Genomic DNA, 144,179 nt, shown 5'->3' with positions numbered 1-144,179 from the left:
GAAAATACTACCCCATGTTGTGATCCGGTGGAACCGCCTTCCCCAATGATTGATTCGTCCTTGTACTCGATTAACTCGGACTATGAAGACCGGGAGTATTTCAATTGTATGATGAGTGAGTAGGTATTTCAATTGTATGATAAGTGAGATGTGAATTTTATAATAAAAATGGACACGTGGCATAGTATGCTTGCCTTAGAAGGAGTGGCATTGTGTGTAATTTTGATATTTTTGTAAAATTAGGAACAACATTTTGGTCTTTGGCCTTATGCTAATTAGATGAAATTGTATTCCTATCTTCCAAATTAGTAAACTATATTGTGTTTAAAAACTAAAGCTCCCAATTTTTTAATTCAATTGATTGGTAGGCATGAGGTAGTAAAGCCCATCAAAATGCTTGCCCCGGCCAATCGTCTTCTTCATATCCATGTCATGCACAACACAAAAATCCGGATAAAAAATTACTAGACATCGTAGAGCCCAAGTTAATTTACTCACAGACAACAAGTTGACACGAAATTTTGGGACATGTAGAACTCCATCAAGAGACAAGTCTTGTGATAATTTAATAGACCCAATGATATGTATTTCTGCATGTTCTCCATTGGGTAAACCAACAAATTCATGATGCGTCGCAGTTTGATTATGTGTAGGAGACGAATGAGAAATATGATCCGTTGCCCTGCTATCCACAATCCAATATAATGTGGAATGTGGATGTGCAATGTTACAAGTGGGTGTAATGATACCTGTTGCATGTGCTAATGGCTGACCATTACCCTTCTTATTACGAAACATAACAATAAGTTCATTGTACTCCTTAGTAGTGAAGGTTGGGAAGATCTTGCCCCCGAGGTATGACCGGTTTGCATTGCATGTGGAGTGACCAGGTTGTCATTCCGATTGGTCACCTCTATTTGGCGCTCATGCTAAAGAACCAGACCGTGAACTTTGCGTGTATCAAGCAATTGATTCATCATTAGAATCGATCCACAAACCGTTGAGTACGTGTCGTTCAAGCTCATTAGAAATTGCATCACTCTTTCTTTTTCTTCTCTCTCAATGTAAGATCTCACATCGACCAACGAAGAGGGGGTTGATGTGCCTTATATGTACATGCCTGCATCAATCTAGCACAAGGCTTTTTGGGAGCTCACTGGCTTCGGATTCATAGGAACTCCGAAGTTAAGCGAGTTTGGGCTAGAGCAATCCCAGGATGGGTGACCCACTGGGAAGTTCTCGTGAGCTCCCAAAAACAAAACCATGAAGGCAGAGAGGGGGGCCCAAAGCAGACAATATCGTGCTACGGCGGAGCGATTCGAGATGTGACAATTTGGCATCAGAGCCACTCTGCCGTGTGGTGCGAGTGTGCCAATGAGGACGTCGGGCCCCTAAAGGGGGTGGATTGTAAGATCCCATATCGACCAACGGAGAGGGGGTGATGTGCCTTATATGTACATGCCCGCATCCATCTAGCACAATGCCTTTTGGGAGCTCACTGGCTTTGGAGACATAGGAACTCCAAAGTTAAGCGAGTTGGGGGCTAAAACAATCCCATGATGGGTGACCCACTGGGAAGTTGCTCATGAGCTCCCAAAAACAAAACTGTGAGGGCAGAGAGGGGGGCCCAAAGTGGACAATATCGTGCTACGGCGAAGCCGATCCCGGGATGTGACAATTTGGTATCAGAGCCACTCTGCCGTGTGGTGCTAGTATGTCGACGAGGACGTCTGGCCCCTAAAGGGGATGGATTGTAAGATCCCACATCGACCAGCGGAGAGGGGGGTGATGTGCCTTATATGTACATGCTCGCATCCATCTAGCACGAGGTCTTTTGGGAGCTCACTGGCTTCGGAGTCGTGGGAACTCCGAAGTTAAGCGAGTTGGGGCTAGAGCAATCCCAGGATGGGTGACCCACTAGGAAGTTGCTCGTGAGCTCCCAAAAACAAAATCGTGAGGGCAGATAGGGGGGCCCATAGCGGACAATACCGTGCTACGGCGGAGCCGATCCCAGGATGTGACAATTTGGTATCAGAGCCACTCTGCCGTGTGGTACGAGTGTGCCGACGAAGACGTTGGGCCCCTAAGAGGGGTGGATTGTAAAATCCCACATCGACCAACGGAGAGGGGGTTGATGTGCCTTATATGTATATGCACGCATCCATCTAGCACGAGGCCTTTTGGGAGCTCACTAGCTTCGGAGTCATGGGAACTCCGAAAGTTAAGCGAGTTGGGGGCTAGAGCAATCCCAGGATGGGTGACCCACTGGGAAGTTGCTCGTGAGCTCCTAGAAACAAAACCGTGAGGGCAAAGAGGGGGGCCCAAAGCGGACAATATCGTGCTACGGCGGAGTTGATCCGGGGTGTGACAATCGACAAGTTTCTTCAGCCCTTCACAGTCACATATAAGAGCAGAGGCGGCCCTGGCCCAGGGCGACCAGGGCTACAGCCCGGGGCCCAAAGCTGAGAGGGGCACACAAATTTTGTTTATAGCCCATATATGTATATTTATTTTATATAAAATAAAAAAAAAATGAACCAAACTTCAAAACTAGAAGGAGCCGTTCCTGATATGTTGTGGTGTCATAAATCACTTTTTGATTCTCTCAAGGAAACTTCCTTACTTGGAAAACAAAGTCAAATATATATTATATATATTATATAATATAATAAAAGAAAAACAAAACATTGGGAAATTAAAGAGAGATAAACCAACCTGCCTTCTTCTTCTTCTTTTTTAATCAAAAAGCAAAAAGTCTCTCAAAAACAACACAAGAAGACTCTCAAATGCAAGCAAATTTTTATTTTTATTTTTTGTGATTCTCTTCTTCTCCAACACTGAGTTGGACCAGACCAATGCCTTTCTTTCAAGGTTTTTTATTTTTTTTTATTTTTATATCTATCAGATCTTTCAAGGTTCTTCCTTTGAATAAATATTTTGTTAAAAAGACCAATGCTTCACTTGAAAATTTACCAAATACATCGAAGCAGTGTTTAATTTTGATACAAATTGTAATTTTAGTGTTTAATTTGTCTAAAGGGGTACACTTTTCGAAATTTGCCCAGGGCCTTAGAAAGCCCTAGACCGGCTCCGTATAAGAGGCTCTTGGTATAAAGCCAATTCATCCCAAAGAGCCTTAAATTTTGTATAATAAATGGAGATTGATTGTGGTCCTTGTAGGCGCTTGACAATTTCTTGTCGAATATGATAAATCATGGAGTCATTGCTTTGTGAAAAACGATCTCGAAGATCAGTCCAAACGGCTGCCGCTATTTTAGCATAGAGGACACTACTGGCTAAATCAAGATGAAGGGAGTGTAGAATCCATGACAAAATCATGTCATTGCAGCGCTGCCACAATGGGAATTTTGTGTCATTGGATGAGGGTGCCTTGATTGATCAATCAATCAATCCAAGCTTACTCTTGGCGCTAAGGCTAAGATGCATAGATCGGCTCCATTGACCATAGTTGTGGCCTTCGAGCTTGATGTTAACCAGGGAAAGTCCCAGTGTGTCGGAGTTGTGTAAAGCGAAAGAATCAGAGAGGTTGAGCATCAGCTTTGTGAATTTTGATTCAGCCATGTTGTTGTGTTAATGATGTTTGAGATATGTTTGTAGGGTGTGTTTGTAGCGGAAGGTGTTTGGGCAGAGTCACCAGGATTGGTGCTCTGATACCATGAGAAGTTTTCATATTGTATTGATATTTAACTTCATACAGATAAAAGAACTTTATACACACAAGAAGATAGCTATTCTAGGTAAATACATGCTGATTATATGCTAATTACATTTAGATCCTACAATCACTCAATATTAAATCATTGAGTTATTTTCTTTCCTTTAATAGAACCCAATTCCAATTCCAATTATTAACCCCAAATGCTAAACCCTAAAAATATGCCCGAAATCAAATTACAAAAAATTACTAAACCCTAGAAATGGGGGTTTTTGACAATAATGAAAAAGAAGAGAGAGAGGTTGCAGAAAGGGAGTTGAAGAAACGATTTTTTTGTTGTTATAGAAGAGACGAGTTGAAGAAGAGGTCGCGCGCGTGAATTTTTTGGGCTGATTTTAACCCGTTAACCACCACAACAGGTTTCATTTGTTCTAAAAAAAGACGACTGACTGCACCAGTGCAATCACTGTACCACATAAGTTCTCAAGAATTTGATTCCTAACAACGCAATCCAAAAAAGAAAAGTCATCTACTCCATATCTGAAAATTTCAATTTTCCTCATACTTTTATCAATTCACCACTTAGGGCCAGTTTGGCATTGCTGTGCTGTGAAAATAATTGCTGTCAGATTTGCTGTGAGAGAAATCAGCTGTGAGAGAACACAGTTTGGCGTTTGGTAAACTTTTTGTTAGAAGTGTTGTTGGTATGGATTCCCATATAATCAAAAAATAATTGCTGCATAATCATTAAATCCAACGCCTCTTTGAAACTGATTCCTGTATAATCAGAAAATGAAAGCACCTTATTAGCTGCTTTCCCAAATAGCTTTCTCTCACAACAATTTTTAACGATAAGTGATTTTCTCATAGTTTACCAAACGGGTTGGGCTTCCCAAAATTTTTAAAAAATCACTTATCACTCCAAATAAGCAATACCAAACGGGCACTTACTAGACCCTATAATTAATAAAAATAAATAAATAAACTTTTTTTAAAAAAAATTAGGACCGACGCCTTATAATTTAAGTTACTACACCTTAAAAACTGTTTAAAATATGATTCTTTTATGTAACAATATTTTATTTCAACTCACTTTATTTTGTTATTTTCTTAAGTTGATCACGATGCCATGATCGTATAAATTGTGTTAAGTTGAGGGGAACCAAAAAGAAAAGCAGAAAAAGTTACTCCATTCTCACATGGAGCAAAGCAAAACGAGAAGGAAAGAATCTATATGTTTCATACAGGTTTTTTTTTTTAAGTTTTACTAAATAAATTTGCCCATGTTTTTGCTAAAAAAAAAATAAAATTGCACATGTTTAAAAATTCAACTTTAATAGAAGCTTCCACTACTACAAAAATTGAAATAGACGACGGGCGTCTTTTTCTTTTTCAAACCGTCGTTAAATCGACAGTTGTCTTTTTGAAAGTCAAACTACGACGGTAATTAACCGTCGTCTATTATATGTAAAAACGACGGTTTTTAAAAGATCCGTCGTCTATTAAATGTAAAGACGACGGTTCTATAAAAAAACTGTCGTCTATTTCATGTAAAGACGACACTTTTTCTTAAAAACCGTCGTCTATCGTTGTTTTTATGTAAAGATGTCACTTTTTGGAAAACCGTCGTTATATATGGTAAAAACGACGGTATTTTGTTAAATACCGTCGTTGATTGTATATAAAGAAGACATTATTTTGTTTAAAATCGTTTTTATGTATAGACGACGGTAAAACCACCGTTTATTTTCTTTAAATATGTCGTCTAATAAGTTTCCAAGCTGTTACATTGTAGCTTTTTGTTTTCTATGATTCCATACAACAATTTTAACTAGGAAACCGATTATATGATTCAAAAATTATTTCTTTCATAAAACTTGAAGATTCAATAGTCATTACATTGTCAACCAATCTTTATTCTATTACATACATACTTCCTACCTATAATTAGAAATAAAGGAGCTACATGTTGCTCACAAATTCTACTAATTTGATACGAACTTCATCAATTTGTTCTTGGATGTATGAGTTAGCTCCGCCTTCCTTGCACATTTTCCAAGTTGTTGTATTCCCCTCCACTCTAGCAATATCAGCAACAATAGGTCAAAAGACAATTTAAAAAAACAAAAATAATAAGACTTCACAACATGTTTCAATCCATGTCTTTCAATTCCAAAACAACAAACATTTGGTTGTTTTATTCACAGAAACTACTCGAATTTACCGTCATACAACGAATTATATGAGGAAAGAAAAGAAGTGATTACATACCTTCTAAAGTTTAGTAGCAATATTTTTAATGCATTTCATGTAGTTTAGTCAAGTACATCTCCTTCATGAGTTTAATCTGCAAATCCAAGTCAGCAAGACAAAGATGATTAGAAAGAACATTGCAGCCACATGCTTGCAGACGGCATAATTATCACTAGCACATGCGTTTATTCAAGTTTTTCTACACAATGCTTTAGAATACAATGCCAACAGAAAAGATATCGTGCATGCAACCATGAATTCATATATGCTTGTATGTAATGTAGGGAGAGCTTCAAATAACTTCACAACTGATGATTGGTAGTTTACCAAAGCAACAACCAAAAGGAATCTTAACTAGAATTCTGTAATAGCATAGGAGCTCCCCTTTTTGGAATTACCTTCTTCTGAAAATATATAGATTTATTTTCCCTATACTGCTAAAAAATGCTTTTCATATATTCATAGTCTATTACCATTGATGAGTGTTACTCCAGCACCAACTGACAGTTCAAATAGACCCCGAGTATAATCCTTACCAAGATAGCCAAACCTGCCCTAAACTTCTATTTTAATCATATAGAATATGTGAAATTCATCTTATTTCTACTGAAAACAACAGAAAATTTGATTGTCAACCCATACAGTTCTTACTGCTATGTCCTGTTATCCCAGCAGCTACAAGCATTCCTACTAATCAAGCATGAATATAATCTTTATCACTGCCCAAATGGCCAATCCCCCTAAAACCCTGCCTTTTGTTCCCTTTTCAATCCTATGTCACATGTAAAAGGCATTTTCTACTAAACAATGTACTCCTAGGTTTTGTTACCTGCTATGTCCTGTTTTCTACTACTAAAGAATTTCATTGCCATTCTGGTGTTAAAGCAGCTCATTACATTCACAATAAACCTATATATAATCAAATACACAAATAGATAAAACCCATATTTCTTTTGATCTTATATCCATTCATTGGACAACAAGTCAGGACATCTCACTTTTTGATAAAGCTCCTATTGCCAATCATCGCCAGTTGCATGTCCACTCTTCTGGGCTGAAGCTACAAAATATGCATAAGTAGGTCAGCATTTGCACATAAAATTGTATGAAACTTAATCATGACAATTATATTGAGAAAAAAGCATTGCCTGCAGAATAGTGATATAGAATTATGGAAAACTATCATTCTATATCAAATCCCTAAAACAGTCGATGGTGTGGATTTCTTACCAGCTTTTTATACCCAAAGCCCTAATTCCTAAATCAACTCACCAGCATCTTTAGTGGAAGAACCTAAATCAAACAAAACAAAACATCACTACTACAAAAAACACTTTGCGCGACGAAATAATTTTGTTGCGCAAAGTACAATTTCGTAGTGCAAAGTTTGCGTGACGAAATTTTGGTCGCGCAAGTTCTGTGGCGCAAAGATCGTAAAGAAAGGTTTTGCGCGATGAAATTTTTTTTTTGTCTCGTAAAGATACTTTGCGCGACGAACGATAACAACTTTGCGCGACGAATTATAACTACTTTGCGCGACGAATACTATCAACTTTGCGCGACGAATATTAATTACTTTGCGCGACGAATAATATTATTTTGCGCGACGAAAGTTAATGTCGCGCAAATCTTTGCCCGAGATTTGCGCGACGAAATATTCAATTTTTTAAAATTTTTGTTTTTTTAAAAAAATTTTAAATTTTTGTTTTTAAAATTTTTTTAATTAAAATAAACTAGTTTAATAGTTTGCTCGACGAAATATTTTGTCACCCAAGGTTTTTGACATTTTTTTTTATTATTTCTCTTATATCAATTTCATTATATTAATTTTTCAAATTTTTACTTTTTAAATTTAATTTAATTGTATGATTTTATTTTTTTTAATTACTTTAATTTAAATTGAAATATTCAAAATAAAATTACATATGAAAGATAGTGGTCAAATTATCCAATATATATAATATTCAAAATGTACACATAAATTAACAAAGTACAATAATAAAATCTACAAGCCTATTGTGGTGATAGTGGCGGAGGATATGTTTCGATAGCGTCCAAATCCTCAACTTTAGCCGTCAAAGTCTCGACGATTCCCTACAAAAAAAAAAAAAAATATTTTCAAATAACAACAAAATAACAAAAAATTAGAATAAACTCAAAACTAACTCCAAAAACACATATTAATGAAAAAAAAAAATTAAAGTTTGGAGAGAATATACCTTTTGGCAAGATTTTGAGTGAGTGAGAATGAGAGGGAGAAGTGAGTGTGAGAGAATAGAGAAGATAGTGAGAGATGATGAAAAGAGAGATAAGAGAGTGAGTGAGAGTGATAGATAGTGAAGAGAGAGATGAGAGATTAAGTGAGAGGAGTGAGTGTGAGAGAAAGGGTAGGATTTGGGGAGAAGGAAAGAGAGAGGAGAGGTAAGAGTAGAAGACATTGAGAAAATGGTGGAGGTGTTATTTTGGTTTTAAAAACCATATCACTTTGCGCGACGAAACAATATATTGGTCGCGCAAAGTCTCAAAACTTTTTTTAAAAAAAATTCCAATTTTTGGTGCGCGCCCAAATTTTTAGGGTTTTGCGCGACGAAATTTTGGTCACTCAAAGTTTTGCGCGACCACAATATTCCCGCTTCCCATTTTTGGTACCCGCCCAAATTTTTCGGGTATACTTTGCGCGACGAACTATATATTGGTCCCGCAAAGTCGTAATTTTTTTTTAAAAAAAATTCCCATTTTTGGTACCCTCCAAATTTTTAGAGTATACTTTGCACGACGAACTACTATATATTGGTGGCGCAAAGTTGGAAAAAAAAATTTTAAAAATTCGCGTTTTTGGTACCCGTCCAAATTTTTCGGGTATACTTTGCGCAACGAACGACTATTTATGGGTCCCTCAAAACTTTGCGCGACGAACTTTATATTGGTCCCGCAAAACTTTGCGCCACGAACGACTATATATTTGTCCCACAAAACTTTGAGCGACGAACTATATATTCGTCCCGCAAAGTCGTAATTTTTTTAAAAAAATTCCCATTTTTGGTACCCGCCGAAATTTTTAGAGTATACTTTGCGCGACGAATTATTATATTGGTCGCGCAAAGTCTTAAAAAAATTTAAAGCTACTAATAAATATATATACTATTCAATTTCTTAAGTGTTATACGTACAAAATAAACAATTTTAAAGCTACTCAACGATCCAACCGTCAAACTTGTTTGTTTATAATTCGAGATCATATACGCCAAAATTCAGAAAAAATAAACATTAAGAGATCAAGTAATGGGACAAAACATTTCGACGGTTATAAAAGAAAAATCAAGATTTAACGGTTATTTCAACACTGATTTTGATGATTTTTTACAGCTACACTCCTTGACCCTATATGAATACAATGACTGCATTCAAAATGCAAGACTTTGATTTTGAGTCAAGGAGTGTAGCTGTTAAAAATCATCAAAATCGAAATTGAAATAACCATTAAATCGTGATTTTTCGTTTATAACCGTCGAAAAGTTTTGTCCTATTACTTGATCTCTGAATGTTTATTTTTTCCGATTTTTGGCGTATATGATCTCGAAGTATAAACAAACAAGTTTGACGGTTGGATCTTTGAAACTAGTTTCGTAGAATGCGTATGCCATCAAAACAATATATTCACTAACAATTAAGAGTTTATATATACTTTCATTAAATACAACATAAGATTTTGTGGTATCCACTAGTGTAAATATTTTAAATTGAAGATAAAATTGAGTCATTGTATTCATATAGGTTCAAGGAGTGTAGCTGTAAAAAATCATCAAAATGGGAGTTAAAATAACCGTTAAATCGTGATTTTTGTTTATAACCATTGAAAAGTTTTGTCCCATTACGTGATCTCCGAATGTTTATTTTTTCCGATTTTTAGGGTATACGATCTCGAAGTATAAGCAAACAAGTTTGACGGTTGGATCGTTGAAACTAGTTTCATAGAATACATATGCCATCAAAACAATATATTCACTAACAATTAAGAGTTTATTTATACTTTCATTAAATATAACATAAGATTTTGTGGTATCCACTAGTGTAAATATTTTAAATTGATGATCGAATGTAGTCATTGTATTCATATAGGGTCAAGGAGTGTAGCTGTAAAAAATCATCAAAATCAGAGTTGAAATAACCGTTAAATCTTGATTGTTCGTTTATAACCGTCAAAATGTTTTGTCCCATTACTTGATCTCTGAAAAAAAAAAAATTCCCGATTTTTGGCGTATATGATCTCGATGTGTAAACAAACAACTTTGATGGTTGGATCGTTGAAACTAGTTTCATAGAATATGTATGCCATCAAAACAATATATTCACTAACAATTAAAAGTTTATTTATACTTTTATTAAATATAACATAAGATTTTGTGGTATCCACTAGTGTAAAAATTTTAAATTGATGATCGAATGTAGTCATTGTATTCATATAGGGTCAAGGAGTGTAGCTGTAAAAAATCATCAAAATCAGAGTTGAAATAACCGTTAAATCTTGATTTTTCTTTTATAACCGTCGAAATGTTTTGTCCCATTACTTGATCTCTTAATGTTTATTTTTTCCGAATTTTGGCGTATATGATCTCGAAGTATAAACAAACAAGTTTGACAGTTGGATCGTTGAGTAGCTTTAAATTTGTTTATTTTGTACGTATAACACTTAAGAAATTGAATAGTATATATATTTATTAGTAGGTTTAAATTTTTTTTAAGACTTTGCGCGACCAATATAATAATTCGTCGTGCAAAGTATACTCTAAAAATTTGGGCGGGTACCAAAAATGCGAATTTTTTTAAAATTTTTTTTACGACTTTGCGCGACCAATATAATAATTCGTCGTGCAAAGTATACTCTAAAAATTTGGGCGGGTACCAAAAATGCGAATTTTTTTAAAATTTTTTTTACGACTTTGCGCGACCAATATAATAATTCGTCGCGCAAAGTATACTCTAAAAATTTGGGCGGGTACCAAAAATGCGAATTTTTTTTAAAATTTTTTTACGACTTTGCACGACTAATATATAGTAGTTCGTCGCGCAAAGTATACTCTAAAAATTTGGCGAGTACCAAAAATGCAAAATTTTTTAAAAAAAAAATTACGACTTTGCGGGACAAATATATTCGTCGGGATGAGTATATAATTCGTCGTACAAATTTTTGCGGGACCAATATAAAGTCGTTCGTCGCACAAAGTATACCCGAAAAATTTGGGCGGGTACCAAAAATGCGAAATTTTTTTAAAATTGTTTTTCCAACTTTGCGCGACCAATATATAGTAGTTCGTCGCGCAAAGTATACTCTAAAAATTTGGTGGGTACCAAAAATGCGAAATTTTTAATTTTTTTTTTTTCAACTTTGCGCGACCAATATATAGTTGTTCGTCACGCAAAGTATACTCTAAAAATTTGGCGGGTACCAAAAATTGGAATTTAAAAAAAAAAAAATTACAACTTTGCGGGACCAATATAGTCATTCGTCGCGCAAAGTATACTCGAAAAATTTGGGCGGGTACCAAAAATGGGAAGCAGGAATATTGTGGTCGCGCAAAACTTTGAGCGACCAAAATTTCGTCGCGCAAAACCCTAAAAATTTGGGCGCGCACCAAAAATGAGAATTTGTTTTTAAAAAAAAATTTCGAGACTTTGCGCGACCAATATATTGTTTTGTTGCGCAAAGTGATACGGTTTTTAAAACCAAAATAACACCTCCACCATTTTCTCAATGTCTTCTACTCTTAACTCTCCTCTCTCTTTCCTTCTCCCCAAATCCTACCCTTTCTCTCACACTCACTCCTCTCACTTAATCTCTCATCTCTCTCTTCACTATCTCTCACTCTCACTTACTCTCTCTTATCTCTCTTTTCATCATCTCTCACTCTCACTCACTCTTTCATCTCTCTCTCACTATCTTCTCTATTCTCTCACACACACTTCTCCCTCTCATTCTCACTCACTCAAAATCTTGCCAAAAGGTATATTCTCTCTAAACTTTAATTTTTTTTCTTCATTAATATGTGTTTTTGGAGTTAGTTTTGAGTTTATGCCATTTTTTTGTTATTTTGTTGTTATTTGACAATATTTGTTTTTTTTGTAGGGAATCGTCGAGACTTTGACGGCTAAAGTTGAGGATTTGGACTCTATCCTCCGCCACTACCACCACAATAAGCTTGTAGATTTTATTATTGTATTTTGTTAATTTATGTGTACATTTTGAATATTATATATATTGGATAATTTGACCACTATTTTTCATATGTAATTTTATTTTGAATATGTCAATTTAAATTAAAGTAATTAAAAAAAATAAAATCATACAATTAAATTAAATTTAAAAAGTAAAAATTTGAAAAATTAATATAATGAAATTGATATAAGAGAAATAATAAAACAAAATGTCAAAAACCTTGGGCGACAAAATATTTCGTCGCGCAAACTATTAAACTAGTTTATTTTAATTAAAAATTTTAAAAAAACAAAAATTAAAAAAAATTGAATATTTCGTCGCGCAAAGATTTGCGCGACATTAGGATTCGTGGCGCAAAGTGTATTTGCGCGACATTAACTTTCGTCGCGCAAAATAATATTATTCGTCGCGCGAAGTAATTAATATTCGTCGCTCAAAGTGTATAATATTCGTCGCGCAAAGTAACTTTGAGCGACGTTAGTATTCATCGCGCAAAACCTTTCTTTACGATCTTTGCGCGACAGAACTTGCACGACCAAAATTTTGTCGCGCAAAGTTTGCGCGACGAAATTGTACTTTGCGCAACAAAATTATTTCGTCGCGCAAAGTGTTTTTTGTAGTAGTGAACATACCAGAAACGCAAAGAGACTAATCCAGAATTCACTAGCAAGATATAGAAGGGTATTGAGAGATTATGTGACTTTCAAATCAAGCCTTTCATGAGGGTGTTTTAGAAAGCTCATGAGGGTTTCAAGGAGGAAGAGATAAGGTTTTTAGAGACGGGGGAAAATCTGAAAATTTGTCGAGTGCGAATTCACTTAAGCGGCCTTTTTTTAGTGTGTTTTAAAAGACGACGCTTGTTAATGAGAGATAAGGTTTTCAAAGACGGGGGAAAATTTGAAAATTTTTCGAGCGTGAATTCACTTAAGCGGCCTTTTTTTAGCGTGTTTTAAAAGACGACGCTTTTTTAAAAAAAACCGTCATCTTTACATATAATAGACGATAGTTCTTTCAGAAAAAACCGTCGTCTTTACATATAATAGACGACTCTTTTTTTTAAAAAAACCGTCGTCTTTCCATATAATAGACGACTCTTTTTTTTTAAAAAAACCGTCATCTTTAATTCATAATAGACGACCCTATTTTAAAAAAAACAATCATCTTTAATTCATAATAGATGACCTTGTTTTAAAAAAAACCGTCATCTTTAGATATAATAGACGACCATTTTTTAAAAAAAACCGTCATCTTTACTTCATAATAGACGACCCTGTTTTAAAAAAAACCGTCATCTTTAGATATAATAGACGACCCTTTTTTTTTAAAAAACCGTCATCTTTACTTCATAATAGACGACCCTGTTTTAAAAAAAACCGTCATCTTTAGATATAATAGACGACCATTTTTTAAAAACAACTGTCGTCTTTACATATAATAGACGATAGTTCTTTAAAAAAAAGGGTCATCTTTACATATAATAGACGACAGTTCTTTCAAAAAGGGTGTGTTATCAAAGATATTTAGGTTAGTTATGGTGGTTTTTTTTTTTATTGAAGATTGCGGGGTGTGTTATCAAATTTGAGTAATATTTCTATTGTTTTTGTTTTTAGAGAGATGCCAATTTGTTGGCTCTCGTTTTGTTTTATCTTTAAAAGACACATTTTTATGGTATAGAGATCCTCTTGACATCATCCAAGATGTTTTAACTGAAGATCTCTTGTAACGTTTCTTTGCTTCAATTATATCGTTTTTTTTTTCTTTTCAAAAAACAAAAACAATGTCCCTTTAAGGTTTAAAATTACAGAATGCGGTTTTAGTGATTATATTAAAAGATAACTAGAAGCAATGAGAAATAACTTACTTTTGTGGTTCTAACATAAGGACAGCATACAAAACATGCCTAAAGAGGATACAAGCTTGGACAATAATATTCACAAGTGATCCATGTGAACGCTATGTCTGTAAACAGTTTAAACATGCAAGTTTGAAGATAAGCACCCAAATTACAGTAGCATGGAAAACGTTGAGTGCTCCTTAAAAGTACACCTTCCAGAATCTGGGCAACCAAAGCAATTTGCCAAAACTCAAAAGTGACTTCATGGTCCCCAGAACTTTGGTGCTTACACTGTACCAATGCTTTACATGCTTGATACAGAACTTATTTGAAGGATTAGGGTTAAACCTTTTGATATTAAGATTTAGTATTTAAGGTTTTATATTTCATAAATAATTAAATAAAAACCTCTCTAATGATGTTATTTTAGGTAGTTATTAGTTAAGGTCCTAGTTATTTTAAACAGTCATTTAAGTTATAAATACTGTTATAAAGAAGTGAAAGAAGTGAAATATTACCTATTGCAATTTCCTTCTTTTTTCCTGAAACAGCCACAAGATAGAGAAATGTTAATCGATAAATGAATAATCAATTGTTAAAAAAAGACTATCTCAATTGCAACAAAAACTAGCTTTTTTGTCAATCTGTTTACTCAATTGAGTCAATCTGTTTTCAAAAACCTTATTATTAAAATATTAATTAATTAATTAATATAGAATCAATAAGAGCCCTATAGTTTCTGTGTTCTGCTTCTGTATGCAGACAAGGACTATATAGCACACAATTCCCAATTTCCGACCTGGAAATTAACAGACATTATAACTCATGGACTATTAATTAATTAACAGACGAGCCTAATCACACACGTAGGTAGCTATCTAAATTGTAAGAACAGACGAACCTCATGCTACCAATCCTTTGATTCAATGACACAAAAACTTCTAACATCTTACTAGTCTGTAATTTATAAGAGAATGACAAGGGACAGACATACCTTTTGCATTACATGTGGTTGCATAGGCCTTACTCGTGTTAAGCCCACACTTCCCTCCTGATTCCGTACAATTGTTGCATTGAACGTGATCGATCTGCAATCCCAATTCAAAGCCCCCATCTACAGATTCCTGGATAGTCGTTGTATTGGCCTCTACAGCCTGAATATGATCACCCCTTTTTTTGGGTCAAGGGGTGATCATATTCACGAGTGACCTATTGTGAATGCTATGCAAGCAATTTAAAATTCTTCAAAACTTTTAAAAATAAGTACACAAATCACAATATCACAGAAAATGCAGTGAGTTTTCCTAAAGCACACACCTTCTAGAAACTTGGACAATCAAACCAATTTGTCCAAACTCAAAAGTTAACTCTAAAGTCCCCCCCTCTCCAGAATGTTCTTTTTAGTTTTGCCAACAAGATATTTGGAACCAACGCAGCCACACATGCGGCAGTTGACCCAGGAAGCCCAAATTCTGTTCAAAGCCACTTAAAATATAAAGCTCCGGTAGTTTGAAAACATAAAAAAAAAGTAAACAAAACTAAGAAAGCAAGCAAATGGGAAAGAAAGATAGAGAGAAAAGAACAAACAAGAGGCTGAGAATTTATTGCTAGTGTTTGACTGGTTCTCCTGACTTTCATTTTTGTTTCAATGGACGACGAAGAACAAGAACAACAGGAAGATATTATAATTATTACAATAATCAATAGCAAACCGAGTCAGAGTAGTATGACAAAGACCCTTTTGATACCTCTTCACAAAATTCCAAACTGCAGACTTCCAACCCTTCTTTCACTCGCCAATTTTCTCTTCAAGACGGCCAAAGAAGATAGAAGAAACAGCAGTTTTGGTTTTGTTTTAAATTATTTTTTTGCTTTGGCTTTTTGATCATCACGTTTTCAGAACCCACAAGTGGATCGATAACTTTGATTTTTGCCCGACAGGTTACCAATAATTTCTTATTGTTTTCCTTGTACTTTCTCCTTTGTTCTCTTATATATATATATAGTGTGGAAGCAAAATATCTCACTCTAGGTCAAATAATTAGGCCAACCAATTTGGGAATTATTTGACCTAATTAGGAGTTACCTAGCCTAATTGGGGATTATCTGAATTAATTAGGAGGTTATTTGATTTAAATTAGATATCTTTGATTTTTGTCTTAATTAGGGATTTGATTAAATCCCTAACCCCTAAATACACCAACCCCACCAACCCCACCAACCTCGCCAAATTAAAGCCTCTGAGACCCTCTATAAATATTGGCTACACACGAGGATTGAGGTACGTCTGAATTCCTACTGAAACTCCGCATAAATTATTTCTCATAAACCCTTCTCCCTTCCTGTTCTTTCTCTCTCACACACAAGGCTCTGGCCACCATACACGACTCTGGCCACCCAATTTTCCTTGAAACACCCAACCTAACTTAGGCATCGGAGGGCCTTTAGCCAACACCCCCCGGGTGTGGTCCTTTTACTCCGATTTGTTTTGCAGGGAGAAAGGGAAGCGGAGAAGACGAAGGAATCTTGGGTGAATATTCTTGTGGGGAAAATTGCTCCCACATATAGATACATCTCTCTCTCTGATATATATCTTTCTTAATCTGCTCTGTTTCTTTACAGAGAGGGCAATGACAACTATGGAGAAGAGAAGATTTTCAGAGCTTTTGATAGAGATAAAAGAATTGGTCACTGAGGTCAGTTCTTTGGCTCAATACTCAGAAACCCAAAGAGAAATTCTGACTGAATTTGAAATATTGGTTGAGAAATTAGTTCCAATTCTTGATGGTTTAATGGACAACATCATTAAGCTTAAGGACCACCCACCAGTGAGAAAGGCTGTGGAGTCTCTTGGGTCAGAGCTTAAGCGAGCCAAGGCTTTACTCAAAACCCAAGGGACAAAATCATTTATCAAACAAGTGGAGGATGTGGTTCACGATCTTGGGAGGTCATTGGGTCTAGTGCCCTTGGCCAGTCTAGAAGTGTCCACAGATTTGAAGGACAAGATTGGAGTGTTACATAAAAGATTTGATGAACACCAGGTTTGATATGAGCTCATTTGCAAGTACTATTTATGATTCTGGGGTTGTTAGTGAGATTGAAGTGGAAGAGGAAATCCAAGAGGAGAAAAGGGTTTGTTTTGGTATGGATGAAGTTTCTTAGCAAATAAAGTGTGGTGATGATGAACAGCTCAAATTCGCTCTTTTGGAATTGAATGAGTTGATTGGGGACAAAAAGGTTAGCAGTGAATGGATTAGTGATGAAGGTGTTATTCCGATTCTGTTTAATCGGTTAAGTTCAAGTAAATCAGAAAACCGGCTATGTATAGTTCAATTATTGAGAAGGTGACAGGACCCGCCCCAAATTTCTCGGAAGCCCGAGACGAGTCCTGTGGAATTCCCGACATCACCCCGATGTCAGGCACACTCATTGAAACTATATCCTCCTTTCCCAAAAAGGAAAAGGGCACGAGACTTTCCACCGAAATTTCGGCAGAGTCTCCCCTGTAAATTGAACATTCCCCAAATTTCAACCTACACAAAATTCACATTTTAATATCCCAACAGGCAGCACACACAATATAATCTCATGCAATTCACATAATCGGCCTCCAGCCTTCACTCAATCTGAAACAAAACAGCCAATAAAACCTTTAAGTGAAATAATGCCTTAAGCAAGGCAATTTACAAACTCAAATATAATTATTAAGGCCACAAGCAATTTTCCTCATCTAACTTCCCAAAAATCCAACATACGAGGTTTAATCCTCCTAACACAATCGCATCTCAATTACAAAGTTAGCCCGCGGCTGCACGTAGGCACTACCCTAGGCTGCCTACGTATCCTTACTAAGGGATCAAGCCACACATAGTTCTTTCTCAATGGTCACAACTCCGATAATAGACAAGTATTTACAATAGAACCAACTATACATTTCAGATCTATCACAATTCCAAATCCGACAAAAACACATTGAAACATTTTCAATTTCTTCCCAAGGCATCGTATTAGGAAGACATCACAGGCCTGGTCTAACTCCGAAGGGCCTGGACTAACTCCGAAGGGCTTGGGCAAAACAAACTCCAAAGGGCTTGGACTAACTCCGAAGGACCTGGGCAAAACAAACTCTCAAGCATAAAACCCATAACTGGGGAGGTACCTAAGGTAGTGCTAATAGCACTCAACTAACATTCCAAGTACCCCACACATAATCAACAAAGATAGTACTTTCTCAAATATTATATATAAACTCAAGACACTCCAATATGTCAAACCCACATAATCAACATAAATCAAAAGACGGTCAAGACTCATCCAAACGGGTCGTTCTAGTACCTTTCGAAGAGTAAACTACCTCGGAAGATTTATGGTCAACCGAGGGTCAAACCTTTCAAATTTGGTCAACCGGGCCCGTGGGCCCCACGACCTCCGTTTTACTATCCGAACGTCCCTATGGGTTGCACAAGGTTTAATAAACATATCCTTCAAGTTTGGTCCGAATCGGACGGTCGGATCACTCACGATCACACGATCGGACTGTTATCGTAAAAATACAAACTTTAACTTATTGAATCGGAACATCCGGGGCTTCGATTCACGATCCTTGAAATCCTACACGATCCTAGGAATGCCTAGATCAACATATATTAAAATGGAAGCGATCCAACGGTTCTAACATATCGAACCCGGAAATCACACAATATGTAAAATCCGCTCGGGGTTCAAACGTTTTCCGAATTGAGATCCGTAAAATCCTACACGCTCGTGACAACCAGGGGATCACATTGGGACAAAATTCCCTTCTGATACAGTGCCCACGAGACGCTATACGCGCTGGCAGCGCGTGGGTATCCAAAGCGATATCGCTTCGCCGGAAAAACTCTGAATCACGGCTCAAGACTCCTACCCTAGGTAATACCCCTAATTTGGAGCCACTTTTGTTCTTGGACATACCCCAAAAAGTGGCCGGAAGTGGCCGAAATCGAAAGCCGAAACCGGCAGATTTTCTATCGCTTAATTAACTACCAAAACGCAGAAATTTCTCAAACCTAACCCAACCAGCAGCTAAATCACGTCGAGAGGTTAGAAAAACATACCAGGATTTCAAGATTTGGTGCCCGGAATCACCCAAACGAGCTCCGTGAAGTTTATGAAAATTCCGGCCGTTTTTCTGCAATTTCCGGCGAATTCCAGCGGCGGTGGCGGCTGAGCCTGGCTGGGGTCGGAAGAGGAAGACCAGCCGGTCATTTTGGGACCAGTCCCAGCTCCGGTGGTGGACCATGGCGGCGGCGGCGGCTTCTGCGCAAGGGGGGGGGGGGGGGGGTCGCGACAGGGAGAGAGAGAGGGTTTTCTGTTTTTATTAAAAATAAACTTCGAAATAATTACGATTGTGCCATTGAAAGTTTTTAGATCGTATCTCTCTCGTTACAACTCCGATTCAAGCCTACCGCATGTCTACGGACTCGTCTCAGTACAACCTACGTAAAGGTACCAACCACTGCACCGAAATCCTCCCAAATAAAAATGACCAAATTACCCCTACTCCGAGGGCAAAATTGGAAATTCATAATTCTTGAAATTAATTAATTCACTATTCCTTTTATTTTGGGTCGGGATGTTACAGAAGGCTTGCTTCAGATAATGCTGATAACAAGGTAATTTGTTCTTCTTCTTCATATCAATCTTGAATTTAGAATTTGGGATTTTCATGGTAATTGGTTATCTCACATTGTAAAGTAGTGTGCAGGAGAAGATGGTAGATGTTGGGTTTTTGTCCGCGGTTGTGAAATCTTTGGTACGGGACGAAGTAGAAAGAAAAGAAGCTGTGGGGCTGTTGCTGGATCTCTCAGATCTTCAGTCAGTCAGGCGGCGGCTTGGGCGGATTCAAGGGTGTATAGTTATGTTGGTTGCCTTGCTGAATGGGGATGACCTTGTTGCTTCACATCATGCAAGGAAGTTGTTGAATGCATTGTCTAGCAACACTCAAAATGCGCTTCATATGGCGGAGGCTGGTTACTTTAAGCCACTAGTGCAGTACCTGAACGAAGGTGATCAAAAAGCTTCCTCTCACTTTTGCAGCTCTTTTCGCTTTGATGATTATGTGGTTTTCATGATTGTGATATTAACTTAACGTTGGATCATGAGCTTTCTAGAATTATTTAATTGCATGAATTCATCTGACCGCAGTTAATTATCAATATAAAACTTACAAAACTTCCATATAGATGGAAATGACTGATATGTTATCTATGGTTCATATAGCAAAATGATGATCCCTAATTCACATTTAACTTGAATTTGACCTTAAGTTTGTGGTCTTAACATTTAAAGCTGAACTGAAAAATTCAATAGGATACACTTTCCTTAGATTCTGTAGATATCATACTGCTGAGCCATTTAGCACATCAGTGTCTGCATATAGACCAACTTTATTTTGTCAATGATACATAGAACATGATATTTTAACCTCCCTTTTCGTTTTGGTAACGTTTCAACCTCCCTCGGTCCTGCAAATTCTAGGGCACTTAATAAACTATGCGTTCTATGCGTTTGCAGGTTCTTACATGAGTAAGATTCTGATGGCAACAGCACTCTCGAGGATGGAGCTCACAGATCAAAGTAGAGCTTCCCTTGGAGAAGATGGTGCAATCGAACCCCTTGTCAGAATGTTTAGCATAGGGAAGCTCGAAGCCAAGTTATCTGCTTTAAGTGCCTTGCAAAATCTATCAAACCGACAGAAAATGTCCACCGGTTGATCAGTTCGGGCATTGTAGCATCTCTGCTTCAGCTCCTCTTCTCTGTGACATCAGTGCTTATGAATCTTCGCGAGCCTGCATCAGCGATTCTTGCAAAGATTGCCGAATCCGAATCTATTCTTGTTAACCCAGATGTGCTCAGCAGATGCTCTCACTTTTAAATCTCACAAGTCCAGTTATTCAAAATCACCTATTACAAGCACTTAATAGTATTGCCTCCCATTCCAGAGCAGGCAAAGTTAGAAGAAAGATGAAAGAACATGGTGCAATTCAGCTTCTCCTGCCGTTCCTGATGGAAACTAACATTAAAATCAGGAGCAGTGCCTTGAATCTGCTTTACACTCTCTCTAAAGATTTGGCTGAAGAGTTGACAGACCAACTAGGAGAAACCTATATCAAAACAATCATCAATATTATCTCATCATCAACATTCGACAGCGAGAAAGCTGCTGCAGTTGGCATACTTAGTCATCTTCCCAATTGTGACAAAAAACTCACAGATACGTTAAAGAAAGCAAATTTGATGCCCATTATGGTATCCATTTTGACTTCAAGATTTGAAGTTTCAAAAGAGACGACATGCTGGTTAGAAGAAAGCGTTACAGGCCTATTGATTCGGTTCACGAATCCTTCTGATAAGAAATTACAGCTTTATTCAGCAGAACAAGGGGTAATTCCTTTGCTTGTTAAGTTACTCTCGAGTGGATCATCGGTTACTAAATGCAGGGCTGCTACGTCGCTAGCTCAATTATCGCAGAATTCGTCATCTCTAAGTAAGTCAAGGAAATCAAGGTGGTCATGTGTTCCTCCTTCTGCAGATGGTTTTTGCGAGGTTCATAATAGCTACTGCTTTGTGAAAAGCACATTTTGTTTGGTCAAGGCAGGTGCTGTGTCTCCAATAATCCAAATAGTGGAAGGTGAGGAGAGGGAAGCAGATGAAGCTGCGCTGAGCGCCCTCGCGACACTCTTGCGCGATGAAATGTGGGAAAATGGAAGCATTTGCATAGCCAAAATGTCAGGAATTCCAGCTGTGGAAGCAAAATATCTCACTCTAGGTCAAATAATTAGGCCAACCAATTTGGGAATTATTTGACCTAATTGGGAGTTACCTAGCCTAATTGGGGATTATCTGAATTAATTAGGAGAGGTTATCTGATTTAAATTAGATGTCTTTGATTTTTGTCTTAATTAGGGATTTGATTAAATCCCTAACCCCTAAATACACCAACCCCACCAACCTCGCCAAATTAAAGCCTCTGAGACTCTCTATAAATATTGGCTACACACAAGGATTGAGGTACGTCTGAATTCCTATTGAAACTCCGCATAAATTATTTCTCATAAACCCTTCTCCCTTCTTGTTCTTTCTCTCTCTCACACAAGGCTCCGGCCACCACACACGGCTCCGGTCACCCGGTTTTTCTTGAAACACCCAACCTAACTTAGGAATCGGAGAGCCTTTGGCCAACACCCCCCGGGTGTGGTCCTTTTACTCCAATTTGTCAGGGAGAAAGGGAAGCGGAGAAGACAAAGGAATCTTGGGCAAATATTCCTGTGGGGAAAATTGCTCCCACAAATTGGTGATTTCATTGAGAGTGCGAAATAATACTCAAAGCGTGCTCCAAATTCATTTTCCACACTTTTTTTTTCAATTAACCATGGTCGATATAACTGCCGGAATTGCAGAATAGCCACCGTAGACAGCTGCTTGAATTCCAGAACAGCCGCCGCATGGTCCTGTGACCTCCACAGCCTTGCAGCCACAAGCGCCAGCGGCCGGAGCTGCTCTGCCGAGCCATCCTGCCGTCAGAACACAACAGCAGCCATACCACTCAGCTGTCGGATTTGCTGCACAGCCCCATGACTACTTTGACCCCTCCCCAGTCTTGGAGCAGATCCATCCTTTCCCTCCTCTGCCACTGCACTTGACATATGCACCTGTGTACGCGTCTAACGGAGCCCTAGCCCATGTGCCATTGGGTCCGATGCACTCCTCCAGTCAGGCGGACCTTAACTCACGGGTTGATCAGCTCACACAAAGAGTCAACGATCAAAACAACCCGATTAGCCAGCTACTCAGGCAGATCAACTTGAACCAAGGCCCAAACCTTGGACTCCGTAATGAGGAGAGGAGGACGCATGAGCATGCCAGCGAGCAGTTCGAGAGATCCCAGGCTGGACAGACAGGGATAAACGGGCAGGGAAGAGAGCGAGATTGTGCTGACGAGACGTGGACATCTGCACGTCGTACCCTGAGCCGGTCGACGATCCGTTCGAGGTTAGGTCCAAGGACCAATGTACGCGAGAGGCTAGGCCCACGGTCCAATGTCCACGCCCGCTTGGGCCCACAAGGAAGTATTCAATCTAGGATGGGTTCGCAAGGAGCTCGAGTTCATGAACAACCGTGTGACGAGCGCAATGATCGATACTCACCAGCCCGCTCAAGGACCAACACACGGCGACAAGCCACAGAGGAATCCTCACAAGCTCAATCTCCTAATCTGCCCCACGGGCAGAGCAACCAAGGGGATCAACCCTTGGCGGTAGAGGAGGAAGTTAACCAGCGGCGCTCGAGGCACCGAAGACGTCGACCCGAGCCACTAGCCCTATGAGCAGAGGATGTCGAGAAGTTAGTGAATGACCGACTCCAAGGTCTCCAACTTAAAGGAAGCACGGAGGAGGTCCTGCGAAAGGAAATTGATCGAGTCGACTGCTCGCCCTTTACCGAGGAAGTGGAACGAACTCCACCGCCAAAGCGGTTCACAATGCCATCCATCACTCCGTTCAAGGGAGACTCAGACCCTGAAAGCCATTTGAGGCACTTCAAGAGCGCCATGATCCTGTACAAGGCAGACGACGCCCTGATGTGCAAAGTGTTCGCGATGACTGATAAGATTTTTAGAACCTGCGCAAAGAGGGTTAAAATCACTGAAAATACTTGCAAGAATACAAGGTAATTGTAGTATAAATGCTCATGCAAGGTCGTTGTCCCCAAAGATTGTTTGACTAATTTGTAATTAAACTAACTCTTAGTTAATGATTAAAATAGATTTTATCAAAGATCTGAAATTTATGAATTTGAAAAGATTAAATTAACAATAAAAGAAATTGAAATGTTGGGAAGTTGAAGAAAAACAAGTTTTAAAAACCAATTAATAAAAGCACTAGGGTTTAGCCGTCCCCGTCACAATCCTATGCAATTCTATCAATTACTTATGATCTGCACATGCCACTTTGAAGGTTAGGTTTTCCTAATTTATATTCTACTTGGAACCTCCAACATAGAACGTATATCTAACATGCAACCCGTCTGAACGTTCTGATCAAATATGAACATGAAAGACTCATTAAGTTTTGTGAAAACCCTTTGAAAAACCATGCAATCCTTAAGACGTGATGTTCATCTTAAGTGAAATTACAATTATTAATCACAAGAAGCCAACGTCAATTTCAGGGAACCTTCCGACCAAAATTGCATCAAATTACTTTTCTAAAGATCCTAATGGTGATCAGGCATCAAGACAATTTAGACAGTTTAAAACAGTGATTAACAATTCAAAGTATGCATGCAATCAATCATAAGCAATTAAATAAAAATCACATATTCATGCTAAGGCTCAAGGCTTCACCCTAGCAAAAGAGAGTTAGTTACGCATAATCATAACTAAAACCCAAGGAAATATAATCATAATGAATAAGAATGAAAACACCTTAAAAGTTGTGAAAACTCCAAAACCCTAGCACGTTCCAAAGCTGAAAGGAGAAGTCCTAAAATTGTTGTGAAAAATAACTTAAATACCTCCTAAAACCCAGCTGCCCAATCCCCACAAGGAAACTAGGTTAAAATAAAATAATACAAGGATATAAAATCCAAATTGGATTAGGAGAATCTGTCCACAATTTGCCCAGCCACGTTTTGGCCTCAAATCTCCTCCAAAACTGGCCCAAGATAGCTTGTTTTAAAGATAAAAACGTTCTGAACACTTCTCCAGAAGGCCACGAACCCATCTGAGATCATCTTGGGCTCCAAAAACGCAATAAAGGCCCAAAACGTCACTATTCCAGCACCACGCATTGCTCATTTATTTTATTGCCAGAAAATAACCGCTTGGTAGAAAAGTTTGAAATTTTGATACGATCAAGCTAAGTGACTCACGAACGTCCTCCAACTGGAATTACTCCAAAATTCGTCCATTTGTTTATGTTTTGCTCTATAGGAAGTTGAAAGTCCTATATTGGAAATATAATTCAAAGTATCAAAATTCTTCCAAAATATCAACCAAAATATATTAAGAATGGGATTAAATATATGATATAAAATATGCCCATCAATGACTTTACGAGGAGCAGCTCAAGACTGGTTCCACACTCTACCGTCCGCGTCAATAGGCAACTTCAAAGAGTTCGCCCTCATCTTCACAAAGGAGTACACCTCCTACAAGACAGTTCGAAAGCATGCAGACCACTTGTTCAACCTGCGCAAGAAGCAAAACGAGTCTCTTCGAGACTACCTCAGACGGTTTAAGGCTGAGAATGCGAACATCATAGGATGCAATGACCAAGTTGCATCCTCAGCTTTCAAGAAGGGCTTGCCAACTGAACATGAGATGTACCATGAGCTGGCCATAACTCCAAGCCAAACCTTGGCAGAGGTCTTCGCGACAGCAGAGCGCTACGTGTTGCTTCGATTCAGCTGCACCAAAATGGTTTCAACTGCATCCTCAACTTGTGATACTCGCAAGTGCACGAGCCGTTTGGTAGTATAGCATATGTAAGTGCGAGGTCGATCCCACGAGGATTGGTGATTGAATGATCCAATTTGTTTCCCCTACACAAAATAGAAATGAAAAAAGAAAATAAATAAAACAAGAAAGAATGAAATAACTCAAGCAAATAAGTTCCCAAGTTCAATTAGATTAACGGATTGATTCTAGCTAAAGTATGATTAAGCCATGGTGTTTGGTCATAACCTTGTGTTCCTAATTCCCTAATTTGATCATTTGTTGTCTAACTTAAAACTAAGCATTAGGAACCCATTAAGCATAGAAGAACAATTTAAACAACCAAGCATGTATCTAATCCCTGTTGTCGAATGTCCATACATACTCTTCCTATTCATAGTTCAATTCGAATTAAAGCATGGTGTCTACTCTTAATTCAAACCAAGATAGCTAACATGCAAGCCTAAATGGTGATCAATCATTCAAACTAGCATATTAACTTATAAGCATAATAAATAAGAACAAAAATCATAATTGAAACTTGGAAACTAATTAAACTTGAATACTTAAGAAAGAATGTACATTACAAATAAAAGTAAAGTAGAACTTGAAAAACTTAAGGAGAATTTCAGCACAAATATTTCATTACAACAATTGAAAACTAGAAAGGAAACTAAGAGAATTTGAGGGAGAGAAGGGAAGGGAGCTCTAGAGAAGTGTTTGAGAGCTCCCCCCCTTGGGGTGTGTTTTGAAGCTTGAAGGCTTCTCTATTTATAGGGCTAAGAGGGAGGAACAACATGATGAACTCCCACACCATCCTTCATCTTTTGCTGCACCTCAAGCATCTTCACATGGGTTCAAAGGTGATCAGTTGTGGCTGCCTTTGCTGCCAACCCATGTGGTTGCCTTTTGGTTGCCAACCCATGTGGTTGCCTTTTGGTTGCTGAAAAACGAGTTTTCTGAACCAGTCTTGGTGTAGGAAGGCCAGAGGTTTCAAAACGTATCCAATGGTGCTCAAATTTGGATATGTTATACTAGACACCCATTGGAACAACTTCTATGAAGAAAGTATTCCCATCGGAGCAGTAGAAGTGTGCGTTTTGGGCCTTGCAAGTTGGCAGCCGAACAGAGACTGGAATTGACTTCATTTCATTTCTTTGCTTTACATGCATGCACATGCTTTCTCTATAATAGCTCCAGCATGTACCAACTTGCTCCTTTAGAATTTCATAGCTGGAATGCCTCCCCACTTCACTCATTATGTTGGATCCAAAGTCAGTTGCAGCATGGGTGAGGCACATGGCTTAAAGGAGGAGACAAGGCTCAAAGCTGGCAGCTGCAAATCCTCCTGAGCATGGTTCAGTGTTGGACGGGCTAAGGACTCCACATATGTTCAATTGGGCTGAATTTTGGATATGTTATACTAGACACCCAATTGAACAACTTCTATGAAGAATGTCTCCTCATCCGAGTTGTTCAGATTGCTGAAATGAGACCTGCAAGGTGACTTACGAAACTGGACTGACAAGAAGTGTGGCCCAACTTTGGTTTTGTCTTTAAGCTCTTGCTCTTTGCCAATCAGCCCTTAACATGCATGGATTGCATCAAATGTGATCTCTTGCTATCTTAACCTACAAAACACACAAATAGAGGTAAGTGACTCAAAATAAAGAGAAACTAAGCAAAATCACTAAGTAAAGAAGGCAAGCAAGTGTATGAAATTATGGACTTATCAAAACAGAAAATGGATTAAAAGCACAAGTTTAACTCAATAACATAACCAAATCATAAGCTAGAAGGGTACAAAATGATATACAATTATGAACCGATCACTACGCACTTTGGGACAATGATCGTATCGTGATGCAGCTGCAAAGGAACCTTCCCAAAAGATCATACGCATCAACACCATTCTAGCTGATTCCCAAGAGTTCGGGCTGACCACTAAGGAGCATAAGAGAAAGATCGCGCAAGCAACTTACATCTCCCAAGTCATGACTAGCGATCCAGTCGTTGAAGATACACCCATCATCGGCTTTCAAAAAAAGGACTTGATCGGGCTTGATCTACCACATAATGATGCCCTAGTCATCTGCATCCAAATTGAACAAGCTGTGATCGAGCGAGTTCATGTGGATGAGGGAAGTGCAGCCAACATCCTGCAACTATCTGTTATCCAATAGATGGGATTGGAGCCCAAGATCAACAAACTTGCTAGTTCACTCACCGGCTTCAATGGGGCCACATTGATCACTGTGGGAACGATTGACCTTGACATCCATTCACCCCCGGTGGTCTGCTCGCAAACCTTTATGGTCATCGATGAGATCTCCCCCTACAACCGAATCTTAAGCCGACTGTGGATCAACAAGATCGAAGCCATCACATCTGCTCTACACTAGAAGATCCGCTACCCCATCCCTGATGGCAGGATCGGGTAGATCAACAGTGACCAAGCCATGGCAAGGAGATGCACAGCCCAAGGGCTCAAGAAGAGCAAGCAGCTGCAGTTCACACCAGTAATGCAGGCTACTGACGTGGCAGGAAACACTCCCAGTAGACAAGCAAGCCCGAACAGCTGCATTTCTCATAAACCCTTCTCCCTTCCTGTTCTTTCTCTCTCTCACACACGGCTCCGGCCACCTGGTTTTCCTTGAAACACCCAACCTAACTTAGGCATCGGAGGGCCTTTGGCCAACACCCCCGGGTGTGGTCCTTTTACTCCGATTTGTTTTGCATGGAGAAAGGGAAGCGGAGAAGACGAAGGAATCTTGGGCGAATATTCCTATGGGGAAAATTGCTCCCACACCAGCCATCATAAAGGTTCTAGAATCAGGGAGCATCAAGGCTCAAGAGAAAGCACTGTGGATATTGGAGAAGATATTTGGAGCTGAGGAACACAGAGTAAACTATGGAGAATCTGCTCAGGTGGTGCTCATTGATCTAGGCCAGCAGGGTGACTCCAGATTGAAATCAACGACTGCGATTGCTGGCGCAACTAGAACTATTGCAAGTTCAATCTAGTTACTTTTAAGGCAAAATAATGCCATGTAAGGAATTTTGTGCATGTGATTTTTCTTGTACACAATCATCAAATACTTGTTAATTGGTATACATTTTCCTCTTCTGCACATTATATTGAACCCTGTTTCTATGAGCCATGCATACCCCAAGTTATAACATGAATGAAGTGAAAATGCATGTGTACAGTTTTTTGTTTTAAGAACCTCAATGGTAGAAGAAAATTTTAGAATATCGGTTTAAAAATTGTATTCAACAAACATGATTTTGAACATTTCTTGAAAAATATTTACAAATTTAAACCCTTTTAGTTGTGATTTGAAGTTAATTAGAGAAAAATTTCGAAACTATTGTTAAAACAAAAGGCATTTTACCCACCCACCCCACCCCACCCCCCCCCCCCCCCCCCCCAAAAAAAGAAAAAAAAGAGACTATAAAATATTAAGTACGCATTTGGTATTGCTTATTTGGGGTGATAAGTGATTTTGTTTAAAATTTCGGAAGCCCAGCTTAATAGCTACATATAACTTGTACATATGTTAGAACATGAGTAGACCACATGGTTGATATTTCCCTTTTAAAAGAAGAGTGCTGCTATTTCCACTCACCTGTCCTATTTTCCCGTCCACCTTATCTTTGAACTTTTAAAGACAAATTTAACCCTATTATAAAATGACTTGAAAGGACTTAAGAAAAAAGAAAGAGAAAAAAGGTCTACTGTCATAACTAGAGAAACAGTAGCATATGATGATGATTGAACTTGGCCTTTTAACAAATTTGAGGGTGAGACATGTGAATTGGGCGAGTACTGTTGTTTTTCCCTTATCTGTTTGGCTATGTACTCTTTGACATTTCCATGTGTGTTTGCAAGGGTGTTTTATATCTTTTTACTGCAAAGTTCAGTAGATTTCTGGCCTTAGAAAGAGTTTATTTACAATACTAGGAAGCTAAGAGCATAAATATGATTATATTAACAGAATCCATATTTACCAACAAAAAAAACAGTTTTAGTTTGAATAGTAAACATGAGAGAGAGAGAGAGAGAGAGAGATGGAAAATAAGATACAGAAAAAATGAGAGAGAGAGAGAGAGAGAGAGTGTGTGTGTGTGTGTGGGGGCGTTAGAGAGATAAAAGGAGAGAGGGAATGAGGTAATAATTAAAAGGGTATTTAGGAATATTGGTGGGTGGAAAAATAGGATTGTGTTTAAAATTTATATGGTGAGTGAGAAGATAAGATGGGTGGGAAGATAAAACAGATGTGTGGAAATAGCAGCACTCTAATTTATACAAGGAAAATACTTTCCTCCTTTCCTGTAAGTTAGAGCTCCTACATTCTTGTTAATAGCATTGTGACATGTGTGCAGAAAACTTTTCTTTTTGTGATTTTGATACATTATTTTTACAGATATATCAAATTTTGATTGATAGAATTCAAGAAGAAGGAATATCTCCTTATAAGGGAGGGAAGGAGGCAAGTATCCCTTCTACCGTACAACTATCCTATAATTTCTCCACACACAAAAACGTAATCTCTTTTGTGTAATTACATGCTTACCCTTCAAAGCGGTAAACTCCTACTCTCGTTCTCCCTCTGTTCTTCTCTCTCGTTGCTTTGTAAGGTTCCCTTCTCACAGACACAGTTACAGGCTCACACGAAGAGGCAAGAGACTATCTCACTAGGCATCATCTAATCTGCTGCTCTTGCTAAACGGCATAGTATAAGGTTATGTTGTGAATTAAAGACTAACTCACTTCCCTTTTAAGATCTTGTTGTTGATGGACTTTAGACAAAGAACTCAATGATGGATGAGTCTTACACACACACACAGAAATTAACCAAGCACAAATGACACAAGTGTTTATAGAGGTTCAGCAGATTGCCTACATCCTCTTTGGTGATCACCTTGAGAAATTTCACTAATGAAGATAGGTTAAAACTTTGGTTTACAAAGGAAAAACCCCCTTAGAACACTACCCTCACAATCTGTTTCTCTCACACCCTTGCTCAACACCTTGATACACTTAGAGAACTCTCTTGCTCTCCCCTTAGCTTTTCTGAAACTCTCACAGAAAACTACAACTTCCTGCACCAGCCACTTCCTAATTATCCAACTTGTTTTCTCCTCTTGTGTTATCTTACTTCACCCCATTTCCTACACAAGCCAATAGACAAGAGATAAGATATCAGCTTGTCCTCCACGTTCTTCCCTTTAGTCACCACTTAGACTAAATGTCAGATCAAGTAGGTAAATAGAATCCAACTCAGCCACCTCCCACTTACACCAGAAAATGGAGAGTGATATCTTTGAAATAAGATAACCAACTAGCCATGAGTGCTCTCCCAACTTATCCAGCACGTAGTCAACATTCAATTAACTCAGAAGTGACCCACAAAGCTTCTGAAATCATGTGGAAAGCGATAGCCATCGAAAACACAGTTGAAAACACGTAAGGAAACGTCACAGCACGACTAGAGCGACCGGTCGTCAGGAATGGGCGACCGGTCGCCAGAAGTTTTCCCTACAGACTTCGAATCTGCTTCTCAGCGACCGGTCGCAAATGTCTGGCGACCGGTCGCTCGTGCTTCATGCGACCGGTCGCAAAGAACTGGCGACCGGTCGCTCCTTGGTTTAGCTCCAGACCTCGAATCTGCTTCAAAACGACCAGTCGCAAATGCCCAGCGACCGGTCGCTTTTAGGCAGTTTCAAATTCTTCCTTTGAGCGCCAAAACCTTTGTATCCTTTAGGTGAGCCATTTTTTCCAACAATCTCCACCATGGCGAGCCTAATACTCTTTGTGGACATCATTGCCTTCCAGGACATCTGTAATGTCTTGAGAATCGCCCTGATAACTCTCAAGAACTCCACCTCAATCTTTAGCATGTAACAAGATTGAGCAAGCTCAAACAATGCTTGAACTTTGCTGCTGTGACTGGCTTTGTTAGGCAATCTGAAGCGTTCTCATTTGTATGAACCTTCATTATTGTGATGTCTCCATCATTCACCCAATCCCTAATCCGGTGGTATCTCACATCAATGTGTTTGGACCTCCCATGGAACACTTGATTCTTTACTAAGCAAATAGCACTTTGACTATCACTTAGAATCACCACCAAGTCTTGAGCTATCCCGAATTCCTTTGCCAATCTCTTCAGCCATACCGCTTCTTTTGAAGCTTCCGTTAACGCCATATACTCCGCTTCCGTAGTAGACAAGGCACTAACCGATTGTAACACTGCTCTCCAACTAATCGGTCCTCCACCACAAGTGAAGACATATCCTGTGGTGGATCTCCTCTTGTCTAAATCTCCTGCATAATCAGAATCTACATACCCTGACACACATGCATTTCCTTGTTGTCTTTCAAACAATATCCCAAGCCTTTTGGTGCCCTTCAAGTACCTGAGAATCCATTTTGCTGCTGTCCAATGTTGCCTTCCAGGATTCGCCATATACCTTGACACCACACTAACGGCTTGGGCTAAGTCGGGGCGTGTGCACACCATTGCATACATGAGACACCCTACCAAGCTTGCATATGGAACTTTACTCATTTCTTCCTTCTCCACATTCGTAGAAGGACATTCTTTTGCACTTAACTTAAAATGCTCCGCCAAAGGAGTAGACACCGGTTTGCAATCCATCATATTAAACCTTTCAAGTACCTTGGAAATGTACTTGCTTTGTGACAGCCACAACTTGCCTTCCTTTCTGTCTCTCCTTATCTCCATTCCTAGGATCTTTTGTGCAGCACCAAGATCCTTCATGTCAAACTCCCTTCCAAGCAATGTCTTCAAATTCTGGATTTTTGACATGTCCTTACATGCAATTAGCATGTCATCAACATAAAGAAGCAAAAGGATGAAGTTACCATCCTTGAATGCATGAGAGTAAACACAACAATCAGATTCACATCTTCTATACCCAATCTTCATCATGTAAGAATCAAAGCACTTGTTCCACTGCCTTGGAGATTGCTTCAGCCCATACAAAGACTTCTTCAACCTGCAAACCAGATTTTCCTTCCCTGCTTCAATGAACCCTTGAGGTTGGCTCATGTAGATGTCTTCCTCCAATTCACCATGAAGGAAAGCAGTCTTCACATCCATTTGCTCCACCTCCATGTCCTCTTGTGCTACTATGGAGAGTAGTAGTCGTATAGAAGTATGTTTCACCACCGGAGAGAAGATTTCATCATAATCAACTCCCTCTTTTTGCAGGAATCCTTTTGCCACCAACCGAGCTTTGAATAAGGTGGCACCCTTCTCATGCATTTCTTCTTTCTTCCTAAACACCCATTTGCAGCCAATAACCTTGCGACCTTTGGGTTTAGGAACTAACTCCCAAACTGAGTTTTGGTGTAGAGATTCCATCTCTTGCATCATAGCTTCCATCCAACTTTCCCGTTCCTTGTTCTCAACAGCTTCTTGGAACGTGGTTGGTTCTTCTTCACTAGCATTTAGGGCATAGTGAACTGCATCCGTCTCCCATCCAAACCTTTGAGGTGGTTTGATGGTTCTCTTGGGCCTGGACCGAGCTATAGATGATGGCTCCACCTGTTCTTGAGCCTCTTCTTCTTCTTGAGTGTGTTGTTGAAGCTGCCCAGCTTCTTCCTCTTCAATGTCAGACTCCACCTCCTCCTGAACGTCTTCAGTTGGCTGTTTTCGTGAAGTCTTTCTTGACACCTTCTTGAGTGGAACTTCAATGGTTGTTTCTTTCTCAACAACATCCTCCTTTGCCTCTGAATTCTTGACTTTGTTCATAGGTATGGTCTTCTCATCAAACACAACATTTCTGCTGCGTATCTTCTTGTGGTTCACTGGATCCCACAGCTTGTAGCCCTTCACACCACTCTCAAATCCAATGAAAATACATTCAAGAGACTTTGGCTTCAACTTGGATCTTTCATCACTAGGAATAAGTGCAAATGCACTGCACCCAAACACCTTAAGATTCGAATAATCAATTGACTTATTAGACCATACCTCCTCTGCACACTTGAACTCAAGATTTCTTGAAGGCGATCGGTTAACCAAATAGGCAGCGTGGTTAACCGTTTCTGCCCAAAAAGATTCGGGCAACCCTGCATGAATTCTCATACATCTCTCACGCTCCATGAGAGTTCGGTTCATCCTCTCCGCAGCTCCATTTTGTTGGGGTGTCTTCTTCACGGTAAAGTGCCTCTTAATGCCTTCACTTTTGCAAAACTCAAGGAACTTGCTGTCCTTATATTCACCACCATTGTCACTCTTTAGGATCTTGATCTTTCTTCCGGTTAGGTTCTCTACTTCCGCCTTCCACTCTTTGAATTTGGTGAAGACCTCAGATTTCTCCTTCATGAAGTAGACCCAAACCTTCCTGGAAAAATCATCCAAGAAAGTCACAAAATAGCGAGCTCCACCCTTCGATTTAACCGGTGATGGCCCCCATACATCCGTGTGAATATAATCAAGCACACCCGTGCTTTCTTCCTCTTTGTTTCGCTGCTTGAAAGCTATTTTTGATTGCTTTCCCATGGTACAAAATCTGCAGAACTCAAGCTTGCAACTTTGAACACCTTTCAACAATTTTCTGTTGTGTAGTTCCTGCATGCCCCTCTCACTCATGTGCCCTAGCCTCAAATGCCAAAGCTGAGTTTCATCTTCCGAGTCCTTGCTTGTAGATACAGCTGCTCCACCTATGATTGTTGTACCACACAACCTATATAGACAGTTAGGTTGTATCTCTCCCTTCATAATCACAAGTGAACCTTTTGAGACTATGAGTTTCCCTCCATTTGCTTTGAATGAATAACCATTCTTATCAAGAGTTCCAAGGGAAATGAGATTCTTACGCAACTTTGGAATATGCCTTACCATTCCAAGCGTCCTAACAGCCCCATCATGCATCTTTACCTTGATTGTACCGGTTCCTTTGACTCTACACATTGAGCCATCCCCCATCATCACTTCACTGCTATCTTCTTTCTCATACGTGTCAAACCACTCCTTGTTTGAGCACATATGATATGAGCATCCGGAATCCAAAATCCAATCGGAAGAGGAACACCTTGAAGAATTAGCCAATGCATTTGTTTTAACATTGCTATTAACACACAAAAGCTCACCATCACTTTCCATGACATCCTCCGCTGTGTTTGCTGCATTCTTCCCTTTGTTCTTCTTCTCCTTCCATATGGGGCAATTCTTTTTCCAATACTCCTTTGACCCACACTCGAAACAACCATCTTTCGCCTTGGATTTGGACCTTCCTCTATTGCCTTTCTTGCCTTCACGCCTCTTTGAACGACCTCTCTCTCCGGTCTTTGCAACTAGACCTTCGCCTTGAGAGTTTTCTCCCGAACGTTGAGTCATCCTATGGTGTGTCATGATGTCTTGCACCACAGGCTCAAAATCAAGAGTAACCTTTCCGAACATAAGAGTGGTTCGGAAGTGTTTATAGGACGAAGGTAAGGATGTCAACCACATGAGAGCCTTATCCTCCGGACTATAATTCACATCCATTCTCTGCAAGTCAGCAACACATCTATTAAAACTACTTAGATGTTCCATTAGATTTCCTCCCTCCTCCATCTTAAGATTCAGGAGTTCTTCCTTGAGGAAGAGTTTGTTGGACAACGATTTCCCTGCAAACATCTCTTCGAGCTTCTCCCATGTTTGCTTCGCTGTATCCTTTATCACGTTGATGAGCACCTCATCGGAGAGATAGTTTTCGATAGCTCCTCTGGCTAACTCGTCAAGAACTCCCCACTCATCATCCGTCATGCTTGCTGGCTTCTTCTCCTTGCCAACCAACACAACATGGAGCTGTTGTTGTGTAAGAGCTGACCTCATCCTTCGTTGCCAAAGAGTGAAGTTCTCCTTCCCTGTGAAAGGCTTTAACTCCACCTTCATGCTTGCTACTTGTGGTTGCTTCATATGCTGTGAACTGCTACCACTCTCAGCTTCCATGTCACTTGCCATCTTCAACACACTAGCACTCCAAGAGAAGAACTAGCACCAGCTGCCAAACACAGCTCTGATACCACTTGTTGTGAATTAAAGACTAACTCACTGCCCTTTTAAGATCTTGTTGTTGATGGACTTTAGACAAAGAACTCAATGATGGATGAGTCTTACACACACACACAGAAATTAACCAAGCACAAATGACACAAGTGTTTATAGAGGTTCAGCAAATTGCCTACATCCTCTTTGGTGATCACCTTGAGAAATTTCACTAATGAAGATAGGTTACAACTTTGGTTTACAAAGGAAAAACCCCCTTAGAACACTACCCTCACAATCTGTTTCTCTCACACCCTTGCTCAACACCTTGATACACTTAGAGAACTCTCTTGCTCTCCCCTTGGCTTTTCTGAAACTCTCACAGAAAACTACAACTTCCTGCACCAGCCACTTCCTAATTATCCAACTTGTTTTCTCCTCTTGTGTTATCTTACTTCACCCCATTTCCTACACAAGCCAATAGACAAGAGATAAGATATCAGCTTGTCCTCCACGTTCTTCCCTTTAGTCACCACTTAGACTAAATGTCAGATCAAGTAGGTAAATAGAATCCAACTCAGCCACCTCCCACTTACACCAGAAAATGGAGAGTGATATCTTTGAAATAAGATAACCAACTAGCCATGAGTGCTCTCCCAACTTATCCAGCACGTAGTCAACATTCAATTAACTCAGAAGTGACCCACAAAGCTTCTGAAATCATGTGGAAAGTGATAGCCATCGAAAACACAGTTGAAAACACGTAAGGAAACGTCACAGCACGACTGGAGCGACCGGTCGTCAGGAATGGGCGATCGGTCGCCAGAAGTTTTCCCTACAGACTTCGAATCTGCTTCTCAGCGACCGGTCGCAAATGTCTGGTGACCGGTCGCTCGTGCTTCATGCGACCGGTCGCAAAGAACTGGCGACCGGTCGCTCCTTGGTTTAGCTCCAGACCTCGAATCTGCTTCAAAACGACCGGTCGCAAATGCCCAGCGACCGGTCGCTTTTAGGAAGTTTCAAATTCTTCCTTTGAGCGCCAAAACCTTTGTATCCTTTAGGTGAGCCATTTTTTCCAACAGGTTCTGTTACAGAGAGCAAGTATGCTGCCCCCAAAAGTTAAGAGGTTAACGAGGGAGTACTTATACAGAAAGAACTTAGAAGGCAAACAACGGTTGCTCTATGAGAAGAATCGCAAGATCAGAGAAGCTCTAGAAGGTTCTCTCTTTTTTGTACTTGTTTTCTTCATTTCTAAGTTGGAGTTTTGTGTTGGGGTCAGTGAATTGCTAACAATTTTGGGACATTTTGTTTTTTGCAGAGGGAAAACCAATACCCACTGAGCTTCGGAATGAGGAAGCCGCCCTTCGTCAAGATATCGATTTGGAGGACGAAAACATTGCCGGTGTGGGTCTATGGAAATTCTTTGATATATGATAATTTATATGTGAAAGTTCATGTTTATATATCATAGTGTTGAAGTTCTTGTGTATTTGGTAATTTATCATATTCTGGACAGTAGTTTGAAGCACCAACATGTAATTTTTGTTTTTTCATTTGGGTATGCTGTTGATTCTTCACGATTTTTATTTCTGAATCCTAGTCCCAATGTCACATATTGATGATGAGTATGTAAACACACAAAGAGACCCCAAAATTTTGCTAACTACCTCCAGGGATCCGAGTGCTTCACTGATACAATTTGCAAAGGTTGGCCTAGCCTCTTTCTTTTCGCATCATATAATTTTATTCTTCTAGCTGCACTTCTTGTGTTCATTTTGGTGGGTATCATGCAAGGCTGGTTTTGATTATTGTTCAATGACACTGTTGTTGCAGGAACTGAAACTTGTTTTTCCCAATGCACAACAAAAGAATAGTGGTGGCCAGGTTGGTGGACCGTTTTGCCTATCTTTTTCTGCTTAGTTTTTTCCTCTCTTTTTGGTTGTACTTAAATCTGTAGTTGCTTCTTGATGCATTCGGACTGCATGGTTGTTTACCAGTTTTGTTTTTGGTGTTCTTACCTGGAGATCTGAGATATAAGAGATCAAATTAAATCTAGAAATATGCAGTACAGCCTTTGAATGATAAGGAAAATAGAAAATCTGAAAGAGGATAAAAGATGGAAATAATTTTTTCCCTCTCAAAGAATACTTGACTCATCAAAAGCTCTGTCATTTAAATCTAACTGCTGACACGAGAAATTAGAGGGAGCTCTACTCTGAACTTTTATATATATATATGATGTTGTTTGACCACTTCTTATGAACCAACCATGCGTTGCGAGATATTGAGTTAGTGGAAGATGTTTTCTGTGTAGTCACTATGTTAATTATTGTGCTTGATTGTTTGTGTGTTTTCTATTGTTTATCATTTTTTGTGCTACAATTTATTTCTAGTTTGACCCCTTTACTCCAGAATATGGTGTGATTTTATCTCCTTTTTGAGGTGTAACTGCTTTAGTTTTTTTTGATATTGTCGTGTTTTTCTTATTCTTGCAATGTGTTAATCGAAAGAGTTGGTACCTGTTGACAACCTTTCAAATTTAAGGACATACCTGCCTGGCTTTGAAGCTTTGCTCCTTTTCCATAGTAGAGCATACGTTTAAATTTTTTTATTCTTTCAAATCCTGCAGGTTATTTCTGAAATCATTTAAACTTGCCGTGCACACAATTTTACAGATGTTGTGTTGGTTCATGAGCATCGTGGTGTACCAGATGGCTTGATTTATAAGCCACCTTCCTTTTGGTCCAACAGCTTATTTTCAACTACTCAATGTGGTAAGTAGTGTGATAACCTTTACATTAATGTAGGGTAAGTATCTTGGTATTTTGATTGATAGAACAGCAGAAAAGAAATTCAGACAACAGCAAATTTCTAGTTATCTTCATGTTTCCCTCTTTTCGGCCGGATAGGCCGATGGAAGGAGTTTTTGGTCCTTCTTCTCTTGATATGCGTAGGCATGCCACCACCAAGCCACTTGATCGCTTGGATGGAAAGATCGTGTGAGTGTGTTTGCGCTTCTGACTTTTAATCAAACGATTGATCGGCCAAGCAAGGAACCTCCTCTTGGCCTAGGTTCTTTTTCTTCCTTGAGGTCAAGGATGATTGAGCTTTGTATGACTATTTTTAGGATTTTTGTGATAAGTGTAACGAATGTAAATGCAATAAAAGAAATGACAGAAATGTAAGTGCGATAAAATAGATTAAAGCGATAAAGACTTGAATTAAATTCGAATGTAAAGACAATTGAAATTAAATTGCAAGAAAGTAAGCTTACACTAGAAAAATGAAGAACTTGGATAATCTGAAAAGCTTGAAAGATAAAATCCGAGACTATGAATTGAAAAGTACAGGATAAAGAGATAGACTTTGTGTGTTGAGTCGGAAGTCCTTCTCTCTTCTTCTGATGACCTATTTATAGAGCTCCTTCAGCTCATGGGTTTGGCCATACAACTAATCTGTCTTGAAAATCCTCCCGATGTTAATGCCTTCCGGAGCTCTAGGCGCGAACTACCCGATGTCTTGGAAATCTTCCCAATATTAATGCTTTTCGGAGCTCTAGGCACGAACTACCCGATGTCTTGGAAATCCTCCCAATGTTAATGCTTTCCTGTCTTTGAACTCCGCCACTTGTAGGAAAGCATCTGCTGAAAACATCTGCTAGAAAACATCTGCTGGAAAACGTCTGCTGAAAACATCTGCTGGAAAACATCTGCTGGAACTTCTGAACTTAGTTTCGTAGGCTGAGCTTTGGACTTGATTTGACATTTGGTGAGAAGTTGTGCACTTGGAGCTTCTGACTTGGTTAAGACTCCCACCAACGTTAAGTGACATGTGAACTCCAAATATTTGGATGTCGGCCGCGTGGGCTCCCCACTCAACCAGACCTCTTAGCCTTTTATTTGATATTGTATGAATGTTGGTATTTTGCATATCGCCAAAAACTTCAACCGCACACTCGCCTTCATTTCTTTTTGCAGCCAACTATTTGGACATCTTTGCAGCCACTATTTGGCCATCTTTGCAGCCACTATTTGGCCACCTTTGCAGCCACTATTTGGCCATTTTGCAGCCAACCTCTTTGCAGCCAACAATTTGCAGCCAACATCCCAAGCTTTCCCACGTGACTTATGCTTCGTTTGCATTCATTTTCTAATATATATATATATTATATCACACTTGGAAAGCCACACTCAAGCATGACCCAGCAAATCTGCCCCAGCCTAAACAAAAACCCCATCCGCTCCATCTTGGAACTCCCAAGTCACAACACCCAGCCGTGAATTTTTCCTCATTAGAATAAAAAACCCAACCGCAACTTCCAGTGCAGCCCGGCCACGGAAACTCCAAGATTTCAGCCGCAACCTCTTCGCAAGTTTCAAATTCAGTTGTGATTTTCAACAGACCCAAACATTGCCCCCCGATTTGTTTAGCTCGGAACTGGTGTGGAGGTAAACAAATCGAAACCCAAGACCTTTCAATTTCCGGAAGGAATCCTTTTATGAGGCCCATTCTTCCAATAAAAATCATTGTTTTAGTATGAGATGTTTCTTTGCGGCGGACTATCTCTCCGCCATTTCCCAAGCCGTTGGGTAATATTTCTTCAAAAAGCGGCCATTAATAGGTAAATCATGGAGACGACCACTCTCATAACTAAACCTTTATGCTCCTTTTCCAAAAACATGGTTGATGAGGAAAGGTCCTTCCCAGGTTGGAGACCTTTTACCAAAACTACGATCTTTCGTTCCTAATGGGAGAATTGTTTTCCATACTAAATCTCCAACTCCGAAACTCTTGGCTTTAGTTTTCTTATCATACGCCCTGGCCACCTTTTCTTTTTGGGCCTTTAATTTATCCAAAGCCTCAAGTCGAACTTCGTCGAGATCATCTAGCTCTTGAGCCATCGCCTGGCTATACTTATCCTTACTCCATTCAGCGTGGCGAGCCACCCTTAAAGTTTTTACCGAAATCTCGAGGGGTAAGACGGCGTCATGGCCGTATGTGAGTGCGAATGGTGTCGTTCCCGTGCCAGACCTTTTAGAGGTTCTATACGCCCAAAGGGTATTGGAGAGGAGAGAGTGCCATTCTTTAGGATTCTTCTCTATCATTTTTTCCAAAATACCTTTTATCACTTTGTTGCTGGCCTCAGCTTGACCATTTGATTGAGGATTGTATGGGGTGGACTGAACCATCCTAACTCCCCAATTTTTTGTAGCTGCCTTGACAGCCTCTCCCACAAAAGCCGTTCCTCGGTCAGTCATGATAGACTCTGGTAATTCGAATCGATGAATGATAGATTTCTCAATAAACTCTATCACCTCAACTTGGGTAACTTGCTTGAGTGGTACGGCCTCTACCCATTTTGTAAAGAAGTCTGTGGCCACTAAAATGAACTTGTGACCCTTAGATGATTTCGGGTGGATCTGGCCATTCACATCCATCGCCCAACCCTTGAAAGGCCAAGCCTTCACAATAGGATTCATGGGTCCGGCCGGAACATGCTGAACCGGACCATGCCTTTGACAACCTTGGCATCCTTTGGCGTAATCAATGCAATCCTTCAGGATGGTTGGCCAGTAATACCCATGCCTCCTTAGCAACCATCTCATCTTGATTCCTGCTTGATGAGCTCCGCATATTCCTTCATGAACCTCAGTCATAACTACCATCTGATCAATATTTCCCAGACATTTCATGAGTAAGTCGTCAGAGCCAATACGAAAAAGCTCTTCATCCCTGAGCACATAGCTTATGGCCCTTTGCCGAACCTGCCGGCAATGCGGACCACTTGGACATTTTAGATACTACACGATGTCGTGTCTCCAATTATCTGAAGTTACAGTCAATGCCATCACCTCCATTGGTATTCCTCTTTCAAAAACTGAGGGCAACGATCGTTTTTCAACTTTGAATAACTCCTCAGAAAGCCCTTCAGAGATCTAAACTCCAGAGGCCAATTGGGCCATTGCATTGGCCTGTGAGTTGTGCTCCCTTGGTAGGTGAGCGAGTCTCACCTCGTCAAAACCTTCTATTAGTTGGCTGGCTAAGGCATGATAGCCAAGCAATGCTTGGCTAGTTACCTTATAGTCGCCGGATAGTTGTTTCAGAACCAACATCGAATCCCCCATGATTGACACATTATTTATTCCAAGTTCTCTCAAAATCTCCAACCCAATGATCAAGGCCTCATATTCGGCCTGATTATTGGTACAATCAAAGTCTAATTGAAATGAATAACGAGTTCGGAATCCTTGGGGTGATTCAATGATGACACCTGCTCCCCCCATATTTGATGTTCGAGATTCGTCGAAATAGAGATGCCATGGGAATAAACTTACCATGTCAACTTTGAAGAAGTCCATATCTTCTATTTCAACACAAGGGTGAGAGGCCAAGAAATCAGCCAAGGCTTGCCCCTTGACGGCCTGCTGAGGCACGTATCGGAAGGTGAATTCTGCCAATGCCATCGTCCATTTTCCAATCCGCCCTCTAATAATTGGCCAAGTGAGCATGTATTTGATCAAATCAGTCTTGGCGATTATATGCACCACGGAAGGCAACATATAGTGCCTTAACTTGGTTGCGGTGAAGTATAAGGCCAAACAAAGTTTCTCTACCGGTGAATACTTTCTTTCGGTGGCCGTTAGAATTCGGCTTAGGTAGTACACTGCTTGCTCCTTTTTCTCATCATTGTCTTGGGCCAAAAGACTTCCGACGGAATTCTCTGCAGCCAAAATATATAACTTCAGAGGTCGGCCTCGTCTTGGCGGGATTAGCACCGGTGGCTTGGTCAAATACTCTTTGACGGAATCAAATGCCTTTTGATGAACTTCTTCCCACCGAAATTTCTCCTCATCCTTGAGTTTTAACAAAGATGAAAAAGGCTCGACTTTCCCGGCGGAATTAGCTATAAACCTCCGGAGGAAGTTTATTTGGCCTAGCAAACTTTGCAATCCTTTCTTGTTTTTCGAGGGCGGTGCATCAATGATGGCCTTAGCCTTATTTTTATCAATTTCGATCCCCCTTTGATGTACCAAAAATCCTAGGAAATTTTCGGCGGAAACCCCAAAGGCACATTTCTTTGGATTCATCTTCAATTGATGTTTTCGAATTCTCTCGAAGGCTAACCGAAGGTCACTCAAATGGCCTGATCTCGACTCCGATTTCACAACCACATCATCGATATAAACTTCTACGTTTCGACCGATCATGTCATGGAAGATGGCATTTATTGCCCGTTGATATGTGGCTCCGGCATTCTTTAGGGCGAAGGGCATCATGACATACTCAAAGGTTCCAATGGAACCCGGACATCTAAAGGCTGTCTTGTGAATGTCTTCTTCGGCTATGAAAATTTGATTATAGTCGGAGTGTCCATCCATGAAGGATAAAATTTCATGCTTGGCCGCCCCATCAACTAAGAGGTCTGCCATGGGCATGGGATATTCATCTTTGGGAGTTGCAATATTAAGATTACGAAAATCAACACAAATTCTTATTGCTCCCGTTTTCTTCTTTACAGGTACAATATTAGAAAGCCACTCCACATATCTTGCTGGCCTAATAAATTTGGCTTTAACAAGCCTTACAATTTCTTCCTTGACCTGTACTTCTACTTCCGCCAACATTCGGCGAGGTGGCTGCTTAAAGGGCTTGAAATCCTCCGTCGTTGGCAGACGATGCTCGACCATGTCACGACTTAGTCCAAGCATCTCAGTGTAATCCCAAGCAAAGCAATCCTTGAACTCTCTTAAAAGCTCTTCCATCTTGGCCTGAAGTTCTGGCTCCATCAGACCACTGATGTAGATTGGCCGACGATTGTCTTCCGTCCCCAAGTTGATTTCCAACAAAGGGTCTTGGACTTCCGCCTTCGAATCATCCATCTGAGTTGGTGTCAACTCCACTTCCTCAATTTCAAGTGCATCATCTTCAGGGCCTTCGTGGAGGAATTCCACCAAATGAGCGGTAGACCCATGCTCGGCCACTCTCTTGGCCCAAAAACCATATAGCCGTCTCAAAGTGTCTTCCACCGCGGCTCTCTTCTCTTCCTTCGTGGTTGTATCACTCATTGAGATAGAAAAAATCAGACATCGTGGGGCGCTCCCCATCTGCTTAGGCATCGTGTGCCCCCAAGTCTATCAACTTTTGGGCCGAGACTCCCATAGGTCGGCCGTTCCTATCTGACCCTGTAAAGTAAAGAGGACCAAGATCATCATCGTAAAACTTGGCCTCCACTGCGTTGGCTGAAGCCATGAAAGGCCGTGAGTCGACCTAGACCAATTCCACACTCCCATCCACGTGCCAGAACTGTAGAGTCTGATGGAGCGAGGAAGGGACACACATATTTCCATGGATCCAATCTCGACCTAACAACGCGGTAAAGTGAGCAGTTGTTTCCACCACAAAGAAAGCTGTCGCCCTGACCTTTTCCCCTACTCTGACTTGAAGTGGGATGATTCCTTTTGATATTGTGGTGTCTCCCACAAAGCCACTGACCGTTGTCTCAGTTGGAATTAGTTCCTCTGAACTTTTCTTCAATTTCCTCGTCACCGAGGCTGGGAGGATATTCACTGTGGCGCCCGTATCAACTAGAACTTTGCTCACCGGAACCCCATCAAAGTGAACATTTACGTATAAAGGTTTAAGATGGGAAGACATCTTCTTGGTGGGCATTTCAAAGCACACTTTCTCTGGCATCTTCTTCTCCGCACTTGGCATCACAATTTGAGGTTGAGCTACCTCTGCCTTCGGAATCTCCTGAATTACCTCGATTTCCTTTGGTTCTCACATCTGAACCATGGACTCGACTTCGTCAAAAACATCTCCATCCATGGAGTTTGGTTGACCTGGCTGAGCTTCGAAAAATAGTGGAAGTGTGATCACCATAGCATCGACCTCGTTGAAGTCCCCAAACTTCACCTTGGTCTTACTTGTCTTCAATTCACTCTCTAACTTGGTAATCTATTCCCTACATTCATTAGCTAGTTGCTCCATAGCCTCTTCTGGGAGGTCCTCAAAATACTCGTCATCACCATACTCTTCATTCTCCCCATAAAGTTCTTCATTATCTGCTAAGGCGCCTCCTACGTTTTCTGAAGTCTCTTCGGTATCTACGTCGGCCCTTGGTTCGGCCTCTTCTTCCACTACGGATGTTTGGACATCAACCATGACTTGGTTCTCCTCCGCTGTCAGTTTATCTTCCGTCATCTGGTCTTTTTCTCTGACATCCTCGACCATTTCATGGTTATTTTCTTTTTTCTCCTCGACCACGGGTAGTGATGCCACTTTAATTGTTGTTTGCCTCCTGGAGGTCAAAGGATTGGCCTTGGGCTGATTCTTTTTAAATCTTCCAACTCTTGATGGCCCATCGTCCAACACCTTCATTGGCTTGCTAGATTCCGCCTTGAGATTGTTTGCTTCAAAAGCTCCGGTCAAATGAGTCTCCAACTCCAACATCGGCTCATCTAAGGTTGGCACCATGACTTAACCATTCACCCACTGTCGATGTATTTTCATCTCCTTGGCCGCTGCTGCCTCTAACGAAGCCACAGCATCAGCTTTGGCGAACTCCAACTCTTCCAGTCGAAGCTTCTCTCGAAGGTTGACCAATCGGTTAAGTTGGGCTTGCCTCTCGTCCACCCACTCAAACTCCGCTTTACAAGTGGCAGCATATTGTCTCTGAGCCATTCTTGTTTGAGTTTTGCTCAAGGGTATTGGAGGCAACTTCGAACCTCTACTGCCTTGGTGTTTGGCATCTTGAAAGTTGGGACACTAGTACCATCAGATGGGCGAGGTCTTGATACATAGGCCACATCTCGACTCTTTCCTTCTCCCACTGAAACCCACATGCTTCTATTTTTACCTTGGCTTGGGTTCAGCAGATCAACATCTTCATACTGTAGTGGCATCTGATGACTTCTTCTCTTGGGCTGATATCGTGGCCTCTCGTACCTATCATGGTACTCATGCAATGGTCGTTTGTTTGGCCTCATCTCCATCGTGCCTTTTGGGCTATATGGGCCGTAATTCCCGGCCGAACTTTTGATCATATTTTTCCCAGAACTTTTTGGTCTACCTATCTGGGCTTGATCCTTGATTGTCTCCTTAGTCGGTTCCCTGGCTGGCTCCTTGGGTTTTGGTAGAACTACCTCCAATGAGACTTCACATTGACATCAGCTGCATAGCACAATAGCCTTGGGAGGTTCTTCCATAATTGGAATTTTCTCATCTAGAGCCTTTGTCACTTCTGGGTACATTTTGGCCTTACCCTTTGCCTTAGGATCCATCTGGTTCTCCCTTGCTCTTCTCTCAGCTGCTGCTTTTCCGGAGCCACCCAAGTCTAATCTTGGTCGAGGTTGATCTGGCCTTGGGAAGTTGGCATTCACCATGTTGGCCTGAGCATTTGGGAATGGATTCTGATCAACACCCATTGTAGCTTTCTCTGGAAATTTAAAGATCTTTCGATCAATGAGATCCTGCAGGACATTCCGAAAAACAAGGCAATTGTTAGTCGCGTGAGACCATACATTATGCCATTTGCAAAAAGTCTTGTTTCTAAGTTCATTAGCCGATGGAATATCATGACTATTTGGCAATTTTATCATCTTTTCTTTTAAAAGTTGGTCAAAGATTAGTTCAGCCTTCGAAATGTCAAAGGTATAGGACTTGGTTCCGACTCCCTTTTGAGAAGTTCCGCTAAACTTAGAAATCTGGACCGTTGTCTGCCTCTGATCCTTGGAGGCTTTGAACAAAGCCTTGCATACGCGTGGTTCGCTGACCACGATTTCAGCCAAGTTTATCCCCGCCGATTCTTCTTCTTCTACTAGGAAGACTTCCTCATCTGCCTCATTTGAATCCACATCTTCGACATCCACCACATGGACAGCCATGGTTCTAGATGTGAAAGGTTTTGGTAGATCTCTATAGAAAGTCGGTCGATATGTCGGTCGATTCTTTTGTTGTTCCTCCCTTCGAAGAGCTTCATATCGATCCACCCGAAATAGGGGGTCATAAATATCGCGAAATTCAATACCTTCGAACTTCTTCCGGAGATCGAGCAATAACCCACCTTGAGCTAACTTGGCAAACTCATGTTCAGGCATGTTGACAGTACATCTAGCCCGTGCTTCTCTGAATTTCCCAAACTATTCTTGGACTGACTCGTTTGGTCCTTGGCGCATCTTGGTCAAGTCGGCCATTGACACATTTGGCTTCGGCTGATGAAATTGTTCGTGGAAAAACTGCTCCATGGTCTGCCAATTCGGACCAGAGTTCTGAGGAAGTTTGACATACCATGAAAAAGCAGCCCCCGTAAGGGTGCTCGGGAATAGCCTTAATTTCAAAACCTCTAGATGTCCGATTTCGGCACATTGAGCAGTGAATCGACCGATATGCTCCACGGTCGACTGGAGTCCATCTCCTGAAAATAATGCAAAATCCGGAACTTTGAATCCTAATGGAAATTCCTCTTGATCAAAATGCTCCGGATACCATGGCGCTGGCCAACCATGTTTTACTCCAAGCTTGGAGCCCTTCTTGTTCTTGACTTGGATCCTGCCATTTTGTTGGCAATGGGTTGAAAAACTAGGATGACTAGAACTACCCGGATGACTTCTGGCCATCACTTTGGCCGACCCTTCATGCCCCCCAAGTCCATTTGGTCGGCCAATCTTGGCCTTTGGCTGGGGCTCAATAAACTTGACCACTTGCAATTGTGGTATCACAATGTCGAGTTTTTCTCCTACAATCATGTCTATTATTTTTGCATCTTGAGTCATGCCCCGACCTTCTTCTTCACTAGATCGTAGGCCATTACATCCTAAGATGGTTGCCTCGGGTTGGACCAAATTGCACATATCATTGGTGACCACCTTTTGGGTCTCATCCCCTTGGGTGGACTCATTTTCCTCAACCAATGTCAGATTCTCAATAGGAAGGTCGCCTTGAATATTTGATTTTAAAGTCATCTCGCCCACCTCTTTCTCACTCTCACATTCTCTACCAACCTCATTTTTCCCTAGAGGAGTAGGTGGAATGGGTGGCCTAATTGCAACCATATCATGACTTTCCTCTTGTGATTGAGAAATAAGGTTAGGGTTGAGGGTTTGCCCCTCGGCTCGTTGGCTAAGTCGAGATGAAATCCTATGCAAACCTTGGACGAAAAGGTCGTTGGAAGTTTGTACAAACTCTTTTAATACAACTTCCAACTTAGATGTCATCTCATTTATATATTCTTCCACCATGTGGGTATGGCCACTAGATGGCATCTCAACCACCTTCAGATTATGTTGGCCACCAAAGCCAATTGGATGATCTGCTTGGTGGGAATAATAATTAAGCTGATCATAGATATTGCCCGGATTATTTTGGCCATCTGGGTAAGTGTATTGCCCCCATGCCACTTGATTAGTTTGGCCATCAAAGCCATTTTGATTATTTGAATCATTTCGGTTCATAAGATCATATCCGCCAATATAGTTGTGCCCGCCATATTGGCCACCAAATTCACCAACATAGTTGTGCCTATCATATTGGCTACCAAATTGACTACTTGAGTCATATTGGATGTTAGGCCCACCTTGATGGGTAAAATTATATTGTCCATAGTGGTTGTAGTCACCATGTTGGCCGATGGATTGGCTACTCGAGCCATAAGCATCATAGCCGTTTTAGTTCATCGGCTGGTAGGAATGTTGCCATTCCTTTCAGTCGCTCATATAGTTAGTCCCACCGGGTGTGCCAAATTATGTTTCCCTCTTTTCGGCTGGGTAGGCCGATGGAAGGAGTTTTTGGTCCTTCTTCTCTTGAGATGCGTAGGCGTGCCACCACCAAGCCACTTGATGGCTTGGATGGAAAGATCGTGTGAGTGTGTTTGCACTTCTGACTTTTAATCAAACGATTGATCGGTCAAGCAAGGAACCTCCTCTTGGCCTAGGTTCTTTTTCTTCCTTGAGGTCAAGGATGATTGAGCTTTGTATGACTATTTTTAGGATTTTTGTGATAAGTGTAATGAATGTAAATGCAATAAAAGAAATGACAGAAATGTAAGTGCGATAAACGAAATGACAGAAATGTAAATGCGATAAAATAGATTAAAGCGATAAAGACTTGAATTAAATTCGAATGTAAAGACAATTGAAATTAAATTGCAAGAAAGTAAGCTTACACTAGGAAAACGAAGAACTTGGATAATCTGAAAAGCTTGAAAAATAAAATCCTAGACTATGAATTGAAAAGTACAGGATAAAGAGATAGATTTTGTGTGTTTTGTCGGAGGTCCTCTTCTCTTCTTTTGATGAGCTATTTATAAAGCTTTCCTCAGCTCATGGGTTTGGCCATACAACTAACTCTGTCTTGAAAATCCTCCCGATGTTAATGCCTTCCGGAGCTCTAGGCGCGAACTACCCGATGTCTTGGAAATCTTCCCAATATTAATGCCTTCCGGAGCTCTAGGCGCGAACTACCCGATGTCTTGGAAATCCTCCCAATGTTAATGCTTTCCTGTCTTTAAACTCCGCCACTTGTAGGAAAACATCTGCTGGAAAACATCTGCTGCAAACATCTGCTGGAAAACATCTGCTGGGACACATCTGCTGGAAAACATATGCTGGAACTTCTGAAATTAGTTTCGTAGGCTGAGCTTTGGACTTGATTTGACATTTGGTGAGAAGTTGTGCACTTGGAGCTTCTGACTTGGTTAAGACTCCCACCAACATTAAGTGACATGTGAACTCCAAATATTTGGATGTCGGCCGCGTGGGTTCCCCACTCAACCAGACATCTTAGCCTTTTATTTGATATTGTATGAATGTTGGTATTTTGCATATCACCAAAAACTTCAACCGCACACTCGCCTTCATTTCTTTTTGCAGACCTCCAATGCCTCCGGCCAACTCTTTGCAGCCACCATTTGGCCATCTTTGCAGCCACTATTTGGCCACCTTTGCAACCAACACTTTGCAGCCAACACTTTGCAGCCAACGCTCCAAACTTTCCCACGTGACTTGCTGCTTCCTTTGTCCAATTGTTAGTCAACATAACACCACTTTCGGCTGCAACTTTGCATTCATTTTCTAATATATATATATATATATATATATTATATTATATCATACTTGGAAAGCCACACTCAAGCATGACCCAGCAAATCTGCCCCAGCCTAAACAAAAACCCCATCCGCTCCATCTTGGAACTCCCAAGTCACAACACCCAGCCGTGACTTTTTCCTCATTAGAATAAAAAACCCAACCGCAACTTCCAGTGCAGCCCGGCCACGAAAACTCCAAGATTTCAGCCGCAACCTCTTCGCAAGTTTCAAATTCAGTTGTGATTTTCAACAGACCCAAACAGGGTTTTACTTGCCCTGCTCTTGCTTGGGTTGGCTGGTATTTATAGTAGAAAGCATCTGTTGAGCATGTTTCTCATTTCAGTTAATGGACTATCTTTTCAGGGTTTGTAAGTTGTATTCATGTGTCGACTTATCTGGGTTGCTAAATTTTCTATCACAGTTTTGTCAAAATTTTAAAATTTTATGTTAGTTGTGTGAGAACAAAAATGAAATACATGGATAACGATTACCCTACAAATTGAGTCAGCAATATATTTCTCCAAAAGAGAACAAACAAATACTGCAAATGGTCCTGGGCTTTGAAATGACGACAAAAAAAGGAAAGGAAGTTACATATGGCAATCAATTTGAACCGTTTGCTTAAACTTCAGAGGCTTTATACCATTTGCATTATCTGTTTGCATCTTGAAAAGTACAAATTGGTGTTAGAGATCAAATAGTAGATTGTCATCTCTCAAAATAATTGTGTTTTTATGTGCACGGGCGAGCACGTGTAGCACAGAATTCTGGAATTTTTTAAAGCCACCATTCCCAATCTCATACCAGAGAAGTACACGCATTCCATTTTCTTATAGATGTTCAATTGCTTTTTCTTCTGCTCAGGTTAGCAGGGAAAGTGGCATTGGTGACTGGTGGAGCCACCGGTATTGGAGAAAGCATTGTGCGCCTATTCCACAAACATGGTGCAAAAGTTTGTTTAATTGATATGCAGGACAACCTGTCCTTGCAAGTCTGCGAATCCCTCGGTGGTGACCCAAATGTTAGTTATTTCCGTTGTGATGTCACAATAGAGGATGATGTTAGCCGTGCAGTTGATTTCACAGTCAATAAATATGGCACACTTGATATCATCGTCAACAATGCTGGGGTGTCAGGCTCACCTTGTCCCGACATCCGCAATGCAGATGTATCCGAGTTTGAGAAGTTATTTGATATTAATGTGAAGGGAGTCTTCCTTGGAATGAAACACGCAGCTAGGATAATGATCCCACTAAAGAAAGGCAGTATAATTTCTCTTTCCAGTGTTGCAAGTGCTTTAGGAGGCTTAGGACCACATGCATACACAGGGTCCAAGCATGCTGTATTGGGGCTCACCAAGAACGTTGCTGCCGAGCTTGGAATTCATGGGATTCGTGTTAACTGTGTTTCTCCTTACGCAGTTGCGACAATTTTGGCTTTGGCTCACTTGCCCGAGGAGGAGAGAACTGAAGATGCCTGGGCAGGTTTCCGTTCGTTTGTAGGGGGAAATGCCAACTTGCAAGGAGTAGAATTGACTGTTGATGATGTAGCTAATGCTGTGCTCTTCTTAGCAAGTGATGAGTCCAAGTACATAAGTGGAGATAATCTTATGATTGATGGGGGCTTCACTTGTGTAAATCACTCACTAAGAGCATTTAGATGATGGGGTAAAGTTAATCGGATTGGTGCCTTGTTTCGAATGGCAGCTTGGAGCATGTTGTGTTAGGCTCTCATAAACTTAGGTATTGGCTAAATAGTATGCTTGGAAAAGATTGGACGTGGATCGAGATTGCCGGAGGCTGGAAAGTTTAGAAGTCAATTAATTATTGCTCTTGGTATTTATAAATGTAAACGAGATTGTTTTTTTAACTGTATTGTGAACTAGATATGAATCATTACAGCGCATGAGTCTGCTTATAAAGATAGTGTTCATGCAGTGCTTGAACAATCATAAATAATAATTCACTGTCCCACGGGCACCACATTTCTCCAAATTCGTTACCCCAAAAGCTCAAACCAGGAAGAATGAGAAATGACTACCGGTCTTTTCATGAGAATACAAAGAGATTGAAAGGACAGGACTCTTATGACAATAAACAAACGGTAACAACCATGACTCTGGTGACAACATCGGTAACAGCGATCCACCCAGGGACGGACCCAGGATTTCAAAATAGGGTGGGCTAAATTTACCTTGCATGCAAACCTATTAAGTCCATCTCTAATGCTAGATAACTCAAACCCGAAATTTTCCCCTCTAAAATAGAACAATTCATGTATATCTCATACTCAAATAATTTTTCAAAATTCTTTTTTATGTTAATTTTACAATATTAAACAAAAAATTATTACAATTTTAAAGTTGAGGAATGGGGTGTGGTTTTAATTTAAACATAAATTTAACGGGGAAGTGTGGTTTTTAATGTTAATTGTTTCTGTATGTGAAGATTTTTGGTTTGTTTTTATTTATGTGAAGTGTTAAATGTTAATAAAATTGGGAAAGTGTGGGGTAATATGGGGTGGATTAAAAAGGGGAGGTGCCCTCACACGCAACTCCACCTAGTCAATGCACTAAATCTATCAGTTGGGGTCCATTTACATGGGTTGATTGGAACTTGGGGAGGTGTGTTGGGTTTGCTATTTTACACTAGAAAAAAAAAATATTTTGCCTGGGCTATAGCCCAGGTTAGACAAAGGAACGGTCCGTCCCTGGATCCACCAAAACCAAATTTTGAGAGGTTAAAAGAATGAGATAATGTAAGAGTTTTTAATAACAAAACGTTCCTCAAGTTCACAAAACTATCAGCTATAAGATAAAGTACTATGCAAAATGGGCCAAAAGCGCACACTCAAAGTTAATGTTACAGAACTAGAGTCAAAACACTTCTGAATAATCCAAAGTCCTTGAATGAGAGGAACTTGAGGGGTCTTCTTAACTCAGTAGTTAAGAGTATTTACCCCGCACCCAAGGTCTTAGGTTCTATTCTCCTCCTAGAATACGCTTTTATAAGAAAAGAAAATAAAGAAATTGAATTTGGGAACATTTCAACAATGGAATACCATTAAATTACCATGCCGAGCCCAAACTTTGAGTTGACTGTGGACCGTAAATATCAGGATATGACCTCCATAGTAGTAACGGTTCTTCGGTTCAAATAGAACCAATATAGATATAACTGAAAAACCAGAACCCCTTTTGAGTTCCTCCATGGCCACAAACCATTTTCCAACCTCAGAAACACCCTCTTGCAAAGCACACTGACTTACTGACTTACACTCTGCAAACCCTAATGGCTTCTCTTCAACCTTCATGGCTCGCTTCCCTCAACACCATCTCTTCCACAACAAAACCCACTCTTTTCCCCTCCACAAACCTTAACAAGCCCCACCCTTTAAAACCATTCAAACTCTCCTTCTCTCTGAACCCACCCAATGCTGAATCTTCACAACCCAACTCACCAAATTCGCCCGAAACAACGCCGGAAGCCGAGCCTGGGCCAACGGACCCTGTCAAGCTCGCACTGGAGAATGCCAAGGCGTATAAGAAGTCAGTGCAAATGAACAAGAAATTGAAAATTGAGAAAAACCCAGTTAAGAATGGTGATGGGATTGCTGGAAATGGTGAGTCGGGCCCGGATGGAGCTGGCGGTGGGAAGAAGGAAGTGCCAGCTGCGGTTAAGATTGCAATGGAGAAAGCTAAAGAGTATAAGAAGAGTAAAGGCATTGTGGGTGGTGACATTAATGCTGGGGATAGTGACAAAATTTCAGGTAATTTTGAAAAAAAAGAAGATTTGAAATTAGAGTTGAAGAGTGACAGTTTCCATGTTCTATTGAAGTGAAACAGGGACTTGTGTTAGACTTACAAAAATTTAGGTGTTTGTTTATTTGCTTTTTCATCAATGGTAGAAGGTTTAATAATCTATAAGTTCTGTTTTGATTTTTGTTTTTCTGAGTTTGCTTTTCCATTATTTTTCTGAGCAATGCACTGGAGTTTTCTAAGGTGATAGCAAACACAAAATACCATTGGAGGTTCTGCTCAAGAATGAATTATGTAATTTAAAATGTGGAGTAAAATTTGTATTTGAATTGTCTTATAGGTTTGGAGGAAAGTACTGGGGGAAACTTGGGGAATGAGATAGTAGACAAGAAGGGAAAATTGTCAGTTTCAAGTATTGATTTTGTGGGACTTGGCTTTGCGGATAAGAAGGAGGGTAGAGGACTGCCAGCTGGGTTGGTTCCAATAGCTGACTATTTTCCAGAAGGGAACTCACCTGACGTTGAGATTATAGTCGGGGACGCTAGAAATTTTGATGCAGTGGCACGGAAGCCAGAGCAGACTCAAGGAGACAACTCAGATCTTTACAAGCCAAAAGTTTCTTCATGGGGTGTATTTCCTAGACCGAACGACATTTCAAAAATGGTATGACAGTTGATGTCACAATTAGTGTTACATTAGCGTGTTTGATACATACATATAACATTATACATGAATAGGGGCATTCATTTTTAAACGGATATTTGAAGAAGTGCCCAGGAACCATATGCAATCAATCCTAAGAATGAAATAGATGGGTCGCGTTTCGCAGCTATAGGTTATTTTTAAATGCCTTCATATATTGTAAATCTTCATTGAAGAGTTTGGCTCCCTCACAGACTGCTCTATCAAATTAAATTGAAAAGATGGAAACAAGAGCTTAATTTCATCTTATGTGAATTCCTCAGTTGACTCTGGAAGTAGCTGATGCGTTGTTCTTAGTACATATCATGTAGGGAAGATGTTCACTTATATTTTGTTAGATCATGTTTCAAGTTTCCACTGGTAGTATGTATTCTAGTTACTCTTTGGTGTTTAAAACTATTGAAGAAATAGGTGCAAAAATCTTTTATGAACTAATTTGACCATAGATTGATGTTATTTATCTGACTTGATGGCAACAAGACAATTGGTTTATATCCTTGAACTTCACACTGGTAAATGTTAACACTGTAAATGGATTCACAACTTTGTACTGTGAGATGACCATTTATAGAGTGAAGTTTTTGAATTGGGAATATTACTGTGATAGTGAAACAGCTGCTGTATTTCTGTATTAGGGGAAGGGATTGAAAATGTGATTGATCTAACTGAGTTTCTTTATTTGTTCAGTTTGGTGGTGGAAGAGTTATACACCCTGGGGAAGTGCTGGAAACAGCTGAAGAAAAAGCTGCTAAAGAAGCACGCACAAGACAATTAGTTGCTGATTACAAGAGTAAAATGGGCATGAACATTGATCCAAAGCTAAGATCTGAATGTGAGAAGGTTGGCTTCTATTGAAATTTTTCGTTGTCTGCTTGTATGCCAAAATATTTTCTTCCCCTGAAAACCCTTTTCCCTTGCTTCCTTTTGTCATTTCTTAATTTACTCTATTCATTTGTTTGTTTCATAGAAGTCGAATTTCAGATAATGTCATTGCAGAATATGTTTCCTTCTCTATTTGCAATTAACAGGAATAGGCTACTTGGTTTATTCATATCTGAACTTATTGTTTTTTTTATTTTTATATAATGCTCAGACGAATATAGGAATTTGAAATGTTTCTAAAATTCTTTTGTTATTTGCAGGTTTTGAGATATTTTACTGAGTAGAGATCATGATGAATTTAAAATTAGGTCAATCAAATTCTTCTGGGTACTGGAAATGGATTTAAAATTAGGTTAAAAGTTTAAAGTCAAATTCTAGTGGCGTCAGGTTGGTGTTTTGGGTGGTGCCACTGGTCTAGATCTTAACTAAACTAGATGTTGTTGGAGTTATCCATGAATGCAGTAAATTTGTTAAAAAAAGAACAAAAACCAAATTATATGATCCCTTATAAATCCTAAACTAAAATTTGCTAGCTCTCTATAAAAGGAAAATAGATTTTGGGTTTCCATTCTAAATACTTCCAGATTTCGACTATGGTTGACTGATGTAAGACTGGAAGAAAAATATATAGCAATGTTACTGATTGTGTAACTTGCGTGCGATTGATGTTTTCTGTAGAGAAGTGAAGAACATAGCATCACACTAGTAGGATTCTTGGAATCCCCTAGAGACCTTGGGCATCACACTTGGCTGTGTTGCATCATAGAATCCTAAAGAGAAGCATATGCTACTGAGACAATTCTGTGAATTATTTCATATGCCAAAATAAATGAATACAGCCTGTATACAGAGTCTTGTAGTGACCTTACGCTTCTGTGATTTTCAGACACGGTATTATACAAAATTGGAAACTGAAACTCTTGAACGTGTAAATCTTATAACAAAATCTTGAGTATTATGGTTTTGTAATCTTGCCCTTCACCATCATCTCATCTTAAAGAATCCAATAAAATTATACAGCGTTGGCATTTCTAAAATTAATAATTTTATATGCAGGCACTAAAGGATGGTGACACATTGATGGATGTTGGAGAGCTTAAGGAAGCATTAATCTACTATGAGCAGGTTATGGATAAGTTACCATTTAAGGTAATGTTGCTGAACTGCATGCTCATATAAAACAATAAATAAATTTTGCTACGAACATATTTGGACAATGTGTATTTTTTACTATGACGAAATGATACATACCTCTCTGATTTGCCGCAATTTCAATAATTTACATGCCAATTAGTGTTCCTTGTAGGAGTATTGTTGTAAATTGTAAGACTCGATAAGATTGTAAGTTGACTGATATCATTTATGTTGTCAGCTTATACCATCGCAAACAAGTATTTTATTGGGAGAAGTATTGAGGACTTGTCATGCGTTGGTCCTTACTAACCCTGGTTAAGCAAAATGATTTACCATGTCTTCATAATCTTTCGCAGGCACAATCTTTGGTTCAAAATATCTGAATCCAAAATTTTCATTTCCTGATATCCAATATTAGTGACAGTGACATAGCAATTACTGTCGATCATACCCCGTTAATACGTGACTGGATTTAGAAATTCAGTGCAACTGATATACATTGATTGAATCTATTAGTTGAATCCAGATCCGTTAATTGATGGGGTGCTCTCTTGTAAATTGTAAATGGCTGTGATAGCATTTCAATTTACAGAGAACTAGTGGAAGCTCAAAATAGGTTTGTGGGAGGGAAGCACTTATGACCTGTGAAAGTACTCTGACTTAATCAGGTGATTGGTTGTCTTATAAGGTCCAATTAACAACAGATTCTGGAGAGAGGGAAAATCATCTGAGAAGCAAAAATGCATCTTATTGGAGAAGCTCATTTTGAGAGTTTCTCCAGAAAGACTCTTCAAGAGAACCTCTCTGTGAATTTTATTTTTTTATTTTAGTTTTTGGACAAGTTCTGCCAAATGGGCACTAAGCTAATAGCCTAATACAGGTAATCAAGCATTATGATTTTTCTGCAGTTGTGTGCTTTATTTAAATCTGTTACTTTTGTTCGCTCTCTCTATTATATCACTGGGCTACTAAGTAAAGACTTTGCTTCTGACCTTTTCATGATATCCATGGTACAGCTATCTGTCTAAAAAAATCACTGGGCTACTAAATAAGACTCTTTTGGGAACTACTCCACTCAATTAATAGAGGACTGCTCGATTTTTATGTCATTGTTTCTATTAAGCCAAGCCCTCTATTAATTGAGCAGCTTGCTATTTTCCCAGCATATTTGGAAACTTGAAATAGTGAAATGGCAAATATTCAAAATTCATGTTCATGTACGATGGCCATTTTTCCTGCACAATCTTCCTCTTTTTGGGCTGAGAAATGACTTTGTAAAAAATTGAAATACTATGATCTAATGATCCGGTTTATAGAAACCATGATCCTTAACTTTTCAAAAACAAAAAACCATGATCCTAAATATACTATTGAACATCTTTTAGTTTTAGCTAGTGATGTGATGCAGTTGATATTTGAGAGATGAATTTTTCATGAATCAGTGTTCAGCACCTCTTTCTTTTTTCTCTTTTTTTTGTTGTTTTTTTTTGGTTTCTGGGTAAAAGGGTAACATCTGATTTTTCTTTACATCCGTACATTTTCAAATTTGTTTCATGTGAAAATTGTTTTGACAGAGTGAGCTTCATGGGTTGGCTGCTTTACAATGGTCTATTTGTCAAGACTCCCTCAGTAGGTATATATCTTAATTTTGAGAATTTATTTGCTCTGTCTAATCATCTCATGAGACTTTGTTACTTATGTTTCACATGGAATTTGAAATAAGCCGGTTGCCTTTTGTGTGATGATAAATACATCAATCCAAGCAAAACTCTCTAGTTTTGTTTCGAAGTTCGGCAACATCCCATTTCAATGTGACGACACGACTGTGCACAATTACCTGCCAAAATTTCATGTGAATGTTAAAAAACAATAACAATTTTTGTCATCCCATGTAAAGTTTTAAGGCATTTGTGGATCAAAATGATTAGCCTGCATCTTAAGCCATGTTCAGGAAAGAAGAAAAGGCATATTTTTTGTCATCCCGTATAAAAGATGCAGCTATTTCGGGTGGGCACATGACTTCTTCTCTATCATTCTATCTGAAGCCATGTTCTCTGTCATATTATTGATATAACGGAGACCATGTTTTGTGTTGTGATTATATGTTTTTGGGTTTGAATGTGGCACATCCTCAATAGAGATGGGCTGTTTCTGACTATTGTTATCTTTTCTGGTCTACAATACCTTCAGATTTTAAATATTAGTGATGGTTGATAGGTCGCAGGAAGCTCAAGTCATGTACGAGAAGCTTCAATCCCACCCAACTGCTAAAGTAAGCAAGAAGGCGAGGCAATTTGTGTTCAGCTTTCAGGTAACTACTAGTTGGATCTATATGTAAACTAGCATCTGTATGCAAGAGACAAGGCACCAAGGCGCTCTATATTCAAATGTAGGGTGCAATCCTAAAGCAAAACAAACCGTGACTCTGAATTGACACCAGAAATGATAATTATATCATAGGCATGCATTTGTAACGATTGTATTTCATGTCCTAAGATCCAAATACCAATTGGAAATAGTAGGCTATATGTTATGGGGCTTACTACAGAATGTTTTTCACATTTCAAATTGGATATATATATATATATTTTTTTTTTCAAGTGCATGTTTTCGGGCAGTTTCTTTCATTTCCATCTTAAATTATATGGAACTTATGCATCTGGCAGGCGATGGAAATGATGAAGCTTACAAGGAGCCAACCTTGGAAGAACACTGGCTTCCAGAATTATTTTGAAGCTTTCATTGAAAATAAATCCGACTATCTGCTAAAAGAGGCTGAAGGTGAAGTAGGTACACTGAGTCAAACTCTTCCATATATTATTTTTCTTGTTTCTCCCATTTTCATAGTGCTACTTATTGCTTTACAAAAGAGAATATAAAGTGAGTATAGCGAGACAAAATCAAACAATTTTGTCATTCTTACTGTATATAACCAATATATTATTTGAACATTTGACATCACAGTTATATGTATAATGAGAAGAAAAAAATTTCTATGAACGTTGGCTTCTTGGATTGTGTTTTAGTTTCTATGTACATATATATTTATATATAATGAGAGGAAGAAAAAAAAATAGTTTGTGGACAATGCGTATTGAGAAAGGTCTAATACAAAGTGCACTGTGAATACAACTGGGTCATTTACTTTGTAACCTGGAATAGTAACTAGAGCTGGGTGACATGACTCGATTTTTTCATAAAATAACCTATTTACATGGGACTCATGAAAAACTAATAATTTTTTCTAATTTTTTTTTACTGAAATAACTGAAAATAGTGTTTATGTGACTCAAGTGAACCGAGATATATGTTTTTTTTATTACCAATATTGTAAACTAGTCTAATATACTTTGGTTATTAAAAAACTACTCTAATATACAGAAAAAGGAATCAAACTCGAACGTAAGGAAGCTGAGATATAGGTTGAGATATTTGATTATGACATGTTTATTTTTGAAGTATTGTAGCGGTGGCGGGCCAATACCCCAAACCAAACAAAACTTGCATTAAAATAAAAAAAGGCATTAAAAAAAAATATAAGCTTCATGTGGAGGAGAAATTATGGAATAGTACGATATCATCATGTCAGCTGGTGATACTTCCATTCAAAATATGTCATGTGTCATACTTTTAAACAACTCACATTTTTAACAGTTGGAATTGGAACATAATTTTTACCATTTAAAATAAAATTAAGAAAATAAAAAAAAATCAGAAAAAACAAGAGATGAGCAATTGCCCACCCCAAACCAGTCGCCTACTCCCATGTCGCTTGGCCTGGTCGCCTCTCTCTCTCTCTCTCTCTCTCTCTCTCTCTTCAACTGCTAAATCATAGCCAGATTTGCTTCTCAACCTTTCGGTGGCTATGCCAGGATCCATCTATATTTTCTCATTAATGAAGGTCTCATTGGTTTGTTGCCTTCTAAACTACATATTTCCATTAGATGTGAAGAATGTTATAATGGGAGGTGGGTGTGTCACATACAAGTTACAAATTGGCCAACAAGAAATTGATATTGAAAAGGTTGATTGGGTTGGGTATTATGCTGGTTCTCAAATGTGGATCTAATAAGCCTCATCAGATATTAAGATTATATAATTTTTTTTTATTCATTGACAATGATGATGAAGTTTCCTGGTTGCAACAATTTATTGGGCTATGGGTATTTGGCTTACTTGTGACTAATGATTATTGGGTTGGATTGCTGGGACTTTTTTTTTCTTTTCTAATTTTATTTCAGTGGATATAGATAAAGTCGAGCTGTAAAAAGAATAATTATTTTCTTTTTAAAATGACACATGATATTTTTTGAGTGAAAGTATTACCAGCTGACATGGTGATATCGTACTACTCTATAATTTCTCTATGTGGAAAGCTAGTAATGTATTAAACAAATGAGAAAAAAAAAACCCAAAAAGGAAAAGGAGTAGAAGGGTGGGGGTAACTGCCACATCGAGTACATGGGTTTTGTGTTTTTTGTTTTGATTTAAATTTTGTTTATTTTAAATGATAAATCTCTTACCATTTTAACCCCATGATAATTGTGGTCTCTAGCACTTCATAGTTTATCAAAAATATTTTCTGAATGTGTTAATGTTTCACCATTTGACGCATTTTAATAAGGAAAAACAAAAAGCAGAGAATGGGGGAGAGAATGGGGGAGAGAGAAAGAGAAGCGACAGACAAAGGAAAGGAACAAAAAAATAATTTTTTTTCAAAATAGTATAGCCGCACGGCTATACTTATTTTGACACATGGCACCTAGGCGCTGTACGGCAACTCTGCTTTTTTTAAATAATTTTGAAAACAAAAACTAGTATAGCCAAGCGGCTTTACGGGGTTTTTCTTTTGTTTTAATTTCCTTTAATAAATAGTATAGCCGTGCTGCTATACTATATATGTGTATACTGAGATCCTTTGCTATACTATATATGTGTATACTGGGATCCTTTTTGTCTTTTAAATTTTTCCCCGATTTTCATTTATCGATAAGAGTAGTTTATAACATTATCCATTATTATTAGGTCATTACCCAAGTCTCTATTGTCCCCGTTTAATTTTTTACTTTTCCGTAGTTATTACCTGTATAAACAATTTAGTACTTTCACATTTAATACTCTATGATACACACACGTATGTATTTTTCAATAATACATCTGTATTTTGTACACGTCTTAGGGACTCGGTTAAATTCGCGTTTAAAAAAAAAAAGTAAACGTACCATACTCGTATTGTACATCTATGTACATATTTCTCATGTTTAATATATGTATTTTTTACAACATTTTCAATAAGACACACAAAATTCACGTATTATACAAATAATTCTCACATATTATTGAATAAAAATAATACATGTTAAAATATTATACAGTGGGAGATCAATATCTACTTTGGATATGTTGAAACTAGCAAATTAATATCTCTAAAGTCTAAACTAATACAACAAGGAGGGTGCTTTTTGCTTAATTTTTTATAGATTAAATAGTATCGCCACTCGGCTGTACTACTTTTTTTTTTGGCTTAAATGTCGAAATGGTCCTTGTGTTTTACCTCATCGGCCAATTTAATCCCCGTGTTATCAATTTGGCCAATTTAGTCCATGTGTTTGTATATGTTAGCAAATATGATCATTTCCATCAAAATTTTGTTAAAACTGGAAGGAAAAAAATTTAAATTAATTTTAAAAACTGTAATTAATTATTAAATATCCAAATTCAATCTAAAAATGGAATTAATAAAAAAAAAAATTGCCTCCCCCAATTTCACACTCAGACCTCAACCATCTCCTAAACCCATAGCCACTCTCACTACACCCATTTCAACCCCAAAAAATAGACATTATGTGCTAGTAGTGGAGAAGGAAGATGATTGCAACAAGAAAATACGATTGACTCAGTAACTTTCTTTGCTACATGCAAGAACATGGCTTTTAATAATTAAGTTATTATTATTATTTGAATTTGAATATTTATAATCAATTTAAATATTGTTTTTCTTTAGTTTCAACTGAATTTTGACGAAAAGGACCACATTTGCTAAAATATACAAATACATGGACTAAATTGGCCAAATTAATAACACGGGGACTAAACTGGCGGATGAGGCAAAACATAGGGACCATTTCAATATTTAAGCCTCTTTTTTTTTTTTTTTTTAAATTTTTTTTAAAAAGAAGACCCTCTACTGATTAGGCGCCTGGTGTCAAAAACGTATGGCCACCCGGCTATACTATTTAAATACATTATACTCAAACGGTATAGCCGCACGGCTATACTATTTAATAAAAAAGGACCCTCCTAGTTGCATTAGTTTGTACCTTATGTGTATTAATTTGATAGTTTCAACATATCCAAAATAGATACTAATCTTCCACTATCTGATAATTTAATACAATGTTTATAACATATATTATTCTTATTCAATAATATGTTTGAATTATTTGTTTTTAAAAAAACATGAGACGTGTATAGAACATGAATGTATTATTGAAAAATAAGTACGTACCTATATATGTATGCATATGTAAAAGACTATAGCCTCTCGTCTATACTATTTATTCAAGACAATTTTTTTTTTAAAAAAAACAGCAAAGCTGTTAGGCTATACTATTTTTAAAAAAAATAAGAAAACAAATGGGGTATAGCCGCGAATTATAAAAGCAGCGGACCCCCCCACCGATTAGGGGCCACGTGTCAACAAATGTCAATTTAAAAAAATTAAAAACACGGGGTATAGCCGTGCGGCTGTACTATTATTTTTTAATAAAAAAGAATACCCTCTATCGATTAGGCGCCACGTGTCAAAATAAGTATAGCCGCCCGGTGATACTATTTTTTATAAAAAAAAATCGTAGTATAGCTGCCGCCGGCTATACTATTAAAAACAATTTTGAAAAAAAAAACTGTAAAATGGGGTATAGCCGAGCGGCTATAATATTTGCCACAGAGCACCTGTGCAGCGCCTAGGCTATACGTGTTTTAGTTATAAAAACAGAGGAACCCCCACCGATTAGGCGCCACATGTCAACAAATGTCTATTTAATAAAATTAAAACACGGAGTATAGCCGTGGTGCTGTATTATTATTATTTTTAATAAAAAAGAGGGTATACTAGTGATTTACCCCTTGACTTGGACTTAATTTTCGATTTGCCCCCTATCCTTTGTTTTTAGAAAATTATGGATATGAACTTCTTTTTCCACCAATTTCCCACCTACCATCTAAATCCGCACCATTTCATCCAAATTGCTGTTAAATATGAGGGCAAAGTGGTCATTTTATACGTTAAAAATAAATAAAAATAAAATAAAATAATTTGAAATTTGAAATAATAATCAATAATGATAGAAATAAAGTTTTTATTTATTATTATTTTTTTAAAAAGAGTAGAGAAAATGTCATCCTCAGACTTCCTATTAGCCTCTGAATATCTACTTACCAACCCCACTTCCTATAAGCCTCATACCAACCCCCTTCTTCCCCAAAATCAAACATATCCCATACAAAAACACCAAAACCTCCACCATATATTTGAACAAAAAAACCCATATGCACTTATTTGAACACACACAAAAACCCAGATCCATTTGATCAAAAATTGCACAAGGGGTAGAGAGGTTATGGTGAGGTGGGTGATTTTGTAGGTGTCAAGGATGGGACCTGGGGTTTGGGGAAGAGAGACCTGGGGTTTTCAGGAAGAGAGAGAGAGTGTGTGATGGTTGTGGGGTGGTGGCTGTGGGAGGGTGAGTTGTTGAGAGAGAGAGGGAGGCTGCGATGGGTAAATGGGTGGTCATGGGTGAGTTGTTGAGAGAGAGATGGAGGTTACGATGGGTAAATGGGTGGTCATGGGTTTGGGGGTGTGTTGCGAAAGGGGAGGCAGCGGCGGCGGGAGGGGGGGTGGGTTGCAGGTGGGGAAGGGGGTGAGTTGCAGCTGGGAAATAGGTTGTCACATCCCGGGATCGGCTCCGCCGTAGCACGATATTGTCTGCTTTGGGCCCCCCTCTTTGCCCTCACTGTTTTGTTTTTGGGAACTCACGAGCAACTTCCCAATGGGTCACCCATCCTGGGATTGCTCTAGCCCCAACTCGCTTAACTTCGGAGTTCCCATGACTCCGAAGCTAGTGAGTTCCCAAAAGGCCTCGTGCTAGATGGAGGCGGGCATGTACATATAAGGCACATCCCCCTCTCCGTTGGTCGATGTGGGATATTACAATCCACCCCCCTTAGGGGCTCGACGTCCCCGTCGGCACACTCACACCATACGGCAGAGTGGCTCTGATACCAAATTATCACATCCCGGGATCGACTCCGCTGTAGCACGATATTGTCCGCTTTGGGTCCCCCTCTCTGCCCTCATGGTTTTGTTTTTGGGAACTCATGAGCAACTTCCCAGTGGGTCACCCATCCTGGGATTGCTCTAGCCCCAACTCGCTTAACTTCGGAGTTCCCATGACTCCGAAGCCAGTGAGCTCCTAAAAGGCCTCGTGCTAGATGGAGGCAGGCATGTACATATAAGGCACATCCCCCTCTCCGTTGGTCGATGTGGGATATTACATGGGTAGTCATGTTGAGGAAGAAAAAGAGAGTAGGGAAAGGGGGGGGGGGGTCTGTGGGTAGGATAGGTTTTTGTTTTGTTCCTTTTCCTTTAATTTTTTCTTAAAAAAATTTATTTATTTTTAATGATTTAACTAACAATTGGATGAAATGTTGATGATTTAGATAGTAGGGGGGAAATTGGCGAAAAAAAGAAGTTCATATCCTTAATTTTCTAAAAAAAAAAAGGATATAGGGTCAATTGAAACCAAGGTACAAGTTCAGGGGGCAAATCACTAGTATACCCTAAAAAAGAAGACCCTCTATTGATTAGGCGCCATGTGTCAAAAATAGTATAGCCGCCCGGCTATACTATTTAAATACATTATACTCCAAAGGTATAGCCGTACTGCTATATTATTTAATAATAAATAAATAAATAGTAAAAAAGGACCCTCCTAGTTGCATTAGTTTGTACCTTATGTGTATTAATTTGATAGTTTCAACATATCCAAAATAGATACTAATCTTCCACTATATGATAATTTAATATAATTTTTATAACATATATTATTCTTATTCAATAATATGTGAGAATTATTTGTATAATACGTGAATTTTGTGTTTCTTACTGAAAATTTAGTAAAAAATATGTGTATAAAACATTAGAAATATGTACCTACATGTACAATACCACTATTGTATGTTTGTTTTAAAAAAAAAACGTGAGACGTGTATAGAACATGAATGTATTATTGAAAAATACATACGTACCTATATATGTATACATATGTAAAAGACTATAGCCGCTTGTCTATACTATTCATTCAAGACAATGTAAAAAAAACCAGCAAAGCTGCTGGGCTATACTATTTTTTAAAACAATAAGAAAAAAAATCGAGTGTAGCCGAGCGGCGATACTATTTGCTACAGAGCATGCGCCACGTGTAAAATAGTATAGCCGTTCGGCTATCCTATTTTCTCCAAAATTAAAGAACCGAGTATAGCCGAGCGGCTATACGTTTTTTAGTTATAAAAACAGAGGACCCCCACCGATTAGGGGCCACGTGTCAACAAATGTCTATTTAAAGAAATTAAAAACACGAAGTATAGCTTTCCGGCTGTATTATTATTTTTTAATAAAAAAGAAGACCCTCTATCGATTAGGCGTCACGTGTCAAAATAAGTATAGAGCCCTGGCGATACTATTTTTTTTTTAAAAAAAAAATCGTAGTATAGCTGCCAGCTATACTATTAAAAACAATTTTGAAAAAAAACAAAACAAAAAGCCGATCGGCTATACTACTTTAAAAAAAAATACAAAATGGGGTATATCCGAGCGGCTATAATATTTGCCACAGAGCACCCGTGCAGCGCATAGGCGCCCACGTGTAAAATAGCGGCTATACTATTTTATCCAAAATTAAAAAACCGAGTATAGCCGATCGGCTATACGTTTTTTTATATTATAAAAACAAAGGACCCCCCACCGATTAGGCGCCACGTGTCAACAAATGTCTATTTAAAAAAATTAAAACACGGAGTATAGCCGTGGGGCTGTAGTATTATTCTTTTAATAAAAAAAAAGACCCTCTGGCCCTGTTTGATAGGCTGGACTGGACTGGATATTTTCAATTAAAATGGACATGGATCCTAGCCATTGTTTGGTGAGCTTAAATTAGTCTTGGATTGGATATGGGCATGGGATCCGTGTCCCAAATAACTATGGCTCCAGAACCCAAGCCTAGATGTGGGTTTAGAATCCAAGTCTTTTCCAGAGACACGCCTCTTCTCTCTTCTCTCGGCGAGCACATCTCCTCTCACCAGTTTCTTCTCTTCTCTCTCTTCCACTCTTTATGTCTTTGTGATTTTCCCCTCTCTCTTCTGTTCTTCTATTCATCTTCTTCTCTGATGCTATCTCATATTTCAAGCAATCTTCTCACTTCAATCTCTCTCTTGGAAATAGGAACAAAAAAATGGAAGGAAAAGGGTGGGTTTGATGCAAAGACCATTGGCTGTAATAGGGTGGGTTTGATGCAAAGACCATTGATGCAAATCTTCTCACTTCAGTCTCTTCAATGCTATCTCATTTTTTTTTCTTTTTTTTTTTTCTTATGTTTGTTTCTGGTCCAAGATGCAAAGACCATTGGCTGTAATAGGGGAATCCCAGATTTTCTCCATCTCCTTTTGGCTCCAATTTTTTTTTAATTTTTTTTACTGTTGTTGTTAATAGTGGTTAATGGGTTGATCGAATTGATCTGAGTAAGTTAGATATGTTGCGTTAATTTTGTTGGATTTGTTGCTTGTTCGATTGTAGGTTCCAATCTTTTTTTTTTTTTTTGGGTGAGACACTCTCGATCTCTTTTTTTTTTTATTGAAGTCCCAATCTCTTTGAATGTTATGGTTCTATAATATTTTTTATTATATAAATATTGGTTATATAATTTGATACATTTTTAATTAATTATTTATGATATTAAATAATCTAATAAACAGTAAATTACTTTTGAATTTTTTTTTAAAATGAAGTCCAATGTTGTCCAGTGTGGCCTTGTACCAAACAATGGATTGGACTTAAGTCTAGTCTAGTCTAGTGTTCTACCAAACAACTCAATAGGACTGAAGTCTAGCCCAGTCCAATCCAATACTTCAAGTCTAATCCTAGCAAGTCCAGTCCAGCTCACCAAATAGGGCCTCTATTGATTAGCATCACGTGTCAAAAACAGTATAGCCGTCCGGCTATACTATTTAAATACATTATACTCAAAAGGTATAGCCGCGCGGCTATACTATTCAATAAAAAAAATAAAAAAAATAAAAAAAATAAAAAAAATAGTAAAAAAGGACCTCCTAGTTGAATTAGTTTGTACCTTATGAGGTCGTTTGATACGGCGGACTGTCATGAACTGGACTAAATCCTATGACTGTCTCGGATTAGCTCAGATTGGCCTAAGCTGGATTAAGTACTGACCTACGTTTGGTGCTGCGTTAGACTAAGAAGCTGGATTGTAAAAATAGTGAAGACCTATGCTTGGTGTTGTGTCGGACTAAAAAATAAATAAAATTCTAATATTTAATTTTAATTAAAGATTGCTAAAACTATCTTATCTATTCTTCTTCTTTTTTTTCCTCTTTTTTCTCCTTTTTTTCTTCCTTTCCTTCCCAGCCCGTTTCTTCTTCTTTTTTTCATTTTTTTTCTTTCTTCCTTCCCAAGTTCCTAGGCCAACCCTTTTTTTTTTTTTTCCTTTCTTCCTCTCTTCTTCTTAATCAACTGTCTAGATTGAAAGCTGTAACCTTTACTGAGAGAGAGAGAGAGAGAGAGAGAGAGAGAGTGGTCAAGGGTTTTAGGTGAGAAAAAGTGCAGAGAGAGAGAGAGACAGAGGCTGAAAATTCAATACCAGCTATTTATTCCATAAGTTCAACTTGATGGCTTCTATGTCATTCCTCGGAAGAATCCTTTAATGGGTACCAATTAGTTTTTAGAATTTTTGTCAAACCACTTCAAGACTGGGAATTCATGACTTCCTTCTCTCAGTCTCATACAAGAAAGCCCACATCTCCGTTAATGGTGTCTCTCTTTGCAGTTGTCCTGATCATGGTGGATGATTTCTTGGAAGGTTCAATTGGGTTTGACAGTGGTTGTTGAATTTGGGTTCAATTGGGTTGTGGTTCCATTGGGTTTGAATTGGTGGTGGTTGATTCGAGTGACTGAGTTTGAATTGGTGGTGGTTGGTTCGAGTGACTGGGTTTGACGATGGTCTGTGGTGATTCTGGTGGTTTGGCTGGGTCTAGGTCAAGAAGAAGAAGCTGGTTATTATCGGACTCGCGTTCTTTGTTCAGCGAAATTGCTATTTCGCGAACCGTGTTTGAGGCTCACTAAATTGGAAGAGCGAGTGAGGTTTTTTGTTTATTGTTGTACTATACAATCCCATTTAATTTAGTCCCCCTCTTACCAAACATGATTTTGAAGTGTTATTTAACACTATCCAGGGCAGTCTAGCCTACCAAACATGCCCTATGTGTATTAATTTGATAGTTTCAACATATCCAAAATAGATACTAATCTTCCACTATATGACAATTTTATATAATTTTTATAACATATATTATTCTTATTCAATAATATGTGAGAATTATTTGTCTAATACGTGAATTTTGTGTGTCCTACTTAAAATTTTGTAAAAAATACGTGTATACAACATTAGAAATATGTACGTAGATGTACAATACCACTATTGTATGTTTGTTTTAAAAAAAACGTAAGACGTGTAATGAATGTATTATTGAAAAATACGTACGTACCTATATATGTATACATATGTAAAAGACGATAGCCGCTCGTCTATACTATTTATTCAAGACAATTTTTTTAAAAAAAAAATCATCAAAGCTGCTGGGCTATACTTTTTTTAAAAAAAATAATAAAATAAATTTAGTGTAGCCGCACGGCTATACTATTTGCTACAGAGCACCGCACGTGTATAATAGTATAGCCGTGCGGCTATACCGTTTTATCAAAAATTAAAAAACCGAGTATAGCCGAGCGGCTATACGTTTTCTAATTATAAAAGCAGCGGACCCCCCCACCGATTAGGCGCCACGTGTCAACAAATGTCTATTTAAAAAAATTAAAAACATGGCATATAGCTGTCCGGCTGTATTATTATTTTTTAATAAAAAAGAAGATCCTCTATCGATTAGGCGCCATGTGTCAAAATACGTATAGCGCCCTGGTGATACTATTTTTTTAAAAAAAAATCATAGCATAGCTGCCGGCTATACTATTAAAAACAATTTTGAAAAAAAAAAGGGAAAAGCCGGTCGGCTATACTATTTTTTTTTGTTAAAACAAAAATGGGGTATAGCTGACCGGCTATAATATTTGCCACAGAGCACCCACGCAGGGCATAGAACACGAGACGTGTATAGAACATGAATGTATTATTGAAAAATATGTACGTACCTATATATGTATACATATGTAAAAGACTATAGCCTCTCGTCTATACTATTTATTCAAGACAATTTTAAAAAAAAAAAACCAGCGTTGCTGGGCTATACTTTTTTGTAAAAGACTATAGCCGGGGGGCTGTATTATTATTCTTTTAATAAAAAAGAAGACCCTCTATTGATTAGGCGCCACGTGTCAAAAACAATATAGCCACCCGACTATACTATTTAAATACATTATTCTCAAAAGGTATAGTCGCACGGCTATACTATTGAAATACATTATACTAAAATGGTATAGCCGCACGGCTATACGATTTAATAAAAAATAAAAAAGGACTCTCCTGGTTGCATTAGTTTGTACCTTATGTGTATTAATTTGATAGTTTCAACATATCCATAATAGATACTAATCTTCCACTATATGATAATTTAATATAATTTTTATAACATATATTATTCTTATTCAATAATTTGTGAGAATTATTTGTATAATACTTGAATTTTGTGTGTCTTACTTAAAATTTTGTAAAAAATATGTGTATAAAACATTAGAAATATGTACGTACATGTACAATACCACTATTGTATGTTTGTTTTTTAAAAAACCTGAGACGTTTATAGAACATGAATGTATTATTGAAAAATACGTACGTACCTACATATGTATACATATGTAAAAGACTATAGCCTCTCGTCTATACTATTTATTCAAGACAATTTTTTTTTTTAAAAACGGGAAAGCTGCTGGGCTATACTATTTTTAAAAAAAAATAAGAAAAAAAATCGAGTGTTGCGCCCACATATATGTAAAATAGTATAGCCGATCGGCTATACTGTTTTATCCGAAATTAAAAAACCGAGTATAGCCGATCGGCTATATGTTTTCTAATTGTAAAAACAGAGGAACCCCGCCGATAGGCGCCACGTGTCAAAAAATGTCTATTTAAAAAAATTAAAAACACGGACAATAGCCGTGCGGCTGTATTATTAATTTTTAATAAAAAAGAGGACCTCTATCGATTAGGCGCCACGTGTCAAAATAAGTATACCCGCCCGGCGATACTATTTTTTTTTATAAAAAAATCGTAGTATAGCTTCCGGCTATACTATTTAAAACAATTTTGAAAAAAAAAACTGAAAAGCGGATCGGTTATACTATTTTTAAAAAAAACAAAAACAAAAATGGGGTATAGCCGAACGGCTATAATATTTGCCACGCAGCGCCTTGGCGCCCACGTGTAAAATTGTATAGCCGTTCGGCTATACTGTTTTATCCAAAATTAAAAAACCGAGTATAGCCGATCGGCTATACGGTTTTTCATTATAAAAACATAGGACCCCCCGCTGATTAGGCGCCACGTGTCAACAAATGTCTATTTAAAAAAATAAAACACGGAGTATAGCCGCGCGGCTATGCTATTTAATAAAAAATAAATAAAAAATAAAAAAGCACCCTCCTAGTTTCATTAGTTTGTACCTTATGTGTATTAATTTGATAGTTTCAACATATCCAAAATAGATACTATTTTTTTAAACAGATACTATTTTTAAAAAAAAAACATCGTAGTATAGCTGTTGGCTATACTATTAAAAATATGTTTGAAAAAAAATCGTAAAGTTGATCGTCTATACTATTTTAAAGAAAGGGTTATTCATAGCAGTGGTGCCTCAACTATACCCGTAGTTGCATTTTGGTCACTCAATTCAATTATTAATTGCAGAGGTCACTGAAGTAGTTGTTGTGTTGCACAATTAATCCTTCCGTCAAACTCTGTTAAATTTTCTATCAAAAATGAGGGTAAATTGGGAAATTCATCCACAACCCTCCCATTCCTCCACAATCCTCCATTGCCGCAACCCAATCCTTGCTTCTCCTTCCTTGGGTTATTAAATGTTTGTTTTATGTGGGGACTTTTGCAGAGCAACTGTGGGATTTGTTTGAACAACGTGAAGACAGGGCAGGGCACAACCATATACACAGCAGAGTGTGGTCACACCTTCCATTTCCCTTGCATAGCTGCTCATGTGCGCAGCCACAGGGACGGAGCCAGCTAAGGCTCACTGGGTGCAGATGCCCCCACTCATCCGCTCGAAACCATGAACCCAAACCCATCAAATTGATAACAAAATTCATTCACACTCCCCAAACCATATCCCTGCCAAACCCACTCAAATTGTTTTCTTTAGTTTCCCTTGTTATTATGGTACCAAACTAGAGCCAGAGGCTGCTACGACAATACCTCATGATCCTTGCTCAGGGAAGTGGAGAAGAAGATAATAGTGGAGGCCTCCTCACCCAGAGCCTCATTGAAGCCATTGTACAACGACGAGTCTCTTTTCTCTCCCACATCTCGGATCATCCCTACACCAGAAGGCGACGATGAAGACGAAGACGAAGATGAAGACGCCACAGAGCCATTCCCCGAAATGACGACGTCGAGGAGTTCCAGGGCCATGTCTTTTTTAGGTTTTAAAATATTTTTTGGAACGCATCATGAATTTCCGAATTTACCCTCACTTTTGAGAGAAAATGTAACAGACTTGACGGAAGGACTAATGGTGCAACACAACACCTACTTGAGTGACCTCTGCAACTAATAATTGAATTGAGTGACCAAAATGAAACTACGGGTATAGTTAAGGGACCATTGCTACGAATAACCCATTAAAAAAAAAAACAAATATCGAGTATAGCTGCACAGCTATAGTATAGCCCACGTGTAAAATCGTATAGCCGTGCGGCTAGACTGTTTTATCCAAAATTACAAAACCGTGTATAGTCGAGCGGCTATACGTTTTTTAATTATAAAAACAGAGGACCCACCACCGATTAGGCGCCACGTGTCAACAAATGTCTATTTAAAAAAATTAAAAACACGGAGTCTAGCCGTGCGACTGGATTATTATTATTTTTAATAAAAAAGAAGACCCTCTATTGATTAGGAGCCACGTGTCAAAATAAGTATAGCTGCCCGGCGATACTATTGTTTAAAAAAAAAATCGTAGTATAGCTGCCGGCTATACTATTAAAAACAATTTTGAAAAAAAAAAGCCGTAAAGCCGATCGGCTATACTATTTATAATTAAAAAAAACAAAAAAACAGCCTCACAGCGCCTAGGCGCCCATGTGTAAAACAGTATATCCGTCTGGCTATACTGTTTTATAAAAAATTAAAAAACCAAGTATCGCCGCACGGCTATACTATTTTTTAATATAAAAAAAGAGGACCCCGCACCGATTAGGCGCCACGTTTCAACACATGTCTATTTAAAAAACACTAAAATCACGAAGTATAGCCGTGCGGCTGTACTACTTGTTTTTTCAAAAAAGAAGAACCTCTATCGATTAGGCGCCATGCTATTTTTTTTGAAAAAATATCGTAGTATAGCCGCCCGGCTAGACTATTTAAATACATTATATTTAAAAGGTATAGCCGCATTTAATAAAAATGAATAAATAAGAAACAAGGACCCTCCTAGTTGCATTAGTTTGTACCTTATGTGTATTAATTTGCTAGTTTCAACATATCCAAAGGTATACCTCATGTGGGGTGTGAATCGGTGATCCACACCCCACATGTTGAAACTGTGTGCCAATATGGTTCGATCGGTTCAAAAAATATGTCGATATTGAAATGTTGAGAGACAAAGGAATCAAACTCCTAACCTCCAATTTTGAAATTGAAAAACCACTGCATCATGTACGACACGTTTGGATGAGGGAAATAAACTTGGGATTTTGACAAAAGTCAAAATTTTTAAATTGACATAAACCAATTCCCTGTTTTGATAAAAAAAAAATAAAGAAATCCAGAAATTCCACGTGCGAAAAAACATGGAATTTGGAGGTTCCAAATCCAAGATGATAAACGTTAAATTCCAAGTTTAAATATGTTAGCCAAACAAAAAACTTTATAAATTCTAGCACATTAATTTCTGTCATTTTAAATTATATAATTACTATTTTAAAAAATTGCAAAACCACATAGGCCCCACGTAGCCACCTCCCCTTCCCTGACCACCAACCCTCATGGCACACTAGAGGTGGACATTTGAACTAAACTGATGAAACGAATTGAGTTGAAACAAACCGGAAAAGAAAAAACGCGTTGACAAGTAAATTCAACATATGTTCAAAACCCGGATATGACCGTTTTGGATTGGTTCTTGTTCGAGTTCTTAGTATGGAAAAACTGGTCCAAACCAAAATGAACGATTAAGTTAACCCATTGGGAGTCGCATGTTCAGACCAAAAACATATGGAAACCCTCTTAATGCATTCTGTAACAAAATTGCTAGGTTAACCATGTTTCAATTTAAGCTTGCAGAAAACTTGAAGTATTTCTTTCTTTTGAGGGAGTGGACTTTGATCAGTAGCTTTTTCGAAAAGGAAAAAAAAAATTAAATTTTTTTTAAAAAAAGGAAAACAAAAATACAATCTCCACCCCCTGAATATATATAAAAATTGTGTGAAATCCTTCCAAAAAGAAAAAAAGTGTGAAAATTTGTAGGGGAGCGGATGTGCTGTCTCCAATTTGGTGTTCCCTCTCTAATTATTCGACACGTGCAGTGGCGGACCTGTGCAGGCGCAAGGAGGTGCACCTGCACCTCCGGTTGCCGGAAAAATCCATTACAACTGCTGGAGTTGCACCTCTGCTTCAGACCATAGACGCGCACAACCTGTTCGACGAAATGCCCAAACGAACTGGCGCTGCGCTGCTGGCTGTGTGCGCTGCGCGCAGCGCGCGCTTTGTTTTTATTTTTAACGAAGCCTGGCCAAAACGACGTCGTTTTGGTCCAGGCTTTTTAAAAGACGCTACTCTTTTTTTTTTTTTACTAACCTGGCCAAAACAACATCGTTTTGGACCAGGGTTTTTAAAAAAACAGAAAGTTAAAAACAGGGAAGTTGCTGGGCCATTTTCGTGGGCTTTTCAAATTGGTTCTATAATTCCTAAGTTAATTAGGTTTTAATTGGGCTTCTATAATTCCTTTTTTAATTGGGTTTTAATTGGGAGTTCTCTTTATTCAATTGGGTTTTGGAAATTCCTTATTTAAATGGGATTGAGAATTCTCATTATAAAAGACCAACTTAACATCACCCAAATTCATCAAAACCTTACTTTGTTTTAATTGTACAGTTATGGAACGGTACTTTAAGAGAAAGTGTTTAAATCCTCCTTCAAATAATCCGGGTAGTTCAAATCCTCCTTCAAATAATCCGTCTAGTTCCAACCCTCCTTCAAATAATCTGGGTAGTTCAAATCCTCCAAATAATCCATCTAGTTCCAACCCTCCTTCAAATAATCCGGCTAGTTCCAACCCTCCTTCAAATAATCCGGCTAGTTCCAACCCTCCTTCAAATAATCCGCCTAGTTCACATCCTCCCTTGAATAATTCGGGTAGTCCAAAACGATCGGAGGTCACTGAGTTGGATGAAATGTAACTTAACAGATGGTTAACTCAATACTGTCCCCTCTTTAATAGCAAAAAGCTCGCCGCAACCAAGATATTCACGTCCATGTAGACACGGCCAAATGCATCCCAACCTTTGCGCTCGTGGGAATTGACTTTGGCCATTGAAGGCAATGGCGTTGAGGGTTTTGAGAAGACTCATGATTGTCGAATTCAGGAAATAAAAGAAGTTATTGGGGACTCTTACGCACCCTTTGGCATTTTGGAGTTTTTTTATTTATTTTTATGTTTAAAAACAATGCCAAATAAAAAAGTTAACAGAGTTAACCCTTTGCGTGTCGAATAATTAGAGAGGTGACACCAAATTGAGGACAACAGATCCGCTCCCAATACATGATATTATATATTTTGGTACATTTCTTTTAAAAGAATTATAGGCAATAAATTTATTATACTGCCAAATACTATAATGTGCAAGTTGGTTATTTTGTTGCCATTTACCATTTTTATTGCCTTTTATATCTTGAAAAAACCAACAAATTTTGTTAAACTTGGAGAAATGATAAGTTATTACTATAACTGTAGCAAACTGCATCACTCACGTTATTGTAGCAAACTGTAATTTTTAAAAGCATATAAATACACCGATATTAAATGCAGAAATTCGAGTATGGTTAATAAAGTTTATCAAACCCAATAGTTAAAAAAACGGCATTCTAATTAACACATGCATGCATGAAGTTTTTGTGAAGTATTATGACTTGGCAGTTCATTACGCTCGTAGCTACTAGGTATATGTGTTTTTATAATCAGATAGCCAAAATACTTTTTCATTATTACGAATAAAACTCGAGACCACATTAGTGTACCATATTTCTAATAGAGGTAGGGCTTGCAAATACAAGTCCCACCTCTATATAGAGATGTGGTATTACATATGTGGTTTATTTATTATAATTATTTTTATGTTATCCTCATTTAAGAAAAGATATTTGAAAATATAAACATTAGGGATATTGTTTGATGACCTGCTGGCCAATCAGTGTGCCTAAGATACGCGGAGGTGACAAATAAGAGGCTGCCATGTATAACTTAGTTGTTGGCAATGTGGTCGGGTGGGCTTGTCTGACCTAAACGCCCACTATAAATTTGTTATGAGGTAGGTGTGGTTGTCAAATGAGCGCAGTACCTCTCATAGAGAAAAACGGCTCTTCCAAGCCAGTTAGGGTTTCTTCTGTTTGGCTTTCTTCTTGAGAAAAAAAAAAATGAAGGAAAATCAAAGCATCCTTCTCTTCTTACATCAGAAGAGAGTCAAATACAAAGACTACTTTTCCATGGAGATCATGGATCAGGTCAATTTACATCGAATCAATGATTTACCAGAAACTGTAAGTCTCTCTCTATATGTATATATTCTATACACTTGCAGAATGTTACTGAAGGATTAATTCTTGTTGCAGGAGCAGGGCGTTCTGCAATACAGTTGCGGATGCCGTAATCATCGGCCTCGAAATTAACGGTACAATTAGTTTTTACTTATTCGAAATTATGAATATATATGATCTAATTCAGATGCGTTGGTTTTTGTATTTGAGCATATGCACTATTTTCCACAAAAATAAATAATGATGAATCAGAATAGTTATAAGAATTTTGAATATGTGAATTTAGAATTGTTTGCTGTATAATGAAAATTTTGTATATATTGATACAGACAATGAGAGGGTGTGCCAGATGAAGAAAGGGATGCCTTTTGGAAAGAGCTCATCAGTGAGAACTACTGATACTTCGGAAGTATCCAGAATGATGCTGCAAAATCCCCATATTTCTCCTTTGGATGTAAATGTAAAGAGGATGATCGTGAGGGATTAGCAATTGGCAATACAGGCGCCCAAATAGTCTTCCATAAAGATGTTGGTCCTGGAATTTGCAGTTTGGATTTGTTCAATTGAAGCAGATATGAGTTGTCAATACTTGTGGCTTGCACATTTAGTACCGCGCAATGTGTAATTATAGTAATTCTGCCAGCTAAAAGTTCACAATGTGTAGATTGAAATTGTCGAATCAATGATTTACCAGATGTTTGTAAATTTTCTATTAATGTTAAATTGTCGGAATTTATTTATTTTTTAAGCAGTTGCTCGACCTAAAACTTGGTACGTGTTTAACGGATGTTTTATTTATTAATGTTAAACGGATGTTTGTAAAGCTTGTTTTGCTTTAAAATGTTCTGAGATTTTGTGTGGATTAAGAAGCACAAATTTGGCTGGCTTTCTTCCTTACCTGATTGTGATGTTAACTCTTTTAAAAAGATGTGAGCATGCTGTCATAATCTACAATTGTTTAAGGACCAAAGGCTTGTAAGTAAATTTGCAGCGCGGACGTGTAGTAGGAGTGATTATATAATACTATGGTAGTACAGTCACGTGGTACATGTTGTACAAGTGTTATAATATAAGTGGATATTTATTGATATTATTCCCTAAAAGAGGGAAAATAAACCTTGTCGTCCACCCATATTATAACATGTGTACAAGATGTACCACGTGACCATACCATATATTGTAATAGTCTATAATTTCTCGTGTAGTAGTGCTCTATTCATTCATACACAACGGTCAACTAACAATCTAATGATTTTTTGAACAAGTATTAATAGCTCCATTCCTTTATATGTAGAAGTTTGATTCTGTATATAAAGAACATATGTAAACCCTATACCGTAATACATAAACCCTAAACCCTATATATATAACATACATGTACGTGATGCCTATATATCAGTACATTTTATTATGCAAAGATGTTATAACGACGGATTGTGAGCCTAAGCAGTGCTGCAGGTACATTTGAAGAAATCTTGTATACACAATCCATCCAAGGGTCTTCACTTGTCCGCGACACTGAAAGAGTCTTACATTTTTGTGTTAAATCACCAATTCGATGTAATTAAATTAGTATGATTCATGATCTGAAAGAAAGACTACTGGTCTTTGTATTTGACTATCTTTTCATTTAGGAAAAGAAGTATACTTTGTATATATCTTTTCATTTAGGAAAAGAAGTATACTTGAATTTTCACCATTTTATTCTCAAGAACAAGATCAAACAAAGAAGCCCCAACTAGCTTTGAAGAACGTCCATACTTCTCTACGAGGAGAGTAGAGCCTGCATTGATTCGACACCCCAGGCCCCCTTAAACTGGGGGTATAGGTCAGACCAATTACGTCCATAATTCTCTACCAGCTAATTTACACGGGGGAGGTGAGACAAATTACACCATATGATGTATAACAGATGGCAGATCGAAGAACAGTTTGACAGGCGCGTAATCCCAGAAACAACATAATCCAGTCTATGCCATATTAAGCATTTGACGATCTCTGATGCCACATTAAGCATTTGGCCTCTGATGCCACCTTCCAAGGTTGCCAATTATGTACTGGGAAGGGAAATGAACCGACCATCGCAGAGCCAAGTCCTACCTATCGCTGCCTATGTGGAAAAACAACAGGTTAAGCTGGACGCCAAATGCTGGATGCCAGAGCTCCACACAAAGTTTGTGGAGGCCTTGAGTCTGCTTGGAGGTCCTAAAATACACACAATTCAATTTAGATTATTAGAACCACAATTTTTAGTCGTCATATTAACATAATAGTCTCCTCAAATTAAATACAAAAACGGCATCTGAATTTGATTATAGATGTGCAGAGATCAGTGAAATAAATTGATATAACATATTCTTATAATTCCGAATAAATTAAGCAAATAATTAAGATCAGGAATACCATTAATTTGAGGCTTCTTGCTAGAGTAGCACTCATCAGTCTGTTGCAAACTGCCTCTCCTTCTGCACAAAAAAGAATCCACACAATCAAGCTGTTAGTATCAAGAGAGGTAGAGCGAGAGAGAGAAGTAGAGTGAGAGTTTCGAGATTGTGAGACAGAGATAGAGACCTACATTTTCTGGTAAATCACCGATCCGATGTAAATTTGCACGACTCATGACCTGAACGGAAAAGTGGTGTTTATATTTGACTCTCTTCTTCTGATTTATTAAGTGAAGGATGGCTTGGTTCTCCACCATTTTTCTCAAGAACAAAGCAAAACAAAAGAAAACCCTAACTACGAGCTACTGCTGCTTGACGGCCCCTGTACATGATAAGAAATATATAGTGGCTGCGTGCGTGGTGGGTAGGTAGGGCAGACAAATTGGTCACCTAAAATATGCCAACAAATGTATTACACTTGGTAGGCTCTGATTGTCAGTCCACATATCTCAGGCACAATATGGCCACAGGGGGCCCATGAAACTGTCATCCTAGCTGACTAGGAAACGGATAGAGCCAGAACTATACCTGCATGTATTTTTGGATATAGGACAACATTGCACATGAAGTAACCCCAATTAGCAACCTCAATTCATATGGTCTAATTGTTTTGTAAGTTGTAAATAATAATAGATAAGTGAGTTTTATTTTTGGTGTCCAGAGACTAGTTCCTCATAAAATATGTACATATTGAACATTGCTACCTTTTCTGGTAACTTCATTTCACGCTTCGAATACATAATAAATAACTTTAGAATTATTTCGAATTTAAGGTGTGATTTAAAAAGAAATGAAGTCTACTTAATACCTACCGGAAAGGGTAATTCAATTGGAGATTGAAATACACATAATTCATATTTTTTTTTAAAGTTAAACATTGTTAATGGGGTCTAGCCGAGTGGAAAAGGGTCTTGATTTGTAGGCCAGTAATCTCAGGTTCGAACTCCCATGACACCCTGGTAGTGTATGTATGACAAATCCCCCAATGGACATCGTCGCAAAAGGTTATAGAAAAAATTGAAACCTATGAGGCAACGAGAAATGATCCGAGAGGAAGGAGGATATGAGAGAGAGAGAGAGAGACCTTGCCTGAAAAAAGAAAACCCTAAAAATATGAGGGATGAAAGCAAGACAGAAGGGTGTAGACACTACTACAAAAAACACTTTGCGCGACGAAATAATTTTGTTGCGCAAAGTACAATTTCGTCGTGCAAAGTTTGCGCGACGAAATTTTGGTCGCGCAAAGATCGTAAAGAAAGGTTTTGCGCGACGAAAATTATTTTTTGTCGCGCAGAGATATTTTTGTCGCGCAGAGATACTTTGCGCGACGAACGATAACAACTTTGCGCGACGAATACTATCAACTTTGCGTGACGAATATTAATTACTTTGCGTGACGAATAATATTATTTTGCGCAACGAAAGTTAACGTCGCGCAAATACACTTTGCGCGACGAAATATTCAATTTTTTTTAATTTTTGTTTTTAAAAATTTTTAATTAAAATAAACTAGTTTAATAGTTTGCGCGACGAAATATTTTGTCGCCCAAGGTTTTTGACATTTTGTTTTATTATTTCTCTTATATCAATTTCATTATATTAAATTTTCAAATTTTTACTTTTAAATTTAATTTAATTGTATGATTTTATTTTTTTTAATTACTTTAATTTAAATTGACATATTCAAAATAAAATTACATATGAAAAATAGTGGTCAAATTATCCAATATATATAATATTCAAAATGTACACATAAATTAACAAAGTACAATAATAAAATCTATAAGCCTATTGTGGTGGTAGTGGCGGAGGATATGTTTCGATAGCGTCCAAATCCTCAACTTTAGCCGTCAAAGTCTCGACGATTCCCTACAAAAAAAAAAACAAATATTGTCAAATAACAACAAAATAACAAAAAATTGGCATAAACTCAAAACTAACTCCAAAAACACATATTAATGAAAAAAAAAATAATTAAAGTTTGGAGAGAATATACCTTTTGGCAAGATTTTGAGTGAGTGAGAATGAGAGGGAGAAGTGAGTGTGAGAGAATAGAGAAGATAGTGAGAGAGAGATGAAAGAGTGAGTGAGAGTGAGAGATGATGAAAAGAGAGATAAGAGAGTGAGTGAGAGTGAGAGATAGTGAAGAGAGAGATGAGAGATTAAGTGAGAGGAGTGAGTGTGAGAGAAAGGGTAGGATTTGGGGAGAAGGAAAGAGAGAGGAGAGGTAAGAGTAGAAGACATTGAGAAAATGGTGGAGGTGTTATTTTGGTTTTAAAAACCGTATCACTTTGAGTGACGAAACAATATATTGGTCGCACAAAGTCTCGAAATTTTTTTTTAAAAAAAATTCCCATTTTTGGTGCGCGCCCAAATTTTTAGGGTTTTGCGCGACGAAATTTTGGTCGATCAAAGTTTTGCGCGACCACAATATTCCCGCTGCCCATTTTTGGTACCCGCCCAAATTTTTTGGATATACTTTGCGCGACGAACAACTATATATTGGTCCTGCAAAGTCGTAATTTTTTTTTTTTTAAATTCCCATTTTTGGTACCAACCAAATTTTTAGAGTATACTTTGCGCGACGAACTACTATATATTGGTCGCACAAAGTTGGAAAAAAAAATTAAAAAAAAATTCGCATTTTTGGTACCCGCCCAATATTTTCGGGTATACTTTGCGGGACGAACTATATATTCGTCCCGCAAAGTCGTAATTTTTTTTTTAAAAAACTCGCCAAATTTTTAGAGTATACTTTGCGCGACGAACTACTATATATTAGTCGCGCAAAGTCGTAAAAAAAATTTTAAAAAAAAATTCGCATTTTTGGTTCCCACCCAAATTTTTAGAGTATACTTTGCGCGACGAATTATTATATTGGTCGCGCAAAGTCTTAAAAAAAATTTAAAGCTACTAATAAATATATATACTATTCAATTTCTTAAGTGTTATACGTACAAAATAAACAAATTTAAAGCTACTCAACGATCCAACCGTCAAACTTGTTTGTTTATACTTCGAGATCATATACGCCAAAATTCGGAAAAAATAAACATTATGAGATCAAGTAATGAGACAAAACATTTCGACGGTTATAAAAGAAAAATCAAGATTTAACGGTTATTTCAACTCTGATTTTGATGATTTTTTACAGCTACACTCCTTGACCCTATATGAATACAATGACTGCATTCGATCATCAATTTAAAATATTTACACTAGTGGATACCACAAAATCTTATGTAATATTTAATGAAAGTATAAATAAACTCTTAATTGTTAGTGAATATATTGTTTTGATGGCATACACATTCTATGAAACTAGTTTCAACGATCCAACCATCAAACTTGTTTGTTTACACATCGAGATCATTTATGCCAAAAATCGGGAAATTTTTTTTTTCAGAGATCAAGTAACGGGACAAAACATTTTGACGGTTATAAATGAAAAATCAAGATTTAACGGTTATTTCAACTCTGATTTTGATGATTTTTTACAGCTACACTCCTTGACCCTATATGAATACAATGACTGCATTCGATCGTCAATCTAAAATATTTACACTAGTGGATACCACAAAATCTTATGTTATATTTAATAAAAGTATAAATAAACTCTTAATTGTTAGTGAATATATTGTTTTGATGGCATACGCATTCTATGAAACTAGTTTCAACGATCCAACTGTCAAACTTATTTGTTTACACTTCGAGATCATATACGCCAAAAATTGGAAAAAATAAACATTCAGATATTAAGTAAAAGGACAAAACTTTTCGACGGTTATAAACGAAAAATCACAATTTAACGGTTATTTCAATTCTGATTTTGATGATTTTTTACAGCTACACTCCTTGACCCTATATGAATACAATGACTGCATTCGATCGTCAATTTAAAATATTTACACTAGTGGATACCACAAAATCTTATGTTATATTTAATGAAGTATAAATAAACTCTTAATTGTTAGTGAATATATTGTTTTGATGGCATATGTATTCTATGAAAGTAGTTTCAACAATCCAATCGTCAAAATTGTTTTTTTATACTTCGAGATCATATACGCCAAAAATTGGAAAAAATAAACATTCAGAGATCAAGTAATAGGACAAAACTTTTCGACGGTTATAAATGGAAAAATCACGATTTAACGGTTATTTCAATTTTGATTTTGATGATTTTTTACAGCTACACTCCTTGACCCTATATGAATACAATGAACCAATTTGATCATCAATTTAAAATATAATACATTAAAAATATTATATTTTTCTAACAAAATAATATTTATTTTATTTTATTTTTATTTTTGTAAAGACTTTGCGAGACTAAGTTTAGAAATTCGTCGCGCAAAGTCATGCAAAGATTTTTATAAAAAAAATTATTTTATTTATTTTTGTAAAGACTTTTGCGAGACGAAACACACTTCGTCGCACAAAGTCATGCAAAGATTTTTACAAATAATTTTTTATTTTGTTTATTTTTGTAAAGACTTTACGAGACAAACCACACTTCGTCGCGCGAGACTTTGTGCACCGAATTTTATTGTTTCGTTGCGCAAAGTCATTCAAAGATTTTTAAAAATAATTTTTTATTTTGTTTATTTTTGTAAAGACTTTACGAGACAAACCACACTTCGTCGCGCAAGACTTTGTGCACTGAATTTTATTTTTTCGTCGCGCAAAGTTACTTTGAGTGACGATGTTTTGTCGTCGCGCAAAGTGACTTTGTGTGACGATTTGTGTTTCGTTGCGCAAAATTTAGTTGCGTAAGACTTTGAGCGACAAATTGTGTTTCGTCGCGCAAAATTTGGTCGCGCAAGGGGTTTTTTTTACTAGTGAGACGATGTATAAGTTTTTAGTTGGTACTTGTTACAATGACATGATAGAGGGCTATAAGTTTTTAGTCGGTACTTGGTACAATGACATGATAGAGGGCTTTTAGGAAAGGTTTTAAGGGCCCGTTTAAGATTGCTTTTTTTTTTTTGGGTCAAAAATTGACTTTACTTTAAAGTTAAGTAGGTTAACGTGTTTGGTAAAAATAAAATATACTGATTATTTTAAAAGCAATGGCCTCCTGATAGCAACTAGGTTGCTTTTAAAAGCTGCTTTCATAAGAAGCACATAATAGCCTTTAATGAATTTTTTCAATTCCCATAATACCATCATTAATTTTTAAAAATGACATCGTCTACTACCACCACCACTACCACCGCCACCTCCACCACCACCACCCCCCACCCACCACCACTACCGCCACCTCCACCTCCACCTCCATCACCATCACCACCACTACCTCCACCTCTATCACAATCACCACCACCACCTCCACCTCCACCTCCATCGCCACAACCACCAACTCCTCCTCCACCTATATTGCCACCACCTCCACCACAACCACCACAACCACCAACTCCACCTCTACCTATACCACTCCCACCACTTCCACTACCATTACTGCCACCAAAACACCACCACTATCACCACCACCACCACATAGTTAGCACATAACACTTTAAACGTCATGTCTGTTTTAGTCATTATCAACAGTTACAATAGTTTTATATTAAAATTTAGGGTTAATCGTTTTATTAGTCCCTGAACTTAGACCAGATTTGCATTTGAGTCCCTCAATTTCCAAAATCGTTCCCGTGGTCCTTTAACTTCACTTTCGTTAGGACAAATGGTCTTGCCGTCAATTTTGTTAACTTTTTCTGTTGAATGCAGGGGCAAAAAGGTATTTTTATATTAAAACCAAAAAAATGAATAAAAAATCATATCTTTAAAATAACAATAAAATCAAATTAAAAAAAAACCAACAAAAAAGAAACAGAAAAATCAAGTTTGGGGGGAGTAGAAATCGGGATAGAGGGGGAGAGAGAGAGAGAGAGAGTTTAATTTTAATTTTTTAGTTTTTTAATTTTTTAATTCATATTTTAATCAATTTAATACAAAAATATCATTTTGCCCCTGCATTTAACAGAAACATTAACAAAATTGACGGCAGGACCATTTGTCCTAATGAAACTGAAGTTGAAGGACCAAGGGAACGATTTTGGAAATTGAGGGACTCAAATGCAAATCAGGTCTAAGTTCAGGGACTAATAAAATGATTAACCTAAAATTTATCAACAACATCATATCCATTTTAGTCATTATCCACAGTTACAATAGTTTTATATTAAAGTTTAACAAACAGTTTTGACACTGCTTTTTATACTAACAACACTTTAAAAATATTGTTTGCCAAACAAGGAACTGCTTTACTTTACAACTCATTATTTTCAAAGCACAGTAGAAGCAGCCTTAAAAAAGGAAAATTAGGTATTAGACATAGATAACTTTACTTATTAGTATTTAAGACATTTGATATTTTGGTTTGGGTTTTAATACCTAGAAAAGAATTGTTATTTTGGATTAGGCCAAAGAGGAAGACCAGATTTGTTGACCCACCTTACATTAGTCATTAAAAAGACAATTATACCCTTTTCATTTAAAAACCTAACCCAAATTCGTTAGTTTCTCAGATCTCTCTCTCTCTCTCTCTCTCTCTCTCTCTCTCTCTCTCTCCCCGCGTCTTCTCCCTTTCTCCTCCCCTCTGTTTCGACTGACACCGACAAAACCCCCCAGCCACTGTCACGTCGGCCACCCAGCCACTGGACCGGTCAAGTTTTGACCGGCATCGCACCCCAAGCCAGCTCCGACCTTCCTCCTACCTCTGCTGCTGCTATTTTGCCGGAAAACCCCGGTTTTGATTGGATTTTTACTCGGTTTTCCAATCCCTCGATCTCTCTCCTCCAGCCCTAAAATCCTTCGATTGAGGTATGGTTTTCTAGCTATTTTCCATGATCTAGCTGTTAGTTGGGTAAGATTTCAGAAATTTTGAGGTTTAATTGGTTAATTTCGGAGTTATTTTCCACGAAAACGAAAACGAAACTGCGATGCAGAAACAGAAATTGCGATGCAGAAAACGAAACTGCGATGTAGGAAACCGCAGAAACTAAGATGAAGAATCGGCTTCGATCGTTGGTGGTCTTCGATGATGGTCGCGCGAATGGGTTGGTGGTCTTCGATGATCATTGGTGGTCTGGAGGTTTCTGGAGGTGAAGTTGAAATGTCGCGCGAATGGGTTGTGATTCAATTTCGGTTTCGGTTGATGTCGTTTTGATTTGATGTTGTTTTTCAGCTTTGGTTTAAAACTAAATACTGAAAATGGCATATGTTGTAATTTTCATATTTTGTAATGGTATTTTTGTTACATTTTGGTGTTTGGCCTTTTGCTAATTAGACTAAATTGTATTTCTTTCTACTAAATTAGTAAACTATATTATGGTTTAAAACTAAAGCTCCCTATAAAAAATGACAGCAATCCCAAATTGGCCCTAAGTTATTTGTACCTTTAGTGAAGATTATGGTGGAGGGATTTTAGGAGTGGTTTTAAGTTATCCATGCCACAATAGCATTTTATAGAGACTGTTTTTACTTCTGTCTCTAATAAAGGGGTATCTATCGTGCCTTTTTCTAATAATGATGGCTTGTATTAAAAAAAATTGTTCAACATTAGCTCACCCATCGCTTGTTCAACCCTTTAGAAATCTAATAGCTCATTTGCAAAACAAATAATAAATAAATGTGAGGTTATGAGCATCAGTAGTGAGTATATATCCTAGTTTTACAAAAAAAACATTGAGTGTATACTGTTTATAATGTTATTCAAACAGTGTGGTACCTTGTGGAGTGGGTTCAACCTACATAAAGTGGTATGTAAATGTGGTATACCTTGCATTGCTCATATGTATATTTAGTGAGATTCTATCTACATGACATCCGTGCGAATTGGACACGTTGATTGACAATTAAACTATCTTTAACCTTTTCTCTCAATCATGGCTATAATGGATTATTTATGGTGTAAAGTCGCATTTTCGTGTTCAAAAATTGGATTCTAAATCTCAAGTTTAAAACCTAAAATTTAGACAAGATAGAACTTGAAATTTCAACACGTAGATTTTAAACTTTTCTTGATGTCAAGTTATAAATTTGAGGCCAGAGAATGAAAATACATGTTATATTGAGTTCGTACCTTTTTGTGGCGACTTTCCCACTTAGGATCAATTTTTTAGGTGTGTATTTGTCTGGCACGAACTTAAATTGTTTTTTGGGTGGTCAATGGAACTTAAAAGTTTGATTTTTATATTTTTCCCATTGTGCCAATATTAGCTAGGCTGCAATTTTCATGCATGGGATTAACATGATATAAGCGACAATGCTAGATTCAAACATATGACCTTGAATTTAAGGATAATTGCATTTTTATTTTACACTTTTAAAACATTAAAAATTTAAATTCCTAAATTCAAGTGTAAATGGATTCCCTGACCCTAGAAACTCTAGCCACTCTTTCCCTCTGTGAGTCTTAAAGGAAAACTCCATAGAGGGGGGAGGAGGAAGAAGCGTCATTGCCCCTCCTCCCCCTCATCTCTTCTCATCTTTTCCTTTTAGGTTAGTGGATAAGTCCACTCGGGCATTTTGAATAAAAAGCCCTTTGTGGTGATTTATTCTAAGCCATGCTTAGATTGAAGTTCTCCATCATCCCTTTTAGTCTATGTTCTCAATCAAATTCTTCTCCCCAAACCCTCTCCCTAACGCCGCTCATGTTCTCTAAATTTGATTATACATCGTCTTTGACGTAGGTTGCTGCAAATCACCCAATTGTTCTTTGGCAAGGTTGTTGTTTTCGTTTATTTGTTCGCTCTTATGCGTAGGTAGATCGCTGGAAATTATATTTTCCTCAGATTTGTTCCGGATGCGGTGGTGGGTGTGGTCGCAATGGCGCTTCTTCAGGTGGTGGTGGTAAGGTTCATTTAGGTTCATGGGTTGTTCTACGGTTTTGGTTATGTTGAGTTTGTGAGCTTTGTTTGGGCTTAAATAGGTAAGCCTCATATTGAATATATTATTAAATTAGAATATTGACTTAAATAATATATTTTTAGGGTTTGATCCTTTTCCACTTGGCGCCTCCGAATTGGACGTCGATTTGTTTGCTCCCACAAAATGCACGATAGGAAAGATTGCGAGAATGTGCAAGTGAAAATATACCACGTTGGAAAGTTAAGGGACCTAGCATAGGCTTATAAGGAGTTGGGTTACCCCTTCCATTGCCAATTGATTTTGAATTAAAACCTCAACTTCCTTCATAGAGAAATAGCTTAGCCTTCCCCTTGATAAAGAAGCAAATAATAATTTTTCTCTTTGACTGGAATTCAAGTTCGAGGTCATTCGGATTTAGCTCCATTGGGGTTTTTCGTTTACTCGCATTAAGTTAGGATTGCCCAACTTTAACAAATAAGACCTAACCCACAAAAAACTTACAAAGAGAATCCTCATAGGTTTGCTATATTCTTATTATCATATGAAAATATATGAGCAACTATTGTAGGAAATTACAACACCAAATACACATATTATCCTTCTTGTGTTCAATCACAGCCGAAGCATCATCAACCATATTTGTTTCACCAACAACATATCGGAATTGCCATGCAAAGAAATGAAAAATAAAAGGGTAAAATGGTAAAATTGCCTTGTTCATTAATGACCTTTTAAAAAGGAGACACATTCATTGGCCCTCTGAAAACATGAACAAAAATTATTAGTTAAGTGCCCAATTAGTGAGGACCCATCTCATATTCTTTATGTGACAACGCTTTTCTCAATGGGAAGTCAGACAGAGGAGCGTCTGCTTCTGTGTCTGTGTAAATGAGCATTAGGCTCCTAGTAGGCCCCACAAGCAGCCCATTCACGCCGACCACTGCCTTATCTTTTTGGCAAAGTAACCGCCCAACCACTTTTTTCTGCGGTTCCGGTCAACAGTGTATAACCCAGAAAAATTTCCTCCATGTGAAATTACGATGCTATCCTTTTTTCCTCAATTCTCACTCTTTTTTCAAATGGTTTGTCTTTCTTAAAGCATCAATGGCTACAAACATGTTTCTTGTGTCACAAAACAGAAGAAAAACTCCCCAAAATTTTAGTGATAAATATGACAATCTTTAGGGAATCTCCAATGCACCTGAAAAAGGAACATGCCATTTTTCTTTTTCACATCTACATGTGCTCAAAAGGGCTCCAATATAATGCTAACTTATCGCAACACGTGTTATAATTTGAATTAATTAATAATATTAGGTCGACATGCCGCATAATATTATAGTAAAAATGCGATTAAAATTGCCATCCCTTCTGTTAGATTGTTTAATTTGTTAGGTGGCAATTCTACCACATTGCTACAAACCCCATGAACTGCAATTGAATTTGCCATATTCAAATCCAACTGGGATCCGATTAAGTATGCAAATCCAATCCAATCTATGATGCAAATCCAGTCTAAAATGTAAATAGATTGGTTCGGTTTTTCTTTTTTCAACACCCTAAAACTAATCAAATCTTACTAAGTTGATTTCTGAAAGTCGCATCCAATCCAATCCAATCCAAAATTCACCTAAAGTTGAAATGGTTAAGTCAGTTTAATCAATTTGGATTGGATTTTGTTCACTGGTATGAATTACCATGAGGATACCCTCCTCCACTATCCAATAAAAATAAATAAATAAAATAAACTACTAAGGGTGGAGCCCATAAGTATTGGAACCAACCAATGAATTCAACCAATCCTCTTTCGAATGATAGACATACCAGTCCTATGCAAAATTTGATTGAACATACACGATGGGCATGTCTAGTATGCAATGAAGTTGTTGCTGCTTATCATATAAAGAAATTAAAATAATGGAGGGTATTTTCGTCATATAAGACCACAACTACTAATAATACAAACCCATCAGGAAATAATCAATCTGCCAGTGCCATATGTAGACTTCTCATGTCACAAGCTTCATAATTCAATTCAAAAAAGAGCTCAAAAAATATGAAGAAAAATAAATAAAAAGCCTGAATAATAGGGCCCAAAACTCGCCAGTTTAGTGCATGTCCGCATCAGACTCTTGTCTCTCAGCCTTGTTCAAATTTCGTCATCTGCTAAGCTGAAAAATAAACAACAAAAAGGTCACCCACTTGAGACCAAAGAAAACCAAAGCTAGGAACCACCAAGGAATCTCTGGTTCTTTGGGTTCCAAGAATTCCTTTCCTTCCCTTTCCAATGAAATTTTCCATCAAAAACAAGACTTGGGACAAAGAGGAAATTGCTTATCTTTGTGAGCTTTGAATTCTCCACTTGGATTGTCACCTCCCTATTGTCTTTGCTTGTGGTTTTCCTTTGAATATGGTCCAAAGGAAGGTACCAAGCAAGCTTGGAATCCAAGCTGATCATGTTAAATTCGAGAAGCGGTTGGCGAACCTGAAAACATCTTCTCAGTTCCAGGATGGCAAACACAGGGGAGCTGATTTGAAGAAAAAAATGAAGAAATCTAGATCAATCAAGCTTTCAGATATTGAGAGCTTGAGATCATCACCTTTGAGAAAGAACATATCCCAGCCAGGAAAGCCACCACCACCATCTCTCAATGTTCCAAACACTGCAGCTTTTCCTCAGAAGCAGCCCATGAACAAAACAACTTATGGCTCACCAAACTATATGAAGCCCACCAGCTGTTCTGATGCAAGGAAGGACCAATCCCAGGTTAGTGTTCGAAATTCTCCGACTATATTTTCGGATAGTAAGAACGAGCACCGAAGAAATTCGAGCAGTTCAAAGCTTAGCTCTGCTTCTAATCATAAACCAGAAAGAACTTCAACAAGGACGTCTAGTTTGAAGCTGGTGAGAACTTTAATAAAGTCCCCCAGTTTTAAGCCAGCAAGAGGTTCAGCCAAAAAATCTTCCAGGGTTGCTCTTTGTGCAGATATGAATGTTCAGAGAGCAACTTGTTCTTCAACACTTAAGGATACAAAGTTTCCTGATTATCTGGTGATTAATCCTGGGGGAACTGAAGCTGAGGGGACTTCAGTCATGAAGGTTTGCCCATACACTTACTGTTCTCTCAATGGTCATCATCATTCACCTGTGCCTCCATTGAAGTGTTTCTTGTCTGCAAAAAGACGTTCGTTGAAGACCCAGAAGATGATGAAGCTGCAAGCTCTAAGTCCACGTGGAGCGAAGCAATCTAATGATGGAGTAAAAGAAATTGATTTGCAGAGGATGTTGTTTGATGACAATGACAAAAATGCTGATCCTATGAAACATGAAGATTTCTTTGTTGAAATCTATGCTACACGCAAGGAAGACGATGCTGAGGAAATTGGAAGGGAAGCTGGAGCTGATCTTGTAGGAGAACAAGATGATTCCAATGGTGAACCAAATGATGCAAGTGGTGAAGCAGCAGAAGAAAATAATGCGACCACCCTAGTTGAGGAGAATCTGTCGGATAGATCACCGCAGTCTGAGAGTGACTCTGAGGCAGAAAGCTTTGAAGGCTTTGCTGAAGAAGACCAAAAAGAAGATATAGATGAATACTACAAAGCTCTGTTGGATCAAGAAGAAACTGCCATGGGAAGCAGTTCGAATGAGAGCGACTTTGAAGAACTTTCAAGCATCGAAGTGCATTATGCCAGTTCCACAACTACTGACATGGAGTGGGAGGAAGGGCGATTGTCCACTGGAGTGCTTGATGATTATGAGTCTGGTCCAAATGCTGGGTTTTCATCAATAATTCGAGATGCTGATATGCATGAAGAACCTCTGATCAAGTCTGATGCAATTTCTGGTAACTGCATTGATGTGATAGAGGATTATTATGAAGTACTGCAAGGACTTTTGGAAGAGAAAAACCAGTCTTTTGAGAGACAACTCAACGATGGTGGCGGCAGTGAACGGGATGACACTAAACAGAATTTTGAGATTCAAGAATCTGAACAAGGGTATGACAGATTGAGTTATGACCAACTTTCTTACAGCGATGATGCATTCGAAGAAGACAGTGACCTATCAGAGACAGATTGCAGAGAGTTATCTTCATCTTCAGCAGAGGAGTCGATTGAGCAGCTAACAGAAACTGGTGTGGAAATTCAAGAGCAGAGTGGAGTTAAAGCAGAGGATCATGACATCAATTCTTTCCTTGGAGATGTTGAAAGCAACTGCACCAGTGTGGAGACAGATGAAACTTCAGGTAGCCAACCCAAAAATACATTTCAAGATGATGAAATAAGTACATTGACAGGAGACCAAGTTTTTAATGCCTCTAAGAATATGAGGGAAACAGATAAGGCTGAAACAATTGAAGGATGCACCGGGAGCCTGGATAAAGAGAATTCGGAAACAGATCAAAACGTTGCAACCAGTGACGCTGTCTTGTCACAGGAACTCACTGCAATGGTTGCTGGGAATCAAATGGAAGAGACAGAGCAAGCTGATGACTCCAAATCATCAGAACAAATCCAGCTTTCTGATGAAGATACTTTCAAGATTGAAGATCATGAAAACTGCAAGAAGACTGAACCCTTCCAGCTTAATGATAGTGCTGAAGTTGGCAACCAGTCTGGAGGGAAGTACAAGAAGCCAAAAATTTCAACTTCCATTGAATCTGAGGATCAGGGTGATTTAAGGCTGAACAACAGATCAGGTCCCTCAGAAAACAGCACAGGAGAACCTCACAATATAGAAGTGGAAAACAATTCAGAGCCAGATGCAACAGAAACTTTCATGGCCAATAATGGTATTAGCCCTGGGCTGAAGAGAAAATTTTCCCATGGAGAAAGCAATTCCAACCAAGAACTTCCCGACACCTGCAACTACCGAAGAGGAAGCAAATTCAAGAGACTTAGCGTGGAGGAGGAACAAAGGAAGTACAATCCAAGAGAACCAAATTATCTGCCTGTGGTTCCTGATCCTGAAGCAGAAAAGGTTGACCTCAGGCATCAGATGATGGACGAAAAGAAAAATGCAGAGGAGTGGATGCTTGACTTTGCACTCCAACAGGCTGTAACAAAACTTGCTCCAGCGAGGAAGAAGAAAGTGGCATTGCTTGTTGAAGCTTTCGAAGCGGTCATGCCAGTGCCCAAATGTGAAACAAGTCGCAGGCATACTTCAGCAGCCTTCAGTCAGGCAAGGCCTGTGCAAGCTTGTAGCTGATGGCAGTTACTGAGGTTAATATATAATCACAAACTCCAAGACCTTCTGATATTTGATTCTTATAGCTATTCATGACTTCATATTGTTGGTTTCTAATAAGAAAGGGAATTAATTCTCATATTGTTATGCAGGTGAAAAGACTGCAATATATACATAATAAGTCACTGAATTAGGAGGCATCTATGCAGCCAGTCGGACGAGAAACTACGCGACCAGCAGAACAACTGACCATTTCTTGGCTCCAGTCTGGATTTCTGGAGAGGAAGGAAGCAGCTTCTTGCAGTGATGATTCGAATGGGGATTAAACTGTGGACACAGTAATGTTGTTTCTCCTAAGCTCAGTGGATGTACTACTTATGTACGTTCGTTAGCAATATTTGTAATGACAGTTTTAATACGTTATCGTGTTTGAGTTGCTACAATCAGATGTTATTTGATCATACCTTGCTCGCCACTGCGGGAGGCACTTACCTCCCAAGACATTACTAAGGTCGTTTAGTATTGATGTGAAGTGTCAACTGATTCCTATGTTCATCTCCAATGCCCAGGTTAGCAACAATGACGGAGCAAACATATTTAAAGCAGCTCATGCATGCTACAACTACGTTGCTTCTATATCGAAACGGCCGGTTTTACTATCACATTGTAACAGGAAAATAGGGCAAAAATGATGATGGGATTCCTCACATCATCGTCCCTCATAATAAGATTCACAACAAGATCATACATAACATTACAAACCAAATTGACAACGTTTCTTTTTTTCTTTTCTTGGTCAAGAAATTGACAACGTTTCTCAAATGTATAATTCCTATGACAGAATACGACCGGGGGCTAGAGGCAGAGCAAAAGTTTTCAGACTATAATTACAAATATCAAATAAATATTATAACACTAATTCCCTACCTATCTAGATTTACTTTAATTGCAGGAGATTCAAGTAGAAGCGAACGTAGTTCTGCAAAGTGATTTCTTAGACCACTACGGTCTGGTATTTGCTCTGCCAAACCAGCTTCAAGGGAACTGGTGTCAGCATTCTCTCTCTGTTCTCTAGCTTTTTTGTCCATGATTTCATCATTAAATAATCTAAGGGCGTCTGTTGTTGAAAGAGAATGCACAGATTCATACAATCCCTGCAATCCAGTTATTTGGTATTCTGTTCCAATCAACTTCTCCCTTAAACCATCTGGAAGGTTAGCCAAAGCACTTCATGTAGGTTGAAGATACACCAGCACGGGTAATGAAAATATAGTTAATATAAGATATAGATAAATTCCAAATAATACACAGATTTCTGCAAGAGAGAAATTACTGTAACAAAATTCTTTTCTTTACATTATTTTTCTACCTTGTAACACCTCGGACAAGACCCCAGTTGTATCCAACAAGGACCGATTGCTTAAAGCCGATATTGAATCCCTCTTGTGAAGAAGCTTCTTTTCCTGCTATAACACCCTCACGGTAACCCACCTACATATTTATAAGTAGTTAGAATATATATTAGAGAACCACTTGAATTATGCATGTAAAACAACTAAACACAACTAATAATGAAATTAAATCCGAACAGTCAAACAACCGTATGGTGTTGGTTATATCTCGTTTTCTCTTCTATCTTCATCCACTCCCCCGTCACCTCAGATGTGTCATCTAATTCATCAGAAAAACCATCACAAGAACCATCTTCATGACACAACTCAACCTTATCAAGGTCTGCAAAACATTAAACAGATTTCTTAGTACAGAAAACAGAAAGACTACAGCAGTTAACTTTGTTGTAAATATTAACTTCCTCAGTCAACTAGTATCAGACAGAATGCCCACTTCACAGAGCGCATATGCTTGTAAATTTACTACAGTGTGTCCACTTCACAGAGCATAGATGTGTTTTGATAAAAAGGAGTTCTTTGATATACATTTACTACAGTGTTACAGGGTAAATGTAAATTTTTAGATGCAAATATAAGAATACACTCTTATCCAGAGTGTCTTGACTCTTGAATGTGATAAGCTTTAAGGAAAACAAAGATTTATGTAGCTCACCAAGTATCCTTATTGTAGCAAAGAATGAAGGAATCTATAGCAGAGGCTCAAATTACACAATGTTGTTTAGGCTCTAATAAACAATTTGGTTTTTTTAAAATTTTTTTTTAAAAACTAAGTGGGTTCACCAGTTAACACTATGCATTTACCTACCTAAGGCTGGCAATAACAAGAAATAAAAAAGGAGGCAAACCAAATATCATCTATTGATCACTGTTATACAGAAAAACAAAGTGCTTTTAACCATTTAAATACCATGTAAATTACTTTGTTCACTGTTCGCATTGGATGTAGGATCCAATTGTAGTTTTGATAGCTGTAAACTTTCTGAGTAGAGCTCCTCAGCAAAACGGCCCTCCATCTGTCTGTTTATAAAGGAAACAACCAAAACCATAATTACAACTGGGGCAAATGCTGAAGAACATTCAGGTGTTCTAGAAACAAATTTTAGCCAAAAATAGAAAAAAAGAAAAGGAATGTGTTTAAAAAAAAAGTATAGAAATATAGGAAAAGGAATGTGTTCATTGGTACGATCATTGTAGATTTAGGAAAATTTTCAAAACACTACACGTTCAACCTATTAATATTATGTCATGCCCTGTAACTAAGGATTCTCTTATGCAGAATTATACCATCTTATAAATTATGGAAGCAAGCACCAAAAACATTAAAGCCAAACAGAACAAGAAACAGACAAAAATTTAAAAATGTGGAATATCAATAGAATGCAAATTTATAAAGAATAGGAAAAAAACCTTGAGCTGCGTAAGAAACCCTCCGAACCAGATGAATCTGAGATGGCGACGGCGATGGGTTCAACGGCGCTGGGTGCGGCGGCGATTGCTGGTGGGTTCTCTTCCTTCTTCCTTCTTCTTCCTCTTTTTTGGTTGCCGTCTGAATCGCCAAAAAGACCTAGCCTCTCGACAGAGGCCGGGTCTTTAAAATTCTAAGTTTCAAGTTTACATTTTAACCCCAAATATTCAGTAACTTTCAAAATCACCCCCAAATGTCAAAATATTTTCGCTTTTACCCTCGACGTATCGTGACCGTATCGGCGCTGTATCGAATACGCGCACACCCGTATCAAAAGCACAGCCTGTAAACAGAAAATTCTATCGAAAAGAGAAAGGTGAGGAGGAAGATGTAAGAGCTCACTAGAGAGCATGATTGAAGTTTAAATTTTATAAAGAACTCATAAAATAATTTTTATATGTTTTTAACTAAATTTTAACTAAAAAAGTAGAGAGCATGATTGTGTATTCTCTAAATAAATAGTGGTGGAATATGTTTCATTAAATTTTCCACCACTGCCATGATGTATTGGGTTCAAAGATAAGATATAATCATTATCCACTAAATGGCTTTGTATATTACTTGTTCCTTTTGTCTCCCCAATACTAAAGCCTTGAACACAAAACTAGTTCATCAATGCATTTGCAGTCGGTCCAATCATATACAAATTTCACTGAGAATAATTGGGATCTTACACATAATATTTTGAATATTTCATCAAATGAACTCTTTTTATGATATGTTTATTAATTCGTAATTGGGTGAGGCGGAATTTGATTGATGATGAGTTGGATTGAGAATGAATCAGAATACAGAATCCAATCAAAGTTGTTTACTAAACTATCTGGAATTGCGGTAAGAATTGTATTGACAATATACAAAGCCAATATGACAAGAAATAGTCATATGTGGCAATTAAGCAAGGAATAGTTATATATGACAGGAGATTTTAACTTTTAAGAAATGTTACCTGATCGGAAAAAAAAATAGAAAAATTACATAAAATTCTACAGTAAACTAATGTCACGTAGGTTCACTAGTTCATTTTATGTGCATAATGTGTGTTGTTGTTTCATGAATATCGACAAATCTTTTCTAGAGAAATAAAACTTTATGAAACACATTTATGATAACAGTTGTAGAAAGATAAAGCTGTGAAGTAAGAAAGAAGACGACTGGAGAGAGAAAGAGAATCGGTTCTGTATTACTTCTACTGATTTTCAATTATACAATGCAGAACTGATTTATATCAGTTGTTTAGCTTTGTAACTGAAGCTTAACCATGCCCTGGGCCAGGGTAGGAGTGCAATCGCCCTGGGCCACGACTCAATAGAGGGCCCAATAATTTTTCAGTCTTTGAATATTTTTTTGTCTTCAACCATTATTTTTTGTCCCCAATTATTTCTTACGTGCAAAAATTAAATGAGATTTGTGTTTGAAGCCCAAATTTTTTTTAATTTAATATTCTATACACATGCTCGAATAAAATCAATTAAATTTTCTTGTGTGGAGCTATATATACAAATGGTCTATTTCCAACGTCGCCTTGGGACTCAAAATTCTCCGGCCTGGTCCTGCACTTCTACTCCAAAAACATGCTTACAAAAAAATCGTAACCAAAAAAAAAAAATGAAGGATTAAAACGTTTGTTTACAAAATATTAAGGTGGGGTGGCGTTGATTGTAATTAAGTTTATTTTTACATTTTTTTAATTTTTAATTTTATCTATTAGCATCTATTAGCATGCAAATCACAAATAAAATCATCTTTCATTATATAACCAATCAACATGATAATAAAGTAAATCATTTAGTATATATAGATTTAAATTTAGATACATATACTTCAATTTGAATTGAAATTTAAATATGACTACACTACACTACATTGCATCACATCACATCATGCAGGCCATGTTTCTGGTCGCTTCATGTTTGTGTAGTTTGCATATACGGCCATGTTTTTAGCGTTATTCAGATCATATATTTTTTTGGCCGTTAGATGGATACATAAAAGAAAATATGGTAATATATTTTAAAATTGGATTTTTTATTATTATCAAAAAATGAGTTACACGGATCTTTCTATTAACAACTTTGGTTAATTTATACATCCACTTGCCCCAAATTAAACTATATAAGTTAAAAACTATCATGCTTGTAATTTGATTAACTAGTTACCAACAGTTGAGCCAAACGTCCAAAGATTCAATATGGTAATATTACATATGAAAAGGAAGGTCCAAATAAATCCAGTTTTATAATACAACTAAACATAATAACTAAATTATCTGATCAAAGAGATGCAGTGGCAGGATATGGATATGAGGAACATTAACAAAGAAAGCGACGATAACGAAGTTGGTATGTCATGGTATCTTGTAGATATGCACCGCAACATATCATGTAGTCTTCTTGTCCCTAGCTTCTTGGCTTCTGATGATATTCTTCTCAAAGATTATGCAAAATAAAGAATAACAAATTATTATCTACGATTAAAATAGAAAATGCATGTAATGGATATAATGCTACTGGACAAATATTAATGGTTAAGTACTACTTTAAAATATGATACCATCCTTAGAACCATTTTCACGAGCCATATATAGACATTTCAAATCAATCCAATTTTTATTTTATTTTTTATTAAATAGTTCATGAGAGTTTAGATTTAAGCGTTTATTATGATTAGAGATTATTTTGTATTATAGTCCATGATAGGCGTATATTGTAAAGTTGAGTACTATCATGGGAATGAGCTCAATTAAAAGCCTAATTCCTAAGCATATAAGTAAATTAGTGTAATTTTTATTGAGTTACATTTGTGTTATCAGGGGTTTATGGCTTTACTGTGCCAATTAGAGACAAAATTATGGTATAGAAATTATTCTCTAATGCTTTAACAATAGTAAATCCTGAAAAGAAGTTTAAAAATAATAATAATAATAAATGTGGAGATGGACTAATGACATAAGAAAGATAAGGCAAGGAAAAATAAAAAGCAACGCCAATTCATGAAAATATATTAAGCTATATATATCTTCTACTGATTTTATAGTGACCGACCATAGTGCTTGGTTCAATTGAAAACGTACCTTCTTTTCTTTCCACGTGGACGCTTTATAGACACATGTCGGCTGCTTATACATATAGAGACTCAGGAGCAAACGCTTTTTTTTTTTTTGTTGGTAAAAGGAGCAAACGCTTTTAATGCTGGACAATTTCGAACCCTGACTTTCTCCAAGGCTAACGACCACTTCAAAGTATAAGCTTGAGAGCAGAAAGATTCAAGTTTGGGTAAATCCTCAAGTTCAATAGAATTCACGTGCGGAAATGTCAATTCATCCTTAATACTTTCTCCTTCTCCTTCAGCCTCGCCAACAATTTTCTCCATCGCATTACAATCGGAAACTTCTATTGTTTCAAGGCAGGTAAGGAGTTTGGCTATGTGTGGTGAAAACAAGTATCTCAAATTGTCACATCGCCGTACGTCTAGGAATCTCAGGTTTCCAAAGCCTGAGCTAACTTGTAAACCCTTTTCCCATATGTGGCTCAGCATTGCTAATCGGTACAACTTCAATTTCCTCAGCTTATCAAATGCTTGAGTAGAAGGGGTTTCCTGAACCAAAAATATCACTTCCAATAAATCGCAATGTTTTACATGCAGATCTTCTAGATTATTGTCCCTAGCACTTGAGGTCTGAAGATTTGCCGGCGTAACCTGGCAAAATGGTAGAAAAGTAGTTGTAAATTAATTTGTTAGTGTTTCAATCATAAACATATGGGATATTATCACATTCTAGAAATCAAGAACGTTGTTTAAAAAAGAAAAATGAATTGTTTATTGTTGAACTATGGAAGTTACCAGTATTCATATACAAAGAAGTTACCAGTATTGTTTATTGTTTAACTAAGCAGTTTAATTATTGTATATTATCACATTCTAGATATTAATAAGACTGTTTGCGAAAATAATGGTGATCATTTCCCAAATGAAAATGAACAAGTGTTTACAATTGTCATGGGTCGTTCTTGGGCCAAGCCCATTTAACTTTTCTTTTTTATTTTATTTATATTTTATCTTCAATGACATCTGTACCTAAGACCAATTTTCACAAAATAGACACTAAATATCTTTAGAATAATGACGTACCTCTCTATTTACAGGGCGGGACAATATTTGAGTAAAGTTGCGAGTAGATGGACGACTTTGTAAGCAAACTAGTGGCGCACATCCAAATCCAGATCCAGATCCAGTTGATGATGCACATCCAGATCCTGATTCTTCTCTATCTCTTACATGATCATCACTCAAATTCTCTACAACTGCTGCAGGCAGCTTTTTGCTTACTGGTGCAAAACTCAATGTCTTTAATTTGGGACAATTTCTCACATACATAGTTCTCGTGGAGGAGGACCATGCAAAAGAATAGGCATCAGGGCAAAATCTCTCGAGGCTTGGCAAAATCTTTAGACATAAGCTATTGAGTAGTTTGGGAAACAAAGTTCTCGTGCCACTGCCACCTGTCTCTTTCCCTTCTTCATGGATATTGTCCTCTGTGGAAGCAGCTTCCAGTACTATAGTTTCCATGTTATCACAAGAGGATATTTCGACTTCTTGGAGATTCACAAGGAGCTTGTAAATTTCATAGGGGCATAGATATTTTAGACAGTCACATCCTTCAATTGTTAAAGATCTTACATTTTGAAAACCTTGGAATCCAGGTTGAACATTCTTCCACAAATGCTCCTTGTGATGTAAAAGAAGAAAAATAGTGTTATTTGATGACAGCTCAATAAATCAGTGAGTGGCTTCCACATATTACTCATAAAGGCGACAACTTCATGTTCGACTCCTTTGCTCTTTCCACAGAGAAATTATTAGATGGTACTAAAATAAAGTCACGCCTTCGTTTGCTCATGTGTTATGAGATTAATAGACGACATATAAATTCAAATTTGAGTAATGCATAGAATTAATATTATAAATAATGTCTAATATCCTAAAGCTGGGGCATATGGGTCATATCATAAAGCAATAGTTGTGGTACATATATTGTTATTTTTTTATTTTTAGTAACAAGAAAACAAGTAGCACGGCGCATGGGTCATATCATAAAGCTATTTTTTTTTGGTCTGAATAAAGCTGTTTTCTGAGTAGCTCTGTGGTGTGATATTGGACCCATGATCAGGGCACGTGATTCTTTAATTATTTTTTTGTTTCTGATGGCGTGGCTAGTTGCTTATCATGAATTTTAGCACGTGATATCTGTGCTATGAGTTCCTACTATATTTTACTCACGTGAGGTAGCATCTCTAGTTGTACATGCTCTAAACTTCAAGTTACTTACCTCCATGCAATCCAAGGCACTCTAAAATCGCTATGAAAATCACATGCAAACAAACACATACATACCTCATTTAAATACTGCACTTTAAATGTCTGTAATTGAGAAAATGCTGAGTCATGCCCTTCTAAATCAAATACCACATTGACTACTGGTTCATTGTTTTCTTTTGACCCTTGCTCGCTTGTCAAAGAGTCCTCTGATTGTTGCTCTCTTATCAAATAGACCATTACTAGCTCCTCTAGATTTGGTAACCATGAAATGCAATTTGAAGGAAATAGTGCATTACAACTTGCTCCCACTTGTACTACTTTTGATTTAGATGAGGTCGACCCAGAAACTTGATTGTCATTCCTAGTCTCTTTCATCTTGTTCACACTTTCATCATTGGGCTTTATAATCTGTACATTAATTAATTCTACATAAATAATGAACTTACACATGAGCCAAAAAGAAAGAAATACATAAGTAATCAACTTCCACCATTTGTCTTATTTCCAAATTGCCTTAATTATATTCCCACATCCTCTGTCATAAATTTTGGGAAATCCTTTTCCTACCCACTATTTCCCTCAATTACTATTTACCAATAAACATTTTCCCCACCACTCAAGATTACCAATAAACATTTGTCTTATTTCCAAATTGCCTTAAAATCACAATATTTTAATTAAGCGGTCAAATGATATCTGATTCAAGTGACTTTTTCATAGATAATTTTTTTATTGAATATCTATAAAATAGTTGCAAAAATTTGAAAAGCATCTAAAACCTCCAACAGACCAAAAATGAGTAAGTTCAACCCAAATCAACTTCGAGAACTGGAACAACAATATCAAGCACAACAAAAGCAGCATATTCCAAAGAGTAATAGGTATATACCATTCAAGCATCAAAAGTGTATACAGACATACCTCATAGGTGGAGTCCCATTGGTTTTCCGTGTAGAAACCAAGGAGCTTGGGTAGATTATAAAGCTTCAAAACCGTTAATCTTGGGAAAGTTATCATGTGAGATGCATTATTAGCTTCCATTCTCTCCTTTGATATGATCTGTTCCACTTCATCACAGTGTTCAACATTTAAGCTTTGGAGTTGTACCAAGTTTTGTGCTACGGATAGTGAAAAGACATATTTTAACTCACAACAATGGTCAATATGAATGGATCTTAGGTTCATAAAGGAGTGCTTGTCTGGCAGTTTGCCACGACATACAACTTTTAGTTTGTAAATATTCTCGAGGGTAACTGACTTTAAGATGGGGAAGGCAGGTTGACCACGATGAGTCCAATCTGTTCCATTTAGAAGATACTCTATGTCGTTGTCATAATCGATTGATAACACTTTCAAGTGTTGAAAGCCTCCTTGACCATCTAACTCCTCGATGACATACTTTAAATTGTATGTGTGGTGTAGGCTTAAGTCTTCAGATTGCTTCAAGAAGTATCTAACTGCCCCAATCTCCAAATATTCCTTTACATCACCACGAAGCATCAAACTATTTTCGAACAAATAACCAGGCATTTGATTCTCGAAACTCTCCTCTTCGTATGACCAACTAATATTGATAGATACATGAAATCTTATAGGCTGGCTTTTTAAAAGAAACTCATCATTTCGCAACATCTGAACATCAGGGATTTTTATGGCTAAGACATTTAAATGATCAGATAGAGACATCACCTCATCAAGGCTTGCCAGGCTCGTTTCATCCTTGCTTCCTGTTGCTGGCCCCCAATTGAGAAAGCTTTCTGCCATGTACAACTCTTCTAATCTCCTCAAGTTGGATAAGACACCATGAGGAATTTCTTCAAGTCTTTTACAATCTGTTGCATCAAGCATCCTTAACCGTTGAAGATGTCCGATTTCTATAGGCAACTTACTGATTTTAGAGCGAGCAAAGCTGAGGATCTCCAAACTCTCCAATCCTCCAATAACATGTGATATGTCTCCCAATATGCAATCCTCTAGACACAAGGTATGAAGGTACTTGGGTTCCCCAAGCAGTAGAGATTTTTCCAAGGCCAAATAACTTGACATATTCACCTCTAAGAAAGCTAAAACCTTGAGTTCTTTCATCCTTTTAAAGTAGTTGGAATATTCTGAACTACTTGAGGAATTTTTCAGTTGTAGAAGCTCAAGTTTTGGGCACTCCAAACCATCAATAATATTTTCATCCAATTTAAAATCAATTAACGAAATTGCACTGCAATGTTCTTGGTTTGTAACTTTTTGTACTCCTGGTCGTCCTCCACCACCACCTTTAGCATCAAATGATCTTACCATAAATCTGTGAGGATCTTTTGAGGCAATTGATATAGCAACATCACGGACTATGTCATGCATTTTGATACACTCTTCCTCGAGACTATCCAGCAACAAATACCTTCTTTTTAGTTGTCCAACGAAAGAATGCACTTTGTTTCTTACATCTTCGACTGTGTTGGTGTTTCTAAAAGTTGCTCGACCCGACCCATACCTCACCAAATACTCAATGGGAACATCATAATCTTCTGGAAATAAGCAACAAAATAAAAAGCATGACTTGACTTCATCACTCTCCAATTTATCATAACTCAATTTTATGCAAGAATAAACATTGTGTTCCATCCCAGGGATGTTTTCCGGGACAGAATTTTTCAGTTCGTGCAAGGCAGTAAGCCATTCATGTTTTCCATTACTTGATAGAAGAGCTTTCCCAACAGTTACGATAGCAATGGGTAAACCTTTGCATTCATCTGCAATCATTTCTGCAATACGAAGCCACTCAGGATCATTGTCAAAGGATTCACCTGCAGTCGCCCTGAAAAGCTTCCATGCTTCTTCTTTATTTAAGGCTTGGACTCTAAAAATGTCATCTTTACAACCCATTACTTTACAAACTTCTTCATTTCGAGATGTCAACAAAATTTTGCACCCTTCATGAACTTGATTAGTTGTAAGTCCAACGCCAAAAGGGATTCCTACATCCTGAAATTTAAGCTCTGACCATACATCATCTAATATAATCAGGATTCTTTTACTCTGCTTGATTCTCTCATGTAGCCTTTGTGCTATTATAGATTCAATTTCATCGACAAATTTCATACCTAGTGACTGTGCAATTGTAGTTTGAATTGTCCTCATGTTAATAGTTGCGGAGACAGTTGCCATTACAACATCATCAAACAGACTCATTCCTTCTAACCTCTTGATGATTTCTCTCACCATTGTGGTTTTACCCACACCTCCCATCCCGCAAATCCCAATTATTCTTGTCTTTTCATTCCTCAAAGCACTAAGCACATCATTCATGACATCTTTTCTAGATTCAAAACCCTTAAAACCTTCACTAGAGATTATTGACCATAGTTGTTGCAGAGGTGCAAGATTGGCAACATTATTACTCAGTCCTTTGTCTAGTTTGAGATCAAGTACACGCTCAGCAATTTTCTTGGCTTTCCTACTCAGAGAATACCGCGATTTCAAACTTGGGCACAATCCATACAAACACCGCCTTTGCTTATTGACATTTTTTTCAAGTTCTTCCACTTCACGAAATATTTTGCTTACATTCTCCAGCCAGCTTTGAACTTGATTTTTGATGGTTGCACCATTCCTTTTTGCAGCATCCACAGATCTTTGCACATCATTTTTCTTGTCATCAAGGTTTTTAAGCACATCCTTTAGGCTTTCTATGTTAGAATCGTAGTAAATTAGATAGCTGAGTTGTCTCCCAATTAGTGCCACTGGTTTTTCTACAATTTTAGATGCAATTGAAGTACCAATCTCTTCCATTTTCTGTTGCAGTTCAACACCTACAATTTTGATTATGAAAAATTCAAAGGTAAACCAATCAAAAACCCAACCGAACAAATCTCATAGCAATTCTAACTCATAATCTAAAAACACCCTTCCTCCTCCCCCACCAAAAAACTTCTCAAGACACCCAACCATCACAGCCACAGCCACAGCCACTACCACCGCTAGTATCTCTCTCTCTCTCTTACTTCTCTTCTCAATTCCTACTTTCAATCTTTTCTGCGCTTCAAATTGAGATTCATAAGCTTAGGATTTGGGTCTTTTCCTGATTTTTTGTTTGTTTAATTTTTAGTTTTTATTTTTACTTTTGAATTAAAGTTAACACCGTTAGATTTGGGGTTAAATAATGGAACATGTGTCAAGAAAATAGGGAAGGGACATAGGGGACACCAAATTTGAGGACTGCAGAATTACTAATACAAGGGGTGTTATTGTAATAAATGAAACATGTGAGATCTGACTGTAATTATACCAAACTTCAGGAGGTCTAAATGCAATTCTCCCCTTGTTAAAATGACCTGAGCTTCAGATTTGGTGTGCCGAGTGAACAAATCTCATTAGCAGCTCACATTTTTTTATGAGATACCTTGCGTTTGTTTCATTAAAGTTTGGCCCTAAACGTTTACAATCTTATAATTAAATGGAAAGATGTTCCAATTATTATATTGGTGTACTTCAAAATGTTCATTATTTTTCTTTCTTCACAAGGATGACCAATCTTTTAGGGATATGCATTCTTAGGGCATGCTATACTATGTTAACTCGGGCTAAATTTGAGCTTAAACTCACTTAAAAAATGAGTTAAGCCGAGCTCAAAGGGCCACCTATAATATTGTTCCACTATATATTGTGTGCAAAATATCCCATAAAACCTAATCATTTTATGTATTCTTTTATGGATATTACCTATATATATATATTTACTTAGTAATTAAGTTAAGTTAATGGCAAGATCATTATGGATAGAAATATTCCTATCAACAATTAGATGCTTAAACAATAGTCCAATGAATATGAATAGAGAGAAAGTAAAAAAGTTAATTAGATTCATGAGACGCTCTCTTATCTTCATAGTCAATATAGTTCATAGCCATAGGATTGTTAATTGAGTATTGATAATCCATAAAAAAATGGGGCATCTTATGTTTGGTTAATTTTGAGGAAGATTGTTCTTTAGTCATTTGTGTAAAGACGCTAGGAAAAGTATGCATGTGCTCGATAGAGGGTGAATCTACTAAATGGGATCAATCAATAGTTCTTTTGTGGAAGTTTTACTTATATTTCAAACAAGAATATTAAGTTGAAATAATACAGACTAGTCCTTAAATCTTAGGCACCCTATTTGTCTTATGAGTAGGCTGTGTATTATTGGGTTCGTGATTAATCCATACAGGTATGTGAGTGTACAACAAGGCACATGCGAAGCAACCTAAAACCCCCTAAGGGTTAGCTCCCTTGCTTCTTTTTTTTCTAAGAAGAATTTAAAAATAATATATTTTAAAAACAAATTAAATATAAGAAAACACAAACAAAACCTTTTTTCCCTCTTTATCTTCTAAAGGGACATCGCCCACCTCAAGGGGCACCCCCACCCCACGCTAGGCGATCAGGCCAAACACCCCATCCCTCAATCTAACTTCCAACTGCGGCCCCTCACCCTCTATCTCACCGTAGTTGTCAACCCCATATCCCATCTCACATAGGGTTAGAATTTTAGATCTACAGATCGCCAAACCGACCAAACCAAACCGGTTGGTTCATGATTTTTCACTTAATTTTTGGTTTCGGCCAACAAATCGACTTGAACCAGTTATGAAGAATGTTTCAAATTATGCGCCAAAGGAGACTCAAACCCTTAACTTGCTTGTTGGAAAGAAGCACTTCTACCACTTGTTTGGGACTTCTTCTCTAGGAAGCACTTCTGCTCATAAGAGCTTCATGCAAAAGTGCTTTTATTATAAAGATGTTGAAATTTTCATAAGAAATGCAAGAGCTGACTGGAAAATCACTTGGGAGTGCTTCCACGACCTAGAAGCACTTTTAACATTTTCTGCCAAATGGTGTCAGAAGCCTTTCTGTTAGTCATAAAGCAATTTTAGTACTCCCAAAAGCACTCCCAAACAGGCCCACCACTTTTTTGTGAACCCATAACACTTCTTTCTCTCCTAATTTTCTCTAGCCACTATCTCTTTGTCAAGCTGCTGCATCCTCTCTTATTCCCTCTCCGTATTTTCTTCTCCTTCTCCTTTTCTATCTTTTCTTCTTCTTCTCCACCTCATTTTCTCTCTCCTATCTTCTTCTTCCCCATTTCTCCTCTCTTCGCAGTTGCGGCCGCACTCCTTTTTTATTCAAGGCCATCCTTCTTCTCCTCTCTTTGCAACCACCTCACACCATGTCTTCTTCCTTTGATGTCGTTGATGCACATATCTGCTCTCTCTCTCTCTCTCTCTCTCGGATGCCGCTGCATAGACAGCGGTCAACTTCAAATGACAGTCGGCAAACCAAATGGTGTCGGTGGCGGTTCCGATTGTAGTATTTCGACCATTGTCTTTTAATTTATAAATCATATTCTTCAAAATGTTACTAATTTTGGCTTCATGTGATTAATAGATTAACTTTATTTTCACCACTTCTATCATATATTTGTGGTAGTTAAGAATTGGGTTGATTTATTAATATGTCCTTGGTTTTATTGTGGTAGTTAAGAATTGGGTTGATTTATTAATACAATTTTCTTTGATCTCTTGTCATTCAAATAACCTTTTTCACCTAGGATGCTTAGGAAACTTTGATCCTTTGTAGTTAAATAATTTTGTTTACATGTGATGCTTAGAATTTTTACCAATGAATGAAAGGGGATTTACAAAAGATTTATTAAATTGCATGCTTAATTGATATATCTTGAGAAAGCAGTAGATTGATTTCTAGATTGCTACTCCATGGAAATTGATAGGTAAATAATTAGAGTTTTATGGGAAAGTGGTGTGGATTCTAATACCTTAGTTTATTATCATTTCCATATATTTTTTTATGTTTTTTTTACAGAAAATAAAAAAACCAACAAATCAACCTTAGAAGGAACTAGGTGAGTAATTGAATTAATTTGATTGGGTTAGTTTTCTATTTTTTTTTCATGCAATCCTTGTGGGTACAATCTCGTTCTTACACGTCTACATTACATTTGATTCGTGCTTTTGTGAGTATTTATAAATTGAAAACGAGACCTCTTTTCACAATTTGACCCCAAAAAAATTTCATTCCAAGTTCCAAATAAAACTGAAATAAGTTATCAGACAACTTTTAAACAATTTTCAATTTTATTTTTAAAACTAAAATTGGTTACCAAACAAGTTTTGTATTTTTAGTTCTAAAAATTGAAAAGTGAAAAATAATAAAAACAAAAAACTGAAATCGTTATCAAGCAGATTATAAGTATTTGTTAGTTTTTAAATATATTGTTTTTGGTTTAAGAATTTTTTTAATCTTAAATTGAATTTCAAATGTTTTATTAATATTTTAATCTACTTCATTATATATATATATATAAAGTGGTCCCTATGTGTGCCACATTGTCATTTAAGTGGACCCTTACTAACTTAAAATTAACAAACTTTTTTGGGTGAAGCATTCAAAATTCTAGAAAACACCATTCCTTTTTTATGTTAGAGGGTATTGAACCTACATGTATCCTAATTCTTTGTCATTACCTTGCATTCTCTCACCACCTGAGCTGACTTCAATAGTTTCCTAACTTAAAAAGTTTATTTAATTAAGAAGGCAATTAAGAAAATGGGTGTATGATCATAAAATGAAATCTATATATAGTGAAACATTAAAAACCCTTCAAATAGCCTTGGTTAAGTAATTTTGCTAAACAACTACATTCTTTTGTTTTTTCATTTGTTTCTTCTTTTTTAATACATAAACTAATGCATGTTTACTCTAAAAGGTTCTCCATCAGGTAAAAAAAACAAGTAAGAAGAGAAGAAACAAAAGTCAATTAATGAACGCGTGAGCATGTGCCAAGAGGTAGTTCATAAAGAAAATTAAAAATTTCTAAGAAAAACCAACCTCGAGTTAGCAGCAATTGATAGCACTATCCATAATCCGAATGCTCATTATCTCACTAACGCCATGCAACAACTACCTTGAAAGACTGCAGACATAAAGCCAAAAATATATAGATGAGACAAAGATATATATACATTTGTGCTGTGAGATAATAAATAATACAGAAATAGGACAAAATAAAGCTAAGTAGGTTTAGAAGAAGAAAAGCAAGAAAACTTATAGACATGGAACCAAAGATAGTAAACAGGCCCTTAATCCCCAAAAATAGAGAAAGAATATTACAAAGGTCACGAACATGAGTTTTCAAGTAAAGTGTCAAACGAACCACTTGTGTTGTGCTTGTGCTCACCCAACCAAAAAATAAAGATTAAAAAAAAAGAGAGAAAAAACTGAAGTGTGAAGGCAAACAACTATTTCAAAATTTACCTAGCTCCTTAATGTAATGTTTCAGCAAAAACGGGTGAACTGTTGCGATAAGCTTGAATGATAGAATTAATTATACCACACAAGGGACAATACATGAACTGAGAACTCAGAGGAAGTGAATGAGTATGTCACGTTCACTATGTAGAAGAGCTAAAGGATGAGTTTGTGTTAGCTATATATAAAAAGAGGCGAGGAGAAAATGTATACCGAGCATTACTTCAAGAGAAGGTGATGCCATGTTTAAAAAGACGGTTTTAGAATATTTAAAAGCAAACCTAGGTAGCACGTAGCAACACACATCTCTCCCTCTACCAACCCAATTTCAAGGAATCTTTTTACCAAAAATAAAAAATTTCAAGGATTTCCTTTTGCATTTTGAAGATCCAATACTCGGAACTACTCTAATGTACGATAATATGGATCAAATTTGGGCTGCCACTCTATATTGGTCAATATTTCCAAACACACATTTACACATATGAAGGAATTTTCAAATAATTAACGTGGATTTTAAGGATATGAGTTACCAAATTTATTAATGAATTGCCACTCAACAATAAAGAATGATAAGCGAGAGTATATACCTCCTTAACCTTAACTAACGAGGAAGGCTGGTATAAATACTAGCCCTCTATGACAAGGAAAATAAAAGTGTGGGGATACTTGACGTATTCTCCTTATTGATAACTCTAACAAGGAAATATCACTTTTACGTATTCTCTTCATTGATAACTCAAGTGTCAAATATTTCTTCAAGCGAAGGGGATCCTGCTACTCTTTTCAAAAGGATGGTTTTAGAATATTTAAAAGCTATACCTAAATATTTCTCTGAACATCCAGCTCAAAGCATATATGCATACCAGGCCCAAGTTTTTGTAGCACATTTCCTTGATTTATCAACTTTAAAAGAAAAAAATAAAAGAAAAAAAAAATAAATATATATATATATATATATATACAATTTCACTATATGGATATCAAAATATTTTGGGAAACAAAAGGCAGGCAGTAACAACACACATCTCCACCAGTTTCCTCTCAAACTTGTGAAGGAATTTTCAAATAATTAACTTGGATTTTAAGGATTATTTTGTTACCAGTTTTATATTAATGAATTTCTGCGAGATACCTTCTTAATGCACGAGGAAAAGAAAAGTGAGGGATTACTTGAAACTTGATACATTCTTCTCACTCTCCACACGCGCTTCCACACATGCGAGATGCTTTTTTTAAAGGGTTAAATGTTAAAATGGTCTATGTGTTATAGTCATTTGGCAAATTTAGTCCCGGTGTTTTTAATTTGGCCAATTTAGTCCATATGTATTTTACTCCATTAGCCAATATTGTCCATTCCGTCAAATTACCATTAAAAAATTCATTGGAATTTTTATAAGTAATAAAAAAATATATTAAGTTCAATTTACAAAATAAAAAAAATTTGAATACAAATATAAAAAATCTGGAAACCTAACAACCTCTATGCCCTTCTTCTCTCATGCCATCACCACCACCACACCCATCACCAGAACCACCATGAGTAGTCCCAACCACCACCTATTTTGTCTCTGTCTCTGTCTCTCTGTCTCTCTGTCTCTCTGTCTCTCTCTCTATCTCTCTGTCTCTCTGTCTCTCTCTCTATCTCTCTGTCTCTCTCACCCACCCCACAGAATTTGTAATCCACTTGAACGAATTCAGCGTTGATGGATGCTTAAGCTGCATCATCATAGAAAGCACAAGACGAATTAAGTTCAAAGTCATACCATAACAAATGGATATAAACTGTAAAGTTATTAAAATAGAATCATATATACCATCCAAGAGCAGTAAGCCGGGACGAACCCAAGATTTGAAAATAACATGGGCTAAATTCAAGGGCAAAGCTAGGAATATTTGTAGGAGTAGGCTAAATATTGAAACGAATCAAGTGATTGATATATTTTTTTAGACTGTGTTTAATGGATACCTTTTTTTTTGGGGTAAATTATAAGCTCTTGTTTGTTCCCAAAAAAAATTATAAGCCCTCTTTTTCCAATATATATATTTTCTTTATCATATTTAGAACTTTTTATTTATTCTACTGACATTTGAAATAGACAAAAATCTTGGAATTATTGATAAATTGTTGAAATATTTGGAAGGGATTGAAGGGAAACAAAGAAAAAAAAAACAGAGGAAAGCTACACATGTTCTGGGAAATATTTAGAAGGAATTGAAGTAAAAATAAAATAAAAACACATAACTCATCCCAACACACACATCCTTTTCTTTATTCTATTTCCTCCTCTCCCCTTTTTTTATTCTATTTCTTCTCTCTCTTTCTTTCCTATTGTTTATCATCTCCCCCTCTATTTTTTTTATTCTTTTTCCTCTTCTATCTCTCTCTCTTTATTCTTCTTCCTCTCTTCCTTTTTCTTTCTTTCTTCTTCCTCTATGTTCTTTCTTCTTGTCATCCGGCTGATTTCCTAGACTAGAGTACTAATTTAGTCCCAAAACAAAGAAGTTCCCTGGGCTATAGCCCAAGTTAACATGTTCATGGGACCGTCCCTGGCAGTAAGCATTATCAACATCATCTCAAACAACCTCAACATTGAAATCCTTATTGAGCTTCTTCTAGGGAGGTGAAGATGATTTCATGGCTTCAAGCCAACCGTTGGACTAACATCATCGAGCTTTCCTTGCTTTTTCCTGGGGATTTATTTGTACTTGCCAGAGAAGAATGATGCTCCTTGCTATGAGTATAGCAACAAACTAGAATGGAGGCCTAGTTTTGATTTAGTTCTCGGTGGAAGCGGCATGAGAAAACGACATAGAGGCTGTTGGGTTTCCAGATTTTTTATTATGTAATTATATTTAATTTTGTTATTTGTGTTCATAATTTTTATTTATTTGTAAACTGAACTCAATAATTTTTTATTAATTTTTAAAGCTTTAATGAATATTTTAAGTTAATTTGACGGAATGAACAATATTGACTAACGGAATAGAACACAGGGATTAAATTGATCAAATTAAAAATATGGGGATTAAATTGGCCAAATGAGTAAAACACATGGACCATTTTAGCATTTAAGCATTTTTTTAAAATTTTCAATTTATTTTAGAATTAAAAAAGATAATGGGTAGTTGTGTTCCATAAAAATAGAATTTATTATCTGATTTTTAGTTTCATTTAAAAAAATTTAAAATAAAAAATGTGAATTTACCATATTATCCCCATTTAATTAATAATTTCAATTCTTAATGTTTGCATTAACCAAAGGCATTTTCTGATATTTAGAATATTTCACAATTATCTCTCTCTATCTGGTTTTCTATTTCTTGAAGAAAGTGTTAAATCTGGATGAGCATTGGGCCCAACAGACAGAGGCATCCATCCCTTTGTGCAAAATCTGTATTCTTTTGGGGTCGTTTTGTTTGAGATTTTTGTGTGCAAAATACATGTTATAGATCCATCACTTCACTTGCAAGGGATTGAATGATGAGCTTCGCTGAATTAGATCCAGATATGAGATTATCTTCAAGAACGAAAGAGAAAGAGAGGTAGGAAGAGGCGGTGTTCTCGCCGTCTAGGTGGAGACGGTGTTGTCACCGACGAGGTGGAGGTATTGCTGCCGACGAGGTGAAGAAAGTATCGCTGCCGGCGAGGTGGAGAATGTGCCGCTGCCGGCGGGGTGGGTTGGCTGACGGTGTTGGGTGGGTGGGAGTTTGGTTGGTGGATGTTGGTTTTTTTGTTTAATTTTCAAATTTTTTATGCTTAATTTATTAAAAGCTGACGCTTTGTATTAAGAGTTAAGTGTGATTAAAAAATAAAAATAAAGAGTTAAGTGAATAGAGAGGTGTCAAAGAATTAGATAGGGTACAGGGTTGGTATAGGAAAAAGAGGGACAGAAGATCTGGACTCCAACAACCCACCCATTGGATAAACCTTTCCCCTCCTGCCTCTTAATTAAATGAGCTTAGGCCATCTCCAGCCATAGGACTAAATGTAGTCCAGGGCTAAAAATTTAGCCCCCCAAAATATTAATTTTTTAAAGAATAGTGCAGGGCTAAATTTTTCCATCTCCAGCCATGTAGGGCTATAATTTAGGATCCTTCATATTTTATTATTTTGAGAAAAACTATGGTACAATACTCATACATTCCACACTATATATTGATTAATTTAATTAAACTACTATTTAGAGACAATATTCCATAATTTGAGGGTGTAAACACATTTATTATTATTATTTTTTTAAAAAGGAGTGGGGTAGGCCTGACCCAACGGTCATTTACCAACAATTTTTTATAATTTGTTTCTCATACAGTACGAAGTGATTCAAAATGGTGAGGTCTGACCACATTTATTGTTTAAAAAAAAAAAAAAGGAAGTGGGGTAGGTCTGACCCAACGGTCATTTACCAACAATTTTTTATACTTTGTTTCTCATACAGTACGAATTGGACATTCAAAATGGTCCAGCATTATTTAATTGGGTTCTTGAAAAGCACATGTGTGGCTCCCACTAGAAATTTGGCATAGCCCAAAGCTGGGCTATATGTGGCCTGGTTGGAGGGCTATAGGTCCAAATTTGGCCCTCCAAATTTGGCCAAAATTTTGTTTAGCCCATGACTGGATATGGTTTTTGTATTATTTTAGGGCTATATTTGGGATATAGCCCATGGCTGGAGATGGCCTTACATCCTCTCGCTCCTTTTACTTTGTCTCTCCTTTTACACCCTACACTACACTTTATTCGTATTTTTTCCGTCTTTATATTTTACTAGCCTTTTTGTACGCGCTTCTGCTCATGTGAGAGGCTCTTTTTATAAAAAAATATATAAATTTATTTTAGAATTAAAAAGATAATAGGTAGTTGTGTTCCAATAAAAATAGGATCTATTATCTGATTTTTCTTTTAATTTTAATTTTTTTTAATATGAAAAAGTGTGAATTTACCATATTATCCTTATTTAATTAATAATTTCAATTCTTAATGTTTGCATTAACCAAGGGCATTTTCTAGCATTTTGAATGTTTCATGATTCTCTGTCTTTTGCTTTATATGTATAGACTAACTATGGGATGAAGTGGATATGTTGTTTTTTTTCCCTTTTCATAAATAGTAGTATATCTTAATAGGAAAATGCAAGGCATACCACATTGTGTACCACCTCTCTAATAGAGGTGGACCCCATTGTATTGGTAGGCTCCACCTCTATTAGACACGTGGTGCACAATGTGGTATAAAAATGTGGTATACCTAGTATTACAAATCTTAATATCAATTACTCTTGTAAACTTAAAATAATAATAAGAAGCATATATGGTTGTAACTAATGGAGAATCATCCAGCAAAGATGAGTTCCATTGTTAATGTGGTTAGGTGAGTGTGATTAATTAACGCGGTTGCTAATAAAGTAGGTGGTGAAAGTGTGTATGACATAGTTCGAGTGTTTTGTCATAAACCAATGCTGTTAGAACTGTAACATCTTTTTATCTCCCTTTACATTTCTGCATGCATTGCCCTCATACAACCTTGCTTTCTTTCTTTCCCATGTCCCTTATGTGCATGCCTTTGAATTATCTTCTGCAAAAAACTTTTAGTTAATTATATGTAATGATGGCCAACAAAAATATTTCAACTTTGGAGGAAGATGTCATCGCACTGCACAAGATCAATGAAACTTTCTTCAATGTTTGCTTCAGCTCACCACCCAATATGGAATTTGGTGGCAATTGGGATGATGTCTTTAAATCTCCGGCGCCGCTAGTTCGTGCCAGTCATTTAGTGCCTCTTTTGGAGCTCCAGATTGTTGTGATTTTCGTCATCACCCAAGTCACCCATCACCTTTTCTTCAAACGTTTCAAGCTCCCAAAGGTCATCTCACAAATTGTTGTATGTTCCATCTCTAATACTCTTCTGTCTAGTTAAAGTTTCTTAATTGTTTATTTCTTTATTTGATCACATGATAGTGAAATATAAAATGATTCCCTTTATCTGGATGTGCATTTAATTCATAACCAAATAGTATAAAGTCATGAAACTGCAAAGTTTTTGTGGGATTTTTCTTTCTTTGTTATGTGTTTGATGGACTAATAAGAGGTGTTATTTGAATTCTAGACTGGCATACTGCTTGGACCTTCAATCAAAGACAAGTCTGGCAAAGAATCCTTGTTTCCACTCCTCAGTCAAGATGTGATTGGCATGGCATCGGTTTTTGGTTACGCTTTTTTCATGTTTCTAACCGGGGTGAAAATGGATGTAGGCATGATAAAGAAAACAGGACACAAAGCTTTAACAATTGGTATTTTGTCACTTGTAGTGCCCATAGTATGTGGCTTGTTAACCACCTTTGCTTGCACATATGTCTTCAAGGAAGAAGAAGACGACAAGGTTTATTTTGTGGCGGTAACGCATTCTCTGACTTCATTTGCAGTTGTTTCTAGCCTTCTTCAGGATCTCAAACTCCTAAATTCAGAACTAGGCCGGTTGGGATTATCTTCCGGCCTGGTCAGTGACATGATCAATGTGATTACAACTAGTACTGCTAGTTTTATCAGAGCTTTCATGGGAACTGGACAGCCAACATACAAAATTTACTGGGACATTGGATCACTTATTGCCTATATTCTTGCGGTAGTGTTCATCATTCGTCCTGCCCTGTTTTGGATTGTGAAACATACACCAGCAGGCAGGCCTGTTAAGGATGTATACATATATGCCATCTTTCTAATGGTTCTGTTGTCGGGCGTTCTTTCTGATATGTTTGATCAAACTGCGCTTTTAGGTCCTTTCATTTTGGGTTTGGCAGTTCCAGATGGACCACCATTAGGCGCTGCTATAGTGAAAAAGTTTGATTGTTTTTTCTCTGGAGTTTTCACGCCACTATTTGTGACTATATGTGCAATGAAGGCTGATCTTTCGTCCATCGGAGATGATCGTAAATTGTTAACACTGGACATTGTCCTTCTGGTGGTAACTTTTGTGTCCAAAGTAATGGCCAGTTTTGTGCCATCTTTGATTTGCAAGATGCCCTTCAATGATGCTCTCGCAATTGGTTTCATAATGAGCTCCAAAGGCATAGTTGAGTTGGCATCATACTCCTTATTCCATGACTATAAGGTACCTAGTTAATTAAGCCTTAAAAATATTATTCTTTTCTCTTGTTCTATCTGGTATATACAGGCACTAACATTCAGACATATTTGAATTACAATGCGAATGGAAAACATATATAACTAATCTTTGTTTTCCTTTTCCCCTCCTTGAATATTGCAGACTATTGATGATCAAACTTTTGCAGTGCTGCTCCTTAGTGTTCTGATTATAGCAATACTGGTGCCTAGCATGGTTAACTACTTGTATGATCCTTCGAGGAAATATGCAGGCTACCAGAAAAGGAACATCATCGATATGAAACCGAATGCTGAGCTCCGAATACTTGCATGTATTCACTCACAATACGATGTTGCTTCTGTCATCAACCTTCTTGATGTTTCATGTCCAACTGGAGGGAGTCCAATTTCTGTCAATGCCCTTCACCTTATTGAGCTTGTTGGCAGAGCCTCCCCTGTTTTTATTGCCCACCAGATTCATGAAAAGGTTACATTTAACATTCACTTTAGCGAAAAAGTCATCGGCCCCTTCAACCAGTATCAACTCAACAATCAAGGTGCTGTATCAGCAAACATATTTACAGCAATCTCTCCATCCAACCTAATGCATGAGGATATATGTACACTCGCACTTGACAAACTTACATCAATTATATTACTCCCATTTCATCGAAAATTCGCTTTTGATGGCAGCATAGAGTCTGAGGGCAATGCTAGGAGGGCACTAAATTGTAGTGTCCTTGAAAGGGCTCCTTGCTCCATTGGAATTATCGTCCATCGTGGTCATTTGAGACATTCGTCATTGTTGTATCGCGTTGCCATGATCTTCTTAGGTGGACGCGACGATAGGGAGGCCTTGACATTTGCGAAACGGGTGACCAAAGACCCCGGGAGCTTTAGCCTAACAGTGGTACGATTAGATGCTGAGGATGGTAAAACTATGAATGATTGGGAAAAAGTTCTTGATAACGAGGTGTGTTTGTACCCAATTTTGGTCAATGGACCAAAAATGGTTACCTTCCCCAAAAAAGGAGTGTGGCAAAGGCCCAAGCCCAAATAGTTGTTTATGGGTTATATTTTTCAGGAAGACTTTTATTGTATAAAATAAACACCAAGGAAAGATCAAAACCAAAGCCCAAGGGCAGAGGGCCCAAAGCGATTGGACTACTGAAATAATGGGAAATCGGAAGCTGTTCCAAACCCACGCGAAGGTGTAAAGGACCATCAACATTTAATGACGATTTGACTTTTCTCTCTTCCAAAAAGAAAAGCCAGCCGCCTAAGGAAGCCACCAAGCCAGGTAAGAGGCCAACTGGCACATCAAATCGCCAAGGACGAAGACGCTTCAGACCAGGAAACCAATTCGAGACCGGCGGTTCTCGTCAGAAAGATCGATCTCCCCTCCTACGATCCAGTTCAGAACGTCAAATCAGCAAGCTGACTTTAGACAACAGTCAAATATCCTTGCTCAGTCATCATCGCTTAAGACCTCTTCTGCTCCTATAAATAAATAGTTTCCAGCACAGAAGAAGAGGACTCTCTCTCCAAAACCAGACGCAACGTCTTGTAAAACACTCAAAAAAGCACTCAAGGCATTCCAGTTATCCCTTTCAGACTTCAAATAGCCAGACGATTTCTGTGTTCGTCTTTTTATTTCTCTGCCATTTCCATGGTATGATTAACTTCTGAAAATGTTCAATTTGATTTTTGTATAATTTAGTCGGCTATGAACCTTAGATCACCGTGATAATGTATTTTCATAATTTGAAATTGATAGGCATGGATCTCTACTGTTTCTGTCATTAATTTAAAAGTTAAACGAATGAGAATGATGGAACCCATATCTAAAGAGCTCTGTTATGTTTATGTTTGCTTCCATTTCCATATCTGCAAAACTTAAGCTACTTCCCGCTTTCATTTTATTTAAATTATAAATATCACGAAGGGTTTTAGCCCGAATCAGGCCGCATAGGCTTGAGGGATATAAACCAATTGGGCCCGAAAGTCACATAGTTGGGCCCGAAATTGTGGTTAAATTATATATATACAAAGTCAAATTTAGGTTTGTAAACCCGCGTGAGGTGTTTACTGACCAGGAACTTTGTCTTTTCCCCTTGCTTGGATAGGTGTTGCTCGCACCAACCATAGCCGACATATACACGAGAGAAAGAATTGTGAAGTCCTCTTAACTGGGGCATAGAAAAGAACCAACCCAGGCCAGTACCCCACTTGGTGCACAATGGCTTGAACAGAGGTTCAGGAAGAAGGCGCAAACTCCACAAAATACTAACTACGCTCGCTCATACCAGGTCTGTTGGACTGGTCATACATCTAACAGTGGCACGCCTACAAAGCAGAATCCATGAATCAAAAGAAGTTCGGAGGTTAGGCCTAAGACAGGGCTGGACTGGATTTCTTATCAACCTGATTCAACTTTCAATCTCGTTGAATATTGAAATAACATCTGCGTGGGCCAAAAAGACACAATCGGGGCATTGGTGTAGGTCCAACAGTTCCTGTGTTCTTCCGAGCACGCCTACCGCGACAATAGGCGAAAAGAATACTTGACAGGGAAACCCAACCTCTTCTGAAACTGAGATTGTTCGGAAGCTCCCTCTCGGGCCAAGCATTCACATGGTATTCAAACTTAAGCCCAAATTCTATCACAGGATGGACAGTAATGGAAGGAGCCTTTATGGAACAATATTATCGGCCCGAACCTGAGGTCACTATCAATGACCTGACTGATATGAAGCAGGGAGAGCACGAAACGGTACAAGATTTCATCGCCCGTTTTAAGAAGCTCAAAATGAAATGCAAAATCCCCATGGACGATAAGCACTTCATCAAAATGGCCCAGAATGCTCTCAGGTTATCCCTCCGGAAGAAATTCGACGATCAAGAGTTCGTGGACTTGCAAGACGTGGCTCAACGAGCTGGGAAATACGAACTGTTGCTCCAGGAAGAAGCGCAAAGAAGAAACAGTTCTAAGCCGGTCTACTTCAAAAACCCAGTCCATCATCTGGAAGTCATCAACGAATTTGCTGAAGCCAGCGAAGAAAGCATCGGTCCGGAAGTGTCACTCGCAGAGATCGTTCAAATAAAAAATCCAATCACCTGCAAGGCAGTAATGAGACCAGGAAAAGAACAGCGGAATAATCCTCCACCGACTGAAGGTTTCGTGCCCTACAAGCAAAAACATAAGTCATATTCCTTCGATCTCTCCAAAGCAGAAAACATCTTTGATGAGCTGCTCAGAGGGAAGGTGATCAAACTAGACGAGTACACGTATTCCCAAAATAGGAAGAAGTGAAAGGCAAATTGTTTTGTTAGTGGCATAATTCCTTTTCTCATGCTATTAATAATTGTGTTCAGTTCAGGGACGCCATCCAGGATCTCATTAACGAAGGCAAGATCCTCCTGGATAAACCAACCTCTATGAGAGTCGACAACGAGCCATTTCCCACCCACATGGTCGGGGTCAACTGGCCCGAAAGACAGAATAAGAGGAGGATCATAGTGGATGTTGAGAAAGCAATGAATGCTACCTCGTCAATGATAGAAAGACCAAAAGCAACTATCACGGCTGGAATCGTGATGTGCAGTCGATGTAAGTGTGAGTGTGAGCTCGAGGTTCCTGCCGCAGGGGGAACCATAGATGAGCGATTACTTCAAAACACGGTCGAAGCTGACCAAAGTTACCACAAGTCCGAAGACCGAAACTACAGTCATTTTAGCCCACGTCAGGGTCCGAAAGGTAATTATGAAAAGTTTCGAGAAGTGGGTAGAAAAGCCACCCAAGAACCATTCATACCAAAAAGGACCGAACGCATGAGACTAGAAGATAGAGACGAATGGCGCACGAGATTGGTCCGACCTGAATCCGGAACATCATCTGTACAACTTGGGAAGATGCGCGTTCAGGATGAAGGAAATAACAGACCCTCTACCACATCCAACTCGACCAATGTGAAGCCAATCGAGCCCGGTAGGGTTGCAACGGTCCGAAACGGCAGGTGGAACCTAGTGGGAAAAGGAGGCAAGCCCGAAAGGGAATTGACTAACACACAAGCCCGGAGAGTTAGGAGGCAATACGGGAAGGCCAGAAGATATTTGGAAAGTCAGACGGTCAACCTTGATTCCATTGCCAACACCGAGGATAGGGACCACGAAGTGCAAAGTAGAGAACGACCAACCACTGGAGTCCTTAGACCGAGAGCATCACCATCCTTCCCAACAATCCAGAAGGAGCAGGAGTCAAGAGAATCAAAGCTACAACACCATGCTTCAGCGGATCAGTCACCACTTTACTCAAAAATACCAAGGCTCTCGATAGGCAAAACTATCCTCAAGCGCCCTGTGAAGGCCGAAGGCGAAGACCTTTCGCGCGGCCAAAATACTGAGAAGATAACGGCAGCAAAGCCCGAAGGCGGACCATCAAGGCCCGGTATAAAGGTGATAATGCCGCAAAAGATGATGCGGGCCAAGTTATGCATGGAAGAAGAAGCAGAAGACGATAACATGTCCGAAGAAGAGGATGACGACTGGTTGAACTACGAACTCGATCATGAGGAATTTAAAGCCGCCTTGGGGTTAAGAATCGGAGGCAAAGAAGAAGGTAAGCAGCCTGATCACACCCCAGCCTTGACGTTCGGAACCTTGGAAGGAGATCCCAGGACCACTGTCACGACAGGGCAGGTTGCAAACCCGAATATCGCCACAAAGAAAGAATGTCAGGGAAATCAGCCTATGGAAGTTGAACCGACACCCACTATTCAGAGAACTATGCCCATAAATATGGTGTACATCCTCCCAGCTTTCTATAGATCACAAGAAGATCAGCCAGGATATATGGAGGGCGATAGTTTGATCGGGGATCACCCGACCGCTTTGATACACATAATCGATGATCATGAGGAAAGGCCTGAAATTCTGAAGATGAATGAATCAAGCGCGGCTGGAAAAATGGAAAATTCGAAGGAAGGGATTCCTCGGGTATTCTTCACCAGACCAACCCGAGCAATGACAAAGCATTTGAGGCCCTTATTCATTTCTGCCAGGATCAACGGTGTACCATTTAAGAATGTGCTAATCGACAGAGGAGCTGCTGTTAATATCTTACCATTCAAAAGGTTAGAGAAGCTGGGAAAGAACAAGACAGATCTCATCCCCACCGATTTGACCGTATCTAACTTCGCGGGAACCATTACTACCACTCATGGCATTCTGGTCGCTGAATTTGAGGTTGGATCTAAAAATTTAATGGTATCCTATTTGGTGGTGGATAGTACATCTTCTTACCATGCTCTAATGGGAAGGGACTGGATACATCAGAGCATGTCTATACCATCTTCCCTCCAGCAAGAATTACTGATGTGGGACGAAGAGCTAGAGGACTACGAAATGATAAAGGCAGATTTACAACCATTCTTGCCATATGCCAATAGCATCGACGCACGGTTTTACAACGAGGACATAGCTCCTCTTACCATTCCAGAACTAGTCAAGAACGGCCACTCTCCGGTAGTGATGGCCCAGAAGTTCATCCAACAGGGCCTCGTTTTCTCAACAGAAGAATGGGAAAGGCCCCAAATATCCTTTGCCAATTCCCATGGATAAACAAGACCTAAAGGAGCAAGAGCCGCCCCTGGCAGAAACATCGCTAGTGGAACGGCTGCAAACGGAAGAAGCAATACAAGAAGAATTAGGAATGAATCCGGCCAATTATATGGTTGAATTTGTTTCTGAAGATAATTGGGCCGAATCAGCAGGGCTAAATGAGGAGATTCAATTAGGGCCTACTAAACTCAGCACAACACCTCCAGAAATTCAAGACCCTCTTGAAGAAATTAATTTGGGAACTGACGAAGATCCAAGGCCAACATTCATTAGCAGCCTCTTGGAACCTGGTATCAAGGAAGAGCTGATTTCTCTCCTCCAAGAATTCAGAGACTGTTTCGCTTGGCATTATCATGAAATGCCAGGACTGGACAGAAGTTTGGTAGAGCACCGTTTGCCCATAAAAGAGGGCTACAAACCAGTAAAGTAGTTAAAGCGAAGGATGTCAGTTGAAACTGAATTGAAGGTAAAAGAAGAAATCCAGAGATTATTAAGGGCAGGATTCATTAGGCCAGCCCGATATGTCGAATGGTTGGCAAACATCGTGCCCGTTCTGAAAAAGGTCACCAAGGCTGTCAGAGTATGTGTCGACTATAGAAACCTGAACGAAGCTACCCCAAAGGATGAATACCCTATGCCTATGGCTGATATGCTGATTGATGGAGCTGCGCGTAACAAGATTCTGTCATTCATGGATGGCAACGCAGGGTAGAACCAGATCATGGTTGCTGAGGAAGACATTCATAAGACAACATTCAGATGCCCAGGACACGTGGGGGCATACGAATATCTAGTCATGCCTTTCGGGCTGAAAAATGCAGGGGCCACGTATCAAAGGGCAATGAACGCCATTTTTCATGACATGATCGGACACACACTCGAAGTGTATATAGACGACGTGGTAATCAAGTCAAAGGAGCAAGAGGATCATGTGGAAGACCTCAGGAAAGCTTTCATCAGAATGAGGAAGCATCAACTGAAAATGAATCCAAAAAAATGCGCTTTCGGCGTCCAGGCAGGAAACTTCCTGGGCTTTCTGGTCCATCAGAGAGGAATCGAAGTGGACAAAAATAAGGCCAAGGCAATCATTGACGCCCCTGCTCCTCGCAGCAAGAAAGAATTACAAAGTCTGCTCGGAAAGATCAATTTTCTCAGGCGATTTATCGCCAATTCAGCAGGAAAGGTCCAACCCTTCTCTTCTTTGCTAAGGATAAAAGACAAGGATCCATTCTTATGGGGCCCGATCCAACAGGAAGCATTTGATCAGATAAAACAATACCTGAGCAACCCACCGGTCCTCACACCTCCAAGAAAGGGCGTCCCTCTAAAATTGTATATTTCTGCTTCAGATAATTCTATCGGTAGTTTATTGGCCCAAGACAATGAAGAGGGCAAAGAACAAGCTGTATTTTATCTCAGTAGAATATTACAGAGGTTGAGACTCGTTATTCTGCTATTGAAAAACTCTGCCTGGCACTGTATTTCACAGCAGTAAAGTTACGACACTACATGCTTCCTTTTACTGTTCATATAATAGCCAAAACTGATCTAATTAAGTACATGCTCAATAGACCTGTACTAAGAGGAAGACTAGGAAAATGGATTCTGGCTCTCTCAGAATTCAGTCTCAGATACATTCCTCAGAAGGCAATCAAAGGGCAGGCTATTGCAGACTTTCTAGCTGCCCACCCTTGCGTCGAAATTGAGGACTTGAGCACTATGGAAATAGCCAACTTAGGTTTCCCACTCGATCAAAGAGCTCCAAAGCTGGAGATAAAAAATGTTTTTGGAAAATTACCAGGTCAGCAAGGACAGATTTTAAACTATCCAGGTCAAACCAAGGAAAGTATTTTTCGATGGCTCAAGGTCAGAATCGACGGCTGGTGCAGGCATTGTCATTGAAGATCCATTCGGAGCTAAGTATGCATATTCATTCCAGCTTGATTTTGACAGTACCAACAATAGGGCCGAATATGAAGCTCTGATTATTGGCCTGGAAATGGTACTAGAGCTTGGGGTTACCCACCTGGAGGTCTTTGGAGATTCTCAGTTAATAATCAAGCAGTTGACAAATAAATATAAATGCAGGGACCCGACTATGGCAGCTTACTACGGCGCAGCCCGCAATCTGAGCTCTATGTTCAAAGATATATCAGTCAAATATATCCCAAGAAATGACAATCTGGCTGCCAATGAAATGGCACAAATAGCATCTGGCATCCAGATACAGGAGCACCAGTCCGAAAGGACCATTAAAGTCCAAAAAAGGTCCCTACCTTCGATTCTCATCAGAGGAATGGATCTCGAAATAAACACAAATGAGGTGCAAGCTGGAGATTGGAGAAAACCTCTGATCGATTATCTGACCAATCCATCTCCAAGGGTGAGCAGGAAAGTCAAATACCACGCCACCAAATTCCTAATCATGAATGGAGATTTGTTTCGACGGACCAATGAAGAAGTCCTTTTGAGATGTCTGGGACCGAAGGAGTCTATGAGGGTCATGGGAGAAATTCACGAAGGATCCTGTGGTGCTCACCAATCCGGAAAAAAGATGCGATGGCTGATCAAAAGATATGGCTATTTTTGGCCAACTATGGAAAAGGATTGTTTTAACTACGCCAAAGGGTGCGAAGATTGTCAAAGGAATGGTCCGATACAGCACCTACCAGCTGTCCCTTTGAATCCGATCGTCAAACCTCGACCCTTCAGAGGATGGGCCATGGATTTTGTAGGCAAAACCGTGCCTAGTTCAAGTAATGAACACACATTCATTATCGTGGCCACCGATTACTTCACAAAATGGGTAGAGGCGAGTGTAGTCAGATCCATCTCTTCTTCAATAGTGATCACCTTCATTAAACAACACATCATCCATAGGTTTGGGATTCCAAAAACAATCACGACTGACAGGGGCACATCCTTCATTTCCAAGAAAATCCAAGACTTTTCGGACGCCTACGGCATTAAATTCGTACAGTCTAGTCCCTATTTCCCACGGGCAAACGGTCAGGCAGAATCTACTAACAAAGTTTTGATCAATATCATCAAAAAGATGGCCGAAAACAATCCTAAGGACTGGCACGAAAGGTTATCCAAGGCGCTTTGGGCAGATCGGACCTCGAAGAAGACAGCTATCGGTACCACCCCCTTTGCGTTAACATACGGTCACGATGCAGTTCTGCCAGTTGAAATCAACGTGCAATCTCTACGCCTAGAGAAACAACCTGACATGGATGACGCAGCTTATATCGAGTCCATGATGAAGGAATTGGAAGAATTGAGCCCGATTCGGGCCAAGGCCTTAAACCATCTCATGATTGGTAAACAGGCGGTAGCTCGAGCTTACAACAAAAGGGTCCGAGGAAAGACGTTTGAAGAAGGAGAGCTTGTCTGGCGAGCTATTCTACCTCTAGGAGCCCACGTGTCAGGATTTGGGAAGTGGAGCCCGACTTGGGAAGGTCCATTTGTGGTACATCGAATCCTGGGAAAAAGGGCTTACCTACTGCAGGACAGGGACGGAACCCCCCATCAACACCCTATAAACGGACAATGGTTAAAGAGTTTCATTCCTTCCTTGTGGGAAACAACAGGCATCGATCTTAGTAATGACTAAAGGGGGATGGTGCATGATGCAAAATCTTGTTTGCTAAGAGGTTGTAACTACTTACCCGCACTAAGGGTGAATATGTATGGACAAAACTTTGTTGAAATTTTATATAGCCCATTTGCAGTCTCATCATACTTAGCTAATCATCCATCATCAAAAGCATTTAAAGGGCAAGTAAAAGATTAGAAAATCAACAAAGACGTCCGAAACAAGTTTAAATAAAATTTACACCAGCAAATCTAGCAGAGTCTTGATCTTGTCCGAGAAATGCAGCACATCCACACGCAGCCGATCAACACGAATCTTCTTCAGTTTTTCATTCCACAGCTCCAGCCCGACGTCCATGTCCGCCTTATCCATATCTTCTTTGACCGAGGACAGAATTGTGAGCATTTGATCCGCCGCATCCTGAAGCTCTCTCTTCTGCACTTGCACTCTTGCCAATCGGGCCTCTGACGTTTTCAGACGCCAGCATACTTGCTTCAACAGTGCGTCCTGTTCATTCAACTCCTGGTGCTTCGCTTCCACCACTTTCTTTGCCTGGGCCAACTCTGCCTCCAGGTCAGAAAGAACATTGGATGTTTGCAACAATGGATCATCACGTTTGAATTTACCGACGAGGGTTTCCAAATCAGTCTTAGCAGTCTCGCAGAATGTTGCAAAATCAGGATAGGCTCGGCAGAGGGAGTCTAAAGCATTGAGAACTTTGGCACCTTGCTCGTCCGCCACCTTATCTTCCAAAGGCAGCGCCAACCACTTCCCTAGCAAAATCTTCACTCTTGCATTAGAGATGAAAGTGCTGTCAGAGCTCCCAGTCCCTGAATCTCCAGGTGCCCTCGCACTCGCTGAACCAGAAGAAGGTTCAACGGCAGACGTGGCAACCGGTATCTCGGGCACATCCTCTCGGGCTCGGGGGGCATCATCATATGGGGCATTCCCTCCTTGGTCATTTTTCTCGGCCGGAATTTCTGCTGGAGGACTTTTTGCCATAGGAGCAGCTTCTTCGGGCACCTCCTTCTCAGGACCAATCTCAGTTGGAATGGAAGAAGTTGGAGTCACCTGCAACAAATCCACATGTCAGAAGATACTTCCCAAGAATTATTATGCAGAGGCGTTTATTCGGACCATACCTTGGTCCGATTGTCTACATCACTCGTGCCTCTTCCTCGGGCCTCATCCACTTGTAGGACCAGCCCAGTAGCCTGAGGAACCATGTATCAGTATTATCACATTTTTGAAAAAAAAAAAAAAAAAACGGTCCTCGCTTACCTCAGCAGCAGAGCCAACTTCAGCAACTCTTCCCTCGGACCCATCACTAGGCAAAACAGTGCTTGACGACGGTACCATAGAAGGAGAAGAGGAAGCAGAAACCTGCAAAACGAATCATGAGAATAAGCAAACCCAAAGAAAGAAACAGAAACAAATCGAGAAAATTTAGAGGTCCACCGGAGCAACCCCAGGAACCTCGACATAAGAAATTCTGGCCCGCTTGCTTGAGGCCACCTCGGATCGAGCCTTTTCTTTTGCACCACTCCCAGATTCTTCTGGCTGAGATCTTTTCTTGATAGCCACGCCAGCACCTGTTTTGACCAATAATCGGATTAGAACTTAGAAGCAATTGGTAAATTGGTCTATCCAAGAGGCAATTTTTTTTTTTACCTTGAGGAGAAGAAGACGGAAGTTCACCATCGGCCTGCGGAGAAGAAGAAATGGGAGCTCTTTCCTTCTGTCTCCGCTGAACGACAACAGGGGTCCTCAGTCCACCAGCAATTCCCTGCCCCAAGGTGGTCAATTGGCTGGGTGTGCAGAAGGACTGATAGTTGACCGAAACTGCGGTAGAAAACAGAAATAATTATACCTAAGCTAAGAAAAAGACAGAAGTAAGACTCTTACCAGTTAAGGATATCGGGTTGTCTTCTGCAATCTGTTCAAACAGAATCTGCTTGTCTTCACCTTTAAGATCCCTCCGAAAGGGACAGTTCTTGAAAGCTCTCGGATACGCCTCATGTAGGGGTCCATACCTGCTTAAACAATGATCCCACCAGACTTGGAAGGATTGAGTACAGCAGCAGTCAAGACCATAAGGCCTCAGCTCCAGAATTCGGGCCGATTCTCTAATCTTGGCCCGAACGCCCAAGAGATCATCCTTACTCAACTTGGGGAATCTGTAGGACGAACCCTTATTAATCAGGGAATAGTCCAATTCAGGGATCACTTGGGGGCATCCAAATTGTCTGCTGAAAAACTGAGGACTGTAGGCCTCTACCCCATACTGGTAGTTTCTGGAGTCCATTCTTCCACCACAGGGCAAGTCGCGCGTTTGCAGGCAGGAGAAAATGTCCATATTCTCAGAGGCCAAGGGGGCTCTGCCACCTCGGGGACCCTGGCAGATTGATCGATTCTCGAACCAAGGTGAACCCCTTTTCAGATTCATCAGCCACTGGAAAGCATGCCTAGTCTTCCGACACAAAAAGAAGGTAAAACACTCTTCAGTGGTCTTACCAGAGGCAGCGCTCAGCAGCAATTCCCTCAAAGGCACGGTGTTAGAAGAAACCCGTAGTTTTCGGGCCCGCAGTTTAGGAAAAGTCCACTGAAGCCAGACTTGAACCATCCATAAGGGTCCCTTCACGTTAAGATTGATGGGTTCCACCGTCGCCTCCCTCAGAGCTCTGTAAATGGAAGCCAGAATCAGGGGGCCAATGGCGATGTCCCTATAGGAAGACAAACCCTCGGCCAAATGGAGCCATTCCATGGTGATGCAATTAGAAGCGCTGGGGAAGATGAACCTGTTTAACCAGTATAGCAGGAACATCACGTGCTCCCCATCTGGATAACCAACATCCTGATCCATGAAGGCCCCCATGAAAGCCCCATAGGCCCGATTAGAACCTATTAAACCAATAAGAACCTCAAGGTTCTTCTTTCTTTCCTTTTCCTGAAAGGGACCATCCTCAAAGTCCCCTAACCAGTCGGCACTTCGCCCATGAGGACGAAATCCAAAGATCACTGCAAGATCAAGAATGGAAATCGACATAGGCCCGACCCCAAAGTCGAAAGTGCACTGTTCCAAAAGACTAGGGCCGAACCTAGAAGAGGAGAATCGGCCTGTGGCTGAACGACTGAGCAAGTAATGGCCTGATAAATACCGTTATCAAGCCAGCGATCCCTGTATCGAGGCTCCATTCTTTTCACCCAGTCTGCCCAACGAAGTTCAACACTCGACACATCGATTTTTGGGAAGAACTGAGGCAGCATCTTGTTCCAATTCGACCAGTCAACACCCCCTTTGCGACAGGCCGGCATCGGAGCACGAACAGGATGCACCTCGTAGTTCCAAAGCTGATCAGATTTCTGGTCGAAGTACCGAGGACCTAATATGCAGTGGCTATTCGCAAAGCTGATGGCATCTTTGCATAAAAAGAACTGGGCACGGCCGGCGGCAAACCTCTCAACCCAGCCGTCGAAAACGGCAGCAAAATCTTTCACTCCCGACCCAGAAAGGAACGCCGGTCCAGTTGAAGCAGTTCCGGAGGAAGAGGTGTCAGGAGCAGAAGTCGAGGATTTCTTAGGCGCCATTTTTTCAAACACTAGGAGCGAATAGGAATTCAAAAGTTTGAAAGGAAGGAGGAAGTTGAGAATTTTCGCTCTAAGGAAAATAAGGACCCTTTTTGACACGATTTCGAAAAGACAGGAAATGGAAAGGCGGAAGGAGGGGAAAGGCTCATGTCAGATATTTAAAACTCGACACGACCTTTCAATTCAGCCGCCTGACAGGTTTCCATCAGCATGACACGTGCTCGAGAAAAGGACATGATGAGTTTCGAGGCGCGACACTCAACGAAGCGGCGCTTGAAGACACGACGCGTAACGGACAAAAAGCCCACTTCATGAGAATAGGCCAAAAAAACAACTTTGGAAGGGCTTCTCAGACTTGGCTACTTTTATTCCTTAAAAACGAATATTGGTACGAGGTCTGTACTCGCTGGGATTAAATGGCCACCCTCTTGAAATTCGATTTGTCTAAAAACGCAGTTGTTGAGCCAATTAATGGTTGAACGAAAATAACTGTCACGAACGAATTAAAGGAAAGAAAATACCATTGCATGGTTTAAACCATAATAATGTCTACAGGCCAAAAGAAAATAACTGGAATTTAAGCGATAAATTCCACAATGGTGGAAATTAAGTCCGATAAATTATCCATGTCCAAATCAAGGGCCCGCCGCGTGGAAGTTAATTTCTTGCTGGCCAATCTGGCCCGAAAGGTGCGGGAAGTCAAATCTTGAACAGCAGGTTCACTGGCCGCAATTCGGGCCTGAATGTCCTCCATCTTGGCTTCCAGCTCAGCCTTCAATTTGAGATCGGCAGAGATTTCACCCTTCAGAGCGACTTCTTCTTGTTCCAACGCCTCAAGCCTGTCCAGGACCTCCTCCGCCGCTTCAACAGCTTCTACAAATCCTTCCTTACGATCACAATGATCTTCCAGAATCTCCTCAGGATCTACGGCGGAAGGAAGGATGCTTTTGATTACGCAGATATGCTTCATTGTTTTGCTTAGCCATCGGTCCAAATGGTTGCACACAGGGGCAATATGTGGCTTCACTTCAGCAATCTGATAGAGAAGAGGCTGAATCTTCGAAAGGGTATCATGATCCTCCACCGGGTCAAAAGTTGGAGCCCTAATCGAATTCCACAGAGCCTTAAGCCCTTCCACTGCGTTAGCAAGTACCACATTCGGCTTGCTCAGGGTCAGAAGGACTTTCCTGCCCTCTGCACTTGTGAGATTGGTGGCACGTCTGGACTGGGGCCCGAAAGCCCCAGATGCTCCAAGATTTGAAAAAATAGGGCGGCTCATATGGGCCATAGCTGAGTCTGGTGTTGGTAGAGGTTCATAGGGAGGGAGGTCAACACCTTCTTCAAGCTTGATGGTCCTCACTTTCAAGCAAATTCTTTAGGGGCGCCCATCATCTGGAACAGGGCCAGAAACCTTCTCTTTGCCTGGGCGCTGCAATCACAGGCAACGATCTCAGACAGATATTGAAGAAAATCAAAAGAAATATGAGCAAGATTAAGAGTCGAACCTGAGAAACTGGCAGGGGGTCCAATTCTGGCTCATCTCCTTCGCTGGAAGAAGAATCCATTCTTGCCCTTTTCTCACCAGCACCTGGGACCAGAGATAAATAATCTTATTTAAAAACCACTTACCAGGGGCAAGAACGACTTAAAAGAAAAAAACTCGAACCTCCTTCAGGATTGACGTTCTCAAAGCCCGGCGAGGATGGGGCCCTTCATTTTCTCTGAAGGGGCAAGTCTCCCTCCTCCTCTTCTCCTTCTTCTCCCGCTTCCTCTACCAGAGGGGCCTTTCCCTTATCTACACTTGATGGCCCAGGACCAGAGGGGTGAAAGGAAGGGGGAGGGGCAGGGGTTTCCTCCAGTCTTTCATCCAAAGCAGCATCACCCTCAGCCCGAACTGCAGTAAGAAGGAGCAACCCACATAAGAAAGAGGAATCAAAAGAGTAAGACTAATCAGGATCTTACCAGTGCTCTATGGAATGGGAGATTGGCCTTGGATCGTTTCTGTCAATCACCAAAAACAATCCAGATTGTTAGAAATTGACAGGCCAAGGCTGAAAGAGAAAAGTCAAAGTCTCTGACAAGTACCTATTACTGCTATACCCCGGAGATGCGACAGCCTCCTCCTCATGGATTTTTCTTCGTCACCCGTCATCACTCGGGCAAAAGGGCAACCTTGGAAAGCAGAAGAGTGGAAGAGCTTGGCGGGTTCAGGGAGCCAAGCAAACAGTCTCCCTTCCCAGAATTCGTGGAAGTTTGAGATACAGAGTGGTGAGGGAGTATACAGAGGTACTCTGGCCTTGACAACTCGGCCCTTCCAAGACCGTATTAATTTTATCGCTTCAGGTCTCAGAGCCAAACTGCGCCAGGAGCTACCTTTGTGTTTGTGCCTAATAAATCACGGCCATGAATTGGCCGAAGGAGCCCCTTATCTCGGCCTTTGTACCTTCTCGAGAAACTGAAAACGCAGCGTTTTGCCAGGGTGTTTGGCTTTCCGGGGAAACAAGGAGAAAATTGCTAAGGCACGATCATCTCGGCCTCAATTGGAGGCCGAGGCCGAGATCGAGCGTAGTCACGGCCAAAGGCATTAAAGTCAGATCATCACGTGACAGCAGGGTCCCACGCTCCATTTAATGAAGCAAGGTCTCTATTTATTGCAGCAAACCCACTGGCCAAGAATGAGCATTTAATGCACGAGGAAAGGTGGGAAGTGATTGGAGTCATGATTTGGTGACAGGGATCAGAGTGATTAGACGCCAACATTCTCACAAAGCTCTTTGCAGCTTGAGAGATTAGGTGACCAGCCACCAGAGCAATAAATGCGTCTCCACGGCCAGAAGCGCAGAGCCCACGACCAGGGCGGCGGCCGAGATTCACCGGGATTCATGGGGTCACACCACCATACTTCACGATCCCAAATGTCGATTGGACTACCCACTTGCGCTAATCAGGCTCCACCATGCAGATTTTCAGCCTCGATTATCCCTCCAGGAACTCTACCTATAAATACAAGACTCAGGACTACTTTCAAAGGGTTCAAACACCAAACAAAAGCCTCCCACGGAGCAACTTATATTTTCCTGTAATGCACTTTCAATATTTTACTTGCTTTCCTAGGAGTAGTGTTAGTTTGTAAGGAAAATCCATTCATCAATATATCATATGACCCTTGATTTTCAAGGCGCCGGAGCACCATCCTTGTTATTCGCTCACTCACCCCATATATCATACGACCGCCGCTCCCTGAGCAGCGCGCCGGAGCATCGCCCAAAACCCACCAACATCACCACTTAACGGCCTTGTAGTTCAGGCCGTGAACCTAACAGCCGAGACTAGTTCCTTTCTCGGCTACAATCATTTGGTTAGAAGACGAGTCCAAACAGGCGCACCACTTAAACACTTTCACCCACTCCAAACATCTCGACGCACGGTAGACCGTGCTGGCACGCCCGTGCACAACCGCACCGCGCCCAAAAGCAGGAAGCCACGTGTCAACGCATATCCCCTCGGCCCGGAACTCCAGGCCGTGAGATTTGTGCGGCAGACACTTTTGGCACGCCCAGTGGGACAGTTGTGAAAAACTTATGGTGGAAACCAGGGCACAGGCAAAGCTCAAAAACAAAGCAGTCGAAATGACTTCTGAGTCCCCTGAGTCCACTTCACCAATCACCGAGATCGACCATACGGTCGGGATCTCGGCCAGTGTTCCAGTAGCGACGGATCGCACGGCCGAGTCCATACAGGAACAAGCAGTGGTGGAAGAGCTAATGTCCAAGCAGGCTTACAGGATAGAAACATCCTTCATGGCCGCAATGGATAGGTTCTCCTCAGAACTGCGAACGCTTTTTCAGGAGAGGATGCCGGTAACCTCGCCCGCGACACCTCCCAGAGCCGGATCAAGGGGCCAAGAGCGCGAGAGAAGCGAGCCTTACGGCGAAAGCAGCAGTCTCGGCGTCTCGGCCCACGCCCAAGCATCAGGCTACGGCCAGCATTTGTTGCCGCCGACAAACAGTTGGGGGCAGTCCCAGCCCACGTGGGCGAGCCCCGGGCCGACCTACTCGGCAGAAATGGTGCGTGGACCACTCCATGCTTTGGCCGTGTCACTTGGGCACAGCAGCCTCACACATCCCGCGATCCATCCACTCGCCCCGGTTCATACTGCGGCCGTCCACACACATCCTGGTCCAAGCAACGCGACCGCTGGATCATCGCAACAGTACAGTCAGAGCAATCCGACCGTCTCACCACCATTGCAGGCGTCGTCGTTTCCGCCGGGTCCTCACTTTCACTATGGTTCGGCCGTTCCAGCGTCAACGCATACGCACATGGTCCAAACCCACGGTGCTCATCTGGCGTCAACCAGCTCAGTCATTCCGGCCGAGCCTCTGGTTCCAACGGCCCCGCCGGTTAGGCCGCAGAACGACATACCATAGGCCCCGCGGCCGCATGCGGCCCAGCAGGAGGCACCACCCCAGGGGCTCCGACTCGAAGACGTCCGACGGATGATCGAAGACGGCTTAGCCCAGAGGCGGCCAGACATGCCAAGATACACCAGGCCGTACCCGCCAGAAATCGACCGAATCCCCCTACCCCGGAACTATCGATTGCCAGAGTTCATGCTATTTTCCGGGGATGGGCAGACCTCCTCCATTGAGCACATAGTTCGTTTCACGGCCCAGTGTGGAGAGGCCAATTCGGACGCTCAGAAACTCCGCTTATTCGTCCATTCTTTGACCGGTGCGGCGTTCTCATGGTTTATAAACCTCACGCCGAACTCAGTGAGGGATTGGTCTGATATGGAAAGAATATTCCACGAACATTTCTATCAGACCAACCGAGAGATAACGGTCGCCGAGCTGGCACGGATGAGACAGGCGTCAGACGAATCTCCTCGTGACTACCTGCAGCGGTTCAAGACGTGCAGAAACTGGTGCCGCACGAACTTACCAGAGAGGGAGTTTGTCAAGATGGCCGAGGAAGGATTGGAATTCGAGTACCGGAAGAAATTCCAGGGGATCGAGTTCCGAGACATGCATGACTTGACCAACAAGGTGGACAGGTATGCGTCCTTGTTGAAAGAGGAGATGCAGAAGAAGACGGCTTCAAAAGGGACCTACTACAGGAATCCCATTGTCAGCTATGCCGAAGCAGACAACTCCGAAGGGGCCGAGAGCGAGCAAGTGGAGATGAGTTCGGCCGAAGTCAGCATAGACAAACCCTTCGTCTGCAAAGGGCTTGTTAAAACTGACAACAGCCGCACAAAAATTCCTGACGCCAAGTTTGCGACGCGGGAAACAAAGGCCTATACTTTTGACTTGACGAGGGCCGAGGCTATCTTCGACTTATTGTTGGCCGAAAAAATGGTCAAGTTATCTTTCGGCCACAAAATTCCGAAACCCGAGGAGCTCAAAGGGAAGACGTTTTGCAAATACCACAGTTCTTGGTCTCACAACACCAACAACTGTGTTGTTCTGCGAGATGTCATCCAGAAATTAATAGATGAGAAGAAGCTTCAGTTTCCGGAGAAGGCGGCCATGCAGGTTGACTCCAAACCATTCCCTCCACCCATCGTCAACATGGTAAACGCCCAACTCCCCACCGGATATAGGGAGACTCGGCAGATGGCGAAAGGGAAGGGGCCTTTGGCTGAGATAGAGCCACCGTTGTGCGAGCGTTGCAAGCATGAGATCGGCCAGCCGAGGCAGCAGGAAAACAAGAGGAAGGCCGCCGAGCCGCCATAACCAACCATGAAGAAGTTTAGCGGTCAGTACGACCGGCGCCCCGCCAGCAGGACGGTCTTCGAACGATTGGGGGCACGAACCCACGGCGCCTCAATAGGCCCCAAGGACGAGGCCGCTCCTAGGCCAGTTAAGACCTTCAAACCACCGGTCATGAGGGATGACCGTTGGTATCATGCACGGCCTGGGGGCAGGGCCGAACCGCTGACAAAGACCCAGTTGAGAAGAATGCAAAGACAGGTCCAACAGGCCAGGGTGCAAGCAAACGAGGCCGAGGGGTCCAAGCGCCAAAGGAAAACGGCAGCTGCAGACAGGCCGCCATCTATTCTAATAGTCCCCTCACCGGCAAAAGCGGCCAATACTAAGCCTCCAAGGACGTGGCGCCCTAGCCAGGGCGAGTGTCCCCTTAGATCATCGGCCATTTTGTTCAGCCGAAAGCCGCGATCTTGGAAAAAACAGGCGAGGGAGTCGTGGAAGGGACCCCCCTATTTCGGCCAATGGGTTGTCCTTTCTCAAGGAATTTCACAAGGACCATTCGGCCACAGACCTGTACGGCATGACCCCTGAGAGCCGTGAAATCGTGGAGTTGGCCCTTAAAAATACAAAGGCAGAGGCGCTCCTCATCACCAGCAGTTCTGATTCGGCCATTAAGGCCGTGTACCAGGCGAACAGGGAAGCTAGAGCGAAAGGTTTGCCGAGTTACCAGCCTGACCTTGGTGGATCAGAGGCCAAAGTCCCCTTTAGCAAGGGCGATTTAGAATATCTCCGCCAGTATTTCTCGGTAACTCCGGTGGATACTGTTTTTGGCCTGACAACCGAGGAAAAGGGCCGAGTCAGCCGCATAGACGATTACCTGACGGCCAGGGACACATTGGCGAAGGTTAGGCAGGCCCTCAAGGAGGAGATCGAAGCCTCGGACGCCCCTGAAATCAAAACATCCGCAGCCGATGTCCCAGGGACCGCAGGGCCCGCGAGCGAGGGCTTCGGCGATCCTTTCTTCGGGCATGAGGCCGAGGACGATCCCACCTTAGGAATTTGTTCGGTTCATTTTTACACATGATTTTTCATGTTATTCTCCCACTATTTTGAGTTGGTTCTTGACATTTTATAGCTTTTTACTTCTTTTTTGTGTTTTAATAGGTTTTACCTTGGTTTGTATGAAAATGAGCTAAAAGTGCATTATTTGATATAATTTCTGTTTTTGTTCATTTTCGTAGGTCAACTTCTTGGCCTGGGATCAGCATGCTCCGGTGCTCGGATGAGGTCATGATCTTCTTGAGACTTGTTCCAATGGATGTTAACTACAACATATCCAAATTTGAGCTCCATTGGACAAGTATTGCCCATCCAACCGATCCTGCATGTTACCACAGCTCTGAAATCCGAATTTGGCCAGCTTTTACCTCCTTTGTGTTATCTTGATTTTCTTGTTACCATAACTCTTGGTAACAAGAAGTTACCTTAGCTTTGAGATATTTTCTGAAGCAATTGGCATCTTATTGAGGACAAAGCTTCATCATGGCAAGGGGACAATGGGCTAAGGCTTTATCAAAGGTGGTAGTTTAATATTAAAAGGTAAAAGCTGGAAAGGAGGAGAGAGGGAAGCAAAGGAATTGCAATATGAAGTGGGGGAGCCTTTTGAACGTGGGGAAGGAAGTCATTCAGGAATTTACACAGAGGAGAGCAGATTTTGGAGAGCTTGGATCTTGGAGAAAGCCAAGGTGCAGCCAAGCTAAGTGGAGAAGAAAGCTTCCACCATTGATGACCTTGAAGCTTTCATCATCTTCTCAAAATCTGTAAACTCTTTCTAATTTTATTTTGAGTTTGTATTTGGAATGAGTATGAGCAACTAAACTCCATAGCTAGGGCTTAGGTTGAAGCCCTAAACATGATTACCTTATTGTTTTGATGCTTGAGTGTATGAATTTCTAGATATTGTTGATGAATTCCAATTCACCAAATTAATCTATCCTTGATGTGTGTTTTTCCTTGGTTGGCCATCTTTGAAAGCATGCTTCTTGAGATTGTTGGGATTATGTGTATCTTCATGTTATCCTAAGCAATAAATGGATGAAGTAAGAATCATCCATGTGAAATTGGTTTCTTGAATACCTAATGTAAACACCATGCTATTAGGGTTCTTGTGATGTTCATATTCTCTTTGAACTTAATGGGTTTTTCTTGTAATTGAATCAAAGTACTAAGCACACCTAGATTCGATTATAGGGAAGGCACAAGTATTGTAGCACTCGTACTGCACTTTACGTACATTAGAGAGAATCAATGCGTCTTGAGTCACTCGTACTGGTCTTGATTGCGAACATCTTCATCAACACGTTTAGAGTTCATCACTTGAGTATTTATGAACATAGGTAGAATTGTTTAGGGTGGATTCCGAAACCCTAGTGTTTGTTACATCTTGATTCCACTCTTTGATAATTCATCTCTGCCATTCTCATTAAATTTCAAAGTCCATTTACTTTCATGCAATAGAAATAGGTCACATCAAACAAATCAAAACCCCCCCCCCCAAATGTGTGTGTGAGTTGCGTGTTCGACACGTTTTGTGTCTTTGTTACTGTTTTTATTTGTTTCCGTAATTGTTTTGGACTTTTGGTCCGCGTTGTGTTCTTCCATTTTCTGTGCTGAATCCAACCGTATAAAGAACGTGAATTTTGGACGTATGGTTGGAAAGTTATAGGCAAAACACTAAACAGAGGTCGAAACGGAAAAAACAGAGAAAACGACTCTGCCCAAGAACGACCGGTCGCTAGTGTCTCACGACCGGTCGCTCAGCACATAATTTTGAAGTTTCGACTCTGTACTAAAACGACCGGTCGCCAGACCAAAAACGACCGGTCGCTCTTACCTCACGACCGGTCGCTGGTCACTGTTCACAGCACATTTCCTTTTTTGTTTGTTTGTTTTGTTTGTTTCTTTTACATTTCTTTACTTTCTTTTTAGTTTCAAATTTGCATTTGTGCATTGTGGTGTGTTAATTAAGTGTTCTCTTTGTACTCGAATTAGAACTTATAGGAAACCGACAAGTTCTTCGTGGGATCGACCCCGTACTTACATAATCTATACTTCGATAGATTCGTGCACTTGCGGGTATTTTTAATTGGTTGTTTGCAAATTAATTTGTGTCCTTTTAGGAATGCAACAATTTTTGGCGCCGTTGCCGGGGAACTGGCACGGTTGCTTATTTGTTTTGTTTGAGTATATTTAGAGTACTTAATTTTATTTTCATTTTTCTTTGTTTGTCGTTTCATTTTATTTGAGTTTGTTTTTGTTTCTTCTTATTGCAGGAACACTCTGTTTATGTCCCTCTTGAATTTGGATATTTCATTAGATTGCACAATAGAAGATATCCAAGCTCAAGCTTTGAGAGAAAGGAACATCCAACTAGCTGTGTCTACTCCATTGCCTTTGTCATTCTCACCGTTTTCATCATCACCAAGCTCACCAAAAGTCGAGTCACCTCCACCGTCACCAATGGCAGCCGCAGCTGGAATTGTGGAACTTACTATGCAAGAATACTCTTCTCCGCCAACAACTGGACAACCATCTTGCATAGTATATCCCACATCCACTTTGGAAAACTTTGAGTTGAGATCGGGCATGATACACATATTGCCTAAGTTCTTGGGAAATCCTGGAGAAAATCCTAATGCACATATCCTAGACTTTGAGGAAGTGTGTTCCACAATAAAGATCGAAGGCATGAGTAGTGATGAGATAAGAATGAGACTTTTCTCATTTAGTTTGAAGGATACAGCAAAGGAATGGCTTCACTATCTACCTCCAAATTCCATCACAACGTGGACGGATCTTGCTACAAAGTTCTTGCAACATTTTTTCCCAGCACAAAGGACAAATGAACAGAAGTTGATGCAAGTGTTAAGAGAACACAAGGGAGCAATTGGTTGGAGTATTGCGGACATCAAGGGAATAAGCCCAACAAGATGCATGCATAGAATTTTACTGGAAATTGATTCCAAACCCACAAAGGATGCTCAACGCAGGTTAAATCCAATCATGACAGAGGTAGTCCGAAAAGAAATTCTGAAGCTATTGGATGTGGGTATAATTTATCCTATTTCCGATAGCAAGTGGGTAAGCCCGGTCCAAGTGGTTCCTAAAAAGTCAGGAATAACTGTTGTAAGAAATGAGGAAAATGAACTTATTCCTTCTCGTGTCAAAACGGGATGGCGTGTTTGTATTGATTATAGAAAATTAAATACCGCCACCCGAAAAGATCATTTTCCATTACCATTTATTGACCAAATGCTTGAACGTCTTGCAGGTCACAGTTACTATTGCTTCTTGGATGGCTATTCAGGATACAACCAAATTGCCATCGCTCCTGAAGACCAACACAAGACGACATTCACATGTCCTTATGGTACCTTCGCCTACCGGCGTATGCCATTTGGATTGTGTAATGCCCCGGCCACTTTCCAACGATGCATGATGAGTATTTTCTCCGATATGGTAGAAAAATATATTGAAGTATTCATGGATGATTTTAGTGTGTTTGGTCATTCATTTGAATCATGCCTTAACAACTTGTCTTTAGTTTTGCAAAGATGCCGGGAATGCAACTTAATTCTCAATTGGGAAAAGTGTCATTTCATGGTACAACAGGGAATTGTTTTAGGTCATGTGATTTCCAGTCAAGGCATTGAGGTTGACAGAGCCAAAGTTGATGTGATAAGCGGTTTGCCACCTCCCACATCAGTGAAAGAGATCCGATCCTTCTTAGGACATGCCGGATTCTATAGAAGATTCATAAAAGATTTTTCTAAGATCTCTCGACCATTGTGTAGCTTGCTTGCCAAAGATGCAAATTTTGATTTTAATGATGAATGTTTGGCAGCTTTTCAAAGGCTCAAAACTCTTCTCACAACTGCACCTATCATTATGCCTCCAAATTGGAATTTACCTTTTGAATTAATGTGTGATGCATCTGATTTTGCAGTTGGAGCTGTATTGGGACAAAGAGTTGAGAAGAGATTGCATGCCATATATTATGCAAGCCGTACCCTTAATGATGCTCAGTTGAACTATTCAACTACTGAGAAAGAGCTTTTAGCTGTAATTTTTGCTTTAGAGAAATTTCGTTCGTATTTGATAGGCTCTAAAGTAATTGTTTTTACTGATCATGCAGCTTTGAAATATCTCTTGGCAAAGAAGGAAGCAAAACCAAGATTGATACGATGGGTTTTATTGCTCCAAGAGTTTGATATAGAAATCAGAGATAAGAAGGGATCGGAAAATGTGGTAGCTGACCACCTTAGCCGATTGATCACTAACTCCAATACCGAAGAAGACACTCTTCCTCTTCGTGAATCCTTTCCTGATGAGCAACTTTTTGCATTACAAATTTCTGACCCATGGTATGCTGACATTATCAATTTTCTTGCTACAGGAAATATACCAAGGGACTTGTCAAGAGGTCAAAAGGACAAATTGCTGAAAACCACCAAGTCCTATGTGTGGGATGACCCATATTTGTGGAAGTATTGTTCGGACTCCGTGATTAGGCGATGTGTTCCCGAGACCGAATCTCAGTCCATACTCACATTCTGTCACTCGAACGCATGTGGTGGCCACTTTGGAGCCAAGAAGACAGCATTAAAAGTTTTGCAAAGTGGATTCTATTGGCCAAGCTTGTTCAAAGATGCCTCACAATTCTGTCTATCTTGTGATAGGTGTCAACGGATGGGTAACATTTCATCTCGAAATCAAATGCCTTTAAATCCAATTCTAATTGTTGAAATATTTGATGTATGGGGAATAGATTTCATGGGACCATTTCCTTCATCTTTTGGAAATCTATTTATTCTACTTGCGGTTGATTATGTTTCAAAATGGGTGGAAGCAATTCCAACCAAGACTAATGATGCGAAAGTTGTTCTTAGCTTTCTTCGAGCCAATATCTTTTGTAGGTTAGGAACACCGAGGGCCATCATTAGTGATGGGGGATCCCATTTTTGCAACCGATCATTTGAGACCCTACTCAAGAAGTATGGCATAACTCACAAGGTGTCCACCCCCTATCACCCTCAAACTAGTGGACAAGTGGAGATTTCTAACAGAGAGGTGAAGCATATATTAGAGAAGACTGTTGGTCCTACTCGAAAGGATTGGTCTTTGCGCCTTAACGATGCTCTCTGGGCCTACCGAACTGCTTACAAAACTCCAATCGGTATGTCTCCATTTCGCTTAATCTTTGGTAAACCTTGTCATTTACCTGTCGAGCTTGAACACAGGGCCCTTTGGGCAATTAAGAAGTACAACTTCGACATGAAGGAAGCAGGAAATATCAGAAGGTTACAACTGAGCGAACTGGACGAGCTTCGCAATGATGCTTATGAGAACGCAAAAATTTACAAGGAAAAAACAAAGGCGTTTCATGATAGGCATATCATTAGGAAGTCGTTTGAAATAGGGCAAAGAGTATTACTCTTTACCTCTAAGTTCAAGCTTTTTCCAGGTAAGCTTCGATCCCGTTGGACGGGCCCGTATATTATTACTAATGTCTACCCTTATGGTGCAGTTGATATCCGACATATTAGCACGGGAAATGAATCGAAGGTTAATGGGCATAGGTTGAAAGTCTACCACGAAAATGTTTTGCATCAAGAAGATGAAGTGCTCCACTTCATTGATGTACCTGCTATGGTGCAAAACTGAGTTGGGAAGGTAAGTCCCAAATTAATTTTAAAAAAAAAAAAAATTAAAAAAAAATTTAAAAAATTAAAAAAAAAACAGAAAACGACCGGTCGCTTTGCACTTGCGACCGGTCGCGAGTCGCGCAAAATAAAAATTTCAATCTGTGTACAAACGACCGGTCGCTTTTGCCTTGCGACCGGTCGCTCGTTGGTATTTTGGAAGAATTAGACTCTGCCTAAAAACGACCGGTCGCTCTTTTGGTTTTCTGAGAAAAATTGAATCTGTTTCAAAGCGACCGGTCGCTTTTGCCTTGCGACCGGTCGCGCTTCGCGAATTTCTTTGTTTTGAATCTGTTTCAAAGCGACCGGTCGCTTTCCACTAACGACCGGTCGCTCGTCGCGATTTTTTTTAAAACCGTTCCTTTTCTTTTCTTTTCTCTCTTCTCTCTCCTCACTTCTTCTTCTTCCCAGCGACAGAACCCTCTCCCTCTTCGTTTTCTCTCTTCTCCCTCCCTCTACCTCCCTCACAACCCACCCTAATCCTAACCCAAATCACACTTTTCTCACTTAATTTTTCGAGTAGAATCCGTTTTTGGCTTCTATTCCTTGAAATTTCAAGTGTTTTCATCAATTTTGGAGGATTTTCAGTTAGGGTTACTGTTCACCAAAGGTAAATTTCGAATTTTTTCTTTGAGTTTTCCTTTGATTTTCTTAATCTAATTGCTTTTCTTATTGTTTATTCGTGATTCTAACTTGTTTTTCTTTGTTTTTGTTGTTGATTGTGGTTTGTGGTTGTGTTGGTGTGATTTTGCTCAATTGGGTATGTTCTTCTCACTCTCAATCTCTTATTTGATTATTGTTGTTGTTATTTGTGTTTATTATTGAAATTTTGTCATTATGGTTGAATGTTGGGAATGTTGTTTACATTTTGGAATTTTGGCATATTTGTGCATTGTGATTAATTTTGTGGCATTGTGGATTTTTGCATTGTGATTGATTTGTTGAATCGTTCGAATTGGTGCATAATTGAATTGTGGCAAATTTTGGCTATGTGCATGCATTTTGGTTTTGATATTGGTATAATTGTGGCATTTTGCATATTTGGGAATTGTGGCATGATTTTTGTTGTTCTCTTGCTTTGTGCATATTGGGTTATTTTCCTTAGATGTCTAGAGCTAAAAAGGGTACCAGAGGGGGTGCATCTTCTTCCGGAAGTGCACCTCAACCGGAAGAGGCAATGCTCACTGCCACTGTGGTTACTGAGCGTAACCTAGATCTTAGTCCCTCCATCCAAACCGCTGGACTTATTCAAGTCCGGCACCTTCTTAGGGACCGAAACCTCTTACCTTTAGCTCGTCTCTATAAAAAATACAATGAATCATTTGTGCGAGAGTTTTATGCTGCTTTCCCTAGGGAAGAGTCTAGAGATGATGTAGGTGATGATGATGTGCCCCTTAAGGTTCGGGGCAAAACTTTTGAACTATCCACCTCCATTATCTCTGAGGTTCTTCACATACCTGAGAGGGATACTGAGGAGTGGAACCAATTTTTGGGTAGGGATTTTGACATGCAAAGCGCAGCTGAAACACTTTTTTATGCTGACCCTACTGCCTTTGCATCTCAACCCAAAAAGACTGTCCTCATTCAGGGTAAGTTGACACCCTACTTTGCCATCCTGTGGAGCTTTGTGCGCCACAATATCTACCCATCCGGCCAACGGTCGGAAATTCCCAAAGTAGGAGTCATGATCCTGAAAATTTTGCATGAGGGAACTTTTTCCCTACCTATTTGTGACATCATTTTTGAACGCCTGAAGGCTTGTGCACGTAAGAAGAACATCATATATTATCCTTGCCTTGTTAGCATGATTTGTGAACGCTCAGGTGTTCGGGCTCGCTCTACTGATATATATGTTGAGCCCATGGGTCCCATTTCGGACACTTCTGTGTCCAAGAGCATTTCTCAGAGGCGCCATGCACCTGCACCTGCACCTGCTCCGGTGCCACACCATATGCCACCACCACCGCCACACAGGCCGGCACCACCACCGCCATTCCCACCTGCTCCCAGTATCGACACTTCTGCTTGGGACCCCAGTCATCAAGCCATCTGGGACATGCAAATGATGCAATACCAGCAGATGCAGCTCCAGTTTCAGCAGATGCAGAATATGAGCACTTCCATTGACGCCATTTGGATGCACCTCCAGATGCCAGGTCATCCCGGGACCTCTGCACATGTTGATGGTGATGATGTTGATGGTGATGATGATGATGAGACTGATGATGATCAGTAGTAGCTTTGAGCTTTGTACCCTTTTGAACTTTTAATTTATTTTGTTTTTGGGTTATATTTTGAGACGGGTATTAGTTTGTTTGTTTCAACTTTTACTGTTAGTTCAACTTTTATTTGTTTACTATTTCTTTTTATTTTGTGTTTATCCATCCCAATTTTTCTATATGGCATTGTTTAGTATTAATTCTCCATCATTTATAAACATTGTTTCATATAAGTTTGGGAAGTAGATTGCTTTATGATTATGCACTCAGAAT

At 39.1% G+C, this 144,179-nt stretch overlaps 5 protein-coding genes, 2 long non-coding RNA genes, 1 other non-coding gene and 3 pseudogenes across 11 annotated transcripts; 8 read left to right on the top strand and 3 right to left on the bottom strand.

Annotated features, from left to right (window-relative positions):
- Positions 1-5,790: 5,790 nt before the first annotated feature.
- LOC110750134 (uncharacterized) lies at positions 5,791-7,245 on the bottom strand. The gene is made up of 3 exons (XR_015834057.1): positions 7,160-7,245; positions 6,928-6,989; positions 5,791-6,023 (listed from the first exon to the last, which is right to left on the bottom strand). It is a non-coding gene; the product is annotated as an uncharacterized LOC110750134 (long non-coding RNA).
- Positions 7,246-15,710: 8,465 nt separating this feature from the next.
- Positions 15,711-28,487, top strand: LOC110750133 (U-box domain-containing protein 24-like; annotated as a pseudogene).
- Positions 28,488-30,116: 1,629 nt separating this feature from the next.
- LOC148296308 (uncharacterized) lies at positions 30,117-38,335 on the top strand (annotated as a pseudogene). Its single transcript, XR_015833696.1, has 7 exons — positions 30,117-30,198; positions 36,543-36,678; positions 36,779-36,862; positions 37,061-37,167; positions 37,294-37,344; positions 38,090-38,234; positions 38,297-38,335. The product of XR_015833696.1 is annotated as an uncharacterized LOC148296308 (transcript).
- Positions 38,336-50,139: 11,804 nt separating this feature from the next.
- LOC110747964 ((+)-borneol dehydrogenase 2 pseudogene) lies at positions 50,140-51,479 on the top strand (annotated as a pseudogene).
- A 1,213-nt stretch (positions 51,480-52,692) lies between these two features.
- Positions 52,693-59,018, top strand: LOC148296307 (uncharacterized). 2 transcript variants are annotated; one of them, XM_088247853.1, is made up of 7 exons: positions 52,693-53,311; positions 53,641-53,963; positions 54,690-54,842; positions 55,941-56,033; positions 57,593-57,651; positions 58,236-58,329; positions 58,685-59,018. In XM_088247853.1, exons 1-7 carry the CDS (start codon positions 52,834-52,836, stop codon positions 58,895-58,897), a joined length of 1,413 nt encoding a protein of 470 aa, XP_088103979.1. In that variant the 5' UTR covers positions 52,693-52,833; the 3' UTR covers positions 58,898-59,018. The 2 variants fall into 2 exon arrangements, with proteins under 2 accessions (XP_088103979.1, XP_088103980.1); XM_088247854.1 differs by having other exon boundaries at positions 58,243-58,329; positions 58,685-58,823.
- A 17,091-nt stretch (positions 59,019-76,109) lies between these two features.
- LOC148296306 (uncharacterized) lies at positions 76,110-76,891 on the top strand. Its single transcript, XR_015833469.1, has 3 exons — positions 76,110-76,306; positions 76,379-76,437; positions 76,633-76,891. It is a non-coding gene; the product is annotated as an uncharacterized LOC148296306 (long non-coding RNA).
- A 12,824-nt stretch (positions 76,892-89,715) lies between these two features.
- On the top strand, positions 89,716-93,367 carry LOC110773806 (uncharacterized). Its single transcript, XR_015833670.1, has 3 exons — positions 89,716-91,871; positions 91,965-92,847; positions 92,965-93,367. It is a non-coding gene; the product is annotated as an uncharacterized LOC110773806 (transcript).
- A 125-nt stretch (positions 93,368-93,492) lies between these two features.
- LOC110773807 (uncharacterized) lies at positions 93,493-95,821 on the bottom strand. Of its 2 annotated transcripts, none has more exons than XM_021978329.2 (5): positions 95,632-95,821; positions 95,144-95,241; positions 94,413-94,546; positions 94,182-94,303; positions 93,493-94,039 (listed from the first exon to the last, which is right to left on the bottom strand). In XM_021978329.2, exons 2-5 carry the CDS (start codon positions 95,235-95,237, stop codon positions 93,736-93,738), a joined length of 654 nt encoding a protein of 217 aa, XP_021834021.2. In that variant the 5' UTR covers positions 95,238-95,241; positions 95,632-95,821; the 3' UTR covers positions 93,493-93,735. The 2 variants fall into 2 exon arrangements, with proteins under 2 accessions (XP_021834021.2, XP_021834020.2); XM_021978328.2 differs by having other exon boundaries at positions 95,132-95,241; positions 95,632-95,820.
- Positions 95,822-97,810: 1,989 nt separating this feature from the next.
- Positions 97,811-109,525, bottom strand: LOC110773812 (disease resistance protein At4g27190-like). The gene is made up of 7 exons (XM_088247802.1): positions 109,313-109,525; positions 108,887-108,971; positions 101,930-104,811; positions 101,084-101,416; positions 99,821-100,417; positions 98,763-99,388; positions 97,811-98,114 (listed from the first exon to the last, which is right to left on the bottom strand). The coding sequence occupies exons 3-6, from the start codon at positions 104,789-104,791 to the stop codon at positions 98,825-98,827; spliced, it is 4,356 nt and encodes a 1,451-aa protein (XP_088103928.1). The 5' UTR covers positions 104,792-104,811; positions 108,887-108,971; positions 109,313-109,525; the 3' UTR covers positions 97,811-98,114; positions 98,763-98,824.
- A 5,294-nt stretch (positions 109,526-114,819) lies between these two features.
- Positions 114,820-117,470, top strand: LOC148296305 (cation/H(+) antiporter 3-like). Its single transcript, XM_088248475.1, has 3 exons — positions 114,820-115,130; positions 115,416-116,417; positions 116,574-117,470. Exons 1-3 carry the CDS (start codon positions 114,912-114,914, stop codon positions 117,468-117,470), a joined length of 2,118 nt encoding a protein of 705 aa, XP_088104601.1. The 5' UTR covers positions 114,820-114,911.
- A 25,322-nt stretch (positions 117,471-142,792) lies between these two features.
- LOC148296304 (uncharacterized) lies at positions 142,793-143,772 on the top strand. Its single transcript, XM_088248474.1, has 2 exons — positions 142,793-143,552; positions 143,584-143,772. Exons 1-2 carry the CDS (start codon positions 142,793-142,795, stop codon positions 143,751-143,753), a joined length of 930 nt encoding a protein of 309 aa, XP_088104600.1. The 3' UTR covers positions 143,754-143,772.
- Positions 143,773-144,179: the final 407 nt, after the last annotated feature.

This window comes from Prunus avium, chromosome 2 (assembly GCF_965620075.1).
Source record: "Prunus avium chromosome 2, drPruAviu1.hap1.1, whole genome shotgun sequence".
NCBI classification, from domain to species: domain Eukaryota; kingdom Viridiplantae; phylum Streptophyta; class Magnoliopsida; order Rosales; family Rosaceae; genus Prunus; species Prunus avium.
The sequence above is the reverse complement of the archived record's forward strand: the minus strand, read 5'-3'. Positions and strand labels throughout refer to the sequence as shown.

Excerpts from the sequence above, each read along its gene's own strand:
- LOC148296305 (XM_088248475.1), top strand. The coding sequence starts at position 114,912 with ATGATGGCCAACAAAAATATTTCAACTTTGGAGGAAGATGTCATCGCA. Across the intron at positions 115,131-115,415 it reads TGATTTTCGTCATCACCCAA|ACTGGCATACTGCTTGGACC; the intron begins GTCACCCATCAC and ends TTTGAATTCTAG. Across the intron at positions 116,418-116,573 it reads CCTTATTCCATGACTATAAG|ACTATTGATGATCAAACTTT; the intron begins GTACCTAGTTAA and ends TGAATATTGCAG.
- LOC110773812 (XM_088247802.1), bottom strand. The coding sequence starts at position 104,791 with ATGGAAGAGATTGGTACTTCAATTGCATCTAAAATTGTAGAAAAACCA. Across the intron at positions 101,417-101,929 it reads AATGGGACTCCACCTATGAG|ATTATAAAGCCCAATGATGA; the intron begins GTATGTCTGTAT and ends ATTAATGTACAG. Across the intron at positions 99,389-99,820 it reads CCCGCCCTGTAAATAGAGAG|GTTACGCCGGCAAATCTTCA; the intron begins GTACGTCATTAT and ends CCATTTTGCCAG.
- LOC110773807 (XM_021978328.2), bottom strand. The coding sequence starts at position 95,237 with ATGGAGGGCCGTTTTGCTGAGGAGCTCTACTCAGAAAGTTTACAGCTA. Across the intron at positions 94,547-95,131 it reads TGAACAAAGTAATTTACATG|ACCTTGATAAGGTTGAGTTG; the intron begins GTATTTAAATGG and ends AATGTTTTGCAG. Across the intron at positions 94,040-94,181 it reads CTTGTCCGAGGTGTTACAAG|TGCTTTGGCTAACCTTCCAG; the intron begins GTAGAAAAATAA and ends ACCTACATGAAG.
- LOC148296304 (XM_088248474.1), top strand. The coding sequence starts at position 142,793 with ATGTCTAGAGCTAAAAAGGGTACCAGAGGGGGTGCATCTTCTTCCGGA. Across the intron at positions 143,553-143,583 it reads TATATATGTTGAGCCCATGG|CATTTCTCAGAGGCGCCATG; the intron begins GTCCCATTTCGG and ends TGTGTCCAAGAG.
- LOC148296307 (XM_088247853.1), top strand. The coding sequence starts at position 52,834 with ATGGCTTCTCTTCAACCTTCATGGCTCGCTTCCCTCAACACCATCTCT. Across the intron at positions 53,964-54,689 it reads CGAACGACATTTCAAAAATG|TTTGGTGGTGGAAGAGTTAT; the intron begins GTATGACAGTTG and ends TTATTTGTTCAG. Across the intron at positions 58,330-58,684 it reads AATTTGTGTTCAGCTTTCAG|GCGATGGAAATGATGAAGCT; the intron begins GTAACTACTAGT and ends TGCATCTGGCAG.